The sequence below is a fragment of the Lytechinus pictus genome, chromosome 4 (assembly GCF_037042905.1).
Source record: "Lytechinus pictus isolate F3 Inbred chromosome 4, Lp3.0, whole genome shotgun sequence".
NCBI lineage: Eukaryota > Metazoa > Echinodermata > Echinoidea > Temnopleuroida > Toxopneustidae > Lytechinus > Lytechinus pictus.
In genome coordinates, this window is record NC_087248.1 from 20,072,436 (window position 1) to 20,196,503 (window position 124,068).

At 36.8% G+C, this 124,068-nt stretch overlaps 6 protein-coding genes and 1 long non-coding RNA gene across 11 annotated transcripts in view; 4 read left to right on the forward strand and 3 right to left on the reverse strand.

The window, feature by feature from the left end:
• LOC129258877 (uncharacterized) overlaps window positions 1-9,017 on the forward strand; it is a 17,453-nt gene extending 8,436 nt beyond the window's left edge. Inside the window, exon 6 of the mRNA XM_064097980.1 lies at window positions 632-9,017. Within this exon, the coding sequence (XP_063954050.1) occupies window positions 632-1,810 (1,179 nt within the window). The 3' untranslated portion in view covers window positions 1,811-9,017. The remainder of the gene's footprint in view (window positions 1-631) is intronic.
• Window positions 9,018-22,220: 13,203 nt separating this feature from the next.
• On the forward strand, window positions 22,221-24,707 carry LOC129258329 (uncharacterized). Its single transcript, XM_064098576.1, has one exon. It carries the CDS (start codon window positions 22,445-22,447, stop codon window positions 23,792-23,794), a length of 1,350 nt encoding a protein of 449 aa, XP_063954646.1. The 5' UTR covers window positions 22,221-22,444; the 3' UTR covers window positions 23,795-24,707.
• Window positions 24,708-24,991: 284 nt separating this feature from the next.
• LOC129276549 (uncharacterized) lies at window positions 24,992-30,740 on the forward strand. The gene is made up of 5 exons (XR_010293395.1): window positions 24,992-25,059; window positions 26,948-27,050; window positions 27,820-27,954; window positions 28,946-29,052; window positions 29,556-30,740. It is a non-coding gene; the product is annotated as an uncharacterized LOC129276549 (long non-coding RNA).
• A 15,437-nt stretch (window positions 30,741-46,177) lies between these two features.
• Window positions 46,178-61,420, reverse strand: LOC129258876 (small ribosomal subunit protein uS15m-like). The gene is made up of 7 exons (XM_054897115.2): window positions 60,487-61,420; window positions 59,179-59,238; window positions 57,882-57,957; window positions 56,662-56,710; window positions 53,547-53,631; window positions 51,683-51,741; window positions 46,178-47,405 (listed from the first exon to the last, which is right to left on the reverse strand). The coding sequence occupies exons 1-7, from the start codon at window positions 60,797-60,799 to the stop codon at window positions 47,055-47,057; spliced, it is 993 nt and encodes a 330-aa protein (XP_054753090.2). The 5' UTR covers window positions 60,800-61,420; the 3' UTR covers window positions 46,178-47,054.
• Window positions 61,420-71,823, reverse strand: LOC129258328 (uncharacterized). Of its 3 annotated transcripts, none has more exons than XR_010293397.1 (7): window positions 71,647-71,823; window positions 68,685-68,769; window positions 67,258-67,427; window positions 65,896-66,045; window positions 64,699-64,803; window positions 62,878-64,366; window positions 61,420-62,675 (listed from the first exon to the last, which is right to left on the reverse strand). XR_010293397.1 is itself a non-coding variant. In XM_064098577.1 (6 exons), exons 2-6 carry the CDS (start codon window positions 68,761-68,763, stop codon window positions 63,785-63,787), a joined length of 1,086 nt encoding a protein of 361 aa, XP_063954647.1. In that variant the 5' UTR covers window positions 68,764-68,769; window positions 71,647-71,735; the 3' UTR covers window positions 61,420-63,784. The 3 variants fall into 3 exon arrangements, 1 of the variants encoding a protein (XP_063954647.1); XR_010293396.1 differs by having other exon boundaries at window positions 62,815-64,366; window positions 71,647-71,735; XM_064098577.1 differs by having other exon boundaries at window positions 61,420-64,366; window positions 71,647-71,735.
• Window positions 71,824-81,399: 9,576 nt separating this feature from the next.
• On the reverse strand, window positions 81,400-102,429 carry LOC129258875 (uncharacterized). 2 transcript variants are annotated; one of them, XM_064098578.1, is made up of 14 exons: window positions 102,291-102,429; window positions 101,117-101,351; window positions 100,668-100,889; window positions 99,948-100,127; window positions 98,030-98,272; window positions 96,390-97,767; window positions 94,365-94,430; window positions 93,577-93,806; window positions 91,416-91,502; window positions 90,066-90,220; window positions 89,419-89,576; window positions 86,366-86,496; window positions 85,464-85,547; window positions 81,400-84,565 (listed from the first exon to the last, which is right to left on the reverse strand). In XM_064098578.1, the coding sequence occupies exons 1-14, from the start codon at window positions 102,323-102,325 to the stop codon at window positions 84,503-84,505; spliced, it is 3,267 nt and encodes a 1,088-aa protein (XP_063954648.1). In that variant the 5' UTR covers window positions 102,326-102,429; the 3' UTR covers window positions 81,400-84,502. The 2 variants fall into 2 exon arrangements, with proteins under 2 accessions (XP_063954648.1, XP_063954649.1); XM_064098579.1 differs by having other exon boundaries at window positions 100,668-101,351; window positions 102,291-102,423.
• A 789-nt stretch (window positions 102,430-103,218) lies between these two features.
• On the forward strand, window positions 103,219-108,529 carry LOC129258872 (uncharacterized). 2 transcript variants are annotated; one of them, XM_054897111.2, is made up of 2 exons: window positions 103,219-103,402; window positions 104,986-108,529. In XM_054897111.2, the coding sequence occupies exon 2, from the start codon at window positions 104,992-104,994 to the stop codon at window positions 106,273-106,275; it is 1,284 nt and encodes a 427-aa protein (XP_054753086.2). In that variant the 5' UTR covers window positions 103,219-103,402; window positions 104,986-104,991; the 3' UTR covers window positions 106,276-108,529. The 2 variants fall into 2 exon arrangements, with proteins under 2 accessions (XP_054753086.2, XP_063954650.1); XM_064098580.1 differs by having other exon boundaries at window positions 103,219-103,394.
• The last annotated feature ends 15,539 nt before the right edge of the window (window positions 108,530-124,068 follow it).

Sequence of the window (124,068 nt, forward strand, 5' to 3'; positions counted from 1 at the left end):
ATTTTATCTAGTTTTGACAACTGTTTAATCCCAAATTTTATTTGGATGAAACCCAATAGCAATTATCTGGTATTTTTATGCTATTGATTAATGACGGCTATTGGAGGCGAATTATTCTTTTCTCCTGTTTGTTTTTATTTCTCACTGACATAATTTGTGAAAACATATGACCTAAGAACAACAATTCGGAAACTTCAGAAGTTATATACAGGGGTCACACTACTAGAAGAAAAGGTGTGTTTATGCCGACAAACATCCCATCCTAAACAGTAATGAACAGCATTGAAACATTATTGAAACAAACAAAAAAGATGTTTAGTCAGAGAGTCATGAAACTATTGTTGAAGTTGTGAAGAAGTGGAACTAGAAGGTATTCTGTTGGATTCAGACTTCAATGATATTTCGACTCATACAAATTATAATACATTTAGAAAAGTGATGAAAACTTTTGTCAATTCCTAATTTTGGTATGCTCTTATTGCACTGACCAAACTTATGTGTAATGGCTTGACCAGTCTGATTCTATGATCTTGAATCTCTCTCATAAGAGTAGCTGTATGTAATGGTGGACCTGTAATCCATTTTAATCACTCACTCTCTCCTTCTCTTTCTCTGACTGTTTCTATTTTAGGATAATCCTGAACGAGTGATGAAGGAGCTTAATGCCCGCGGCGTCGATGCGTACAAAGGAGCAACTCAACTGAGCTTGATAGAATCCGATGTAGCAATCCCAAGGAACCTTGTCAACCCTTCAGAGAAGGTCCAGGGGACTCCTGACCAATCTCTAGGATCTACAGAGGACACTACCGGTTCAGGCAAGACTACATCCTGTGATGAGGATGGGGGCTTTGGAGAATCTAGAGACACGGCTGGATATGGTTCTGAACTTAGTAAGGAATTGTTCCATGATGAAAGTCCAAAGTATGTAAGTATTCACTCCAAAGAGGCTGCAGGACAGTCCAATAGCCATCTGAGAGATCTTCCCGCTCAAAGCCAAAGCAGCAATACTGAAGCTACAGAGACTGCACAGCATATGTTGCTGCGTCTTCCAGATTCTGAAAAGCAGTCTCAGATTTGTGTAGCTCGAGAAGGCATCACTGGGGTCAGTACAGGACTACAGTGTGCACACGTGCCTAATTGTGGAACTCTTACCACAGCTGGATCAGAAGGCCTCTCTTCATTAATGCACACCCAGTTGAAGAATCAGCAAGTCAGCTCTGATTCAAGTGCACAAAGACAGCTAAAGCGTTATCTAATTGACTTGCATCCTTACTCTGATGTCCCTGACCATTGTGAACCCCCTTTAAGCAACTCAGAGACATCTCTGAATCATAGAAAATCCAGTGACAATATATCTTCCACTCGAGGTTCAAACTACCTTTCAGGAACTCATAGTTCTGATGACAGCAATAAATCCTGCAGTGATCCCAGTTCTGTTCCTACTCAGATGAAATCAAGACCGCTACCATATGTTGCAAACCAACTGTCTGGAGGTGGTATCCAAGGGGGTGCAGGACAAGCAGGGGAATTCCCTAATAAGACTTCATGTGATTCCCCTAGTGGGACTTCATCATGGAACTCCCCCAGCGGGACATCAGGAGATTCCCCAAAGAGGATTCTAGGGAACTCCCTGGCAACACTGTCAGGGAAATACCCTGATGAGGCAAGGTACCTGATGGACCATGTGGTGTACCTGCCCGTCCACAAGAAGGTGTCCTTCCATTATCTGGAGCAGATATGTGTTGTCTTGGAAGAAGTGGCAAGTATGCTTGCAGAGGAAAAACAGGTCAAGGCCCACAGCAAGCTTTGATGATATTTAAATAAACACATTATGTCGATAATTTGTTTTCCAGGGGTGGAGTTGAAGCTTGGTTCAAGGTGACAATTTGCCCACCTTGGCCTTAGTCTGAGGACATGCATAAAAAGTCTGTGGGAGAAACTTCTGTCTGGCAGCCTTGGGTCTCGAAACTCCCAGACGTGAATCTCCCAGACTCAAAAACTCCAAGCCTCTATTCCATCGCTGTTTTCATATTGCAACTGAATACAACATATTTATATCTTCTTTGAAGTGCCTTCTTTGGGTGGCAACAAGTTGTAGGAAACAGTCTAAAGGCCTGGAACCCTTTTTTTGTCAAGTTTTTCTCAACTTTCTGGAATAAAGGATTGTTTTATCTTAGTTGCCCTACATGGATCCTGATAAAGGGTTACCATTTAATTTTTTTTTCTTATGCTTTATTAAAGTTAGAAATAATGACAACCTTTCCTTGATGTTGCAAAGTGTGGTCAATCAAAACTAAAAGTTATAATTATTAAGCATCGGCTGCATTACAGGGAACAGGAACCAACCACCCTCAGTAGGAGGAAAGGAAGAGAGAATACATACATCCATACATAAATATATATATATATATATATATATATATATATATATATATATATATATATATATAGGCGCAACTAAGATAAAACAATCCTTTATTCCAGAAAGTCAATCAAGAAAAAACTTGACAAAAAAGGTTTTCAGGCCTTATATATATATATATATATATATACATATACATATACAAGAGCTGGATTGTAGAAATATTATACTCCTTTATTCATTGCAGAACTGATACACAGAAATTAACTCCCTTCTTGTTGTATTTGCTTCAGAATCTGAAAATGTGTGTGGTATTGCTAGCAAATAGACAGTTTTGCAAGAAAGGTAAAAGATAAACAACTCTATTTTTACAATGATATACCATTGCCAATTTTGTAATTTTGCCAGCAGAAACATTGCTGCATGCTTCTGAAATAGAATTTACTTTTGCAAATGAATGTAAGTCCACATTTCTTCCAAACCACAATGCAACTCAAAACTCATAATTGAATAGTTAATTGAATGATTAGAGATGCCACTTTTATTAGAATTTGAAAAAAAAAATATTTCATCAAGAAATAAATATGGAAAGTTAGCGTCAAATGCGGTGAGTAACTGAAAATATTATAAAGCTTATACATTGTTTCATCATACTTTCGTGCTTTATATTAAATGTCTAGTTTGTATTTGTGGTTGCGAAGGCATTTGGTCATTTGATTTTAAGACCTTGTTTAAGGTCTCAAAAGAAACCCTATAGCTGGAATACCAAGAATTCACTTGCTATTTTAAATATTTGATACATTCAAATTTTATAGTTTTGTTGCCAATATCTGATGAAAATTGATATTGTTACAAGGTGACAGGGTATTAATATATATGTCCATTTATACCATTTCTCATCAAATTGATAGGCCTATTTACTTCAATAATGTGTAGGGTCCATTAGGCTTCTCTATATTATATACAGCACTTTGAAAAGTTTAGGTCAGGGTATTCATGGTATTCATTTCCTTAATATTTGAATTGAAAAATTTTAAAGGGATGCTCCGGGCTGAAAATATTTTATAGCTAAATAAATGGAGTAACATTCACAAAGCAAAATGCTGAAAATTTCATCAAAATCAGTCTTAAAGATTTGCATTATTCTGGTGAAACAGTTCGAGGCATGTCTTCAAGGATATTCATTAGGTGGGCTGATGATGTCACATCCCCACTTTCCTCTTTCTTATGTTATTACATGAAATCATAATTATTTCATTTTTTCATAAATGTTTAAATGACGTGTCTCCATTATTATGAAATAAGTTGCAGCAAGAAATAACTCATGCACTTAATCAGTGGTCTATCCAATTGTTTTAGTTCTTGGTCGGAAAATTTTGAATAAACCTAATTTTATATAATAAAATACAATACATGCCTATAGCTGTTTCACCGGAACAATGCAAATGTTTGAAATCCAATAACTTTGTTATTTGTTATCCGATTTTGTTCAAATTTTCATTATTTTGCTCTGTGAATTTTACTCTATTTATTGAGATATAAATATCTTCAGCCCGGAGCATCCTGTTGAGATCTGTTAGGCTAGGAATCCTCATGTTTCTCCCTCAGAGTTTTTCTTTGATTGCCATAGAGGTTTTATGGCTCAGCAGATAAGTGACCGGACTTTGAACAACAATGTCCGTTGTTCAAATCACAACGCAGAACTCACATCCTCTGGCAAGGCGTTTATCTACATTTGCCACTCTCCACCCAGGTGTAGTAAATGGGTACCCGGTATGGGAGGAAATTCCTTGATTGCTTGAGCACTCGATCAGGATAGCCGTGCTTAAGTTCAGGTAATAGTATGTAGCGCTAAGGAACATTGCATTAAGTGCTATGTAAAGGTGGCATATTATTATTATAAAATTACTGTAATTATTTTCGTATAAAGCATGATTAACTATTACGTAAGAGTTCCTATTATACATTGTTCAAGTGGCGCCAATGTTGCTTTAGTCTGTTTTGATACAAGATACATCTCCAAAAGGTAAGACCTGAAATAAAAGAACTAACCAACCAACAGCTCTTTATAAATAAAACTTCCCTTTTAATGGTTGAAAGGATAGTATGTTCCCTCTTTCAACTTATTAGCAATACATTTTGGGGTTTTTAGTCTCAATGTCAAGGGTATTTTTTTCGTTATCAAATTATATAGTGAATTTTAATCACTATTGCTTGTTCTAAAGATTACTCTTGTTATATAGAAAGTAATCAAAATAGAATTCACAGGAATGTGAATCTGAAATTTGCAATAAGATCATATAGATTCATGGCATGAACTTTTAAATGAAGATTATATTGTATTTTTGTAAAGTAAGCACAGAAAACTGAGGTAATTTTTTTTTTGCACCTAATGCTTGGAGACTGTTTCTCCAAAATTTCCCTAGAGGGTATTGGTTTGGTAGGATTTACAAGTCTTTTATTTGTTGTGGTGAAAGCATTTGCCATTTTATCTGTAGCATTATTTCTGAAATAACTTTATATAAATGCCTATACAAGTTGTATTTATTATGTTTGCAATTTCATGTGAGTATATTTTGTAGGGTGGGTGTGAAATTAAATTTGCTTTTATTATTATTTGAGCATAAATATCAACAAATGCCAGATTTTTAAATGGGGGTAATTCTCCAGCCTATCATGATTAGCAAAAAGTAGAAACAACGAAACTGGTAGGGCGCCCTCTTGCCGTTTACTTTGTATAGTTCTTTTCTTGCTGATGCCTGTTTTATTGTGCTTTTGGACGGGAAATAAGTAAGCACATTTCTTTTAAACTTTTGTATATTTATTTTGAACAGAATCGAAATTGTCTTTGAATCTAATAAGGGGTGATTGATGGGAATTCTGGCTTTATAGGAATTGATGTTTTCTCTTCCGAGAGTATATAGTATGAGACTAATTTTATTTATTACTAGTATTATTTATATATGTATCGACTGTACATAATAGTTTATTAATGCTTTCCAGTATATATTACATTCCTTAGATTTGAATAATATATCTATTTATCAATATCTAATAGTATCTGTGATATCTCATTGATTATGTTCACATTTTTACTTGAAAAGTGAAATTCTATAATATAAGTTCCGTCGGTGTTTTGTGTATTTATGATCAAACACAATTGAATATCCCCCATATGCACACCTTATTGTTGTTGGGTTGTGTTTGCGTGTTTTTTTTTTTTTTTTTTTTTTTTTGCATATCGAACATTTTTCTGTCCAATTGCTGTTCTGGTGAAAATTCATGATGATTGCTTTTCAATATCGAAAGTCTACTTCCTAACAGTTATAATTTCATGCAGTGCATGTTTCATTTAGCTGTTGTGAAGTTATGAACACCTTTGTTAATGGCTGGAGTATGAAGTGCCAAATGTGAGCTCAAAGTTTTCCCTGGCGGCATATGAAATAATCATGTACTATGAATATTTTATGAATAATTTTTTTTTCATTATAATGTTTTTTAAATCCAAGTTCCACATGCAGTTGTGGTAGCAGTCATAAAATGAATTCCAAAAAAATGGCTACCAAGTATTCATACTCACAAATGTTGCACCTTGGGTACAGGTCTGGGTGCTAATTAGAGGGTTTTAGGAGCAGTGAACGTGAACGACGTAACAGTCCTCTGATCCTTCGAGTCAACGTCGTCGTCTGCCCGGTCGGGTGATGCGAAGGTGCAACTTGTGCACATGTGCCCTTTCACTTGCTTTGATTCCTTTTTACGCGAGTTAGGATATATTTAGATGTATATTTTGGAGATCAGAAAGCAATTTCAAATATGATAAACATAATTCATCGTACAACTTACATTAATTTTGTGAAAAGTCGCTGAAAACTGTGTTTTAAAAGAGAAAGGTTGATCTTCATGCTGGGCTTGAACGGTTGAAATGACGTCACTCACGTGCACGTCGTCTATGATTTAGGAGAACCGCAAAATGGATGTGGCGAGGTTCTTGATTTTGAGAGTGGACGTGTGGGAGGTGTCACGCGCGTAAAACATTCCCCATAGACTTGTGTGTTAAAATGGCACTTTTGAAAAATTCATAAAAAATAAATGTGAAATTAGAGGGTGGAATGTTTACTACCAATGGATAGGATATATATCTGACATTCCAAATCTGACCAGGAAAGGGTACCGTAGCCAGCTCATTTTAAAAATAAATCGCCATTTATGAAGATAACTATGAATCGATCGAATTCATCAACTGAAACAGTAAAATAGCCCTAATTATTCCGCCAGTCAAAAAATAGTTCCAAGTCACTTATTTATCTTCCCATTTTGGGCGAAGTAAGTTCAGTAGTTACCATTTCTAGAATCAGTGTTAGATTTTGAATCACATTCATACATTTTTGTCAATCAGCAATATCAAATTGACACAAATTCGAATGGGTTGGGTCGAACGAATATCTTTAGCCCTCCTGATGTAATTAGGCTCGTGGGACCTATATTATATGACCTATGTATTTTATTTTTTTGAATAGCTACTTTGCTATTCTTTTATATATGTACACTCACACTAGTACAAAGAAATGCATTGAAAATGCCTATTTTCTATGCAATCACCCATTTTAATGTGTTACCCATACATGTTATTTTCACTGTATATGGATGTATACAAATCCTACCTGCATATAGCCCAACAGTGAATGCAATGACAATATAGGTCCCTATTAATTGTAATATAAAGGTGTATGTAAATTATGTGTAGATATCAGGATAACAGAATTGCCCCAAACATAAATACCAAATATACATGAGATTGGATGAGGAAACAATAAAAGAATGAGATACTACTTTAGTATATTTGCATTTGACCTATTCAAAATCTTGCTAGGGCTGTTGCCTCTCAGATGTAAGAAGGAAGAGATACATGAATAGATAGAGAGAGAGAGAGAGAGAGGGGGGGGAGAGAGAAAGATAATTCTATAGATGGCATGGCTTAATAAAGGGGGGGGGGCTATACTAAGATTGCAGCACACAGCCAGCCACCCCCCCCCCCTCCCTCCTTAGTTGAGCACTATTAGATACCTTACCTTACTCTGTGCCCTTTTCTATATACCTTCTTGAAGGTACCACTCTAGTTCTCTTCAGTAAAGTTATCAAAGTTCTATCTCCTCTCTACCTACCCCCTTCCTAAGAACAATTTCAACATGAGCAATTTCTAAAGGTCTTTCTAATGCTAAGTAGGTGATGTACACTAACACAAAACAATGATAAATCAGAACATAAAGAGGCCTTGACTCTATACATTGACCAATCTACATACATTCCTAGGCTACACAGACCTACTTACTAACTTTACCTGATGTAGCCCTGCTAGCCATTAAATCCATTTTTTGCACCACTTGATGACTAAACATATTGATATCAGTGAAAAATTGTTTGATACTGAAGAGTTTGGCCAGGTATTCCATCCACTACTAGAGATTTCCCATATTACTTAAAGGTGTCACGCGCGTAAAACATTCCCCATAGACTTGTGTGTTAAAATGGCACTTTTGAAAAATTCATAAAAAATAAATGTGAAATTAGAGGGTGGAATGTTTACTACCAATGGATAGGATATATATCTGACATTCCAAATCTGACCAGGAAAGGGTACCGTAGCCAGCTCATTTTAAAAATAAATCGCCATTTATGAAGATAACTATGAATCGATCGAATTCATCAACTGAAACAGTAAAATAGCCCTAATTATTCCGCCAGTCAAAAAATAGTTCCAAGTCACTTATTTATCTTCCCATTTTGGGCGAAGTAAGTTCAGTAGTTACCATTTCTAGAATCAGTGTTAGATTTTGAATCACATTCATACATTTTTGTCAATCAGCAATATCAAATTGACACAAATTCGAATGGGTTGGGTCGAACGAATATCTTTAGCCCTCCTGATGTAATTAGGCTCGTGGGACCTGGGAGGACGTGAGGCATATGGCAGGCCAAAAAATGGCGTCATTTCGTACCAGTTAGTATACATCTCTATGGTTGACGTACATTTCTAAAAGTGCTCAATGAATGGTTTAGGACTTTAGATGGTGTTGCTCAAAGTGGCGGTGTCTTGTTGGATTTAAGTAATGCATAAATCCATTTTGTAACATGACAAACAACATATAATTAGCCCTTACGGCACCAGTATTTCCTCATGTGCTCAGGAGCCGAGATATTACTGAACTGATGCTAGTATACATAATTATTAACTGAATTGATTCCGAGCTGTGCAATGGATAGCGCCACCTTGAGGCAAAATTTTAAAGAAGAAAAAAACAGTAAGAAGCAAACTGTACAGGAATAGAAGAAAATAAAGAATTATGGATTTCGAAATTAAAACAACCGTTTCCTCCATAAATAATAATTTATGTAAGAAAATTAGTTTTTAAGTCAAATATGGAAATAAGCATGTTTCATTCAACTGTATTGTTAAATTTAAAAATAGCAAATGTTATTAGATGTTAGCTCAACGGGCCAGTAACAGCCGTTTCCTTCTTTTATTATTATTTTGCCTGAATTTTGAGCAATATTTCATGAGCTTGATTTTTAATCAATTCGGGGTTTTTCAGTTCTTGTCAATTTTTCCTCCTTCGTCAATAATGGGATCAATAAAGATATTTCATTAAAAAATGTTTATTTCGTTCTTTCCTTTCTAGTGTTTGATTAATGAAGTGAATTAATTGTAGGAATATAAAACAGACGATGGGGTGAGGGGAAGAGGGGGAAGTAGGGAGAGAGGACGGAGGAGAGCGGGATAAAGGGAGGAGGGGGAAGGAGAAGGAGAAAGAGAGAGGAGAGAAAGATAAGGGGAACGGGTAGGAAGGGGTCGTGGAAATGGGGGACTGAGTGGATGGAACATGACTGGAAAGAGCGAGGGAGCGGGAGAGGTAGATTGAGACGGAGAAGATGGAGATATGGAAATGAATAAGGAGAAAAGACAACCGGGGATAGAAAGGAAAGGAATCACCCTAATCCCCAGTGGTATGGACCTGGGGCTACAGGGGTTGCGCCAAAATGGGCGACCACCTCTGATTTTCAGGTAGTGAAAGCTAGGAAAGAGAGAGAAAAAGGGGTAATAGGAAGATTATGAATGAAATAGGTCTCGTTCATGGAATAATAAATTATACATCTCCATTATTTAACTATAATTACTCCTCTTATTTATCAGAAAATATGACGTCCTCATCATGTTGTCTTGCACCCCACCTCCGCCCCCTACCCTCTTTCAAAATCAACCTAGCGTCACTCGATCTTACCACTTACCATCATTTAACCATTCGGGTTATAGTCGGCATTTAGTTACTGCATGGAAAGGAATACACCAGTTCGTAGTTACCTCATTTGCGATTTTGGTCAAACGACCTTTCATTTTTTTTCATTACGATAGGAAGATTTCAAAGCAAGATAGTATGTGGAATGCCTTACATAGCAGGATGAAAAAATTGAATAGACCAGGGCCCCGTCAAACAAAAAGTTACGATTGATCCAATCAATCATTCATAACTGTATGGAAATCCATCGGTGTCATAATTTTTTCTACAGGAAATGTGCATAATGTCTTTTGTAAACAAAGAGAAGCACAGTGAATTTTCAAGACAACGATGCATGAATGCATGAAAATACATCACAGCTAGAAAATATTTTGAACAAACATGCATAATAGATGTTGACATTGCTGGCCGTCCATAGTTGCGATTGATCAGATCAATCACAACTCTTTGTAAGACGGGGCCCAGGTGACTAGAATAGCACACAAATGAACACTCTATGAAGGTATTTGTTGCATTTCTACTTTGAATGCATTATCATGGTGTTATATGAACTTCGCCAACTGTAAAATACAAGTCGCAGCTAGGTGGACGTAATGTTGTTTTTTGTGGATCTAATAAAAAGCACAATTCAAAAGAATATATGAATAATCGGACATCAAATTTCGTGCTTATCTCATTAGATATTAAACCACCATGTCACTTTATTACCAATGACTTTCTTCTGATCATGCGCAGAATCTTCTTATCATGCGCAGAATGGAACTACGAAATGGCTTATTCATGTTATATCCTTCACTTTTGGGTCTAAGATAAAACTCTTCTCAGTAATGGACACTACGTTTACCCATAACATAAGTGTATAATATTAATTTATGAGGAAATAGTTGTACGTATACGTATATAGTGCATCATGATCAAGACCTGCTTTGATTACATTTGAGCCAACTCGATCTGGATACAAATTATATTTTCATAATGATTGTTTAGATACAATTCATAATTCATAGAGCTTAATTCAATTCTAATAACAACTAAACCCCGGTAACATATACGCGATGTTTACGATGAGAGATCTACAGAGGTCAGCACTTCTGACGACCAAGGTTGAAAGATCTTGCATTCATCGCAATGCAGGTGTTTCTTGAAACGAATCAGTGTTCGCTCCGGAGGAGATAAATTACATAAAATGTGCCAGGCTAAAAGATTTATGCCGCGATATAAAACCTTCCTTTAGAATGTAGGCACCACAAAAGTCATGGTGTCACCACTGAGATTGAGGGGTGCCCCCCCCCCTCCCCCAACGACATAAAAAGTGTCAGACTAAAAGATTTATGCCATGATATAAAACCCTCCTTTAGAAAGTATATATCACCACATGGTAATGGTTTGACAAGCCTCAAAGAGGGGTGTCACGATGACAGAAGGTGACCCCCCCCCCCCCCATTTTAGATTTTCAATTATTGAAAAGGGGCGACAAGGCCGGTTTAGGAGAAAGTGGAGAAAAAAAAAGTGAAGAGCAATTTAAAAAATGGTCAGACAACACTTAACGTTTTGTCTATATCAATATCCCTCTTAATTGAGATAGAAAAGACGTCACTTTTTTATATCGTCTCCCTCACCCCCCCCCCTCATATATCCTCGCACCGCCCCCGTCCCTTGACGTACATGATAGTACACCATGTATATAAAGCAAGTGCTTCCCCACGAAGATTTCTACTATAAATAGAAATATTATCTTACATGACAGGGGAGTGCGGTTCAATGAGGTTCTATGTAACATTTTTAACTGATATTTTCACTGCGTATAATCAGATTGTGGATCGGATCAGGCGTGGATAATCGTACAAATGTTTTATTTTTACTCAGAAGTGTCTTTTTCATAATGTGGTATACTTGAATGTGCGGAGTACCAACAATGCAGTCGTTTCCATGGTAACATAGTACAGGTAGTCGGTTTCATGGCATGTCTGTATTCACGACGAGGCAGGTAAGTCGAAGTACAGTTGAAGAAACATCCCCCTAAAAGATCATTGGTTCGTATTAAGACCATCAGTTTTTCATCACATTCTTCTAGAATTGCTAATATTTTAGTGTTATCATTACCCGTATATGCAAATGATGCCATATTAAAGCACGATCTGTTTGACTGAAAAAAAAAAAAAAAAACCCAAGATATTTAGTATTAGCTATAGGCGCAAAGGTCATGCACGGTCGTGACTACTAAACTGCCCACTATAGCGTGGAAAAACCAATAGGATAAAGTAAAATGAAGTAAGATTATGTTTTACTTGGCTACCAGACATTGGAATATGGCATTATCAATCACAGCTCTTTTCGAACATGTCGAAAGCAGAATATATTTAAGAAAAAATTATTATGCAGTTTGATATAATGTCTAAAGTTGTCTTTTACGTATATCTTCATCTATAGTCCTATTATTTGACTCCAAACTCTATACTAGCTTTTCTCCTAGTCAAAATATTGAACTGGAATCAAATTGAGCTTAGAAAATATTGAACTCGCAATATCTGAAGAGAGAGAAATTTGCATGTCATAAAATGATAAATCATGAAAACGAATTTGACTTATACGCACTCGTCAACAATATCCTTATATACCCTTTCTACTCTCGGGTGAATTACGAACAATACTAATAACTCAGAGTTTATTGAATCCAGATTGTGTTTTTTCTGCTTTGCCATTTTAATAGGTCATATTGACATATTGTAAATTATAATTTTTTCGTTCGTTTCGATAATTAGTGAAATGTCTGGTATGAGGATTAGCCAGACGGAGGACTTCGAGAAGCAAATTAATCGAAGTATCTTTATACCGCCCACCGCTATTTTCTATCAGTTTCACATTTTCAAGACGGTAGGATTTGAACAAAAATCTATCTTCGATAATGAGCCCGCATTGACAGTAAAATGTCGCGAGGAAAATCCGGATTTCGGATTCTATATCGCCATGCAGTAATCTCCTGAAGTTCATTTTTATAGGCCAGTTTTTACTTCTTTTTCCGTGTTTCTTGTTACTGCTCCGATCTTGCTCTTGTTGTTTCATAATCATGATAATACATGTATTTGTTCATACTGCGCCTTGACTGTTATTATCGACATATACGTGCGCTAAATAAATCTTAAATTATCATGATTACGATTATAATTATTATTACTGTTATTGTTGTTGTTAATAGTAGTAGTAGTAGTAGTAATAGTAGTAGTAGTAGTAGTAGTAGTAGTAGTAGTAGCAGTAGTAGTAGTAGTAGTAGTAGTAGTAGTAGTAGAAGTAGTAGTAGTAGTAGTAGTAGTAGTAGTAGTAGTAGTAGTAGTAGTAGTAGTAGTTGTAGTAGTAGTAGTAGTAGTAGTAGTAGTAGCACTAGCGTACCTACGGGGGGGGCAGTCTGCCCCCCCCCCTGACGAGCCACAACCCATGCAAAGGACGTATCCCTGCCCCCCCTGACGAGCTTGAAAGACCTTTTTTGCCCCCCCCCCCCCCTGATGAACTTGAAGACCTTTATTGACCCCCCTAACGAGCTTGAAGACCTTTTCTGGTACGAAATCCTTCATTTGTGATTGAAGACCTTTTTTTTTTTTTTTTTTTTTTTTTTTTTTTTTTTTTTTTCTTTTCAAATTTTTTGGCGGACGGTTTTGCCCCCCCTGTGAAAAATCCTAGGTACGCCACTGAGTAGTAGTAGTTTGTTCTTTCTTTCTGTTGCTTAGATAAGGATATGGGGTGCATGAACATGATAATCAATAGGTTTCACCCCCCCCCCTTGATTTCCTTTTCATCCGAACCGAAAATCCCGTTTTATTGGTTTTTTTCTTCTTACTACTACTTTTTTAATCACAAAATAAAATCCACATAGGACCTATATGAATGCTTGATATCGCGTAACTGTTACGTCAGTTGCATTACTTTTCATTCAAACATCCACCCTCCCCCCCCCCCCCCCCACCAGTGCAAGTTCATGGTGTCATGGCCGTACATAATCACATGCCATATTCATGATGACGCATTTACAACAAAGTTCAAAATGCGCAATTAATATATACTTTAATGTTTATGAAGAATTCAATTTTACCCGCAGTGTTTTCTCAACGAGATTGTATCATACTACGAAAACCGTATGATTTGTTTATCGTTCTATTTATAGTTCTATACTTGCTATTTCAGTATAAATGATATTGATTATAGGTTCTGTTTACTATTTTAGAATGTACGCAAAACAGTGACGCAATGAGCCAAAGATTTGGAGGGGGCTACGTATAACGTAAAATTTATTAGAAAGTTACGAGCGAGCGAGCACAATTTTCGACATTTTCATTAAAACAACCCAATTTCGTGATAGATTTTGACATAATATTAAAGAAATTATATTATATTTCACCCTCCTCTCTTTCCTTTTCTTTTCTTGGTCGTGAAAAATTGCGGGGGCAAGAACCCCCAAGCCCCCCCCCCCCCATCTGTACGCCATTGACTTAAAATGATCATAATTGGAACTTCTATAAGCCTCTGTTAGCTTTTTCATACTAGTAATTTATTTATTATTTACATGCATGACCATTCTTCACGGGATACCAAATAGAACGTATACAATCATGACAATTGCAGAAATTAAAAGGTGTCTGTTTAAGGAGACCTCATACATGTATTTCCAAGTTTATAGACGGCCCCGAGGTCCCCACCTAAATACTGATATTACAAGTTAGCTTCATTGTAAGACTTGTGCTACTTGCAGGATTCGATGCGGAGGTATGGGGTCGGGGCTCCATTCTTAAGAATGGATTTTATTTGATGAACAAAATATACATTCGCAGATATTTTCTATTAATCAGGCACTCGATCAAAATGAATGAGTATAAAATCGGCAAAATTATGCAATAAAATACATCTTTATTTTAAATCCTCAACATCATAACCTTTGCAGGGCACAAAAATTCTTTTTTTTTTCGTGGACGAAGTCAGCTTAATTTTGGTTGAAAACTTTTTTTTTCACTTTTAAGGTTTGAAAAAAAAGTTTTCACGTGCTTCCACCCCCTCCCCCCCCCCCCCCCGTCAAGCGAAAAATGTATGCGTACGGCCGTGATTGTACAATGATTCTGTGTACTGGAAAGAGTAAATATTATTGACTTGAAGTCAACAATCATAACATGGTCCTATTGGAAATTAAATTTAAAAAATGACAATGATCAGGGTGGACCCCTAATTATCTCCTGATTTCATAAATGGTGGAGCACAACGCACAAAATTCTACACGCCTTGCGCCCCAACCCCTCATACCCGTACACATAGGCGGCGGAAGCGGTGGGGGTCCCCCCCCCCCCCATAAACTTTAGGTGAGGGACGATCCCCCCCTAAATTTTCTGTTGATAACTTTTTTTTTTTTTTTCTTTTCAATTTTTTTTCCTGCGTCCCCCCTAAAATTTTTGGTTGATAACCTTTTTTTTTTTTTTTTTGCTTGTCGAAAAATTGTTGTGGTCCCCCTAAAATGTTTGGCTTCCGCCGCCAATGCCCGTACATGCCAATTTGAGAAGCATAATTAGACGTATTGGCTGATGCAAGCAGAAAAGTGTGGATGTTACAGTATAACAGACAATAACACTGAAAGTTAAGAATAAGATTGCAATACATAGAGGTGGACAACATGTTCGTAATCTAGATACTCGAATAGTTGACCTTAAGTTTGTTGTGTGTGTTTTTGATGGAGTTTTTTTTATTGTGTGTGTGTCCATCCCCTCATGAAGCAAGGCTTTTTCCTTTGGGCTATATTATAATTACGAAAGGCAAAAATGTCAACTAATCAATGGCAACCCCTAGAGTCCTGGCATTTGGTCCGCCACCATTAGAGAGTAATTGCCTTACCAAACCGACTTAAATAGCGCCGGGAATCATGGGAAAAGTAGTTCTATATAAGTACATTCTATAAAAGGATTTGTCAAAATAAATGAAATAGGGCAATATAATTATGTCCAGTGGAAATACCGGTAAAGATATATCAAAATAGTGGTCATTGATTTAAAAAAAAAAAAAATTACGTCGGTTTCATGACCTTTGATTTCATACTAGGCAAACGGTGATTATATTCATCAACAAAATGGTAATTTTGACTAATATTTGCTTTCATTATTATTATTGTTTTGACCCGTAGTATGATCTTATAAGTGGGTAGCGTCGCATCGTTAAATTGGTCAAATACGCCATTCTGATTGGTTTCATCGAGTTTTGAATCTTCATTAAAGGTCAAGTCCATCCCAGAAAATTGTTGATTTGAATAAATAGAGAAAAATCTAACTAGCATAACGCCGAAAATTTCATCAAAATCGGATGCAAAATAAGAAAGTTATGGAATGTTAAAGTTTCGCTTATTTTTCACAAAACAGTGATATGCACAACTAGGTGAGTCAGTCGATGGTGTCCATCACTCACGATTTCTTTTGTTTTTTGTTGTTTGAATTATACAATTTTTCATTTTTCACAGATTTGACAATAAGGACCAACTTGACTGAACCATAAAACAATGCTATTTACACATGATCAGGGAGGAATTAATCATTGTTTCACTTGACAATGAGGAGAAAATTATAATATTTCATATTTCATATAATGAAATACAAAAGAAATAGTGAGTGTGGATGATGTCATCAGTCTCCTCATTTGCATACCGACCAGGATCCATACTGTCAGTGACAGACAAATTACGGTGTTTTTTATAGGGGAAGCGCAACTTATAAAGGTGACTTAAAAATAGTCCTGGGTATTGGGTCTACGACCGATATATTACATCGTAACTCTCTAGCACATTTACAATATTCTTCACATTATCCTACATAATCTCTTAGTCTAAACAAGTGGAACGCCTCTGGCAGTCTTGCCTGCATTACGCGATTCGATATAGCAACAGTGCTGACTTTCTTGAATAGTTATTCACAAAAGAAAACATTTGTATGATAATAAATTACTATGTCCACTACTTGACCCAAAATGACCTATACGACCATGATCATGTGACCTAAGACGAGTGCAAAACAATCATTCATACTTGATTACCCTAAAGTCTGTGTTTCTAGATCCATAAACTTTCAAGTTATGATGCCAATTCAACAAATACCCCCAACACGGCCAAAGTTCGTTGATCTTAAATGACTTTTGATCTTGGCCATGTGACCTGAAACGCGTACAAGATATTCAGGGATACATGGTTTCTCTTATGACCAAGTTTTATTAACTAAATCAATAAAGTTTTAAAGTATAATGATGAAAATTCTTTGCTTTTATATCTGAGTTTCATTGCTAGGATCCATAAAATTTTAAAGTTATGAACCCCTAACATGGCCAAAGCTCGTTGACCCTAAATGACACTTGACCGTGATCATGTGAACTGAAACTCAGGCAGGATGTTCAGTAATACTGGATTACCCTTATGCCCCAGTTTCATTAACTAGGTCTATATACTTTCTAAGTTATGATGACATTTCAAAAACTTAACCTTGGTTAAGATTTCAATATTGACGACGCCGCCACCGTCGTCAGAACAACGGCGATACAACGGCGATGCAGGCGATACTAAAAAAACAAGGAAACGTGGTGTATCATGTCAGCAAGAGAGCGAAGCGAACAAACTAACCATAACGACACCTTTAAAACAACAAATAAATAAAATTGAAGGATTTCTCTAAAAGGGGACAAAAGACATTTTTGTTTAGAATTTCTAGGAGGCAATACCCCATGCTGCGTGTGGCAAGGCTTATGTATGTTTGGTTTGGTATGGTTTGGTTTATTTACCGTTCAAAAACTTGAACAATTAAAATGAGAATGTCACCAGAAACATACGGATGGATCACTCTATTCAGGGCCAATGATAATAAAAAGGCTCTGTTATTCATGAGTTCTACTCTATCTGGGAAAGATAAAAGCAAGAGTAGGTTTATAGAGTATACAGTATGTCTATACATATACAGAGTGCCCCTGGGGAGAATGATGAACATTGGGTTGTTAGAGCCTCGCCTTCGAAATGTTTAATTTTTATTGGCAGTGTTTGCAGTATTTTCTTTTTACAAAGACCATACAAGAATCATTGAGTTCGGTGAAATGAAAGAAGTATTCACCGTTCTTTCTTGGAATTAAGCCCGGTCACCCCCGGGGGTCAACCTTCCCGTCCGTGTCCTGGGCCCGTTTCATAAAAAGTTATAACTATTGCATATTTGCCATCGTAGTAACTACCATGGTAACAGGTCTCAGTATCACAATCACAATCAAGGAGCTCCATACAAGATCTAAGAAATTACTGGTTTTTATATCGAAAACCACCTGCTGCCCGTATTTTTATTATTTTTTTGTAACGGAGATCTAGTCTATTGTGACCTTCCCCTTAACAGGCAGTATAGTTCCACCACAAACGGGTAGGCCTAATAATAGTATCGAAATATCGGAAACAGTCCGCTGTTTGTAAATTTACTTATACCATTGAACAGATATATCGTTTGTTGTGACTGCATGCCCCTCTATACAGAAGCTCCACAACAAACGGACAGGCCTAATAATGGTTTCTAACAATAATTACTTCATTCTTACAATGCGAGTACCTTGCTTTCATCTATTCCACTGATTAGTGCCTTGAGCAAGGATTTCTCGTATAGAACCTGCTATTAAAGACAGCTACTTGTCATGACGTCCCTCATGCAGGCCAGGGAAGAAACATTATGAGATCCGCAATTTACATCAGCAGTGTTAAACAGAATTCAATCCCGAGGTCACGTTGGACAAAGTAAAATCAGGGGGGAAATAGAAACGGTATATAATTCATTCAAAAAAAAGGCGTAACAAGGTTATGATTTAGGTTTAACATGTTCGATAAATGTAATGTCACGCGCCATCACCTCCCCCATGACATTATGCGTAAGTGTTATGAAATGAATAAATTGATATTTTCATAGATTTCCATTGTTATAAATACAATCGCGGCATGAATACGAGGGGGAAGGGGCATCGTGTTTTGCGTTCGAATTTGCCCACCCCTGCCCCCTCCCACAATCACATGGGCTACGAACCTTTGTACGAATGTTCTCTTTAGACCTATCATTTAAATTTCAGAATGTTCTACTTTGACATGTCCTTTTAAAGAATGTTCTATTTGACCTATTTTTTAATAAATTGTGACTATCTTGACGCATCCTTTCGTATTTAAAATGTAATATTTGGGCATGTTCTTTTTTAGAAGTTTTGATCTGTAGGGTAATAATAACAGGATCCGCTGGTATATCAGTTTTCTATCCGGAGTGATACACTGGGTAAATAAAACGTTATTTATTATCATCATCATTATTATTATTGATATTATTATTATTATCACTATTAATATTATTATCATTATTATTATTATTATCATCATTATTTTCATTATCATTAATATTATTATCATTAATATTATTATTTTTATTATTATTATCATTACTACCATCACTATTATTATTATTATTACCATCATTACTATTATCATTATTATCATCGTCATCATCATCACGATCATCATTATCGTCATCATCCTTTATAAGAACGCATTCTGGCCTATCCATTTTTACATGTTTAATAGATTGTAGCATCTCTTAAAAAAAGAAACATAAAGGTGAAGGTGAAAAGGCGCTCGCGTCACTCGAACTCCCTCATGACAATAAGACGGTGATTAATCCATTTTGTGTAATTATTTATCGTATATTTTTTCACCTAAACCCACGGTTTTCCCATTATTCACCCGTCTACCATGTCTAGTGTGGTTGTTCAATCGTAATTGACTGTTAGCATAACAATCGGGTCAGCGTCCGTGATTTTTTGTGATATATACACATTTTTGTTACTTTTTCGCTCTATAGGCATGGGGGTGGGGCAGCAGACCTGCCACAGGGGAGGGGTGTAAAACAAATCAGAGGGAAAAAAATGTTGACAATTTTGTTCAATTGGCGGGGAATGTTCATTTCTTTCGAATTTATAATTATGAACTAAACATCTCATTAGGGGAGAGGTTAACTTTTTTGCGGAAAACGTATTCAACCATATTATTATCTCAAGAAATGATCTCAACAACAACAACAATATATATATATGTATATTACGTGTTTATTGAACATTGCCAATTCTTCTCACAACCTATACTGTGATTATTATAGAAAACTTTAATTTTAGTATAAAAATGCGAATTGGGATGAAGATTCTTAAGTCATTATTACTCTCCCTTGCCATGCTTGCCTCTCGAAAGATCATCATGTTCGCTTGTTATCCAAGGCGAAAATATATGGAAAAACCATAAATACCACACAGTAAAAAAAACCGCTGTTTATAGATTTCTATACAAATAAAAGCTGTATGAGCCTTAACGAAGAATTCATCAAGAAATAAGACTACTAATGGAAAGGCAAGCCATATCTGGTACAGAGTACGCTTTATGACCAAAACGTTTGGTTGTGACACCCCCCCCTAATATTCACAGTAAAACGCTGTTTAAACGTTTTAAACAACTTTGCAGTTGTTGCTAAAGAGATAAAACAAACATGCTTACTCTATTTAAGATTGAATTTCAAAAAATAAACTTTTGACTATGTTGATGTTGTTGATGATAATGATGTCGATGAGGATGTTGATGATGATGATCATGTTGATGACAATGCTGTTGATGATGAGGAGGAGGACGAGCAGGATGATGACGATGTTGATAGTGTCGATGACGATGATGATGATGTTGGAAATTCATTCCCTTCTTAAATCGCAGAAGAGTGAGCAAATATTGATATTTGACTACACTTTATTACGTCAGGCTATCCCTAAAAAATTGATAAATGATAATACAACACCTTGTACCAACCGCAATAATAAACCGTCATTAAGAGTTTCCCAAAATAGATGTAGGAGAAAAAAATCAAATTAAATATATTCATGATATTTCAAGTAAACAATTCTATAGACTCTTATCTTCAGATGCATCGAGCACTAACATAATTATGCTGCTGTTTTGGGAACAGATAATTGGGTCACCACTAGATTGGACAAAAACTTTTAAAAGAAACTGGTGTTACTGTAAAGAAAATAAACTGAAAGAATTCAATTTTAAGGTTATATATTATTTATTGCCAGTAAGAAAGAATTTGTTTAAATGGAATGCTCTAACAGATGGGAGATGCCCGCATTGTTGCGTCATGTGCGTGGACGAAGATAATGTACATGCTTTCGTTGAGTGTAAACTAAATAAGAGATTATTTTCTTATTTCACAGCAAGTTTGAATACAATGTCGACCTTCAAATAACAGAATTGCATTTACTTAAAGCCCACAAAGAAATCGGACTAGATTCATTTCTTATAATTGTTTTTTGGTGCATTTACAAATATATACTTATAAGCAATAAAACAGGAAGATTGTCGAGAATTTAATTTGGAATATTTGTTTAAAAAAGAAATATGTAAACATGTGATGTGATTTCGAATGTTCAATTATGTATATAATAACTGCCCATGGTGGGTTTAATAAAAAAAATGATGACGATGTTGATTATGACGATGATGATGATGACACTAATGATTTTGATGAGGTGGATGATAATGACGATGATGATTTTAATGATGGCGGTGATTTGTTTTTACCTGATAGCTAAGGAAGCATGAGTGCTTGTAAGCAAGCAACCAGAAGACCGACGGCTTAAGGTCTTCTCCGAGGGACCTGGTAATGACATTAATGACATTAATGCCTTACCAAAGGGCACTAGCGCACCAAGTGAAAATCGAACCCGGGTCACCAGAATCCGAAACCCCCGCTCACTACGACTGAGCTATCGCGCCTCCGCACTGAGCCATCGCGCCTCCTATATTATTATGATGATAATGATAATGATAATTATGATGATGACGTTAACGACTTTGATGAGGCTGATGACGTTGAGAACTTAAATCTTGTTCAGGATTTTGATGATGATGATGATGATGATGGTGGTCATTGTGATGTTAATGATGATGATGATGATGATAAAAATGCCCCCCCCTGATATGCATGTATGACTGATAACATTACCAAGTAGAGGCTTATCATGTTCCTTAATATAAAATCATAAAGATTTAATCTTCGTTATTGCGTGTGTAAGGAGAATAACAACAGTTGCGTTTTCTAACTTATCGTATAATGTAAACTATGTAAACAAATGTACGAAACGATAAAATATTCAGGGCATGGTCATTGTATTTGATAAATAGGAATATATGTTCGTTTAACAATGATTAAGAACGACTTTTTCTTTCTTTTTTACAGTCTCTTCTCCTTACCTTCCCTCTAGGGATGAGAACAAGTGGAGTCCTTGATTGTCTACCTGTACTCAGAACTACGAGGGCAAAAAGTACGTTGAAAGAAAGATTGCAAAGGAAAACCGTCACAATAAAGAATTAATTCCAATCCACTGTGACGTAAACTGGCGATGGATGTTGATCACACGCAGCGAGCAGACGTAATCACAAGACGTTTCCCGCCAGATTCTTATCCCTATAAAAGCCGCGCGAATCCCAAGCTCGCACATTTCCACAAAAACGGGAGAAGTGTTAATAGGAATCCGACTCTATACATTTGCTATTGTGTTTTATGTGTGTAATCAGAGAGGAAAGATAATTAGGTGCACTCGAAATCTACATCTGATGTGAAGTTGTTAACAGGAAGCCTCTGATATCAAAATATATATTTCCTCTATAGCGTTTCTCAAAAACGATTAAGCAGTGGTTTGTCATTATTCTTTCTCGTCTCCGCGGAGAAAATTTCTAGAGATGTCGGAGATGGCCAAATATTTGAAGAAGCAACGGATAAGTCTTCATGATATTATCTTCAAGAACCGGAAATCGAGTCGAGAGGAGATTAAGAGGGAAACGCCAGAGGAAAGAGTCGTCGTACAAGTGGTTGCAGAGAAAGGTGCTATTGGACAACTCTCACTGGGTGAATCCAGGAAGTGCCCTTCACCTAAACCTGTGCGATCTCTTGTCCAGGTGCCCAGTTCTGCTCCAGACAACGTCCCTGCGGTCGATCGGAATGTAAGGGACGGGATGCCCGTCTTTGGGCGAACGGTGAAGAGGACTCCCGTAGATTACGGGAGTTGTGAGAATAGCTCAGGTTCTGATAACAACGAGAGACACCGATACAAGTCAGATTCGGATTCTTCCGATGAGAATTACATCATATCGAGATATTTTAGAAGTATGGTTCTTTCCGATGATGAAGAACCCTCATCGGGTACAAGACTGGGTGTACCCGTCATAGAAACAGGGAGCTCACGGTCGTTGTCGGCAATTCCTTCGATAGATATGCCGAATGACGCATCGTTGTCGCGGTCGTGCTACGAGATCTGTTCAAACAGAATCCCAGGAACACCGTGCGGGAGTTCATGTTCGATCTCGTTCAGGCGCCCGAATAAAGGAAAATCGTCGATGACGTATTGGTCTAATGGAGGCAGTGAGGGGGATATAACTGAAATAATCCCGCTCGGATCGTCCACCGTGACAAGTAAGACGACAAATCGATCATCGAGGCAGGAGACGCTGTCGCCGTTGAATCTCAGCCATTTCGAAACGACCCCGCGCAGTTCTTCAGTCAAGTCCATCAACAGAGAACCGAGTTCTCTCCACGTCTCTCCGAGCCGTTCACCAAACCTTTCTGGTGATCCGACGACGTCGCCGTCATCAGTGATGTCTGGGGAGACCTTACCGCCTGCTCCCTCGCCATTCTCCTCCTACCATATTGCCAACCATCGCTCGCTGCGTCCCGGTAGCGCGGTCATGCTCCCTCACCGGGAATCAAATCTACTTCCCCTCCGACCATCGTCCTCCAATCCCGCCATCAACAAGGCCTCGGAATACCACACCACCCCGTCTCACCCGCTCCGGCCCGTCCAGCTGAGCCCGTTAACGAGATCGAACCCAAACCTGTGTGTCTACTCGCCGTCCGGATCTTCAAGGTCGTTGTCGCCATCGTCTGCCTTTGGGACATCGACATCACCTAGGCTTCTGAGTCCCTTACCGATCCCCATTCCACCTTCATCACCCCGTCCAACGTCCCAATACAGACGCGCACCGCGGGTGAAAAAGACGAAGGCCAAATTCCAACAGAACTTTGACAACTTGTGAGTTGTGATAATAATACAAAAGCCCAGGGAGGAGGCGCCGTCAATCCAAGGTGGACGCCATGTTCTTCCAGAAAAACACTTTAAAAAATGTTTTCCTGATCGAGGGGATGCTATAGGCAAACAGCCATGTGAGCACGGTGCGTGAAAAATATGTGTATGTATTTCACCCTATTATGAAAATACAATGTTTGAGACAATATTTAGGGTGGGGAAACATGTCAAAGGTATTTATTCTGGGTACTCTGAGATGAAGCAAGGTTACTTGTTTGGTGTTCTTACTTCAAAATCCATGGACGTGTATGGTGTCCGCCTTTTAATGGCAGTGCCCCTCCTCACCCTCAGATTAAATGTTAATCATCATGATAATTGTGGTGTTAAGTTTGAGTCGAAGAAACATTGGATTTGAGTTCCTTTGTAATAATGGTAATTGATTTGCAGGAACTTGAAAGGTGTATTGTCAATATGGAGTCCTTTGGAAATCAGTTGACAGCTAGTAACCATGGAAACGAAATTATCATCATATATTTTAAGAGTTCCTGGTCAATCAATCAATATTTGTATCAAATACTCTCAAACGTTATAGCTATCATTGAGTAACTTGAAACCTGGGTCCCGTCTTACGAAGAGTTCAAATTCAACTTTATGGAAATTCATCCGTGTCATAACCTTTAAATATGCACAATGTCCTTTGTTTAATAACAAAGAGGTGCACACTAAATTGTCAATACAACGATGAATGTTTGAGTGTAAGTCATATCTATGAAAGACTTTGAACAAACATGCATTTAAGATGTTGTGATTGGTGGGATCAATCACAACTCTTTGTAATACGGGGCCAGGGGGCCGTTTCATAAAGCTGTTCGTAAGCTAAGGGCGACTTTAAGAAGGACTGGTGAACCCTTCTTACGCGCTAAACAATTGCCAATTCAATATGCCATTTACCACAAGAAAGGATGACCAGTCGTTCTTAAAGTCGCTCTTAACTAGCTTTATGAAACACCGACCTGGGCCCCGTTGCATAAAGCTTTTGCCAGACTTATTTTTGCCATAGTTTTTCTATGGCAAAAACCTTAGTTTTTTGCCAGAGTTTCAAATTCGGTCTAAATTTCATGGCAAAAAAACTCTGGCAAACTTTTGCCAGAGTTTTTTAAGTTGCCAGAGTTTTTTAAGATTGAATAAACTTGAACGAGGATGAACGCCGATATCAGCCGATATCGCGATCGGTATCTGCGGCTGCTGAAAAAATCATGGAGACTCCATATAACGGTAAGCTTGATATTTTTTAAATGAAATGTGTTGATATTTGCTATTTTTATCATTATAAGTCGATTAATTAGTTGCAAAAATATCTGTGTATTGTTTTGAATCCGTGCTCGCACCGTGAAAGTGAGATTCACGATTTTTTTACACGTTTGAATCGTTCCATTTTTGTGTCGCAAGCGCCTGCGGGGTCTGCGTCTCGGCCATGTCTATTGCCGCCGGAGCTTCGGCATGGTGATGTGACCGCGCTGGTCGCACTTGGTGCGCCAACAGCTGAAACCACCAACTGCATCGACACGTTTGGAAAGCTTATTTATCGTATTTCTCTTGCTATGATCACACATTCTACATTATGATTAGTATCAGTAAATGAAAATTTCATGTTGTTCAAATCAATTTTTCATGTTAGAATTGAATTGAATGCAAAGCCAAAGTTGCAAACTTTGGACCACCGTCACTGTCGGTCGTTACCAAGTCAGCTAGCTCAGACAAGTTGAATTGAAGTTGGTTAGATTCTAGACCTACAACAACAGTTAGATCGAATTTTCAGATCTAACTTTAGGCATAGAATCAACATTCTTGATCTAAGTTAACTCTTTCTGAAGAAGTTGAGACTTCAGTCAATCAGTTTGAGGGCTCCACCGTGAAGCCCCTGACTGAATGCCTGAGGCTGAGTGAGGTACATGTTCTATTAAATTATTAGTATTACTATTTACGTAGGCCCTTAAAAAGGTGCGTAGCTGTAGAGCTAGAGCTAGATTAATGGTTGGCGCATAGACTCTCTTCTACCAGGTGCAGATCTAGAGCCTGTGTCTTTACTTAGTACAGTACTACAGGGCGCGAATTGGCACTAGGGCCTACAGTGCAGTGCTGCAATCCAACAATTTTGACAACTCTGAATGGTGGCTTTAATTTCTCCCTTAAAAATTTGAAATAAAATAGGGGGGGAGGCAGTCGTACCAATTGACCCCCTTTCCCTGGATCTGCTATAGGTGACCCCACATGAAATTGCGACATCATGATCATGAACAGTACTTAGCGTAATGTGCCAAAAATTTTGAGGGGGCCTGACACTGACAATGGCGTAGGGGGCAAATCTTTTTAATAAAAACTGAGCAATCCAAATTTTTTACACTTTTTTAAATACAAAAAAAAAAAAATGTACGCCAGTGAACGTGAATCTATACAGTGGCTAGAGATTAAAAATTGGGCTCAATTTAAAGCTTGTTATAATCCAACACTCTGCAATTTATTTCAATTAATTGAAATTAATGATCTGATGATCACTAAAGTAAAAATCTTGAAAATCCTTCATAAAAAAATTCTTGCAGAGAAACAAATCATATATATAATGTTATTTTGGGGCTGAATGGAGACTATGGGATTGTTGTATTAGTATTTAACATGCATTACTATGTTTTTTAAGGGGCTAGAATTTTGATTTTGGTCTCAATTGCATATAACATCATTGATTATTTGTTTAAGATAGAAAATAAAAAATGATTAAAAAATTGCAGTTTTGGAATTTGGATATTCTAAGTTCATATAAATTTGCATATCTAAATTATGTTGAAGAAATGAACAAATCCCTTTAGGTTATTTATCATCTGAAAGGGAATTTCAATGATCAATCCAAATATTTTTTTCCAGTTTGTACTGAGCTAATTTTTTCTGTTAAGTTTGAATCACTGTAATAAGTCCAACAATTGGAATCAACCATCAAAATGTCCTATCCTAGTAATGGTTTAATTCACCGGCACAAACATATTAGTATATATTCATTTGATAATTTATACTGAAAGTAATCTCAATGCAAATATTTGTGTGACTTTATCTAGTCTTAATTTGTGACTCTCTAATAGGATTATTTATTTTCTCATTCAATATCTAACAGCTTAAATAGTTGAGGTATATACACTGGAGCAACTCAAGTGCATGTGTGACTTTTTGAGAAGAAACCACACAAGGCTGTTGGTTAGCAATCACCATGTAAAAGGGTAAGATATACAGCTTAATTTCAAATAAGCCAAAATTCTGATTGCTACCATTTTAAGTATTTATAGACAGGCTTATATTTTATGTTGGTAATCTCGATGCAAAGTTTCTCAAAGTGAAAAGAATATTTATGAAGAAGAAGTCATTACTGCCTGATAATGTCGAACATAAAGTAGTTATAAAATACAATTTTTAAAAAAGGTTTCGTCTTCTTGAATAGAAAGAAAAAAAATTGTTTCAGGCATATTTGAAATGAGTAAGAATCCTCATGTTGATTATTTAATTTATACAACCCCCCCCTCCCCCCCCCCAAAAAAAAAATAGAAAATGTACCTAATCTCACCTGGCTATGCTAGTGATTGTGTAGACCTGAATCAATAATAGTTAAGTTCATTTAATTACCTCTTGCAATTCTTTGAAAATTATTATTGATTTTGATTTTTTTTGTCTTTGATATGTCCATTGGAAATGATGAAATCTTATTTTCTTACAATTACAAGTTTTGATTTAGATTTTCATGGAATAAAACTGAAAGAGTACAACACATCTTTCTTATAAATTCCTGATTTGAACTCTAGTTACATTAATAGATTGCAATTTTAAATTTTGATAACTTACAAAGTAGATAAATAATATTAATTATATGCCATGAAATGAGATTTTTGTCAAATAAATTTAGACAATCTTGACAAAGTGCAGAGTGTCTTTTCAATTAATATATAGCATATATACATATTTTATGATTTGTTTGTGTTTGCATTTTAAATAAAGGTTTGCAGAAACCAGACAGAGAGCCTGTGTGGAGATGCTATTGGCTGCCCAGGTCGGACTGCCTCCAACCTGAGGCGGTCTTGGAGTGATCTAACAAAAGAGTGAATGATTATGCTAGGAATCAGACAAAGACTGGTATGTATTTTTATTTATAAGAGTAAAGAATATATTTTATATGCATCAAGAAGAATTAAAGATCACTATCTCTTAAATTTTATTTTGTTGTAATTGTCATGCAACTAATCCAAAATATGTATAATTTTTTTACATCCACCCATCAGAGGTGGGTCCGAGGACAGGTTTTGGGGTTGTCTGGCCATCCTGTCTTTCTTAAATTATTCTGATAAGTAAAGAACTGTTTGATTTTAAACTTTGTCCAAGAATGCATGTAGGATTGATTATACTTTAATTATTTTGAGGGTATCAAGGTCACCTGTATATACATCGTTCCTGTGATAAATAAAGAACCCTTTGATGGTTCAACTTCAACTTGGCAAATATATATTTGGGAGTGACAATGATCAGGTTAGGTCAAATGTAAAAATTCACCAGAGATCGTTGGCAAATTTGTGTGTTTAATATTTTTATCTTTTGATGTTGCAATGGCGGATGCATAAATTTCGAAACTTACAAATGTACCCCCATGATCCTCAACGGGTTAAGGATTGGTGTCACGGCTAAATACTAATTAAAAAACAAGTATTATTCTTTGTCTATTTCAGTCATTCAGTAATTAAATTGCTGCATTTGTGGAAAACTTCATAACTGAACAGTTCTGTGTGTAGTGACTTCAAAATTTGTTATTGACAGATTCTTCTTTGGCCTAGATCCCCTGTGTTTGTGGGGGGGGGGGGGGGTAGGCACAGATCTGGGGGGGGGGGTACACCCCCCAAAAAATTGTTGAAAGTACTGTGTATATATGCAAGTGATGACCAGTTTTTTGGGGGTTGTCAACATTTTCTGGACAAAAGTGCCCCTCCTTTTGGAAATTCCTGGATCTGCGCCTGGGGTGAGGCGAGTCAAAATCACCCTTCATAGTTTTTTTTTAAGATCCTTCTGCTGTGATCCCTGTTTGCATGGAGAACATTTATAATTGTGGCATTACTGCACTTTGTTAAATCTTTAGGTGGTAAAGTGAAGCCAAATATGGAGATTGTGCTGGCAGCCATGAGGGACAAGGCCAAGCATTGGGTCCATGGCCAGGAGACAGAGACTGGGGCATCTGAGCAACTGGTTAGTTTTACATAAAAGATTTATCACACAAAGTCATAACAAAGTTGAAAATATATATACCTAAGGATCATTTCATTAATTTTGCTATATTCTTTCATTCATTTTCTCGAGAAATGAGCATAATTTCGATTGAAATTTGTACAAGATGGTTCTCCCTATAGAAATAGGTAAACTGGTTTACAATGAAAAATTCAGATTTTTTAAAAGCTAGAATAATTATCCCTAACCCATAGAATTCCTATCATTCATTTTGAATTAATTAAATCTGAATTTTAACGGGGATAGTTCTTCTTTCCTCATGAAAATTTCTGCAAGGAATAGTAAGTAGCTTCAACTACTATTGCCAGATTGAGGGATTTTTGTTCAGAGTTGGTAAATGATTTAAGATTTCCAAAATGAAATAAAAATGTTGAATCATAGTAAGTCAATTAAAAAAAAATCAATGCGGAATGGTTTGAAGATGTAATTAAAGTTAAGTCAAAAATTATTTTCTTGATGTGCAGCTTTCACATAAGGCAGCCTGCTTCTGGACATGGGGAAGCCAGAGGAGGAAAAGGAGGTTGAGGCGGAACCTCAAGCTGTTCCCGGGGCACCATTGACATCCAGGGTAGATGGGGTCTAGTTGATTTTTAGGACACCAAGATGACACCCAGCATAAGAGAAGAGAAGGTGCTCTTCCTGTTATGACCAGCACACCAAGTACCAGGAGCATGGATCTGCAGCAAGTTCAGCAGGAGACGCTCAGAATGCAGCAAGCTATGCTGCAAACATTTAAAATCATCCATGTTGATTTTTGTAATTATCCACAATTGTTTGCAGCAGTTTGTTAATGGAAATCAGTAGTAACATTAAACAATGCAACTTTCTCTGCATTTTTTTTTTACTGGAAACCTGTTGAATATTGTTTTAGAAAATGAAGTAAATCACCTTGAACTTTGGAAATTTCCGAAAGCATATATTTTAGCAAGTAATATGAAAATGAGATATACCATGGTCACATTTGGTGGCCTTACCGCTAGTCGAAATCAGACGTTTTATGTATTACTATACAAACCACCTACATGAAGCTGGTACAAGGATGAGTAAAATGGCTGATTTTGACTCGCCATAATGCCACCGGCTGGCAAATGTGACCTAGACATAAGTTGTTGATGTCATTGCCTCATAATTTTGAACAAAAAAATGACAAAGACTACATTCTTCAGGATTGAGAAAGTTAAACTTGAACTTTATTCTCATCTCAGTAGATAGAAGATAATGTTATTCATTCAATACTGCGGTAGAATTTGAACAAATGCCTTGCAATGCAAAATAAAAATTTAGGTTCTGAAATCTTGATGGGAATCCCTGTGCAAGAACAGTTTTAAAGTTTATTTATACATGTTCATATTGCAAGTCTGTTATATGATCTGTCAGCATTGTTTGTGGATCTCACACTGGTGTCATTAGCCATAGTTCCAATCTATATCCTGCATTGCCCAACAGGATGCCTTGCAATTCGCCATCTGCAAAACGTTTTCCAATGGTACTTTTATGTTGATTTAAAAGAAAAGGGACCTTGTCAACATTCAATCACATCTTTCAATACGCATATAAGGGTATGGGATACTGTTAGCATTGAAATTAAAATATGACTTGATAAAAATTATTTTCAATTAAATTCAAAGTATTATAATGGTTCATAACGAGTTCTTTTGACTGTCACTGTTCTTAATAAGTGATTGCGAATAAAATTATTTTAAATGTATAATTCAATGAGAAATGAATTGTTTAAAAGAGGATAAATTGCGAGAGAAGAGATAGAAAAAGAAAGAAAGTATTAAGAAAGAGACGTCTGAGTTGTGTGATCGTAATTTAATTGAGAAAAGAAAACTGTTCTTAATAAGTGATAAGTTTTTCCCTATTCTCGCTTGCAAATAAAATTATTTTAAATGTATAATTCTATGAGAAATAAATTGTTTAAAAGAGGATAAATTGCGAGAGAAAGAGATAGAAAAAGAATGAAAGTATTAAGAAAGAGACATCTGAGTTGTGTGATCGTAACTTAATTGAGAGAAGAAAACTGTTCTTAAGTGATAAGTGTTCCCCATTCTCAATTGCAAATTAAATTATTTTAAATATATAATTCAGAATTAAATTGTTTAAAATGGAGAAAGGGAGAGAGAAGAGGAAGAAAAAGAAAGGAGAATTATTAAGAAAGAGATGTATGATTTGTGTGACTGATATTTTAATTGACAGTAGAAAAAAAATGATTTAACCTTTAGGTTGGCCTCCGACTATAAAAATACAATTGCACCATCCCTGTTGGCCCATAAAGGAAAATATTATTGATTGTTACATAAAATATTACCAAGCAAAACATTAAGTCTTATTCGCCCCCCCCCCCCATATAATTGCCACACCTTCAACACTATGGATCTATGTTTTATGAAATTGCTCATTTGGATATTTTGGAAATATTTTTAACATTGCCAAGAAAGCAACAACAACAAAAAAGAACCTTTTTGAAATATTATGGACAAATGTGATTCAAAATCTTTTCCTCCACTTTTTCTAACAATATTATAATGTTTTGAATAATGGCATTGAGGAGGGGTGGTGTGATTGAATTGATGAATTTAATTATTTGTTCCTTGTCAAATAATTTGGATATACATATTTTCATCCAATGTAAATATAATGTGTAGGCCTAGGCTGTTTACCCCCCCCCCCCCTTCCAGAATAATCCCCCTCTTGCTATCTCTCTTTCTCTCTCTCATTGTATGTTAGATGTTCGGGGACAGTTTTGTCCCATCATTGAGGTTATCAATAATTGAGTTTTATTCCTGGCTTTTATAAAGCAACCACAAAGAAAAAATAAAACATCTCTCAGTTGTCCCCGTTCAGGGATTTTCGATGATGGCTAGTTTTTCTTACTTTATTACATGTACTATGTAGACACAAGTGTGAAATTAAAAAGGAATCCACACAAATTTCGGGTCACTGTACTATATAGTGTAAGTTTTGATAAATATATCAGTCGGATATTTCATTTCCCCTTTTGTTTACGTGCTCGATCGTCGTCTGTCTTGGATTGAAGCAAGTCGAGCGACGGGGAAGAAAAATATAAGTTAGGTCTGTTTTGAGTGAAAGATAGACCTCCTCCGGCACGAAGAACTTTCCCCATAGGCACACAGTAGACGGATTCCCTGCACGCTGATTGGCTGATCGCGCGACCCTCTTCCCTTCCTCGCCCAGCGCTGTGTGTGAGAATCTTTACACCGCGCGATCGGCTGACTCACGGAGCACAACACTCTGTCGGGTAAAGATGCCAGCGTGTAGATTTCGGGCGCATGTTCGGATGATATCGGCACTTCGGCAGGCAGTGTCCGAAGTCTAAGCAAAACATGTGGTTTTCATCGGGTTACAAGGCCGAAGGTCGCTTGCATAAATTGTATTTGCATAGAGTGCAGTGCACAGCGTATTTATAAAGTACATGTATACTTGTCTGTATTGAATTCTGCGTTGCCCCCGCGATAGATGAATTTCCTGGTAGACTGCCTTATAAATGATTAGATGCTCGGCGCAGACTTCATAAATTAACTTTGTTTTTTAATAGAATCATTTGATGTTATAAAAGAGTGTATTTGTAGGATGTTTGAACCCTGAAAGGCAGTACATTACTACATTTTATTAGAGCATATTATAAGTTGTATTTTCTGTGTGCTTACGAGAATTCATGTACTTGTGACACTTTGTCTGGAGTGTGGGAGTGCTTCTAGACTAGCATGAGTCTACCCAGTTGTATGGACAGGTTGTGTGTCCGGACGATCAATTTTAGAAAGTCATTTGGAAAAATTTACAAGCGAAGTTTCATCAATTTTTAGTACAAGATATTAGGAAATATTATGGAGAACAAGATGATTACAACCATTGAATTCATACTTTTAGTGTAATGCAAAGACAAAAAAGAAGGCTTCAAAAATATAGTGTCCGGACGCCCGACCCCCCCCCCCCATCCTACAACTACGAGAGTGAGAATGAATGTGACGTGATTGTGTGTTATAATTTTCATATTCTATTTGACTTAATTGTTGGTTTATAATTCAATTATTTTTCATTAACTATTTGACAATTTTCTGTTTTGCTGGACAATATCATTATAAGAGTTTGAGTATTCAATATCTTTGTATTATGCATTTCTACTCGAGCTAAGGTGTTTCATCAACTTTCAGACAGGAATCTTAGAAATCAATTTTAACAGAAAATATTTTTTTATCTAAAATTGATTTTACATGAGATATCAAAGTGATTGTTTTCAGAAAGGTGGTTTAATCAACGATCTAAAATGGGATTATTTAAAATTCACAATAGTCATATAAAATATATTTTCTATATTAAAAAATTATTTTCATTGTCAATATATTGAGATTGATGAAACACATGTAATTACAATGACTGAAATGTTTTAACATTATTACAGCTAGTATTATTGTTCTACTGAACAATTCAATAAAGATATTGAGCTATTAACTTTTTGTTTATTTCGTTCATGTTCACGAAAATATTATACTTTTGCATTTTATTGGAAAATGAAATACTCTCCCTCCCCATACCCTCTCCCCCAATCCCCTCAGTCCTAAACGTTGTTTACAATACATGGTTATCATTTAATACCAATATAGGGTTTTTGGTGGATTTTCCTCACTCCGATGTGCTGAGAAAATAGAAATTCCAAAAAAAGGGGTAGACTCCGATCTCCCTGGTCTAATCATGGACTAATTATCTGGATGCCGATGGTAATGTAATTTTCTTACCCATTTTGAAACATGGTTCATAATAATGGAATGTTTATATTAGATGACAAGAATATATCTGACCTCTATTATATCAAAGCGCAAACAATATTTTATGTAATAGCTTTCAGGCTTTAACATGTCACAGCCACGGCAATGGTGACATTTCATGAAATAATTGTGAATGTATTTATGAAGATATTGTCAGTACCTAACAATGTAAATAAGATACCATATATGTAACCGTATGTTATCTATGGTGATTGGGAAATCTATACCTTGGATCGGGAGGGGTACGTGATTCAACAGATTCCAATAGAAGTTCACATTCAACAATCTGACAAGACTTCATGAAGCATATTTCTGATGGAATTGAACAATTCATCGAAAGATATAGATATCAAGTTAATTGATTTGTCTGAACGTTTAGGAGCATGTATTTCGTCTGTTCACCCCTATCTCTACACGAGTTGATACTATTTTTATTTGAATATCGTTGGAAATTTTGATGAATTGTTCAATTTCAATTGTCTTTACATATTTTATATCTGAATAACGCTTCAAAAATAGTTATCTTTACAACGGCATCGGCCTAATTTGTAAGAGTGCCTATTTATGAAATGATAGTTGGAATGTGAACGAGAACACTCGGCCCTAAAGCCGATGGCACGTGATCGAATTAGTATTGCTTGAAAATGGTGTTTCCCGAATTCCCGTCATTGGGTGAAATCCTCTTCTGTAACTTTAAAACTGCACTTCTATGGAAACTTACTGAATCACTCACCTCTCCCCAGTACAAGAAAACATTTCCAAAATCGCCCAAATTAAGATGTAAAGATTAATCAACCATCATCGTAATCAGCAGTGACAACATTCGCTTCGAACACCCCCCCCCCCCAAACACACACACATGATCTCAATTCTCAACATCCCCTCTTCATTTATGGACCACTTTCTCTTTTGCTTGATCGCTCTTTGCGACCATCCTACCCCCCCCCCCCCCTCTCGCACACTACACGCTGATGCAGAGTAGCAACAGTAGCTCCATGAGTGTGGTATGCAAAAAAAATTAGGCCTGTCGAACTATTTTCATAACATTTAGAATCGTATTTAAAAAAAAATCGTGAGGTACATGTATGCATTATGAAAACATTCGTGATCATGGGTGAACAAATGAAAGAACAATAAAAATCACTGGCGGATCCGGGGGGGGGGGGGCACAGCCGGCACGTGCGCCCCCCCCCACCACCATTGAGAGGCACAAGTAAAATTTGTAATTTAAAAATGGTGTTAAAACAGAAGCGTGCCCCCCCCCCCTTTAGAAAGTGAAGACCAAATCCCCTTAATTATTTTTGGTTGAAACCCTTTAAAAAAATCCTGGATCCGCCCCTGAAACAAATGAAAATACTTATAATTCATATTAAAAACGAAATAATTGGATACGAATTATAAACTTTAACAGAAAGCTATTAAGTATGAAAGTTATATTAATTTTATCCGAAATTGAAAAACATTCAATTTATAAAGAGAAGTTTGGGACCCCGTCTAATGAATTATTAATTATTTGGAAGCCTCGGAACAATTGATCTTGGGATTTCACGGACCGAGGGGCTATGTCCTTATACCTCGGTCACATTATTTTGCTCTACGGCGGCCATACGGCGAGTCGAAAACAGTCGTTTTAATATTGTTTTTGTACCAGCTACATATTGGTGGTTTATCCATGTATAAAAATGAATAAAAATGCTGTTTTCGACTCGCCGTGCGGCAAATGTGACCGAGGTACGAGTCTGTCATAGACATGAAAAACAATGGTTGACAGAACCAAAACACGCATTCAGAAAATTAAATCACAATTTCAAAAGATGTAGAAAGTATGGGGTAAATTTATTGATCAATATGTGAATAAATCTGGCTTTAAGTAACTTCGTTGGACTTTATATCAATCCTTTCCAGTTTTCCATTAAAAGATGTTCTTTAAATGTTGACGTCCTTAGTATAGTAGTCACATTTGCTCTACGGCGGTCGTACGGCGAGTCGAAAACGGCCGTTTTATTCATTTTTATTCAAACCATGTATATGTACACTGGTACAAAATAATGTTAAACTGCTGTTTTCGACTTGCCGTACGGCCGCCGTAGGGGAAATGTGACTGGGGTATTATAGTGACATATAAAAATAATAAAGTTGATGCAGTTGCAAATTGTTAAATCTTTATTAAAAGAAATCATGATATAGGGGTTGGCTTACTCTTTACAGTTTGGCTTTAATTTATTTTTGATGATTTTCATTATACTTTTCATGAACAGTGTTTTACATGTATTCCGTGAAAGTGAATGTCATTCCAGAATTCCATGTTTTTTGTATAATTCATACTGAACTGGAAACTCTTATTGAAGGCAAATTTAATGCATAAGAATTTATTGAGCATATATATATATATATATATATATATATATATAATTTATATTTATATGTTAAGAATAATTCAAACAATGCTGTTTACTGTGTGAATCCCATAGTAGTTTAAACAGTTTAAACAAGTGTTCAAAATCTTAAACAACCATGCTTTATTTATTGATGATTAAATATTAGAGTTTAAACTTTGTTGTTTATAAAGTTCTTAAACACTTGTTTAAAATGTTTAAACTACTATGCAATTCACATATTAAACATTGTTTGAATTATTTTCAACAGTGAAACAACATAATACATAAATTAATTACAAATAAATCACAAGAACATTATGACCATATATACATAATAGCATTTTTACAGTGCATCATTGTTGACAGATAATGGTTTTCGATCCTTCTCAGCATCATATTCATAATTTGTAAAGATTATTAACTTCTTCAATTTTAAGTAAAAATAAAGTTGAAAGATTATCTCATATAAAAATAAAATTGTTTTTATATCCGAATATCGTCGTCTTGATTTAGTGATCCCCAAATCCTTCACCTTCTTGAGCAGTTGTAAAATGCGATGTGAACTTGTAGCTCTCGACCTTTGTCCTTTTGGGTCTTGTGAAATACAGTCTTTCAATCAGTGTCAGTCATCTTCGGATTATGCTGTAGATTATACAATGAAAATAGACCATAGTTTGAACTTTTGAGTTTGATTTATTGCTGTCATAATTGGTAATTCAAAGATAAAAAAAATTGATAAGAAAAAGAACAGGGCAGGAAAATATTTGATTTTTGCAAAAAAAAAATACTGAAGGAAACAAAATCAAAATCAATCTCCATCCATATCAATTTGGTACACATCCGCACTTCAGTGATTATAATTTGCATTATTTTTCAATTTAATTTCCTGTATTTCTGTAGGGTCTATAATTATTGATATTATCATAAAGCTATAGCTCTATGATATTATCAGGTCTCAACAATTCCATTGATTGTCCCTGGCTTTACCGAAAAAAAAAATCAGTGTCCAGTTTTAAAAGTAAAATCAGTATCACGAAAGTCGCAACAAATAAAATGCCCAAACTTATATTCCTAAAATACTACGAGTATGATATTCGCCATTCCATAATACAAGCAGAGCTTCAATTTCAGAGCCATACACAACAACAGGTGCAGCTGCCATTCATTACATACACGCCCCAAGGCCGCATGGCCGAGCTCACACACATTCCACAGCCATTCACGAACCATGCACGAACAACCGAGCGAAGCCCGATCACAACACAACGTACGCCATGCTTTATATACACCATTGCGGACTAAGCACAAACACCACCGCAAAACAGTTCACAAAATAAACCTCGGTGTAGACGGTTTTCCGTATGTCGCTCTGTACCAATACATGTCGCTCACATACACTTTGCACACATTGACACACAGTAAACAACGAACACAGTCGTGCGATTTTCACTTCTCGACGGTAAATATCTTCAAAAATATGACTTACCAAATGACGAGAAGTCCGCAAAATATCATCAGATTTTCCGAGGTAATGTAGCTACACCGTATGAAGAAAATGAGATTTTCAACTCGAAATCTTGAAGGAAATACGTCGTGTTTAGTATGAGGTTGATCGGTGGTTCGCAGAGAAACTTCTCGCACTACATAGGTTTTGTATTATGGGAAAATATGCAAATGAGAGCCAAAACACCCAATGAGATCACAGCTCAAGATTTGTGAATGAAACATGACGTCACGCACTACGCTGGCGATCGAACGAGCGTATCGCGCATGCGCGGGTTTCCTGTACAATTCTTCTTTGTGTCCGGCATGCCCCTCCTTCTCAATCATCACCCAGTTTTTATGACCTGTTAAAGAAAAATGAGACTGGCAAAGGTGAGAAATTAAGATGTCCAATGAGCGCGTCCTAATCTTACTTTGAAGTTCCAACTTATTTTTGCGAGTGTGGGACTAGGCCGTATTGACTGCTATTCAAGTTTTCCTCGTAAAATTGGACTACAAGTCTGTTCAATCGTTAAAATAAAGTTAGCTCATACTTCTGAGTATTTCAGTTGATTTAGGGTAGTATTTCTTGGTATGTCTTATAGAACTTGTAAATATTTGGATTTACAAAGATGGTTAAATGGTAAAAAACAGCAAAAAAAGAGGCGGCTTAGGAGGTACAACTGTACACCAACAACACATCGTCGCATATCGCATAGAGGTTGAACCAGCGGCCAACTCGCCAGCCGGAGGCTCTGACAATAAAGGTCACGGTAGCAAAGAAAATGAGCAGACTGCCTAAGTTCAAGTTCAACTTTAAAGCCTTATGTTTTTAGTAATTTAAAGGGTTTAGTCCAACTGCATCACTCTATTCACAGCATAACTTTTCAAAAACACTATAATCATTAAGATTTACTTAAACTAGAACTAGATTCTATCTTAGAAGATTTTTATTATTGAGCTGTCACAGGGTTGATAAATTTTAAAAAATTAAACCACAACCTATTATTCCCCCCACTTCACTTAAAATCTAGATCTTCCTAGGCCCTATTTTTACTAAATTAAATGAAATTTTCTGTAATTACCTTATTGCGTAGCCTATACAAGGCTTATGTCACCCTTCTAATTATTCTTGAAGCCGTAGACAGGTGAATACTGTATATGGTACTTGGGACATATCCTGAGCAGCTGCCTTGAAATAGTTTTGCCGGAGTTTTTAGGACTTTGCCGTTGGTACAGGAGCTACGGCAAAACCCCACTTGATTTGCCGGAGTTTTTTAAAAGTTTTGCCGTAAAAAAACTCTGGCAAAGTTTTATGCAATGGAAAACTCCGGCAATTTTTTTTTTGCCGTAGTTTCCTGATTTTTTGCCGTAAAAAACTCCGGCAAAAGTTTTATGCAACGGGGCCCAGGGGGCCGTTTCATAAAGCTGTTCGTAAGTTAAGAGCGACTTTAAGAACGACTGGTGATCCTTTCTTACGCGCTAAACCATCGTCTATGCTGTATACCATTTACCAAAAGAAAGGATCACCAGTCGTTCTTAAAGTCGCTCTTAACTTACGAACAGCTTTATGAAACGGCCCCCTGGAGTAGCAGGTGTTTTTCAACATCCAAAGTGGATTCGAGTTATATTTCATTGTAATTTTTACGATATGATATTAATGCGTCCTTAAATGACTCAAGTCTGCGAACATGCATTTTCCAATTTGCAAAAGATGAGGTATAAAGCAAATTTTATGATTGTGGTCATGAATAGACCGGTTTACTAATGTAATCAAATTTATGGATGTTTCTTCACTCGGGGCCTAGTAACGAGTTATTCTATTAACCTGTACCTAACAATGGTATTTCAATACTTGGAATCCACTTTGCATACATTAGTTGTTGCTATGTCGGGCAAACCTCGGGCAAGCTTTCCGGTTGTTAGGGGCAACCTTTGTTAATCTGGTATGCATAAAATTTGAATATGTTAGTAAACCGGTCTATTCGCACAAAACTGAGGAAAAAATAATAAAACGGCAACAATGCTGCCAGAATGCTGCATTATTATATATCGCATTAAGAGAATTCTGCAGTCTAAAAAAAGTTTAGTGGTTGTGTAAAAAAGTAACCAAATATTTTGTACATTTTACGCAATGTTGCGTTGAAATTTACCCTTTAAACATGAACTTTGCCCAATATGGAGGGGAATACCCAGCAAACATGCATGTTCCCTTTCTACCCTATTTTGGGTAAAATTTTACTCTGTGTTTTTTTAGAGTGTGATGAAATCAATGTCACTTTCAAGCATTGCACTATTTAGGCAATTAAGTATAACAACGCATTTGGCTCTATTTCATTGTTAAAAAAGGCGTGCATATGACATCCTTAATCAACATATAGGGTAAAATAGTTTGAAGGTTTTTAAATTTATTTTAAAAACATTTTGATTTTGTTTTAATGTAAAAGAAAATGTTCATAGCAGAACACTTTGGCAATATTCTTTTTCCAACGTTTATTGTTATATATTTGGTACAATTTGGGGGGGCTGCGTATATCTATTTTTGAAAAAAAATACAAAAACAACAATAACGCTGATGATGATAATAGAAATGTGCATTTACACAGCGCTGTCCATCTCGAAATGATTATTCTGATAAAATAGAAAGGTTAAAACTAATGATGATGATGATGGAAATTGGCATTTGTACAGCGTTGTCCATCTCGAATATTATGCATAGAGGAAAAATAGAGAGTAGAAGAGAGTTTGGATGATATAAAATAGGATAATAAACAGATTAAAAAATGAAATTTTACTCAACAGGAAAGCCATCACATCAACTTGTCCATATTTGTTCATATTACTCCAGAGTCCCCGTTGATGTTGTTGGCAATCACCATAGTAATACATGCAGAAAAAAGGGGTAACCTAAATGTTGACGTGCATCATTTTTATGTTGGAATTACGAACAACCAATTTGAAATGCATGAGAATTATTTATGAGATCCATCAAAATGGCAAAAGATGGCAAAGTTGCTGCCAGGTTCCCCGGTGAAAAGCTTATCCGGTGTATATACTGGGATATCTAGACAGATGACGATACTTGAGAACTTCATCGAACTGATTTGCAATTAGATTACCTTAAAGTCATTATAATGGCAAACAACCTAAATCCCGGTGAAAATTAATATAGCGGGTCCTTGGTCGCAGCGGTGGAGGGGGATCGAGGGGTGCAGGCGCGGATCCATGGGGCCGAGCGAGCCGCCCACACCCCCTCTCTTTTTTTTTCTTTGCTTGCTTGACAATTTTATTTCAAGAAGTGTGCCATGCACTCCCTCTGGCAAGTTCTGTATCCACACTTTGGATGACATCTATATTAGAATTACACAATTTATGATTAACAAGATCATGGAAGATAGACGCAATTTGACCTTTCCTTAAAAAACAATCACAATGCCACCTGATATAAAATGGATGATGGAAGAGGCCCACACTGTGTAACAAATAACTTAATTGTAATTTAAATCATGGCGATCGTATTTGTTGTTTCTTTGGGAGCCATTCGTATAAGAATTCATACTCGGCATATTAGAGCCTTCCAGACTACCCATCCTAACCATGATTAGTTCTTTCTAGTCTATCATTCTTGTTTCGTGCAAAGAAAATATTCAAAATACATGTATATGCATGGAATAAAAAATAGATGTACAAAATATTCTGTAGATCTGTAATTACTATGTCGAGGGAATGACAGGTACAAAATAGTACCTAGATCTGTAATTATTATGGTGAGGGAATTACGGGGATATTATCATTAAAATTATTCCGTTTCCGTGGTAACTTCAGATAAGCCTAAATCATGATCAGACTGATACGGGAGGCATTCGCTCGAAGAGGAAGTGGGTTTATAAGAGTTTTATGCGACTCTTAAAAGCAAAACTGAATTAAACTAAACATAGATAATACAGAGGTGGTATTTGATATAGATGTATAGAATGTACTCAGGTATAATAAAGGGGAAATTCACTTTTGATGAGCAAAGTATTAGGGGATGCAAATATGAATCAAGTGCATATGGCAAACTTGAACAAGTTTACATTAAACGTGGGCCCACAACAGACAAGGTAAACATACCGCATACATTCGTAATTCCGAAGGTTCGGTTATTCCGAAGGTTCGTAACTCCGAAGGTTCGTAATTCCGAAGGTTCGTTAATCCGAAAACAAAATAAGGTTCGTAATTCCGACGGTTCGTTGGTCCGAAAACGAAATGAGGTTCGTAATTCCGAAGGTTCGTTAATCCGAAAACGAAATGAGGTTCGTAATTTTGAAGGTTCGTTAGTCCGAAAACGAAATGATTAACGAACCTTATTTCGTTTTCGGACAAACGAACCTTCGGAACAACGAACCTTATTTCGTTTTCGGATTAACGAACCTTCGGAATAACGCCACAAATGTTCGGATTAACGAACCCTTTTACGTTTTCGGATTAACGAACATCGAGGTATAGGCAATTTACGTGTTTCGGAATTACGAACCTTCGGAATAAAGAACTTTCGGAATTACGAACCTTCGGAATTACGAAGTGTAACCAAACATACATATAATTTTCCTCTCAATTTTTTCTTTGTAAAATTTTGTAAAATATCTTTTAGAAAACGGCACCAAAATAAGGAAACAACCTTCCCCATAATATTGGATCACAATAGCAGACTTCGACAGATTCAAAGCTGCATTAAAACATGTAGAGATTTTAATGTTATTTTTTTTTAATTTAGACTAATGTACTTCTTAATGAAAAAAAAGTGTTTTAATGCAGCTTTGAATCTGTCGAAGTCTGCTATTGTGATCCATCGTGGGGAAGATTGTTTAGATTGTTTCCTATTTTTGGCGCCATTTTCTATAGTCATTTTACAAAATGAAAGGAAAAAAATGAGAGAAAAATTAACAAACATGTTAATCTTGTCTGTTGAATGTCTAGGTTCACGTTTAATGTTAACTTTTGAATATTCTTATTTTATTAGCAATTTCCTTCCCTTTATGATTATTTTTTTCCCCTTTCACCTCGTGTTATTACATGTATCTTCTTTTCTTTTTTTACTTTTAAGGGGTTAGTAGCCCCCACGTCCCACTTAGCAGTGTCTGTTCAATGATACATAACCATTTTTAAAATGATACATCGACAGGTAAATAAAGGCAAGTAAAAATTAATGCATAACGTGCTTGAAAGTGTGATGCCCTCTCTGTTAAAAACTCAATGCTTTCCAATCAGTACGTTTAGGAAATGCGATTGTCAGAATCCTTGTATGCTAAATTGCATTAAGTGAAAATAAACTGAATTTCCAGTGAACGAACCACTTGGATTTTAATTACATATGGGAGACACACAAGGCCTCGAGGTGAGAACGACCTCAAATGCTACAGCCGCACCCATGAAACTAAATACAAAACGATTGATTATCCGTCATTTGTAATTACGTAATAGCTGGGGTCTTGCGCATATATACATGTGCGGATATAAATCCATAACCCTTAAATTTGACACTTTTAATTCAATGTACTTACTAATTGATGAACTCGTATGATCTCTGTGTTGTATTCCTTTCCCTTCCTTGCAACTCCTCTCTTCCTGTTGTTTGTGTTTCTCTATCCATATTTCTCCCTCTTTCTTTCTCCATCTCTCTTCCTTTGAATTGTTGTAAATACTACTGCTTTTTTCCCTTATGACACGTGTTCTTAATGTGCAAGAAGTATATACCGGTAAATGATAATCTGGACCACTATACCAATATGTGTTAAGGGTAATATTTTACTTTCAAATTCTTCTAACTTTCTTTATTCTAACGTAAAAATTTGCAGCCTTACAACTTCATGTTTTTACCTCTTTCATAATGTTTGTACCTTCTTTTCTTCTGACTTTCTGATCCACTCCTTCCCTTCACTCCCCCTCTCTTTCTCTCTATCCCTTTCCACCCCCTCTCTCTCTATCTGCCTCTCCTCCCCATCTCTCTCTTTCCTTTCTAGAATTCCACAACACAAGTAGTTTCAATACCATACTTTATCCGTATTATTTATTTTGTAATTATCTGTGTTATTGTTTGAATATTTTTTGTGTCTTTATTACCTTGTGGATACATTGCAATTCGGCCTTAGCCGCGATGATATCTTGATTTTTATTAATAAACCATTTATCTATCTGTCAGGAGGCGCTTTCCCTCAGTGTGACGGAGCATTATACAGTGCGTCCAAGAAAAAAAGGGATTCCCACATTTTTTTTCTTCAAAGGAAAATTAATTATGATACTTCATTTACATCATCGTACAATTCAATTATTCCTCTACATGTTGATACCTAATACGTGACGAACACCTCAAGCATCAGTGAGCAAGACGAGTTTGAAATTTTAATGTCAAAATCAGTTTGCGCAGAAAAATTTGACAAGATTGACTCGTGATACGGACAGCCGTGCTAATTTGATGATTGACTTTGCTTTGTACTCTTTGTTCTATGTTAGTTTCTCTCGCTGATCCCTGAAATGTGTGATTCAGATTCACACGTGAGTATCTGCGCAAATCGTTTCTGATGTGGCTCAATAGTTATTGTTTGTAATCTGCTATGCGTGAACTATTTGCTATGCTGTTGGTTTCAAATTAAAGATTAGATTCCACTCTTACCATAAATATCAAGTTTATTGTAAGAACATGTTTAATAATAATTGAGAAATCTGTCTCTGAAAACGGGTTTGCTTTTGGTGGGACGGCACTGTACTGTGACGGTGGCAAACGGTGTTGCGTAATGCGCAAGATGAATTCCCTAATGTGTTTCATATTTAGCAACACGATCTTGATAAACATGATAAAGTAAGGTGTATCTATTTTGTCATAATAATCAACATCATACAATATCAATAATAACAATAAATAAATAAATTGTGATAAGTGTTCTACGAAATGAACTACTCGGACGGTTTTTTCATTTTCAAGCCAACCTTTAACTGTACAGACATACCCCAAGATTAACACGTCTTGTCAACAAATAGCGATAATAATTATAATAAATAAATTAAATTGTGATATGTGTTCTACGAAATTAATTACTCGGGGAGTTCTAGTATATTCAAAACAACCTCTAAACATAAAACCCCCAAGATTAATACTCGTCTTTGTTATGGCTAAACATGTTTTGTAGATGTTTTGTACTCATACGTTTTTCTTTTTTTTTTAACTAAAATGAAATAACAAGTGTAAGGCTATATTTTTTGTTCTGAAAACATTGAAAAGGGAACGATGCATACTAATTGTGTTCGTAATGATGTTTACACGATTGAATATCTGTTTTTATTAAATATATTTACATTCACCATAACAACGCTCGTTTTCATGCGATTTTATAAATCAAGGTTAATGGGCAAATCGAGAGAAGGGGGGGGTGTTGAGCAAGGATGGACAGATGGTGGGGTGATATAGGGAGAAATTACAGAGTGAGAGGGGATGACAATAATATACAGAGAAAGGAAGAAAGGAAGAGAGAGATAAGAGTGAGGGAGATGATAGCACGGGGGTGGAAAAAAACAAGGGTGATAGATAAAGAGACGAGATGTTTATCACATAAGGACAAATTATATGTACTAGATGTACTTGAAACTCCTTCATTTCTCTCTTTTTTCTAATCTCTGTCCGCCCACGATCAAAAATATAAATTCATCAAATTTTCCATTATGCAAATCACGACACATCACACAGATTATTATTTACCAGAAAAAAATGAGAAAAACAAAACTATTGTTCACTCTCTCCTCCATCTTGTCTTTTTCCTTCACGACTTTATTTTAAACCTTCTGTTGTACGTCTTCGGTTTACGTCTCGCTCCCTTTTTCTCTCTTCCCTCTCTTCTACCGATCGTTTTCTTTCTCTTAACCCATGTTTTCCCCCAACTATCTTCCTTCCTTCATCTCTCTTTTACATTCCTTCTCCGACCCCTCCATCGCTCTCCCTCTCTTTCTCCCTCTCTCTCTCTGTCTTATCCCCTCATTATCTAATTTTATTTTATTTTCTCACCAACTATCCCATTATCTTTCTCTTTCGGTTCTTCTTCATCACTTATCATTTCTCTCATAAGATCTGTCTAAATATTTTATTCTTTCCGATACTAACAAACTACACCTCTTTTCCTCCTTTCCAACTATCCTCCCCCTCTCTCTCATCTTACTATTTTTTCTATAACTTATCTCCCTCCTTTTCTTCTACCCCAGATTAGATCATTTTTCTCTTTTATCTCCCTTTCCTGTGTCTCCCCTCCCCCTTCTCTCATTCCTTTGATCGGCCCTTCCTACTCTCTCAAACATTTTTTTTTTTACATCTCAAGAACAGAATGATTGATATGCTATTCAGTATTCTCCCTGAGATAATGTAAACTAATGATCACATGGGATGAAATTATAAATCAAGTCAATGTCTTTATATGAATTTCATTTCCCTCTCTTTAATAAATCCATAATTTTGCAAAATATCAAGCTCATCATCCACTGCACAGACAATGTATGATTGCAAGGCTTCATCATTCAAGTATATAAGAAAGCTTCTTGTTTCATACCTCAATCATAGGAATATGTTGGTTTTAAACTGTATCATTTTATGCATACTTTATTACTATTTCGTTTGTAAAATTTGGGGTTAACTTCACACTACAATTTATCTTTTCTTTACTTTTTTTTACATCAGATATTTTATAATAAAGTAATTACACTGAAAATCTCAGAGGCAGAGATGACAAAAGGGTAATGGTTTTATCTAAAAATCTGTCATTTTCCAATCTTAAGATTTCACATGTGAATGGTATTGCAGTACTTTCAATGATTTTCTGAGGACCCCCCACTCTAGGTTCCAGCTAATTTAGCCCATACCAATGATTAAGTTTTTGTTCAAGCAACTAAGAACAGACTGTGCTGATACTATTACAAGGATTGTTTCCAGTAGAAATCCCAAAACAAAAAAAATAAAATAATGAATTCACCTATATATTTTATTTGATACTAATTAGATATTGCATCTTTTGGTAATTCTTTGAACTGTACATATACCTGTCTCACACCAGAGCAGTCTTACTTTGGCTGTTTCAGTAATTACAACTCTGACACATCGGCTGATATGCAGAGTGTTCCCCCTTATTGCAAAGCAGTCCTACACAATACTATCATTCACTGGCAGCCAATTAAAGCTGGGTGCACATTGTGGAGCACAAGGTGCCAAAATCTGACAGACATAAAGTGGCTCTACACAAGGACATATCATCATTTGATGAAGTTCATCTTTCACGTTATCTCTTCTAGGAGCAGAGGCCTATAGAGCTGTCTCCTCTCTACTCTTTAACAAAAGATTACTCTCCTCCTCAGTCAGCTCCTTCCCAAGATCCTCCTTCAACTTGGCAATCTCCAGGAGTTTCTCCTGCCTCCATCTCTCCTCAAACTCCTTCAGCGCTTGCTGTTTCTTCATATAGCCCTCCTTGACCACCGCCTTCTTCTCCATGGAGCGCCTGGTCTTTTTGACGTAATAGTCCGGCGGAGGAGTCCAGGTCAAGTTGAGCTCCAGCAGGAGCCGTTCGAAGCGCGCGTAGTTGCGCTTCCTCAGGTATTTGAGCATCTTGCGCCGTCGGTCGATTGCATTCAGCATACGCACTTTGTTGACGGAATCCTAGTAAAATTATAAAATGTTTGATACCAATAAAGGTGATTCTAACAGAAACATTGGTAACCCCCTTATACTACCCTAACCTACTAAACTATTAGAAAATTCAAAAAGTGGTGCACTATTGGTGACGGTTATATATCTTCTGTAAAAATTCAAATTTCCTGTGCCTCAATTAGTCATGTTTCAGGCCGAAGTACTCAACTCAATTACCGTGCTTGATGTAACTGATTAAAGAAGATGAAATGAAGGTCACATTATGGGTACACTGTATATCAATACCATCAATTATTTTTTAGTATTTGAAATAATGCAGAGTGAGAAACATGCAATGTGGATGGTTTAAATCAAATTTCATACCTATCTGAGACCTATTGAATATGGTGTCCCCCAAGGCTCAATTTTAGGGCCACTGCTGTTCATTATGTGTATATGAGTACTCTTCCTTAACCAGTATCATATATCAAATGTAAAAGTAATTTGTATGCAGATGATGCAATACTACTTTTTAAAGCCAGGCCACCTGATATACTTGAATTGAACATGAATGTTTGATTTAGATGTAATGTAATTGGTTATTACTAAAACACATCATATGAGTTAACACAAATCACTAAGTAAAACAAACGAGCACTGCAAATTGAATATAACAAAGAGCTTGCTGCAATGTCTTGGAAATGAGAGGAAGATGATAAACTGTGCGGAAGAGATTGGTAGCAAATCATGCACAAAATACAAAATGCTTCGAAAGAGTATTTAAAACAGCAGAGGGGCATGTTTCACAAATTTGGTCAACAACTCAACTAGGTCAATTTCAGATTTAAGTGTGACTGTTATGATTCCCTTCACATCATAATAATCATCGTAGTGCAATTACAGTGAAGTAAAACAGGATAGAAGTGTTGCAATTTTGTCTCTTACATTTTTAAGGTTTTTTTTTTAATAGCATGTTGTACTCGTTATATGTAAAATTGAATATATTGTTGGCATTGCATCTATCTTTACTTTCTCTTCTTCTTTCCTATATCTTTTTTCTTCTTTCTTCCAATTATCTTTTTCTCCATTCTCCCTATCCTTCTCTCTTCTTGTAAGCCAAGTCCGCCACGACTGTGGTTGATTTGAATGGATGGAGAATTGAAAGTTTGAAGTGCTATGCTTATTTCGGTTCTCTTTTCGTTCGGGTCGGCTTGTTGCTGGGCCGGACTTGTACTGTTGTTAAAACTTTGATGCATGTCCAACAATCTATTATGTTTCAGTGCTCCATTCGACCTTGTTAACCGCCTTTTTGTTCGATTACACCGATTTATTGCTCTCTTTATAATCTAATAATCCACAATGCTACTCAACGATTATGCCGATTGTTACGCATTTCTTTTTCCCCTGTTGTTCTTACCGTTTCCGTTCCACACGTGTTAAATACTTATTGATTTTTGATCAACCTAATTCCATATTGCCACATATTTATGTTTCTTGTTACCTTTGCAAGGTCGAATGGAGGTCACTTTTTATTGCGTATTGACTGGCTGTTTCATATGTATTTTTTATCCATATATAATATATAACTTGTTTGTATATTTGCGTTTTTTGTCAATTTACATGTCTTTTTTTTTTACCTTGTACTAGCATTTGCAATTCAGCCTTTGGCTGCAACGAATGTTTTTTGATGATCAATAAAGACCATTATTATTATATAACATTACATACTTCAGCCAAGGCTGGAACCACGGAAATAATAAATCCAGGAAATGAATTATCGTTCTGTACCTCACATGTATCAAATCTGCTTTGTGTTCAAATAGCATTAACTCAATTTTTTTTTGCAATTTACTTTCTTTTGTATCACTGGAAAAGGCAATTCACTTCACTTGAAGTCAATTTTCAATCACGAGCAATCAATGTACTTGAGAATATCCGAGCGACTTCCATAAGATACATAATTACAATCACCTGCCATGTCAGAAAGGCCTAACTACAATAACAAAAAGTAAAGAGAAAGTCAATGTTTTATCCCCCGTTTTGTGAAATGTGAATGCAGTCGTTTTCAAAGTAGCATTTTTTAGCATTACGTCAGCTATATTATAAGCTGTTGTTTTTTCTGTTAATTTTTTGATAGGACATTTTTTGATGTACATATCCAAGAAAAGACACGTTTGCCATGCATGGAAAAATGGCGTCTATTAAAAGTCAAGCATTTTTTTTTTACATTAGAGGGCGCTATCTCTCTGGTCAATGGATAATCTTTGAAGTGAAAGACTTGGTAGAGATGTAATGGTGTGCAATGATGTCATAAGTATTTCCTGAAAATAAGTTTCAAGTTTCAAATTCATTTTCAAATTTATTTTCCACTTTCCATTACACACATAGTATTAAAGGAAAACAATGTTCACAAGATAAAATTGAAAGTAAGAGATAAAATTACCAATAAATGAAAATGAAAGAGTCCTGGCAACTTCACATTTTTATAGCTTTCCATTTCACAAAGCAATGGGTTTTTTAAAGGAGATTATTTCACAGTTTAATTGGCGCAAATATTCATACCTGAATGATACGTAACATTCATGTATAAACTAAAACAACAACGTTAAGAATAAAGACATTTTAAGGGTCTACTTAGACCAAAAGCTTCGGTCTCTGTTATGTTGGTTGTTCCGCTGAACTACGTTGGCTCCACTCACCAAATACAGAGACCGAAGTTCTAGCGCGATCTGTACAGGGGACTCAATGGCCATATGTTTATGTACTTAAGCTCGGATAAAACGGGGAAGTAAAGTTGCGCGACAGCTGAAGTAAGTCACTGTTTTTCCCCTTTTAAGTTTATTTTCCCCGTTTTGGTGCATTTCAGGCCAAAACGGAATAATAATCTCTATTTTGGTTCAATTCTTTTTCAATATTTTCATGAAATAAAGACAAAAATCGATGTGCCCCGTTGGGGGGATTTTGCATTGTTCACCCCCTAATGGTGGCTGCACGATAGTGAGCCGTCTGTGTACGAGGAGAAATTTAAAAAATAAAAAAATGTTGAAAAACTCCTCGAAACAGACGGCTGCCAGCTGTCTAGGGTCTACCATGCCCTCTTGAGTTTCATGCACCTTCCCTTGCTTAGAGACAGCATACATCTAATTGACCCCATTCTGTGTCACCAGAAGGAGTTTGCAAGACTTGGTTATTTTACTTGTTACTGACCTAACGGCTGTCTTCTAGGCCTAATTTTGTTAACCTTGGCAGCCAATCACAGCTCCTCATTCAGCGTCCACTGATTTCTTTTCAGTTCTATCATATATTGTTTAGTAACTTCTCGCATTCTATGATTTTACTCTGAGTTCGGAGTTTCTATGTTGAACGCTATTTTCCAATCTATTTTTATTTCAGGGCCCTCAACGATAGTGGTTTACATAGCTGATATGGCCAACTTGATTAAATAAAACTGACAATAAAACAAATAAATAAATGTATACTCTTCGTATAAATTAAAGAATATGATACCAGTGAGTCTGCTGAAATCACATCTCCTGGGTCCACAGAATATTGTCCAACTATTAAAAGAAAATTTGACTTTGATGGAATAAATATTAAACACATCCTCTATATAAAATCCTGTCTTGCTTGCACTCTGGCGAGTCCACCTACTGAACACTTATGCAGGTTGAACTATTATCCATTTCATAATGCTAACATAACGCCTCCATCAATGAGCCTGGATAGCATGCAAAGTTAACCACGGAAGCAAGGGTAGGTGTGCAAGGGACTTGCATAAACACTACAGTGCCAAGGGGTAGCAGATGCTCCAATGAATTCATACATTTGTGTCCCCCCCCCCCCCCCACTTCCCCCTGCATTTCCTTTTTTCATCATGAGGTAGAAAAAATAGGAATAGAAAGTCTAGCAAATATCTCCCAAGTAGCAGGCAAAAAAGCAGGCAAAAAAGCAGACAAAAATTAATTGAGCTTTAACTACAGCATGGAAGCTACACAAGAGTAAACAAAGGCAGAGTAGAAATTTATAAACACATTGATATATTCAACTTTGAAATGAAAACAATGCATTTAGAGCACATCTAATTTCCTGAACATAATTGTCTACAAAAGAATGTTCTGACAAGAGTTCAGGAAAAAGCTTCAAGAAGCCTAATTTAATTTTGTGCTCTGTCATGACATGAAGCGAATGCAACTCAAAGACAGGACCAAAGCAAACACAATTTCTCAATTCTCATCCATACAAAATAAAGCACTTACTTCGGTTTTTGTTTTTACTACACTAAGCATACAATACACTAGTAAACTTACCTTTTTATTGTTTTCCACATGTGGTGCTAAGGCCCTTATGTGTTCAGTGATGGTGGCAACTGTGAACATAAAAACAGACTACATGTAACTTCCTAATTTTTTACCTTGATAATATATAATAATATATGCTAAGCTACATAAAAGTAAAGAATGAATAGGGCCTATCCTCTACTATATACTTTGTACTTAGCAGATTTATTTCATTCAATGCAGGAGCGGATCCAGGATTTTCCAAAAGGGGGGGGGGGTTACATTTTACCCGAGGAAAGTTTGACGGGAAAAAAAAGGTCCTTACTTGTGTTTGAACGACATACGTATTCCCATTAAAAATTGAAACTATATATGCTGACACTGTGAATTTCAAAGGGGGGACACACTTGTGTAAGAACAGCACATTTACATTAAAAATTTTGAGTATGGCTCTCAAAAGGGGGGGGGGGGTGGGGACAAACCGGAAGTCCCCCCCTCCCCCTGGATCCGCCACTGCTTCAATGTGATCTCAGTAAATTGATATCAAATAATTGAGAAGGATGAAGAGTATATTTCTTTTGAAGGTGGTAATTTTTTTCACCCAATTGCTAAGAAAGCTCCTGATTGCTTAAACATGAGAGGGTGGAGAAGAGAATGAAAACAAAACATGCAGATTTTACAAGGACCAAAGATTTAAAGTCCTCTCAAAGGGACCTGATAGTGAGGATAAATGACCTACAGAAGGGCATTCGAGCACTAAGAGGGAATCAAATGCAGGTTAGCGGATTGCAAAACCAACACTCTATGACTGAGCTAACATACTTTCTCCGCCCAAAGATTAAGGGCTGTGCCTGGTCTTGTGGTTCAAATCTAACCTTTCAATCAAAATTATTACGAAACTTTCAGTACATGTGTAGCATGTATAACTTGTTTCTCTAAAAACTACATCTGACATATACCACAATTCTAAGGTCTACGCAAAGAAAAAAAAAATTATGGGACATTCTGAGCCTTGGTTTCTATGAATTATTGGTTGATCCACTCTTCAATTCACACAGTTCCATTCAATGAAAAAAGCGAGCTGTGGCCGATCAGAGCGTGGCCATTGGAGATCAGCTTATGAATACTCAAACAATGATGCAGAAAAATAGTAAGAAAATCTTGACAAAATTAAGAGGTGATCTATCAAATAACATACCACATAATAAAAATAATAATGATTTAATATAATACACCATTGTGTGTTTTCCTTCAGCAAGAAATTGTACCCATTTTGCTGTACTTGACCTAGGTGAGATGAATGGGTACCTGGTAGAATTAATTTCTTAAAATGCACTAGGTAATAATAATAATAATGATAATATATACAATAACGGTATATTTACCCAGGGTAGCCACTTCAGTTCCAAAATATATTCTCCCAGCATGCAATTACATAACCTCGGCTTTAGCTCGGCTACCTATAGGCGCTGAAGCATTTAAGGAATTTCTTCCTACTGGGTACCTATTCACCTAACCTGCTTGAGTGCAGCACAGTGTGAGTAAACTTCTTGCTGAAGGAAAACGTGCCATGGCTACGAATAGAACCCATGTCCCTTAGATTGAAAGACGAGTCATTACCACTAGACCACAACACCCCCAGTGGCAGTGCAGCTGATAAAGTGGTAGCTCGTGCTAAAACTAAGGTAACAATAGTTGTCCTTTGTATCCTCTGGCAAAAAAGTCCCACTGGATTCGAATCATGCTATATATTTATCATAATTGTTATTATAATGATAATAACACACTGATAATAATTTAAAGCACAATAAGATGTATTCACACTATGCCCTTCAGATATAAAACATCACTCTTTTAAAGAGTCTTTCTATAGAGGATTGACCACTTAACTTACTTTTAACAGCCAAGTCGTCTTTCTCATCTGGTTTATCTCTCACGGAATCCTGGGTCAGCTTCCTCCTCATCTTATGCAAATCAGTCTGAAACAAAACAAAGTTAGGTAATTATATGAATTATTATTCATACTCATGCACCAAAACAAGTGAAAAATTACATGGGGCTTTATTTTTAAAAGGGCGATTTTGTCCTTGTGATGCTCAAAGGAGCCCTGGAAATTTCCCCATTGACTGCAATGTTCAAGCCTTATCTAATGTTGCAGATTTTGGTCGTACATGGAGGTTGTGAAAGGTAGCATCCAATAATGAATAATAAAATAGGCCTACTTTGAAAAATGTTATCAAAAATAATTTGTGTGTTTATACTAAATGAGTCAGGCAAAGCAAATCTTTACACCTCCAAAGTTGTCAGTCTGCTAAAAATATTGTCATTAAATATCATGTCCTGAAATAGCATCTACTCCCAAAAAAATTGATACCATGTTTATGCTTGGATAATCAGGAACTACTCTTTTCTGTGGTGTAAAATTTGATGTGTGCAAAAGTATTGACTGCAATCAATGAACGGAGATGTCCATGAAGCCATCAGATATGTTGCAAAATATCCATTCAACTAAAGCAACAATGAGAATTGTTTAATACGTACTACATGTATGCAGGATCAATGCTCATGCTACTTATGAGCATTTAAATGTTGAGATCACTAAATGTTCAAAAATGGACATCCACTACTGACAATACAACCACTTATGTCACACTACTACATTTGTACATATTTTACTTACATTGTCACTTTTATCAGCTTTAACTGTAGATCAGGGGGGGGGGTATGGGAGGGGCAGAAGGCCTGTAGTATGTACCACAGGTTTCACACATTATATAAAATCAAGAATGGATGTCAAAAGTTCAAACTATCAATAAAATGAATCAAAATAGATGTTTCAGGTATACTTTCAGTGTCCAAAGAGGAGACTTGCTCATGTGTGATACATGGTTGCATTGCCAATTTGAGGATCTCTATTGGTATCAATGATTGCTACATTAAATGCTCATAACTTCCTTCTTTGTCCTATTTCTTTTTATTCCAACCTTTCATTGAACTTATTCTTTGATTTTTATGGTTCAAACATGCTTACTTGTTGCCATGGTTTCATTCTCCTTTAATAGGAAAGGGGAATGACCTTTTTCCAGGAAACCAGCATGTCAAAGAAATCATGTGGCTTGATATGATATAACTATTAGATTTAATAGTACAGCCTGCACTGCTGATGATGACTTACATACATATAAACCAGGGGCCGCAGAACGGTTTTCAAAGTGGGGGGGCTGACCATGCTAAAAATCACAATCATATGGTAAATTTTACGTTTTTGTACACGGTTTTGCCCCCCCCCCCCCCCCCCCCCCCCCCCCCCCCGGTTCCGCGGCCCCTGTAAACCATGTCATTTGCATATTACCATGGAGGTAGCTACCTCCATGATATTACGGATGGAGGTTAGGGACGCATTTAACAACAGAGTTTAATTTTACATTATGATGATAGATAATACAACCCATAAAAAAGGACATATTTGCATTTAGATGTGGAATAGTATATTTCACCCAAAAAAAAGTGCTTGTCTTCAAGAACTGTTGTATAATGATGTTATGACATGTACTTTATTACAAAAATATATTCTAAAACAAAATACTACACAGGTATCTTTTTAGTTGTTGGGGTTTTTTTTAAACAAAACTAGAAAATATAAATCAGAGTAAGTGATAATTCTTCCTTTTTCAGTTCTTTCTTTCACTTGAACATATTATTTTTCTACTGCTGGGTTCTGTTTCATAAAAGAGTTTATAACTGCAGTAACTTTGACATTGTTGCTACTCCATACAGCATGGAATTCTTGATTGTGATTACCTGCGGAGTCATGTTGTTTACCATAGTACCGTAGTTGCCATAAGAGCAATGTAACCATGTAAATAGTATAAGTGCATTTCTAGCAGTGATTTTCAATAGCAGAAGACACAGTAAAAGACGTTGATATACACACTTAAAGAGAAATTCCAGTAGTTGCAGTAAACACTGATTTCATGAGAAAGTCTGTAAAACCAGGCTTAATTGTCAGTATATCATTGAGGATCTAGATCTGGTACAGTTACATAAACTGAACTTTGTGAAATCTTGAAATCTACGCTGAAAAATGTTCAGACTGAACTTCCCCAACACAGATAAGCGCACGTTGGACAGTGTATAATTATTGCTTTGAGCGTCGGGCCCGACGCTCTACCCGAATCCTGTGCTTATTTGCTGATTTCTCAGCAATTACACAATTTCTTCCAGAATCCTTTGGCACATGCGTTTTATTTATACAAACAGACACTTTGGTGGTCATTTCATTGGATTCTGTAAGAACTCATTTTGATATCGTTACCAAAACTAGCATTTACCTTTAATAACTCGCTATTCATACCGCTACACAGAATCTTAATGTGCACATGACGACCTGTGACCTATTATTTAATAAGCTAAATGAGATGAGAAATTAAAATCCTCTTTTTTTCCTTGCTGAAGTGCAGAAGTGATTTTGGTCCATAATTATAAACGTATGCAGAAAGTGGGAACCAGCACATTTTCATTCATACTGAATTATACAAGCATGTGTCAATATGTGTCACTGTTTTTATTTAGTTGCAAAATTTGAAGGAAAAAAAATATAATTATTACTGTAATCAGTGATAAAGATACAGTGGATGGCAGTGGTTGGGCCAAACCTTCACAGAAGATTTCCACCCATCCATCATCATGATAAAACACTGCTTCCGACCACAACTAATTTCAAATGAAAAATGTTTCAAACACTATCCCTTGCAAAGAGGAATTGTAGTTGCAGTTACAACTGTTGATTTCTGTCTTTTATCTTTTCAATATTAAAAGCGTTCTTACATTTGATAAATATTACTTTATTTCCAAAGATTTGGCAATGCCAGATTGCTACAACATGATATTAATCCATAATGGCTTTAAGACAACTAACTCGGCTTAAACAAAACTTTGTGTTGTCGCGATATTGCGACCACCACTAAACGAGTCTCTAGCTAGAACATTGATTGTAATGTACCACTCACCCCAGTGCCAAACTCCAAGCTGAATATTTTCTTAACAGTATCATTAGCTCTGCAAAAAAAAAAGAAGAATCAACTTCAAACTTGCACCAAATTGACAAATAAGTTTTATACGAATAGCCATTTATAAATAGAAACAGAACTTCTGTTGAATTGCTAAGATATTATGAACATGAATCTATCATCGTGTCTTCAAAGACCATTGTACTGGCATTTAAATGTATCTTTGAAAGAAACGGCAGAAAAGAGAACAATCTGTTTTCAGTCAGGTTTACATATCTTCAAGTAAGTAGCCATTAAAGCTCACAATAGTAATGAAAATTTCAAACTGATAATTGACTGGCTGGAATACTCCCCCCAGGGAGTATTCCATGCAAGAATGACTGGCTAAATCTGATGACCAGAGTAATAAGTGCTTGTGCATGTCTTAAGCACCTAACAAACAGAATAACAGATCATCATGGGGATACCATCAGCATTTTTTAATAGATGGCATAAAAAGCATGAGGTATGTAATAGAAGGAAATAATTTAAAGAATACAACTGGCCTCCCATGCTGTACTTTCTAAAAGGACAAGTCCACCCCAACAAAAAGTTGATTTGAATTAAAGAGAAAAATTCAACGAGCATAACATTGAAAATTTCATCAAAATCAGACGTAAAAGAAGAAAGTTATGACATTTTAAAGTTTTCGCTTAATTTCACAAAACAATTATATGCACATCCTGGTTGGTATGCAAATGAGGAGACTGATGACATCATTCACTCACTATTTCTTTCGTATTTTATTATATGAAATGTTCTTATTTTCTCCTCATTGTCAAGTGAAACAACAATTAATTCCTCCCTGAACATTTGGAATTATCATTGTTTAATACTATATGGTTCAGTCAAGTTGGTCCTTATTGTCAAATCTGTAAAATATGAAATATTGTATGATTCAAACAATAGAAAACAAAAGAAATAGTGAGTGAGGGACATCATCGACTGTCTCATTTGAATGTCCCTGAGATGTGCATATCATTGTTTTGTGAAAAATAAGCAAAACTTTAAATTGTCATAACTTTCTTATTTTACATCCGATTTTGATGAAATTTTAAGCGTTAATATGCTACTTTGATTTTTCTTTATTTTTATTTCAAATCAACATTTTTCTGGGGTGGACTTGACCTTTTTTAATGTCACCTGAATGTGGGGTGCTAACAGGAATTCATGATACTCACGTTTCTAATTCCTTGACTTTTTCAAAACCTAATCTGGGCTGGGAAGGGTCTAATCCTTGAAACAGATCTACTGGTGCTGCATGGATACCAAAATAAACTTTATATTACACCTACACAATACAAAATATATACAGGGTATACCGGAGGCTGTGCCAGGTTGTGGCTCATCTGGCCCGTGCTCCCCCGTTTGAGAGGCAAGAAATTTTTAAGAGGATTTTGTCGTGCATAAGCAAATGAGGATCATTATTTTCAAAATTTCCCTAGAACAAAATGTGTCCTTGATTTGGTAGTGAAGAATTTTTTTTTTACAAAATGTCCCCCCCCCCCCCCTTCGGAAAATCCTGGATCGGCCCCTGGGTTATACCAATACTTATAAAAAATATCAATAATACTGATGATAATGATACTGATAATGATAATAAACAGCAACAAGATAATAACAATATCAATCACAATAGTAACTCCATTTCTAATGTGCACAATCCATTCCAAGGAATGATCAAGGCACCTCGCAATTTGGATACTAAAATAAGAAACAGTAAAGTAGAAAAAATGCAATTATGCATTAAAAACAATATAAATGCAATTCATTTAAGGGAGCCGCAGATTGTTGATAGAAGAAATTATGAGATGACGCAGCACTTTGAAGGATAAAGAGCAGTATTTGTGGTACAAGAGCAGAGTATTTTACCTTTCTGAAATATTTCAAGCATAATAATACTGGATTAATACCAAATAGAATTTCATTTACAATTTTCTTTTTTGATAAAAAAATATCAATATTGTGAATAAATGTGCACAATAAGCTATAACAAAATGTAGTTAGAAGACAATAATTGAGCAACTAGAATATGCAAAGTTAAAATATTTTTTTTCTTTCAATTATTTTTAGCCACATAATTGTTGAATCATGCAGACATTGATTGATATCAATACTGCTGACATACATTTTAGAGCAAAGTATATTATATGCAAACTATTTGAAATATACTGGGTCAAACTTATTGTGATGTTGTGGGAAAAAAAAAGTAATGAAACTTAGAAATATAAACGTGAAGGTCAATAAAAGAAAGATTGGCTTTGTTTCACAATAAAAGACTTCTACCAATTTAAGCTAGAAAGGGAACATTTGATATCATTGGACAAGACAATAACTTTAAAACGACTTTTATGCAATATACATGTATATTCATGGCTTACTGGTAGGGCGTATGAAAGGAAACAATGAAAAGTTCAAAAATGCAAAACCCTTGACATTGTATAATTTTAAAGTACAATGTTTGTGAATGCTACCTACCCTTTTTCCTCTTGTTGTACCTCATGTGAGCTTTCGAAGCCAGGCCCCTTGATATATGAACTACATTGGAAAAATTTGATAATTTAACAGAGAAAAAATTCATAATATATTAAACAAAAGAATAACATAAGCAGTACACACAGCACTGAAATATGAGTGGCTGTCAGACCAGTTGTGAGGGTTTTTCCAAATACGTAAACAATGCCCGGAAAATCACTATCAGCTTTCGCACTGGTATATAGTACGACTAATCATAAAAAAAACAAAATATGACCATTGCAATTGTTTCAATGACAACATGATTACCGATGATTAAGCTGCCACCAGTACGACAATACACCAGACGGTGGCCAGTACTGTTTCCAGAAGAAGGTCTTGGCTTTTGTCATTCAAAGCAGTTGCAGAGTTGATGGCTCAATCGATCACTCACCGAGTCAATTGAAGCCATATTAGTTGTCTCTCTGACCCATCTAGCCATTTACATTTTCATGTTTCTTTTTATTTGTTTCACTTCATAATTTTCTATACTTTTTTATCAGACAGGGAACCAGTCCAAAATAGGATAAATCCACTCACACTAGTGTGAGGTTAGTATTAGTACCGGGTATACTAACCTCGCACACAGAACCGCATTTGGCAGTGGATTTCTCACTAGTGGGACGCGCGTAGTGGGACGCGCGTGCTGCAACGCCACTTCTGGCATCCACAACACAACTTCTATGGCTTGATTTTTCTGTGCACAGCGGCATGTAATGAACCCTGGCTTGAGTGGATAAAATCCTGCCCTCTTTTCAGTTACAAATACAAGTGGATAACAATACAGTACTATAGCACTCAAGACAGTCAATTCTTCCAAACTGACATTAGTGAATTTCGAAAATAAAAAAAATAAAAGCACTTGTGACTTGATGACATATTTCTAGACGAATTTGGTTGAGCAGATTTTAATTAGACTCTCTCTCTATGGCGGCTGGCCGCCTTGGCACTTATTTATCATTTAGACTATTATTAGATAGTAGACCATTTCAACTTTTGTTTTTTATTCAAATTGAAAATGAAATTCACAACTTCATACAAATCTAGACTCTCTCCCCCTTTCTCACTTCTATAATCATTAAACTTCCTCTTGTTTAGAATGAAGACACTATTGTTTTGACGTTTTGTCAGTTTGTGAATTGAATTTGAAATGAAAATTGCAAGTCAAAATCAGCATGATCACGGATCATCAAAAAAAGCATTAACGGCTAACGCCTTGCCCTATTTTGCTATTATTAGGTATTAATTCATACCTTTACTAAAAATACAAACCATTTGACGGTGGATGATGTAAATGCTGGGAAGACAATACCGAGTGCAAACATCGTCTTTGAGTTCGAGATGGAACCTGAATCGGGCTTCTCGTCAACACCAAGATTGATCCGTTTCTCGCGGGCAGGTCCCCGCCAGAGCTTCCGCTCCTCTCGCTAGCGCTGGCACTGGCAGCCGAATCGAAATGTGAAGAAAGTGATGAAACGGTTCGAATTCTACAAGACTTCTCAATAGCATTTGTATTCCTCAAGCTTATAATTGTCTTTCTGAGGTGTGCTGTGATATCTGCTACAGCAGCCATGATCATCGACATACAGTAACAAGAGGGAAGACAAAGAATAAATAAATTCTTCAGAGACAGCGATCAGTCGCGGTCTGCACACACTCTGTTGTGGAAGCTGCCATTTTGTGGTGATAATTCATCGAAGATGGCGCGCATCATTTTCTCTGTTTCTCACATTTTTTTGTTTTTTTCGGTTCATTATTTGTGTCTGAATGTTTCTAATTAAACTTGTTGTAACAGTGACACCTCTTCGTTATCCATCCTCTTTGGGCTGATTAACAACTCACAGAACTCATCATTCATCTTTGTCATCATGTCCATGGTTGATGGTAGGTCTATTATTATCATCAATTATCACCACTATCAAGCCTAGCATCACCATAATCACAATTATTTTTACCATCATCACCGCCATCACCTCCTTCATCAGTCATTTTTACCATCATCACCACTGCAAGTCCACCATTACCATCATCACCATTACCACCGACATCATCAACAACATCATCACCATCACCATTATCACCATCATCATCACCATCATCATCATCATTACCATCATTATAACCACCACCATCATCATTACTATTATTGATAATATAATCTGTACTGTTGAAAGTTATGTTTAACAAATTCTTCCACATGAACAGTCAAAGTTTCTAGTTCATTTTATTTCATTTCAATCGAATCAACATAACAATTGATTTCATAAATACCAGGAAATATAAATTAATTACTCATCACATATCAAGATAACTCTTTTGGAATAATCACAATAATTATAGATGTATTGCATTTGGAATGTACAAAATTGAATACCTAAATGTCATAAAATAATACAGTTGACTACAAAAAATTACAATCAATACAAAAATACAATCATTTAATACTGCATAATCAATATGAAGTTACTGCATAGTACTGATTTAAAGTGCACTTATTTCTTTGGAGAACAGACATTTAGATTAGAATGTACATACAACAAGAATTCTGATTTAAATTTTTTATCAGAAAAGATTACATACATGTACTACACGTATTTGTAATAAATACACGTATTCTAATTTAGCAATATAATGACAAGCTAAAACTTTTTTTATTTTTTTTATATTGTAGTAGACAGAGGTCCACTAAATCTCTTCATAATTGCGGCATATCTACCCTCTAATATAAGTTGTTCTAAACATAAATACAGACTAGTTTAAAACCAAAACAAAGTTTGATAGACCCTGTCTACAATAAATAAATAAAAAAATACACATGGTTACAGAAGTATAGCTATACTGAAATGGTCCTGGAAAGTTATTTAATGTTTGATTCATTTTTAAACTGTAAATATACAAAGTTTCTATAAATAACAATTGTTTACATATACTACATGAATGAGAATATCGTTGTCATTGTAATCAAACCAATGGCAGTACTAGATCATAAAATTTTTCAGATCCACCCTCCCCCCCCAAAAAAAAGTAAATACCACAATGTCGTAAAATGCTGTTTACGTGGGGGGCGTGAGGTTACCTTTCCCCATTTTTTCATTTCCTTTTTTTAATTTTCACATATTCGTGAGACAAATGTCGATCTAATCCACATTCATCTCCATGGTCAACCATTTTAGTTAACAAGAACCAATTTTTCACAAAATTAACCCTTCCTCCCCCCCAAAAAAAATTAATTAATTCATAAAAATATTGTATAGGCTTGCAAGAGCTTCCTGATTCTTGGTGAGGAATATAATCATGTTAATAATTTCTCACTTCAAGGATGCTGCCTACTGCTAATCTTTGGTAACAAACATCGATGAAATTGATGCAAAGCTCATTCATAACTAAATAATACTGATATAATACTGATAACACATGAATTATCTAATGCACTTTCATGATTAATCCGTTGAAGACCAAACCTGCATATCGTCGCCTTTCCGCACAGAGGCCGTTAGCGTCGCCTTCCCACGAAAGGGCTGTTAGCGCGGACTGCGCATCGCCTTCCTGCACAAAGGCCGTTAGCGCGTACTGTTCACTGCACCGTAACGACCCTTCCACGGGAAGGCGACGAGCAGTGCGCGCTAACGGCATTTGTGCGGGAAGGCGACGATATATGCAGACAGGGGTCTGTGGGCAGGTAGCATAATCAGCCAGACACCAAGGGTTCATTCAAATTGGCAGCTTTTACGACTCTATGAAATTTACACATTTCATACTCGATTGACTTGGTAACAAAGAAAAGACATGCTCTAGTTTGCAGTTGTAGATTTGTAGCATAACACCAAAATGAGCCATAAAATGTCAGTATTTGAGAAAAGAAAATTATTCAACATTTGTTATTTTTCAAGGGGAGCTGCATGTTCATGGTATAAGGTATTTCTGACTATACTCCTAGTCAATCGGAAAGTCAGATCGTATAAAAAAAACCGAAAAATAAAAAATATTTTATAAAGTGAAAGAGCCCGGGAGGAAGCACCAGTAAATGAACATAATAAAAGAATTCTTCAAAACTATTTGTAGTGTATCTTCTTAACCACCATAAAAAAATATCTAACGATTAACCATAATCTAAATAAGGTGTTTTACAGTACAATTCAAGCATACATTCTGATTTCAGACTTCTACAAAAAAAAAACAATGTCTACACGCCTGTTGCAGAAAGATTTTGTGGTTTAAATGCAATTTTTAAAAATCAAGCACAAATCCCAAATACAACTTAGTAGTTGGTTTAAAAATCAAGTGCATTTGATTTTTGGAGTTGAGTTTGATTACAATTCTTTCTGCAATGGGCTCCTAGGTCCAGTTTCCTAAAGACATGTTATAATATATAAATACACAATTTCTATAACACATTCATTATCAGCCAAACAAATTGAATGATATCAGTAGCTTTAAACTGTTATTGCAAATTTGTTATTGTAACAAGTTTGATGAAACTGGCCCTTGATCAGTATAACATAATTGCAATTTGTGGAATAATCTAAGATTGAGGATGATATGGTTATAAAATATGGCAGGTTCTAGAGATTCAGCAAAGTTTTCTCTCTATCGAGCAGTCGATCTCTTTCTTGGGCGGGTTACAATAATGAGCCCACAGGTAGTCGTGAAGGTCCAAGTGATAAATGACATCAGCGATACGCTTCAGGATCGCGTTCATACTCGCATCGCTATGCCACGCATCGTAATAGTGGCGATAGAGAAGCAGGGAGACCGCCGACATGTCGTAGCGATGCGTGTGGGCCTTTGTGTCGTTCACATTCGGCTCAATGTCGCTCCACGTAGAGCCGTGGGGTCCAATGCAGCGCCAGTTTGAAGCGCATTCCAGCAGAGGCTTCCAGAACTTGGTCTCCGCCACAGTCCCGTTGATGGCCATCCACATGTGCTCTGACGCGATGAAAGCGTTGGGGTGGGCCTTGGTGAAGCGGGCGGGGCTGGTGCGTAGGAAGGTGTAGAGGTCAGGGTGTGTGACCTCCACACTGAGGTTTTGGGGGTTGGTCGTCGCAATGAGGCCATCGTGTTTCAGGATGTAGGGGATGATGAAGTTGATGGGAGCGCGGAAGCGGACCTGAGGGCTGGCGTAGAAAAATCCACCATATTCCTTGAGAACTTCCTGATCAGTATGAAAGAATGTAACAAAGAAACACAGTTACCAATAGACAAAGGGAAAAGTATATGGATGGGTGCTGGGGTGCTGAAAAAAAACTGAAGAGTGTTAAAAAAAAGCTGAAATTGAAAGAGCTCCCATACTTTGTATGTAAATTAAGCAAGTAAATTATAAGCGTTATAAGCATCTGCGAGGACAAATGGGAGAAAGATGCATTTGACAGTTTTGAAAATGCATAAATGCATATGTATACATGTATACAATACTTTAATAAATATCCAGCACTTAACATAATTATATCACAGTATATCAAATTAAATCATAAATAGCCATCTCACCCTGAGAGCGAATATCTTCCAAGCCTTGTTTTCAGTCTTAGCAACATGTTTGGGGTAGTTAGTGAAGTTGAACCTCCTCACTTCAACATTGCACATCTGCTCCATCTGTGGAGAAAGGTCAAAGGTCAATTAATAGAAGGTCAGTAGACAAATGGAATAATGAACATCATGAAAAGTACATGTAGGTACGTATATTAAAAGACAGAGTATGGGGTAGTTAGTGGAGTTGAACCATCGCGCAAATGAATATTTTCTTTGGTACATAACTACATATTACACTTAATCATACAATTTCCCAAGTACATCGGTACTAAACCTGTGGTGGCATTCTGAAAATTGTCTTCTCTTTTCTATATTTATATCTTATCTCATACCTTTAACCGCAACTCTCCCTGATCAACTAAATAGAGGGTCTCTTCTGACAAAATACACCAAAAATCATGGAAATTTCCCTTGTGCATCAGGTATGCATCAAGACTATCCTAATATATATAATATACAGTTGAGGCCAAAAGTTCACATACACCCATGGAATTCATTGAAATTTGTTCACTTGCCAAACATTGTAAAATTTACTTTATCTTCAGAAATATAAGTACTACCATGACGAATTTGGTATCGAATGAAAGTGCGTGTTAAGCCCTTTCACATGAATGGGATGCCGTAGGGATTAAAGCATATTTCAGGTGGAATTTTCTTTGAAGAAAAAAGGTAATATTTGTGCCAAATGTATTCTATTGTTTGTTATTACATTTCCAAACATTTCATAGAAATACATAAATGTGAAATTTATGATTTATATTACATCTTCTATCATGATATGTCACCACTGAACAAAAGAGTGTAATCTGAAATGTTTGTGTTGAGAAGTAACTAGCACAAATATGAAATGTTTTTGTCAAATTTTTATTTCTAATTTGTCTAAAATATGAAGATTTTTAAAGGAAAAAATGACATTTAAATATTGTTCAGCTCCTGATGACAAATCACTGTGATGAAGGGGCATGACATACTCAATTGTTTGATATCGAATTTGTCATGATACCACAAATATTTTATAAGATACAGTAAATTTGATGTTGTGTGGCAAGTGTCAACTTTTCTTTGAATTTCCTGGGTGTATGTAAACTTCTGGCCTCAACTGTATATATGGCAGGTGATTCACTCTGTCCCGAATTCATTGCATCTTTACCTTACCTGCTTAACTATCTTTGGATGGACTCCCAAGTTGTAGACAATGATTTTCTTGACCGGCATATGAGCCTGAACAGACGCGATCAATCCTAGCCCAACGTATGCCTTCTTCTGACTAAATCCTGTCACCACGACAATGTGCTTATCAACTTCCTGTATTACGAGAATGCATGGACAACAGACGTGCACACAAATTATATTGCCTTTAATTGTGATAATATCGTAATTACTCTTTAAAGCAGGGATGTCCGGAGTGGGAACTTATGGTGGTAAATACCAGTTAATACTGCGCCAACAATTTTTTTGGAAAATAGTTGGAAATGGAGAGAAATACCACAAAATTGACTTCTTGAATACTTTCAGTTATCTCCCAGGGCCCTGTTGCATAAACGTTACCATTACGGCAACTTTGCCATCCAATGGTACCTTGCGTGGAATCCTTGATGTTGATTGGCTGTTGATCAGCGTTACCATGGTGGTTACCATTGGATGGCAAAGTTACCATAGTAGTAACTTTTATGCAACGGGGCCCCGGTGTTTCTCAACTTCCCTGAACCTCCCTGTACATGTTAAGAGCTTCCCACCATTAACGGTTTTTCCCAGTATTTCCCACTTGGGCAGGGAAACTCCAACCCAGGTTAACTAATGAAGTTGTCACTGTCTCTAGTGTACACAGTTTGGAGCTGTTTTAGATAGATACATACCTGCCAACTCTGACAACCATGAAAGATCTTGTTGGATAAAACTGCCCGACAAGTCCTGGGGACTTTCATCAACATTTTTTATCCAACAAGTGGTCAGATCTGACAAGTTTCCTTCATTTTCATTGGCTGAGAAGCACTATAGAGTACCAAAGTGTGACGTCAGTTGCCATGGTGTCATGGCGGGCTGGTTCTAAACAGAGTCGCAGCTGACGATCATCTGTACACATTTGTATGACTTTCGCTCGTCTGAAAAATTTTGATACCAGCCATTTTCTCCTATGCGAAACACGCTTTCGTTCGGCGGTTCATTTGTTTAGAACCAGGCCGCCATGACATAATGGCAACTGACGTCATCGCTTCGGTACTCTATTACTATGGCCAGTATCGGATAAAGGAGGACTTGTTAGATAAAACATTTGACAAGTCACTTCATAACACACTTCCCTGTTTTCTCCAACAGTTACTATAGTACCAGTGCTTCTCAGCCAATCACAATCGAGGAAAGATGTCAGATAACTTGTTGGATGATAAACGTTGATGAAACATTCCCTAGGCATACGCTGATCAAGTCCAGAGCCACCCCCGATTTACCGTCATAGGGCCTATTCTCCACTCAGCGCCACACCCCATCCTTCACAACCAGGGGGCTACATGTACTTACCTGCCAAGCCGGCATCTCAACGCTGATATCAATAGGTTCCCTGCTGACACTGGCCTCGTTTGAGATTGGGTAATTGTAGTGGACGATCCTGTTTGGATCCCTTGTAACTTGCTGGAGGAGAAGACGTTCACGTCGTGACAGTTCTCCGGGTATCTCGTTATCCATGGCAACTGATCATGGAAGTATTAGAGACAAACATTAGGAATTAAGTGTTTTTCACATGACTAAATATATAATAATAATAATACTTGGTTCTTTTATAATGCACACATCAAAATAAATTGTCCCTAGACTCCCTACATGGATTAAACACAGAAAATTAAATCAAGGTACAAATATTGTAAATATGAAGAAAGGAAATACAAATGAAACTGAGGCCGTGTTATGAAGTCAGTTTGACTAAATCTGTGTCAAAATTACAGGAGGCTGAAAAATTTCGAAATTGCATTTACACTTTGTTTCCTATGTTAACTTGGCTCTTTCCTCATATTTAATGATGAACTATTTCAGCTGTTATTTCCAATCAGTTATGAATGGACATGTACAAAGAGCTGGCAAGCTGAACTTGCACTGTAAGAGATACCCGACACGATTGGCTATCCATAATTAAAACATAACTTTAGACCAAATGAAAGTATATACACTGTATTATCGAATCTGAGTTCAGAATTTAAGCCTGAGTGTAAAAATAACATACTTAGATAGGTTTATTTTAACTTGGTATACTTCTCACTTCTCAGTATAATCTAATACCGCATGAACTACACCCATTTGGTCTACTTTCAAGTTGGTCAATAATCATTTCATGTACACTGCACTTGATCAAATACCCACCAAGTCTAATTCTCATTTGGTCTAATACCCAGGCGGTCTATTCCCAATTTGTCAACTATTCATTCTGCACCGTGTCAAATGAATATGCATTTGTGGGGGCGTCGTGGTCTAGTGGTTAAGACTCTCGTCTTTCAATCTGAAGGACGTGGGTTTGATCCCACGCCATGGCGTGTTTTCCTTCAGCAAGAAATTCACCCATATTGTGCTGCACTCAACCCAGGCGAGGTAAATGGGTACCGGCAGGAAGTAATTCCTCAAAAAGCTGTACGCACCAGTAGACTAGCTTGGCCGGGGTAATATAGGAGCGCCTTGAGCACCTAGTAAGGTGGATACGTGGGCTATACAAATCCTATATTATTTCATTTACTTATTTATTTGATTCATGAACGGTTCATCTAAAGACTAGTTGAATAGTAGACATAATAGGTACAGACCAAATGGAAATTAGATAAAATGGTAAATTGGCTAACACGCTATTAGACCAATGCAGTAGGAGACAAACTTGTTGCAGACGAACTAGAATTTGAGACCAGACAGAAAAAGGAGACCAAGAACCATTTCAACCCTCAGATAAACTGTTACAATAAACTCACCATGATAATGATACAGCAGTGTAATTCCAAGCAGAGTCAGCAATACCAGTAGCAAAACACATTTTGGTTTCAGCCTCATAATGTCCTAAAATATAAGGGGATAAAATGAAACTAATCTGCTAATAAGAAATTACAAAATTCTAATTAACCCCATGGGATCAAGCCCTAAATACACAAGGACATCACCCAGAATTTGTCAGTGTCGCTGGCCTAATATACAAATGGTTTGTTCAAATTTGTTTAAAAATTGTTTTTTCATTTTATCACAACTTCTTGAGAAACCAGCAAGCCATGAAGAAACTTGATTTGATTTGTTATTTTTTTCTTCTTCTTTTTTTTTGGGGGGGAATCGATTATTTCTCACTCTCAAAATGACCCATCTTGTAGTAATCAGCCATCACTGAAAGTTAAAAATGGACTGCACATGGAGTCTACCACCACGGAAAACAGCAGTCACCCATCCCATCCCATCCAGCGTCTGTGTCATAAATATTTAACGTCATGGACTGTTAAAACCACACTGTCACAATATATTTCAAAATTTAAAAAAAAATTCTATAGAACAGCTCTGCGAAAGCTCTTCTTACTTGTAAATGCACCTTAGTGCTGAGAAAGAGACAAAGAGTTAAATCTAGAAAAATTAAAACTTTGAAGGAATTACGGGGCTGTTTTCTGATATGAGGTCAGCATCATTGCCATAATTCTAAAATAATTAAAAACTGAAGGTTTAACAAGGTTTGAATTAAAAGGGGTTAACACTTTAACAGCCCACCAACAATATGTAGGCCTACATACATGTTCAATAAGTTTTGATGTACATGGATTGAGAGCATTGCACCCTTGTAATGTTTTAAAAGATGTACCGGTACCCAACTAGAAATGCATAACAATACTCTATTTTTCTTTATTGAATCAAAATATGTTGCAAAAATTTCATATAATCAAGGGAAAAGGTAAGAAATAATAAAGATAATTTCATATCAAATACATTCAGCTAACCACCTTTCAAAAAAAAATATGCCAGGAAATAGCGAAATTTGATGACAAACAGATCACGGTCAGCCAGGTTCTTCTTCGACTGCTCAATCGCCGTCAGCGCAGCTACAGCTGAGCGTACGAACGTGCAAGCCAATCTGCTGGCGCGTCCATATGCTCAGCTGTAGGAGCTGACGGCGATCGAGCGAGAGAAGAACCTGGCTGGCCCTGATCTGTTTGTCATTAAAATTCATGATTTTCTGGCATATATTTCAGAAAGGTGGTAAGCTATTTAATATAAATTTATCTCAATCATTTCTTCCTTTTTCCCCCCTTCAAGAATCAAAATTTAGGAGTAATCAAGGAGGGTGCAAAAATACACCCTTTCTCCATAGACGCTGTAGTGAAGCGGCGGTTGTTTGCTCCACCATTACGAGCCAAATAAAGGCAATTATAATGGCCGTCATCCATTTTACGTTTGTGTAACTAGAGGACAAAAAAAATCAGAAAGTATTGTACGATGGGGGGACCTAAAGCTACGCACTTTGTTTTCAAATGATAAAAACTATGCCAATTTTAATATTTGAACAAATTATCTTTTACTAATTTGTGGCAAACATTCTAAAGATCATTAATTAACCAAGAAGAAAATATCGAAAAACTCATGTAATACAGAAATCCTGCCGTGTTTTCTGAACACCTCCTGATTTTGCCGCCCGATGTAGAAGGGGTCCTAAGGCTACGCACTCGATTTATCATGTAAACAATAGTATTTCCTGTGCCTCAATTTCTAAAATATGTTCACATTATTATTATTATAGAAAGAAAAATTCCAAACAGTTGTGGGTTTTCTCTGCATATAGAAATTTACTGCAGCCTCTGTAGAAAAATTGAATAGGAATCGTTTGTCGCTCTGCAGTCACAGTTCCACACACAAGAGTGCGCGATTAGTGGTGCGTAGCTTTAGGACCCCTCGACCAAAAGCTTCGGTCTCTGTTAAATTGGTTGTTCTGCTGAACTCCATTGGCTCCACTCACCAATTACAGAGACCGAAGTTCACTCGATCTGTACAGGGACTCAATGGCCATAACTTAATGTATTAAGTTCGGATGAAGCAGGGAAGTGGGAGTAGCGCTACAGCCGAAGAAGTCACTGTTTTTTTCTTTTCAAGTTTATTCTTTCCAGTTTTGGTGCATTTTCATGCCAAAACGGAATAATAATCTTTATTTTGGTCCAGATCTTTATAATTTCTGTGAAATAAAGACAAAAATCGATGAGCCCCGTCAGGGGGGGGGGGGGATTTTGAATTGTTAACCCCCTAATGGCGGCTGCACGATCGCAACCCGTCTGTGTACGAGGAGAAATTTTTTTTTAATTTAAAATGTTTAAAGACTCCTCGAAACAGAAGGCTGCCAGCTGTCTATAGCATAGGAACCCATATTAATATATACAAAACTCCTCCTAAACAGCAGATTTTTAAGTACGGTACGGTAAAATTCATGACCACCGCTCCAACCTGATGTTGAATCCCTAAATTATCGGACTGGAATTGATTCGTCTCTGAGAATCTCCAAAACAGTGGAGGGATCACCTAAGAGTAAGAGAGAGAGGTACCGGTAAAATGAACCTTTAGCTTCAAGGGATTTTCCAAAAGATAACATTTTCAAAAGGGGCAATTTCCATGTGCAGCAAACCAAACTCCGAGTCTAACGCCGCGACTCACAGGGAGTTCTCCGATGCAGATGCCAATGGCAATGCGATGCTGCATGTTGACGTGGATAACTTTCAGCCAGTCCCAATTTTGTATTGTCCCATATATTAATTTTCGTGTCATGCTATTTAGTAACTTTGTTGGAAATTTACGGTTGGATCAAATAATCTCAAATTATTCTTCACTAAATAAATGACAAATACTTCTGTTGCCTTTTCTAGGTAAGAATGCTATCAAACAAGAAAATTTAAAATTAAGTAATGGTAGACTACTTACACTGTAAGAGTTACAGTAAAAGAAAATAATTCGTCGACGTCGGTCTCACTGCTGCACTAGTATACCGTTCGCTGTGCATGTGGCCGCCTAGCGCTAGCGACTGGCGCTGGCCTGAGGCCGCGCGCGATGAGCGATCGCGGGAGCTAGAGCGAAGCTAAGACAAGAGCGCTAGCGCGTGATTGGGGTGGTGGATACCCGGGGGTGGAGATGACGAAGGAGATGATGAAGAAGAAGATGATGATGATGATGCCGGGTGATGATGATTGTGGTGGTGGTGGTGATGGTGGTGGTGCATGGTGGTGGTGGTGGTGGTGGTGGCGACGGCGAGGAGGAGAAGGAGGACGATGACGATGGTGATGGTGATACGGTGGTGGTGGTGGTGGTGGTGGTGGTGATGATGATGATGATGATGATGATGATGATGATGATGATGATGGTGGTACGTGGTGATGATGAATGATGATGATGATGATGACGATAATGATGATGATGGTGATGGATGATGCTGATGATATGATGGTGATGATGATGATGATGATGATGGTGGTGATGATGATGATGATGATGATGGTGGTGGTGGTGATGATGATGATGATGATAGTGATAGTGGTGGTGGTGGTGATGAAGATGAAGATATGATCATTCGCAGATCCAGGATTTCTTTGTCGGGTCCCCAAAATTTGACAAAAACAATAAGCAAAAAAGGGGGGGCGGGTCATCATTCACAAATAATAAAGGGCGCATTTGGTCTCCATAAAAAATAACCCCCCCCAAAAAAAAAAAATAAATAATAATAATAATAATAATAATAATTAAAATAAAAATGTTAAAAGGGGCTGAAATTAAGTGCATTTGGCAAAAAAAAACACCTGACAAGGAACAAAAGTTGAAGAATAAAAAAAAAATTAAAAAAATGTCATCACTCCAAACTAAGGGCATTTTCGGCCTTTTTTCTTTGGCGGGGTGAAAATTGTACATGGTGTACCCGCACCTTCAACCCCCATTACCCCCCCCTGCTGGATCCATGCATCATCATCATCATCATCATCATGGTGATGGCGATGATTACGAGGATGGTGAGGACGAGGAGGGTGTTGATCATGTTGATTATGATTTTGAGTTCCCTCTCTCTCTCTCTTTCAATAAATATATATTTTTTTCTTCAATCACTTTACAATGTATGAAGTATTTGGAATGTACAAAGAACAAACAAAAAAATCAAAGTAACTGAAATCAGAGTTATGTTGGATGTTTTTGTTTCTTTGTTTTTTTTTTCATAGTTAATGAAATAGGCCTTTAATTTTGATCTGAGCGATGTTATATTAGGGGGAAAATGAATGGAAGCTAGAAGGAAATTCCACACATGCGGGACAGAGATTGAATAGGACCTATTACAAAAAAATTGTTTCAGCTTTTTTTAGTAATGAAATTTTTATTTGAAGAGCAAAGGGATCTTTACTGGGAAAGTGTACATTGCTTATTAAGAAAGATATTTTGGAGCATGACCATTAAGAGATTTGAAAGTTAAAGAGAAGAACTTTGAACTGTATGCCAAAGTTAAAGGGGAGACAGATCGTTAGTAATATGGTAATGGCCCGGGGGCCACTTACATTGACGAGTGGATACCATGCGCGACCAAAAATCACGTAAAAAGGATGTCTTTTTCAAGATAGGGCACGTTACGTATGTAACTTAATAAGGGTGTCAAAACACTAAAATAATGAAAAAAGGGTATCTATTTCGCTAGGAAAGCTACGTGTTTAGGGTCAAATTTGCGAGGGTATAAAAATATGTTTTATAAAGGATGTACTTTTTGCCCAACAGTCAACACTACGTGTTAAGAGTACGATTAATTTGCGCGAGGTGTGGTAGGTGTGGCCGTACTAAAGATGTAGGTAAAACCGACGACCGACGTCCGTGACATAACTATTTAAATAGTTGTTTAGGGGTTCAATTCAGGGAATACTTGCCAAGAGTATCATTTTGTTTCCAATACTTGTTAAGGGTAGGGTTTCACACGCCATTTTCAGAATAAGGAAAATACTTGTTTAGGGTGCTTTTCGAGACCCCATGGTCGTGCATGGTATCCACTCGTCACTGGAAGTGCCCCCCCCCCCGGGGGGTAATGGGCATAAGTCGGCCGCTTAGCACAGATGAATTATCCTTTGTTAATGGGGGGCATCTATTGTTGCATCCCCCCCAAACAAAATATAATCCTTTGCACCAACACGCATGAATATGGTCATTTTTTTTTTTAGTCATGGAATCTACATGTACATAGCAAAATTTTCTCTTTAAAAAGTGTATTGCACATTCTATCATTTCATGTTCGTTCATGACACAAAAAGGTGTTGGCTGCTTGAATAAAAAATTATTTTGTCCCATGAAATGTGTTCAAACTCTCTAGGTGTTATGTAATTCCTCAAAGCCCAAGAAAGTGTATGTGTTCTTGAATACAAACTTATTTGTCTCATAAACTGTGACACTACTTTAGTAGGTGTTAGGTTCCATTGGCGTAAATCTGTGACGTCATAAGTATTCGGGGGGGGGGTCATAAAACAATAGATGATCCCCCCTCCGACCAATAGGTTCACTGCTTGGATTTACATCAGTGTTATGTTCCCACACAGCCCACAAGGATGTATGTGTACCTGAATAAAAGCTTAGTCTCATAAAATGATAAAATGTGTAAAACTCTTTAAGTGGCCTGTTCTCATATAGCTCAAAAAAGGTAAACAGGTTCTTTAATAAAAGCGTATTTTGTTTAATAAAATGTGTAAAACTAATCTAGCTCTTATGTTCTCCCACAACCCATGATGCTTTAATTGGTGTCATAAAATGTGTAAAACCACTTAAGGTGTTAAATTCTCTCATACCACAATATAAAAAAAAATTATCATAAAATGTGGTTCATTTAGTTTTTCCAAGATATCATAGTGTACCTTAAATGAAATGAAAAAGTCCTATCAAAAACCATTCTGATGAGACAGCAATACATGAATGAAAAAGACAATCATACAATACAAAGGCTTCTATAATACACATGACACATTTTAATCAATGTTCGAATGTCAATCCTTTCCTATGCATATAACACATACTGTATATAAAGCTTCACTGCTAGAAACGCATGAAAAATTACCACAGCACCTAGTCACATACACTGTCTAGCGTTAAAAACAATAATACACTTTGCTAAACAACATCTTTACACGCGAGAAATAACTTGTTCATACAAAATGTTACATCAACCCATTTCAGAACGAACTAAAACTATATACTCTTTAATACATACAAGTTCGATGGTAAAGGATCTGTACATATTTCATACACGAAGTACATAATTGTTAACACAAAAGATTTACCTTTGCATGGTAAGCACTGCTTTAATGGTCACAGACATTAATCAATGTGTTTCGTCTTTATAGGAACAATGTGGGACCATTTTTTTATTACATTTATATAAAAACCATCATGTTTTTTCATACAAGGTGAAACACTTATCTTAAACACACAAGATCCCAATTTAAAAATCCATAAAGTTTCACACACATTAAAAAAAATCATGTTTTACAGTGTACATGTACAGTCCAAAAACTCATATGGGGATGGGTTCATTGTAGACATTTCTTTATTATATTACTAGTATATTTCATAACTATTTCATCATGAACCTAACAACTTAAGTAATCTAAAAAACTGCCCCCCCCCCCCCTTCGAAGAATTCAAAGTTTATCTAAGAGTATTATTAAATATTGCTTCGCCCTCAGAATATGGACACAGAAATTGATGCTGTCTATTCATCACTATTATCCCTAAAACATACAAGGGGTACCCATACTTAAATTGTCATTATTTCAATCAACAAATAGAGTAAACTCACAGAAGACATTGGCAATTTCAATTAAAAAATCAAGTGAAAAATAATTAAGTTATTGTATTTCAAGTTTGTGTATTATTGTAGTGCAACAGTTGTATGCATGCCATCATGAATATGTATATAACGTGGCATCCCCACTTTAAGAAAAAAATTGTATGACAGTATTGTGTTTTTTTTAATAAAAATGATTAAATATATTTAGATTGATGATCTCACACATTACATCAGTAGGAAAATCTTGTAATTCATATAATAAAATAGAAAAGAATAATCAGCTTGCTTCTTGTAGTATATCCATGAAGACATGCAGAGAACGGTTTCACTGAAATAATGCAAAAATGTTAATGTCATAACTATGAGTATGACATTTTAATTCAATTTTCAACGTTTTATCTGATTTTATTCTATCTTATCAAATCATATAAATACCAGCCTGGAGTACCCCTTTTTAATGAAAAACGGAGATAGATTACCATGACAAATTTCTTCTTAATCACATGAGACTTAAGAGAGATGTATGAATGATAAATCTCTTGCTCTGTTTCTGCGGTAGAAAATGATCAAGGTAGAATGCCAACATAGTCCACTGAGTGTGAGGTACCAAAGAATGCAGCATTGATAAGTAGGCGTTACGTAGAATTTGATATCTGATCTTACATTATCTAACACTATAAAACCACAAGGGAGCAGTTCACGAAACAATCACTACTTTTTCCCTATTGTCATAAGCTACCCAAATCCTTGCTTCTGATTGGCTCACAGCAAATTTGTCCGTAAAAAATCACCGATATGAAGGTTTCATGGATATGGGCAAAAAAAAAATATATATATATATATATATATATTGATCTTGGGAGTGTTTCATGAAACAATTCAAAGAAAAATCAAAATAATAATTTTTTTCTGAAATAGATGAGAAAAATGCACATCTTCATTAATATTTTCAATTTTGTCCTTTTCAATTTTATTTTAAAATAGTAAAAGTTTAAGGTAATTTGATATTCTTCATTGTAGCACCTATTTTAGTGTGTTAGAAAATGAATTCTGGTATTGCTTCAACAGGTTTTTCTTTTTTAGATAAGCAGCACTCTTTTAGGGATCACATGCAGCGGAGGTGAACTGCCAGACATCAAGTTTGTGAAATATGGAGTTCCTCCCAATGTGTTTCAATACACACATACTGGTGCCCCAATTGCTAAATCGAGATCATATGTCACCTAGCTGCCCGACTGTGCTTTACCGAAATTATGCTAAACCAATGCTACATGGAATTAACTAATCTCTATCACAGTTATTGTGAATTATAACAAAACAAAGACAAACTCCAGAGTGTGTAAATTTGCAGCATAATTATATGATTGAGGTATGATTTATCACACAATAAAGGTCTTCAGTGCTGCAGCATATATGTGACAGTCGGGTTATATATAGTCAAGAAAATACAACCTGAGGGGGCTGTGTCACAACAAAGCACACTGTTATAAGCTACTGAAATCCTGACATCTGATTGGATGAGAGCAAATTTGTTGGTAACAACATTCATTTCACTAATGAGATGATTTGTGAAAAACTCACTTAGGGGAAGTATGGACCTAGTAACACAGATACATGGGGGAAGTTCCATGAAAATGTTTAAACTTGTTCACACATGCAATGAGTATGGAAAGCCATATGTGAGCTCTAAAAATCTATTTAATCATATTAATTTGCTAAAGTTTAAATAAGATCTCTTATATGTAGAATTGTAGATTATCATTCAGTGTTCTTAAAAAAGGACACGATGTAAACAAAGTTTTTACTCAAAATTAATTTATCTCACAGATGATGTAACATACAATTTAAAACATGTCTCCAATTTGCAAGAAAATAATTGATGCTTATTACACATCATAGGTAATAGTATACTTACTAGCCAAAATACAAATTGGATTTATATTGTGTTTTAAAAGCTTCTTTAAAGGCATTTGGACCTCTTTATTTTCAAAACAAATCTTCAGATATTTGGCATGCAATGCCAGTAATTTTCAATACAAAATTTCAAGAAAATTACATTCAATGAAAAACCTGATAAAAACAACAAAACATTATAAAGCAATCAACACAGAATGAAAACATACCATACGCGATATCTGCAAACAACATAACAAACTGATTTTTACTGGTAATGTTAACAGGCATGCACATCAAATTAATGATTCCTACAGTATAATCACAATGCGTTCACACTCTGTGTCAACGATGACAACATTACAAAGTGATTTTGACTGGTAATGTGAACGGACATGCACATCAAGTGATGATCCATACAGAATAATCATAATGTGTTCACACTGTACAGTAAAGATAACAAACGGCAGCATATCAGTACTCCAGCATGTGCGAGTCACCATGGAGAGATATAAGTCCATGGTTTTACAATACTGAGATGTGAGTTCAATGTTTACTGAAGGATAAAGGGAGCAGATATTGAGATAACCACAAAAATACATGTAGGATATAAAGTGAAGCCATGATCACAAACAATATCATTAAATTGCTTACAAAGTCATGTGTAATATACAGTCAACCTTTGTTTTCCAAAGAGTCGCAATTGATTCAAATGGATCTCAAATTGAGATTGATCTGAAATATGCACCTAGAGATACAAGCTATTGACTAATCTCAGTAATGAGTAATTTTAGTAGTTTATCTATAAAAAATATCAATTTGAAAGATTGGAGTTATTGTAAACAAACGTTTATATTCGATAAATGAAACTTCGTGTGAGAGATAATATCTGATGAAAAAAACAGATTAAATTTAAAACTAATATGTCTGAAATTTGAAAAAAAAGAGGGGTCCCTAAATGTTGGGGCTTTCTTTTTGGCATGAAAACAACGAATCGAAGCACAGAATGGAGGGAAAAATTTAAGGATACAATCTTTGTACAGTGTATTTACTATTCAGAGGTTAAAAAATCGAAGGTCATTGACTGAGAAAATGAATAGCATTGCCCGAAAAACGCCCTAAATCTGAGCAAACCACCAAATTTAAATTTTCACAAAGAAATGATCAATGAAAAGTGGTATGAGGGTCATCAACTATAAAGTTTTCTAGGTTTCCATTATCATTTTTGCACTTGTAACAGAATCTTTACCAAAAGTGCGGTTAAGATCGATTTAAACCAATTGCAACTCTTTGGAATTAGGTCCCAGGAGGTGCTTTAATATCAGCTAAAATCAATTATAGAAAGCTGTATACAAATCAAAGCACAACAAATTGATCCAATCGCTCTTAAGATTGATAACTCCTGAACCGACCCATAGAAGTTTGCAAAGAAGTTTGCAAAATGTATAACATTTATACCTTGTATTTTTTTTACTCTGGACAAGATATTTCAAAAATTTACAATTATGATCTGCATTGGACTGGGTAATTTGTACAGCAACTGGATCACACACAAAGAGGTTGTATACTGGAGAATTTGATTGATCTAACTTCAGTTACAAATGCTCAAGAACACACACAAAAAATGTTCAGGTACTATCAATTTAGATTTTTTTTAAAGAAAACTAGGACATTGTTAATATAAAATGGATAAATGATATCATAATCTTAATCTAATTACCCTGTAACAGCATCGGTATTTATACTAAAGTCCTGACTAATATACATGTACATGTATACACATTACAAAAATCACTTCTTTAAATTCTGTAGGTTACATCAAAAAGGTATGTTTGCATATTTGTTGAGATCGTCACATTATAACGTGTGATCGATCTTACTTTGCAGCAAATTAAATGTAGGTTATATTTATTTTGTCTCGTGAAACCCTGAGACAGAGAGGGAACAGGTGATCTATTGCATAATTACTTTCTAGAAAAATTATACGTATACCACTGCAGACAGGCACTACTGTGGAAATTACTATTATCCATCATAGAGGGCTTTCACAAGAAACTTGTAATCAATCGCAAGTCAATTTTAGATCATGTAATCACTCATAGGTCTGGCAATTGCAAATTTGAGATTGAGTGAGGACTGTTTCGTATAACTGTTCGTTACACACAACTTTATGCCCAACTGGTGACCTGAGGAGCGTATCAAACATTTTAGTCCGACAAGTTGTCAAATCTGACTTGATTTTGACTGGCTGAGAGGCACTGTTACTATGGCAACTGTCAGATAAAATGGGACTTGTTGGATAAAACGTCTGACAATTCCTTTCATGACAGGCTCTCCTGTTCTGCTGTTAAATTCAATAATTAAAGTATTCCCTGATTTTTCAACAAAGAGGGACTGAATTTCCTATGAACCAAATCTTACTTGGCAAACAAACTCTGCATTCAGATGCATATCAACAATAAGAACTGGATCTACCAAGATCAGATTACAATTCTGGGTAATATGAAGAAAAAACACAAAATTTTAGAAATTCTGATTTTCATATTCTAGCCAGGCAAAAAGTTGTGTTTAATTTACAAATAGTTTTATGAGACAGTTTTGAGACACCCTCATAGTCTGCTTTTTTGCAAGAAAAAGAAAATATTCTGTCAATTAAGTTGATCAATCAATCACCAAGTTGCAACTGAAATTTGCAATTGACTGCACGTTTCTTGCAATACAATTCAGGATATCAACAAGAAAAGAATAAGAAAACTAAGGGTTTACACAGGATTTGAAAATGAACAGAACTATTAACAGTTATCACAATATGAATCTATTCTAAACAATTAATTCTTGAAACCTGATTTACGTATCAAGAGATATTTTGCATGTTGGAACTATCTTTTGGCTTCTCTCTTCCTGGGCAGTTGTGTTGTTTGAGGTCTATAACAATTATCATTGCATCAATCGGTCCTACAAAAATCTTCATGTTACAACCAAAACCCCTAACCCTATTAAACTTTATCCCCGTACCAAAATGGACCATCCTCAATCACAAACCTTTATAACTCGCATTATATCTATGGAGACATCTTTGGGCAATTATCACATTCGTGAGCATACCATTTTGTCCCATTGTTTGGATATTTAAAGCTACCTTAACACAAATTCTTCCTGTTCAAGACTTCAGACATTATAAAAGTCATCTGTGAACACTGGATTAACCCTGAAACTCACTTTGCTTTTTGTTATTACTGATACCAGGCTACATGTCAAAGGCTAAGAACAATAATACTACTACTCATATGAAGAACACTGGATGATTTCAAGTTTAGTGTTAAGCTAGTTGGTGTTAAGGTAGCACTGTCAACATCAACAGACACAATGTCCCAATGCGCTGATATTGGTGTCACCAAGCGTTGCACCATCAATTGGTGTTAACCTTGTAAGTCCACATTCAGTGTTAATACTCAAGTTCAGCAGACTGTACACCCTTAACATTAACACTAACACCGCACTTGAAATTACCCATAATGCTTTGCAACGCACTCGCACAAATCCACTCTCCACATCTACACTCACAACGAAACACAATGCAGTTTGTTTTTTATTAAAGCGTTCTCACAATTATGCAAAATATCAACACGTTCTCCTCTATACCAAGTAAACCAATATACAATAACTTTCTTGCTGTACAGTTAAAACTCTCAAAACATTTCTCTTTGTGTCTCCTTGTTGACCTCCATCATCATTTGTTAAAGACTAGATACTATGTTATCTTCATATACACATATATAGATATCTATTTATTTATATATCTTCATATATAACTCTTTATCTCTCCACTTTTCCCTTTTATTACGATGATATGCTCTCAACAAAAATCATCTCCTTTAAGTACAGAATCCTTCCTTGGTATAAATTTTCAACCCCCCCCCCCTTCCCCATCAAGCAGACTCTGTAAAAGAAGTGTATCTCTAAGTTTTAGATCTTATTCATTTTTTGTCCAATTGACAGCAATTATTTCTTGCATACTATAATCCTTCCTCAAGTCTCTTTCAAATCAGTTGCAGTATTTCTTTTCGTCACAAACATGGAAGGCCTGCACAACCCCACAACACAAACTGAATTTTATCTGCTTAGCATTGCTTTTTTGTGGGTGTGTGTTTCTTTTTTAAGAAAAATTTTCCTGATATATTTGAATGGGTAGTTACTGTACAAGACTTATAGATAATTCCCATGTATTAAAATATAAAAATGGAGGTTGGTGAAAACTCCGGAGAAAATTATTTGTACCTCAATTATAGATTACATGGTATTATTCAAGTTGTGTTGAAAATAACCAGAATTAAGAAAGACTTTTTATATTCTGTTAACTTAAAAAAACTAGGAGTCTGATATTGATGATTAAATCTTAGCTAAATATTAAATGTAGAGCCATTCTTCCTTTGATCATGACACCATTAATGCCCGGAATTGAAAATGCAAATCCATACAGCCCCATTAAAATATAGACATGTATTCTTCCGGATTGAATTTATGGATGACGACCAAGCCAACCATGTATCCCACAATGCATTTTCACTTGGCTTTTCATCCGGATTTTCATCCACCTTCCTCCTCACTGAAAATGAGGAAATTAAAATATGCAATTTTTGTTTTCATCTTCCTGTGTTTTTTCCTTGGATTTTCATCAATTTTTTTCATCGAAGAACCTTCCCCAAGGAACTTCCTCCGTTTCTTCTATGCACACATAGTGAGTTGTCCAAACATTATCCAATTGCACTATTTAAAAACAACCTTTCATATACCAATATTTACCAAAATGTACAGCATCAGCATAACAACGCATTTTCAAACATATTCAAACTCTCCAGGGAATTGTCCCGGCTTGCACATCCAAGAGTTGATTTTTTTTTCTACTCTACTCTGACCTGATCACTTATTCCTAATGCAGAATCCTCAAATTGGCACTATGACTAAAAACACCATCCCTCATAGTCATTCCACTTTTTTTTCCAAGCAGGTATTGCCAATTGAATGCTCTGATAACTAAATATCAAATGCACGATCTTCAAATTGGCATCATGGCTTCAAATGTCCTCATTTCACTGCTGTATTGTTTTCACAAAAAGAGATATTCTCCTCTTCACTACTCTGATCACTAAATGTCTAATGCAGAATCCTCAAATTAGCACCATGACACCGAAAGTCTACATTACATCTATTCAAAGTCTATCTGATCACTAATACCTAATGCTGTTCTTTAAATTGGCACAATGATTTGACTTCATTGCAATCATCCCACATGACTCACCTCTAATGAGGAGATAAACTACCATATTCCAACGATTTTACTCATCAAAATTACCCACGTGCGTAACTTGACTAGATGCTAATTTTCTGTGAAAACCACTCGAATTTCATGCACAAATGTCTTATTACCTTTCATGTCAAACTAGTAGTCTAAAAGCTTGGATGGTTCTTTCAATCCTTGTTCAAGAACTGGTTTCATAAAACTTGCTATAATAACAAACTTGCAATACAGTTTAAAGCTACTGAAATCATTCAATTTGATTGGCTAAGAGCAAACTTGTTATAGAAATTGTTCATTTGGTATTTTAATGTAACAAGTCTTTTTGAAATGGGCACATGATGTGACAAAGCTCAACATTATTTTCCATTGTGTTCAAATGTGCTGACAGAGGCAAATCCCACTTTTAATGCTGATAAATGACAAATTAATTTCATGATATTAAGACAACTCCTGTAGGTGTCATTACAGACTCGGGTGTTATGATTTCACTACATGATAACATGAGTCATGTTCAATGTTGGTAGTTTGTCCATGCTTTAAAGGGGTAATTCACCTGGAAGAAGTTTGTTATAAAAGTAGCAGGAATAAAAAAGATAAAAAATATTGGTGAAGGTTTGAGGAAAATCCGTTAAAGATTAAGTTATTAGAAGTTTAAGTTTTGGATTTGTGACATCATAAACGAGCAGGTGTCACATTTGTTATGTAATATAAAATACATAAATTTTATTTTTTTAATGGTTCCTGGTGACTTATTTTTCTTTTCTTTTCATGATTGGGTGTGAAATGATTTGTCTATTGATATACAAAACAGTAAAAACCATTTTCAACTTTCAGAGAATATGACATTTCGTTGATTTTCCACCATTCGCTATGTAGAAATGCTGCTCGCATATGACGTCGTAAATCATATAATCAAAATTCAAATAACTTTTTAATTCTTTGATGGTTTTATCTCTAACCTTCGGCAATATTTTTGATTATTTTTTCTGCTATTTTTACAATAAACTTGTTGTCAGGGTGAACATCCCCCTTAAATGAATCTGAATTTTTGTAGCCTTGCTTTCATTTTCACAAGGCTACACAAATGAAAGCTGCTTTTATCCTAAGACCTCGTACATTCACATACTGCTGAGCCCCGTCACATCACGATTGAATAATCATTCATTTCAACCTGCAGGTAATCTGTATGCACAGGCACTAATAACCCAAATCATAACAGTTAAGTACAATCAGAGCCGCAAAAGTCAACTTGGCGAACAAGGTGATGTAAATCCTCCATTGGTTTTTGCCCCCTACAAGTGTACCGTCCTATCACGTTGTCTATAAAGTGTAATGCTTCAGAACATTTCCTGAAAGAAATAGTAATTTTCAATGACAACTTGAGTTCTAGATCTAGTATGGTACTTATATAACAAATAATCGTGTTGAATCTATGTATGCCCCAGTCATATTAGATCAAAATCACATGTATATGAGTGCTTGATGTATATCAACTTCAAATTAAACGGTCTTGCCTTTCCTTCAATCATACAAACTTTCCATCATTCACAAAAGCCTTGCCTGACAGCCGACAACCTTTGAAAAAAACAGGATGAAACTATGACATAGTTTATTGAACCAGACACACCTCATACAGACACGATAAATAGTTCTCTCTATATATAGCTACCACATTAAGACACATAGGCTTGGTATGACAGTGGTTTAGCAGGTTGTGAGGATGGACAGCCCTTCAAAAACTAGTGTAGCCTGTGGCAGTGATTAGGAAAGGAACAGCTGGCTGATGGAGTCTAGTGCATGGCAGTGGGGTGGGTTCCAATCTGGACTGTGTAGGCTCCAACAAGCAAGAGAGTCTGATATATGAATAAAAGAAAGGTTATATTCTGGTTTACATACCGATGCTGAGGTATTACAGTTAAATGCTCAAAATCATGATTGTTAACCCTAATAAGACTGGGGGTGATTCAGAAATACATAAGTTAAAAAACAATAAAACATAAGAAAAGAAATGTGATATTGAAATGTTTTTGAAGTACAATTGATAAGAATCCTACAAATAGTCTGTGAACAAAAAATAGCATTTAAGGGGCATTATTTAGTTAATTACAGCAACACTTGATTTTAGGCATAAATTAGCATATTCTATTAGAAATGAGATTTTTCGAAGAATTTGATCTAAATATTTTCCAGATTATACCATGGGCAACGCACGTGCCGATTTTTGTTGTGATCATGCGATTGACGACCAAGATCATGGGGGGGGGCTGAATCAGGAGTTGTAATAGCCCAGTTTTTTTTAGGGTTAATGGACCTTTATAGTTAAGCTCTACATACTATGCCTTAAAAAAAAGAGTACCTCGACTGAAACCCAGGTACCCTGAAAATAACCAACACAGATTGACACATGTGGGCAAGTGCATCCTAATTGCTTGGAAAAAATACCACCTATATGCTCAATCGTTTTGGTATAAAATAGATGGGTAATTTCACAAAAAAATATACATTCAACCACATGTACTGTACATGAGTACATTTATTTCCTGGAATTAATTGTCACTGTTTTTCTGTTCAATTCAACATTTTTAATGTTCTCAAATTACAGTGGTTTAGGCGATTCATGTAACACGGTAAGAATGGAGAAAATGGGGTCAAAAAATCAAAATTAATTATCTAATGAAATTGCCATGTTCACATTGCCAACTAAAACATTAAAAAAATAAACATTAGGAATCAAAGGAAAGGATAACTTACATTGGTATATGGATCAGGAACTGTTGAGATTGTTAAAACATTCTGCCCACTTCTAGGAGTATAGGATAGCACAAAATTGCTTCCCTAGATAAAGAAAAATTAAATAAAACATACAGAAAGACATGCAAATGAATAGTTCATTAAAATTGTCCGAGATTAAAAAAAAATCAGCACAAAATATTTCAAACAACCTGAAAGGAAAAAAAGAGCATTTCATGAATCAAATGGCGATTGGTAATAAGCTACTGAAATCCTTGCATCAGATTGGATCAAAGCAATCTTGTAAGCGAAAATCACTGAATAACAAAGTTTTCATCATGTTCATAACTTTTCTGCAGGAAAATCAGATTTGCCTGTGCTCAAGCAGGCGACTGCGTGCACGATTCGTGTAAGATACTGTCAACACGGGAAGTAAAAATAGTTATTCGCATGGCTTGCACAGAAGAATGTGACAGGCCCTTTGGACAAAGGTAATAAAGCATCAATGTATACAACCAATACCCCTTTCATAAACCCATCCTCCAATTAGCCGCCTAAGAGTAATGCGGATAATTCATTAAAAATTGCGTTCACAAACTCCAAAAATAATACGCACTATTTTTACGAGCGCCCGTCCTGAAAAAGATGGATAATCGTCATGACAACTGCACACGCCCCCTCCGATGCGGTTTTGTTGGAAAAGGGTGACCTTGTGACCGCACCATGGCAATTATCCGCATTATTTGAATATGCGTTCATAAAGTCAAAATCTGGTCCCGGTGCCGCTACTATGCGGATAATTGCAGCATCAAAATAATGTGGATAACTCTGGTCCTCCTCCGATTTTACGACCAAATTATGCTGCTATTAGCCGCATAATTGGGTTTATGAAAGGGGTACAAATGTTGATAGAGGACACATACCTGAGTTAATTGAGGTAGATTTCTTCCATTAAGTAGGACTTGTTTGATGTAACTGGATCCGGAGAGCTTACAGCTGATACTCCATCCAGGGCCAAGGGTGGCTTGGGCAAGAAATAGTAGCATACCACTACCTACATACAAAGAAAGAGTGCAATAGTAAGTATATATCACTACCTATGTACAAAAAAGAACATACATTCGTTATTCCGAAGCTTCGTTATTCCGAAGGTTCGGATATTCCCGAGGTTCGTTATACCGAAGGTTCGTATTACCGAAGGTTTGTAATTCCGAAGGTTCGTTAGTCCGAAAACGAAGTGAGGTTCGTAATTCCGAAGGTTCGTTAATCCGAAAACAAAATGAGGTTCGAAATTCCGAAGGTTTGTTAGTCCGAAAACGAAATGATTAACGAACCTTATTTCGTTTTCGGACTAACGAACCTTCGGAACAACGAACCTTATTTTGTTTTCGGATTAACGAACCTTCGGAATAACGCCACAAATGTTCGGATTAACGAACCCTTTTACTTTTTCGGATTAACGAACATCGAGGTATAGGCAAGTTACGTGTTTCGGAATTACGAACCTTCGGAATTACGAAGTGTGATGCAATAGTAAAACGGAGCAAACAAAGGAAGGATGCAATAGTAGAAAATATTACATAGCTTATGTAGATTCGAATCAGTGATAGGTCAATACGCCATCACGTGATCATAGCTGCGAGGATCGCATTTGTTATATTCTAGGTTTTGACGTCACCTCAGTGAATATAACTGCGTTGTATTGTCAATTGCGGCGTTATATTCACTAAGGTGACGTCACTCGCTGCTTACAAGTTGCGTAATCAGGTAGTTTATTTGATGTACGCGCTAGTGTTAACGCGTCGATTGCATGAAGAATGCGCTTGATGTATTTTCCAAATTTTTCCCTATTATGACGTAGACGGATCAGAGCTGTAGCAAGAATTTCGGGTTGGAGCCAGATGATGAAGGCAATCTCTGATGGCGAATCCACATAGACTATATAATATAACATATTGCCTGGTCTATCATTTTAATAAATAACATTTCAACTCCCCTCCGAAGCTATATTTTCCCTCAGCGCTGCGCGCTTCGGGCAAAATATGATCCCTTGGGAAAAATATAACTCCGTCGGGGAGAATAAATGTTATATTCAAACTCTAGGTAGGCAATATCTGTATAATATATCACCACCTACAGAGTAAGGAAGCAATTATGGTAAAATATAATATTAGCTACAAACAAAGATAGAATGCAATAATAAAACTATATCACTACCTACAAAAAAAGAAAGAATGCAATAGTATACAAATAATACACAGTAAGAATTACACACACATGCTACTTTTGGAACAGTTCTGACACATGCTCGGTGATGTCGAGAGCATTTTGACTGTTTCAAAGATAACAAGTGACTGCATGATCATTCTAGAGCACAAGCAGAATGATTCAAAATGGCCCGTATTCTGATAGCAGGTTTAACTTAAACTCAGGTTTAAAGTTGTGGTTTAAGTATGAATAGCCAATTGTTACATAAATCACTAACAGTAGAGATAGCATACTTCAGCTCATTTGGCTCTCAAATCATTCATAATTGTCTAGCAAGTATAAATAGATGATTGTCTTCACCATCGACGAATCAGGAAAGAGCACAGTAAACATAAGAAACATACAACTTTATAAAAATGTTGATACTTTTGGTTTCCCATACTTAAACTACAACTTTAAACCTGAGTTCAAGTTAAACCTGCTATCAGAATACGGGCCAATATGTTTAACCCTAATAGTCCCAGGGTATTCTGATTCTCATCAGTCCTGGAGGACCATATTGCTGCCCCCCCCCCCCCGGCCAAGATCTTGAGCGATCACAATGAAAATTTGCATGAAGCTAGAGAATGACGATGTCTACGCAGTTGCATAGGTAAATTTCACCAAATTTGTAGTCATGTATATGTTATGTTCATGGGGAGAACTGCGCATGCACCCTGACCGACCGGATCTGGATCCATACCGAACATCCGCCAAAACAATGCAAGCGCAGAACATTATAATTACTTACAAACAATTTACAGATAACTGTAAAGTCAATGTGTATTGGGTCTACTTTATTATTTATCATGCAGAAAACACGATTCCATGACGGCCAACTCTTGATCATCAAGAGTTTTGAGTCGCTTTATTCCGCAACTCTGTACAGGACAATTAAATTCTGAATAAGCATACCTAACAAGGTGGGTCAAGATCCGATATAAATAAGTTAGCCTGCGCATTGCAAATTACATCTTGCATGAAACTGCAGCAGCACAGCGAACATTTCACGAAATGGAGTCAGGTAGAAGCCATGAGCACATTACATTACCCAGAAACTGGTTAGCATTAGGTTAGGCGTGAGGTCTAATGTTAGAATCAGTCCAGATTGGTTACACATCTACAAGGATTACACATAGAGTAACTTAAAGAAGTAATATAACACCAATATATCAGGCGTTTCCTTTCAAAGCAGAGTGGAAACTATTAATCCTTGATTGGACTGGCAATTTTTTTCCCCAAGGCCGAAAACAGTAATTGCCAGACCAACCTTGGATAAATAATTCCCGCTATACTTTCTCAAAGCCTGATATATTTGTTTACTATATCTCAAGGCCTGATATATTTGTATATTATATGAAATATAACCACGATTTTTGCTCTTATTCACTAAATAAAGCTCCTGGGGCCTGTTGCAAAGTAGAAAAAAACTCTGGCAATTTTTTCCAATGTTAATCAATGTGTTAAGTGTCAATCGCATAATTTTGTTTGCCAAAGTTTTTGTTTACTTACCAGGGGTTTTTTTAATGGCAAAAGTTTAATGCTACAGGTTTCAGAAATGCTTATTTTGTGTGTAGATATTCTTTATAGCATTCATAAAAATTGTACTTGAAAGAAATTCCGGTACCAAAATCATATTTTTTAATGTATTTTATTATTCTTTACTGATGCAAAAGTTTCCTCTCTTAAAAGGAGGTATTGGTAATTGAGAAATGCATATATACGGTACCTTGGTAGCAGTAGTAGTTATTGGCATCGAATGAGACAAGTGCTAGATGTTCCGTGGCTTCCCTTAGTCTGTAGCAGTGCAGCGGAAAGACAGACTTTAGGAGTCTCGCTGTGCCGTACAGGAACTGGCTTGCCGTTTCTTCTAACTTACAGCACAATCTGTGGATAGTATGAGGCAAGAACGTCAAAGTGATTTTGAGAATAGGGCTGTTTTAAATGTTGCATAATTTGGGGTCCATGTAACAGTAGAAATGATGCATGTCACATGATAGGCTGTCAGCCAATCATTCGATTAGGATCCCGGTATCCATTTTCTTTACCAAAGGTAGCCAATTCAGCTCTTATAAATTGTTCTCGCAGCAGGCCCTGCTGTTAATGTTATTATTATATACCCTTCTCCATTCTAAAGTGGGTGCAAATAAAGAAGGAAGAAGGTATTATTTTTAAAGTCTTGAACCTACAAACCTACCCTTCATGAGCCGGGCACTCTACCACTGAGCCACTATGTCAAGCAATAATTTGCATTCATTAGCAGGCTAATGTATTACACCTGATTATTGCACAAGTATATAGTTATTATTTTGTGCCATGGACCTGGGTTAAATGTGAAACTTCTTTCCACTAATAAAGATGAAACAATTAAATTACCTCTGTACATGTGCATGGAGCATGTCTTGGACACTCCGATGGCTATGATGCATAGCAAATCCCAGTGCCGACGACCCATCTCTGGCTGTCACCATCCAATTGGCTCCATACTCTAGTAACAGCCTTACCACGTCTTTATGACCTCTCCGACAAGCCTGGGTCAATACAAAAGTTTAACAAATATTACTAATATTCAAGAAGGTCATAAGTAAAACAATAAGTTATCTAATATTTCTTGACTGTGTAAAGATTGAATTCTCTGTCTTGTTTACAAAATTGATCATGATGTGGCACCCAAGTAGCTCCAAGACCTAGTCTCCCTTCGCTCCTCTTCTTCAGCCGGATCCCTCCGCTCATCTTTTTCATATAACACAGCCCTCACACAAAGACCAGGTGGGTGTTTCATAAAGCTGTTCGTAAGATAAGAACGACTGGTGATCCTTTCTTTTGGTAAATGGTATACACCATGGGCGATGGTTTAGCGCGTAAGAAAGGATCACCAGTCGTTCTTAAGGTCGCTCTTAACTTACGAACAGCTTTATGATACGGTGATCGTGCGTTCTCTGTTGCTGCCTATGCCCTGTGGAACGAGCTCCCAACCCACATTCAAAATGCTCCCTCTGTTGAAATGTTCAAATCCTCACTTAAAACTCTTCTTTTTTCAACACTAGCCTAGTTTTTTCTTTTAAATGTATTCATTGTTTACATTAGTCAGCCCATTATAATTCATTATATTATTATCATTATCATCATCATCATCATCACCATCATCATATCACCATGATCATCATCATCATCATTTAAATGAGAAGAGCCTTTTAAGGACCACACGTTATAATGACACCAGCCTCATTTCAAGTTGGGTGTTATGAATGGTGCTTTTTTCCCTAAAACTAACACCAGCATTTAACACTCAAGTTTTAAATACTTGATGAAATGACTGGGTAATCTGCATGAGAGCTGATTCCCCATTTTAGGCCGAACACTAACACCGGCATTATGTAGGCTACTGCTTTACTTTGAAACACCACAAAACACTTTTTTTAAATTTCACATTTGTCACAAATTGGGAATAGCATGTGTTTCCCTGAAGTCGAATGTAGGTGCCAACTTTCAGAAGCACTGGCAAAAACTGGGGAAGTAGTTGATTCACAGTGAGTTCTCCTCGGTTTTGCGCATAACATGCAGCAACCATGACAATGCAATTTCTCACACATTTGGAAAATGGGAATTGCATGCCATTACCCGAAGCCAAATAATGAATTAATTAACCTGTAAGAATCCGAATTCCTCATATTAACACTAACACCAGCATTAAACACCAAACACCTAATGGGATGACTAGCTTACCTGCATAAGTGCCGATTCCCCAGCTGGCGTTGTTGAGTTGATGTAAGCTCCAGCTTCTAACAAGATACCTAATGTAGATGTGTAACCCTGAAGAAAACAAAACGGAAAAAACAAACAGATTAAATGATATCCTGGGGCATCATGAATTCATTCGACTTTAACTCAGGAAGCCACTGACGCCACAATCTGCAAACTAGATGTAATTTGCTTTAAAAAGTACTTTAATTAGTGGTCATTTCGATGGATCCTGTTGGAATTCATTTCTTAGTCATTACAAAAACTGGTATTTATGTTGATCAGAAAACGGAAACTTTGAGGGGTTATCTCTATTTGTTTAAAGGGATGGTCCGGGCTGAAAATATTTATATCTTAACCCTAAAATGGCCGGGGGGGGGGTTGAATCAACCCCCCCCTCAACATTTTCTGCGATCATTCCGCCTCGCAAATTTTTTTGACCGCGCCACTCGCAGAGTTTATACTTTTAAGTCTCGCGCATCTTTTGAGACCAAATTTACGACGCCCGGGTACGCGGTTTCGAAATTACGCAACATTTTGTAAGTGCATGTCAGACCAAAAATTGTTCCAAAACGTGATTTTGTGTACAAAGTCAATGCAAATTGAGTTTTCTCATCTTATTTATAAAGATATGATTATTTCTACTTTAAACAGCTGAAAGCAATTGATTTTAGCATAATTATGCTTCAAAAAGGTTGTGCAATAAATCTGGTGAAAAAAACAAAGAAAAACAAAAGGTTGAAAAACAAAGAAATACATAAGAAATTCATAAAACAATAAAATACATAAGAAATTGATTTCCAAACCGAAGTTTTTTTCAATTGCCATTGTTAAGAATGCTACAAAGAATATTTTTACCAAAAATTAGCATTCTAGGAGCTTTATTTAGTGAATTAGAGCAAAAAGTATGATTTATGCATAAATTAGCATAATTAATTCATATAAAATAAAATTTCATTATTTTGGAAAATTTTACCATACAGCCTTGTAGATTACATCGCACACTACCAGCATGCAAATTTTTGCGGCGCTCGCGCGATCGGCGGCCGAGATCTCAGGGGGGGTTGAATCAACCCCCCCCCGGCCACAGAACAGCCAAAAAAGCCCGGCCTAGTTAGGGTTAATACACAGAGTAGAATTCACTGAGCAAAATGCCGAAAATTTCATCAAAATCGGATATTAAACAAATAATAAAGTTATTGAAGTTTAAAGTTAAGCAATATTTTGTGAAAACAGTCGTCATGAATATTCATTAGGTGGGCTGATGATGTCACATCTCCACTTTTTCTTATGTTATTACATGAAATCATAAATGTTTCATTTTTTCATACATGTGTAAATGATGTGTCTCCATTATGATGAAATAAGTTGCGGCAATTAATAACTAATGCATTAATCAGTTGTCAATTCAATTGTTTTAGTTCTTGGTAGAAAAATTTTGAATAAACCTAATTTCCCATAATAAAATACAAAAGAACAAGTGGGGATGTGACATCATCAGCCCACCTAACGAATATTCATGACGACTGTTTTCACAAAATATTGCTAAAGTTTAAAATTAAATAACTTTGATGTTTGTTATCCGATTTTGATGAAATTTTCGGCATTTTGCTCAGTGAATTCTACTCTATCTATTAAGCTATAAATACTTTCAGCCCGGACCATCCCTTTAATACTTCATGGTATGATAGAAAGAGTAAAGAGGATAATTTGTTTGTTATTTTATTGGGTATATATTACAAGACCATAGAGCACTGCTGCATTCTTGGTAAGTAACTCAAGCCTTTTAAGTGGAATCCAACCTCAACAATATAACTATCTGGGGCCTGTTGCATAAAACTTTTTACCTGAGAAAACTCTGGTAAAAACTGAAAACTAAGGTTAGTCTGATTTCTGCCATTGACTTTAACACAGGGCAAAAACTTCGGTAAAAACAACCTGAGTTTTCTCAGGTAAAAAGTTTTATGCAACGGGCCCCTGGAAGGAGAAAAATGATAGAAAGAGAACTGTTAGATTTGAAAGAGAGCGGAATAGGAATGAGAAAATGTGAACGTTTGAAAAATAAGATCACTAAATTCAAAATTAGCAATTTGATATTATAAAGTAGATTGTCACAAGCAGGAAAGAAAAATGCCTGTATCTGTACCTTTTCTGCAGCCATCATGAGCGGCGTCATGCCGTTCTTGTGCGTCTTGTTGACGATGGCTCCGTTAAGGATAAGAGCCTTGACGATACCGTCCTGGTTCAGAGTGCAGGCCAGCATCAAGGGCGTGGTTCCCATGTTATCCACCTCCTCCAGGGCTCGGGGACCGGTCTGCTGGAGCATGTGGACCACGCCCTGGGTGTTGCCCCCCTTGATGGCTTGCCGGAGACCGTCTGGAAGGGCGGATTAGATTATAAAGAGAAGATGTACTAATCGTATAGTTGCTTGGGCGACAAACCTTGTTTTCTTCATATTATTATTGATGATGATGATGGTGATGATGTTGATGATGATGATGATGATGATGATTATGATGATGATGATGATGATGATGATGGTGATGATAAATAAAAATAACATTTTATTCACCCCCGGGTAGCCACTTCAGTTAGGAATCTACTAGTGGGCCCTTCATATAAACATAATGTTGTTAATATTTTTCTCCAATCTAAATGCCGAGTGCCTAGCAAGAAGGCAGAAGGTCCCATTTTTATATTAAGTCTTTGGTATGACTCGGTTAGAGATCGAACCTACGACCTCCCGTTCACAAGGCAGGCGCTCTACCACTGAGCCACGATGCCCAGTTGATGATGATGATGATGATGACGGTGATGGTGGTGATGATGATGATGATGATGATGATTATGATGATGATGATGCTGTTGATGCTGATGATGAAAATGATGGTGATGATTATGATGAAAATGATAATAATAATATTTAGTTCTTACCATATGTTGCAAGAGATCCCATCCCCTGTGCTGTATTAGATGAAGGAATGCCATTACCAAGGAGTCCTGGTAATGAAATGGAACATACATTGCAGGTGTGAAATAGGAGCAAATAACATGTAAAAATGAAGTCCAATTTAAAAGGCAAGTCTATCCCTGCAAAAAAGTCAATTTGAATAAGTATAGAAACATCAAACGGGCATAACAATTATAATTTCATAAAAATGGGATGTAAAGCAAGAAAGTTATGACATTTCAAAATTTTGCTTATTCACAAAACAGCTACATGCACAACACAGTGATATGCAAATAAGAGAGTTGATGATGTCACTCCTAATTTTGTTTGAATTACAAATTTTGTTTTCATTTTTGTGCAGAATTGACAATAAGAAAACTCTTCATCGAACTAGAATAGGTTATAACAATAGCAATTCCAATTTGACTGGCACATGAGCTGATAAATTGAACCAGTACTGTTACAAGTTTTGTGTCATACTTGTCTGTCCTGCTATCCATACATAAACCACAACGTAAAACCAAAATTCACCAATCGCCTACATGTGAGGAACAGATGCCTCTAGAACATAACTAACACATCAATGATGAGGAGCTCATCCAGCATCTCGCAACAAAATTTAACACAATTTTAATTTCAGCCCAGTTGACACTGTAGTGAATTATATTGGTGACATAAATTGAGGATATAGAATTGAAATTGAAGAAGAAATGACATAGAAGCATTTTTTGTGATCTATGAATAAATTTCATATTTATATAAATTAAGCATAAATAATTTTCTAGTCAAAATTTCTTAACTCTGTGTAGAACCTTCGTGAACCTCATGCAGCTCTCAGATGGAACAAAAATAATCAAAATCAATCAACAAATATTAAAATAAGTATTTTTTGTGAGTTTTGAAAATATATAAATAAATTAGCATATTTAATGAGTTTCAAAATTCTGTGTTGAAATTTTGTATCACCACCTTGAGCTTTCATATAAAGCAAACAAAATTGAAATTGATCAACAAATGAAGAAGAAAAACATTTTTTGTGATTTATGAATAAATTTTGCATAAATTAGCATAATTTTCTAGACAAAATTTCAAAATTTTGTGTACAAGTTTGGTGAACCTCATGCAGCTCTACCAGATGGAAGAAAAAAAATCAAAATCGGTCAACAAATAAAGAAGAGGCATTTTCTGTGATTTATGAATAAATTTTGCATAAATAATTTTCTACTGAAAATTTCTAAATCTGTGTAAAATTTTGGTGAACCTCATGAAGTTCTACCAGATGGAAGATAAAAGAATCAAAATTGGTCAACACATAAAGAAGAAGCATTTTATATGAATTTTTAAAAATATGCATAAATTAGCATAAAAATTGTTCTAGTCAAAATTTCAAAATTCTGTGTAGAAGTTTGGTGAACCTCTACCAGATAGAAGCAAAAAATTCAAAATCGGTCAACAAATAAAGAAGAAGAAGCATTTTTTGTGAATTTTGAAAAATGTGCATAAATTAGCATATTTAATCCCCCATCTAGTGCTATCATATAAAGCAAACAGAACTGAAATCGGACTTGAAATGGCGAAGAAGAAGCATTTTGAAATTGTGGACGGACGACAGACAACAGAGGACAGACGACGGACGCCACTCCATGGCATAAGCTCATCTGGCCCTTCAGGCCGGATGAGCTAAAAATTGTTTCCTGCTCTGACATACAGGTTTCAGAGTAGCCATCTTTTCCACAGGAAAAAACAGGACTTGTTCAGAGAAATATTTAATACTCTTGTTATAGCATATCTAAATTGTAACATTACAACAGTCAGACCCGCTTTAGTGACCACCTGTATAGAAGGTCCACCTGTTTATAAAGCCTATAAATTCATTCCCCTCAAACACTTTTCACCACTAGAACATGTATCAAAGGAACCTGTAATAAAGACCAACTGTTCACAACGACTTTCTTGTCTCCCTGGGGTGGTCTTTACGTACAGGTTTCACTGTTTGTAAATTTGTTTACCTTCAAGGGAATCCTGTCTCTGAGGTTCTGGTATGCCACTCTCTTGATTCAGAGGTAACGTGCCAGGTGCAGGATGACTCAAAGGCAGTCCTTTGTCTTCAGTCCGATCCGTTTCCTGCGTATCTATTCTCTGGATCTGTCTCTCAATCTGAGACAGAGGTTGAGGCTGACCAGCAACATCCGATGACCTGTATGTGTTGGCAAGGCCAGTGTCAACACTCAGCTCTGACAACTGTCCCGATTGTAACTGGTTAAGCTGTTGCTGCTGCTGATCGTGGCTGATATCGCTTTTCTCACTGGACAGACTATCCTCTTTCCTAGATGTCGGTGAAACGTATTTGCTCAGTTTGTCCTTGAGACTTTGTACTTTGGCACTGTTTCTTCCATGAGCGGAGGAGAGTTGAAATGTCTGAATCTTTTCAAAGGCATTCCGACCGCCACCACTTGGACTGGCATTGGGGAATGGAGGGCTCTTCTGGCTTGCCAAGTATGATTTTGGACTAGGGGTACCTTGCGGCGTTGCCTGGGGTGTAAAACTTGTGCTAGGGGTATGTGGTGTTAGTGGGGAGTTCAGGGGTGATTTCAGATCTGGAGTTCTATTTGGGGTTCCCTCACTCAGAGGCATGAGAGGAGAGGGTTTCGGAACAGCCGAAGAAAAAGAGGAGAAGAGCGACGCAGGGGGCGTGGGAGGCTGAAACTGGTTTGATGGCGAAGGTTCGGATGCTTTTCCTTGCATCCCATGCCCCGTTGCGTCTACCGATTCTCCTTTCTTTGCACTGTTCACATCCATTTGCACATTTCCCATGGCTGGTCTTAAGTTTCCAAACAAGTTCACATCTTGCACTCTATAATCAACTTTACTATGTTCACTATGATACATATTATATACATTGCTTTGAGCAGATTGTCCTGCTGTACTTGATGGATCCTGGTGTTTTGCAACAGTATCTGCGCTTCCACTACCACTTTGTAACACACTGAACATTGATCGATTGTCCACCTCAGGTGGTGTGGGTAGATTGCTCAATGGCTTATCATCTTCCAGGATATTTGTCTTTGGACATGCCTGCACTGAGCTATTGGAGTCACTTTCTCCTAATCTATTCAAGATAGAGGTCTCCTGTAAACTAGGATCTTCGCTCGGCAAGTCTTCCAACCCCCTGTCCACATCGCATGGACTCAAGGGAGTCAAGACAGCATCACAGATTTGCCTATCGGCTTCATCAACTTCCGGAGTTGGCAGGATGTTGGCAAAGTCCTGGAGCTGACTGGTCTCCTCCTTGATATCTAAGGCTTCTGTTTTCATCTTACACAGGTCTCCAAAGAAAGCAGAATGTGGATCCGTCGGTTTTTCTGATGATGGTGATTCTGGTGTGATCTGCAAAGAACAACAGCATCATAGTAAAACAAGTTGCTAAAACATGTTCCTAGGTACATTGCTATCAATCAGAAATAAGGATGAATGGCTATTATAAAATCATAATTAGTACCAAAATATACTTATGAAATGAATATGATAAATATTGCTTGAAATAAATCAGGAGATTCTGTTCTATAAGAGATCTAACGCTCCCTATTAACGTGCTGAACAGAACTGATGTACATGTATTACATAAGATGAATCACATAAAGAAACAGACCTCTTGAGATATTGTACTTGAACTCGAGGAGGAGCTTGAGTCTAAGGATTCCAGCTTGCAAGGGGTCGTGCCGCCCGAGACCGATGCTGCTTCCTTGGACTTCTCTTCCAGCTGGGCTATGGTCAGGATCTGTTCTGAGGGCACTGTTGACCGGTACATGTTGGCCGAATTGGCCGAGGTGTCCAAGGCGGAGGGACTCATCATCAATGTGCGCTTTGTGGCACTCTCTAATGAACCAAGCATCTGTTCAGGAATCAAGGATACGATTTAATAGTGTTAGGTGAACATGGTCATCTTTGGCAAACAGGGTGGGTAGAGTTTTAAAGACATTGGCTAACATTCAGGTATTATTTACAAAAATCCTGAACTTTGATGTGTTTTGTATTTAAATATTGTTCATGTGGATTTAAAAAAAAAACATCCAGGATGAAACAAAAAATAAAATTTGACACTTTCCTAGATATCCATGACTGAAAAACCATCAGTTGATTAACATTGTGTAAATGCTTGCAACATACATACTGTAAAACCCTCTATTAAAAGAAGGTATAGAGAATGTTGCTTTGTCAATTAAAAATGAGGTGGTAGGAGTAAGGGATGAAGAAATATACTTGGAATACACAGCCTTCAGATACAGAACAGAGACATTTCATTTTTTTTTTAGTCTGTCAGCTCTAACAATGGAAATTTACAATACATGCAGACAAAACAATTCCTAGAAAAAGTCAGAAAATATACAATTCCTTTTTGTCCAAAACAATGAAATTTCACATAAAATACAGATGTCCAAACCAACCAAAAAATTACTTTTTTTCTTTCCAGGGCTCTTTTTGGAGAAACTTAAAAATTTTCCAGGGCTACTTTTTCATTTTCCAGGGCTCTTTTTCCACTTTCCAGGGCTACAATTTCTGGAGCTATTTCGCGGCTTTTTTGCGTTTGTGTGTGTGTGTGTCTGTGTGTGTGTGCCACATTGAAGGGATGCTGGTCAGCAGTGCAGGGCTGCTCTGCTGCAGGCTCTGCTTTAACAAGATGTACTGTACATGTGGTGCGTTCAACGCTAGCGGGCGTGTATATTTTGCTTATTACATGACGTCATCCAGCCACTACCGAGAGCCAATTTATGAATGAAAATATAGTAAGCATGCGCAGTGCAAGCCTTCCATAGCCCCACACAGTATTCCACCAAAACAAGTGTGCAATACTCTATCACCTCGTACCAAAATCGACCTAGAATTTCACTTTCCTATAATTTATATGAATTATGAAAGGTATTCTCGGAGGATCTATTTTCTCACCGATACCGAACAGGTAAGCGAATTTCGATTACTTCTTGATTTTCGGTCAAAATCTTACGAATTAGCGTTGATATAGCATCGTGTTCGTTGGAGTCTGTAGAGTCTATCGCAACGTGTACAAAGTCAATTGATTTCCGGGTTTCGGAGCGTCGCGTGAATATGCATGAAATTGCCGAGTCTCGATAATTTTCGATCGATACTGGAGCGATCCGATCACGAACCAAGACCATTTCCCGCGTAGACAATGTGACCGGATATCGTTATCGCTATCGATACTTTCGCACGCAGTCCGAAGGAATTATTTTGGCGACCACGTAGTCATGACGTGATCTGCGCGATTGGCCAATCAGCGGTCTCCGATTCGCTGAGCCGAGACGGTCTATTCGTTGTACACAGTCTATGGACAATTTGCCACTGTGAAATATACAGTGTTGACGGGGGCGATTATGAGTTTTGCAGTCGCCCTCGTGTGAATGTTTTTAGCCCTTTTCCGGGGCTCTTTTTGGACTTTCCGGGGCGAATTCGCCCGCCGCCCCCGTGTAATTTTTTGGTTGAGCATGTGAAACCATCGAGTTGTAGTTTCTTTATAAAAGAGAAGATAAGAACATTCTAAGATCACTCACTTCTAGATCCACCATCTTTTTAGTCTTCTTGTGTTTATCTTTCTTCTTCTTCTCCTTCTTGGCTTTCTTCTCCTTCTTGTGCTCTTTCTTTTTCTTCTTCTTCTTGCTCTTTTTATCTTCTTTATCCTTGCTCTCTTTCTCCTCCCGTTTGGCATCCAATACGGCTCTCCTGTTTTTCACCTGTATAGATCAAAGTATACTCTGCACTTATTTTTGCGAAGGTAGAGTCACTGGTCCGATGTTAAAAAAAAACCTCAAATTAGAAAATAAAAGCCCACCATGAATTATACATGTAGGACAGTTCACACCACTTTATTTTTGCTTTATCTATTAACATTTTTTAGGGGGGGTCAAAAGTCGTAATGGGTCTCCTACATGTACACATCAAAAGAACTTTCGCCCTTGATGTCTTCTTTACATTTGTTTACAAACCATACAAAGAACTATATTGGTGGGACTACACAAAGTTTTTTACAATGGCAGAAAACTAAATATTGTATATAATGTATCTTTCAGTTGAATAACCTGAATGTCATCAAGTTACACCTAATCAGGGTGGAAAAGATGGATTTTTTTTTTTACAATTGTTGTGCAAGACAATTAACCAGTCAGACAAAACATTTAGACATCAATAAATACTTCGGCATTAGATTGAATAACTATTCATACATTTTTGACACTGTATCAAACATTCTTCAAATGACTTAATGGTACACTGACCTTTGAATACATGTCGGTTTCGAAAGAAACTTCAATAAGTCCTTTTTCCAGCTGGTCCCAGAACGGATCCTTCAGCAAGGCTTCCTCGTCCAATTCCACCTGCTGCATCACCTGTCCTGTTGCCTTCTTCTTCTCCCCAACCTTCTTCTCCTCTGACTTCTGTTCCTCCCCTTTACCCTCTTCCCCCTCCCCCTCCTTTCCACTCTCCACTTCCTCTGCCCCCTCCCCATCCTTGTCAATGTCACCCTCATTTGTTTCTTGCCCTCCCTTGCTTTGACTGTCCTTTGTAGTTCCTGTGGACATTCCTGGAGTTTCTGAGTCAGTGCTTTCCTTTGGCTCCTGCTTCATCCTCTTCGCCCCCCTTTTCCGTCTCTGCTGTCGCCCTCCCCCTTTCACACCCCCCTCCCCATCCATCGTCATCCCCTCTTCCCCACCACTCTCATCCCCGCCCCCCTTTTCATCATCATCGTCATCATCATCGTCGTCGGCATCCTCTTCCTCATCTGTACTGTGGCTTTTCTTTCTGTCTCTTTGCTCCTCGGCGGCCGGAACCTCCTCCTCGTACCGAGACCGTTTCCGTTTTTTCTTGTTCGTAGGCTGCCCGGCGCCCCGTTTTGGAGCTTGCCGTTCCTTACTACCTGAACTGGCTTTGGTTTCTTTCTCTTGGGGCTGGCCTTTAATTTTCTGTAAGTTACAGAAAAATCAATCATTTAATTCCGGGAATAAATTTTGAAGACAGAAAGCATACATCTTAATACCGGACATATATATATTTCAAATTATTATCATCAACATCATCATCAACATGAAAACAAAGGGTTGAATATAAGTTTGTGTCCTGCAACCCATCTAAAAACAAATTTGCTGCCTTTTTCTTCTCTTCCTTGGCGACATACTCGTTTACAAGATCTTCACATACTTGTGAGGAAATTTAAATTGCTACTATCAATTATGATTATCACAATCATCACCATCATTTTCGTCAACATGCATATCATAATCTTCATCATCATCATCATCATCTTCATCACCATCATCATCACTAATCATTATTCGTCATCACATCATCATAAGATAACTATCATCTTTATCATCCTCATCATTGTTATCATCGTTGTAATCATCATAATCTTCATCATCATCATCATCATCTTCATCACCATCATCATCACCAATCATTATTCATCATCTTCGTCATCAGATCATCATCATAAGATAACTATCATCTTTATCATCCTCATCATTGTTATCATCGTTGTAATCATCATCATCTACATAATGATCATGAACATGAAAGAGTTGAAATAATTTCGTGTTCTGCACCCCATCCAATAACAAATTTGTTTGAATTATCTTGGATGCCCCTTTTCTTCTCTTCCTTGGCGACATACTCATCTGTATGATCTTCAAAGATAAGAAAATTGTCTATCAGCTTGAATTATTTAAATTGCTTCTATAAATTATCATCACCATCATCATCATCAGTGTCACCATCACCATCATCATCATCTTCATCACCATCATCACCATCATCATCATCATCATTATCGCCGTCACCATCGTCATCATCATCATCATAATGAAAAGGGTACTAAAAACAAATTTATACACGTATTTACATACCTTGGCTGCCTTTTTCTTCTCTTCCTTGGCGACATACTCGTCTATTAGGTCTTCACATGTGAGGAGATTGTCTTTGGGCTCCCAGGTGTCATCATCTATGCCATAGCCTTTCCATCTCACCTTGTACAATGTCTTATCCTACATGGGGGGGGGGGTTTCAGGTAGAGAGAGGGAGAGAGACAAGCAGAGAGAGGGGAGATACGGAGAGAGATGGGGAGAGAGAAAAAGAAAAGGTTAACAGGTTGCTCATGTACTGCATAAACTTTCATTTGAATACTGCACATTTTCATATATTAAATTTTATTCATTTGTTTTAAAAATACGTACACATGTAAAAACACAAGATTCATAGTTTTTTTTTTAATAGATGGGTAAAATGTACAGGCCTATATAGTTCAGCCTTAGGATAATAGAGCAATATACTGTAGATTACAGAATGAAACCATTTGAAGAGGCAGACAATTTGAAGCATCAGCTACAGTATAACACTATGAAAAATTGCATATTTACTGAGAAACAGCCCTACATGTAGCTACAAGAACATATATTTTGTGAAGCCCCTAGCCACACACCAGCCCCCCCCCCCCCCCCATCCCCTCACAAAAGTGACAAACATAGCACAAAAATAGCACCCAATGAAAAGAGCCTCTTCAATCACAATTGAATAGGGACAGCGCAGTGTTCACAATGCATGAGCGAGAGCCATTCTATTCTACACACACACACCGATCAGTGTATATCCGTACTGTCCACTGCATGACTGAATTGCCTTCATGCATGTGTGTGAGCCCTTTTTCACACCGAGTGTGAGCACATTATGCAGGGAGCTGATGGCATTGTGTACGCACACATTCCCGTTCAACTCCCTGCACACAAGTAATGAACTGAGCTGAGCTGTTCTATTGTACTTATGCACACTTAAACACACACACACATCCCCTTCATAAAGCTTTGTGCATTCAATACATTTTGATAGCAGCCATTGACTGAGAGCAGTTCAGTTATAGTTTTGACTAATACATGATTTCATCAAGAGAAATACTGTGGGAAGTTGTTTTCCAACCTTATATCCATATTATCTACTTCTTTAGTCACTTCTTCCAGGTACACAGGTAATTATCCATCATATTAATAAAGCAAAAGTGTTTGCGACTGAACTGGTGAAGTCTGTGCATCATTGAATACATGTACATGTACAGTTGAAGTCAGAAACCAACAACAGCCTTGAGTGTTGCACATTTCAAGTCATGGAGATTTTTTTTCTCCAAGTACACTCACTGTGTAAATTGCAATTGTATTCTCCTAAAATACTGTACTGTATTAAACTACAAGCAAGAAAGAGTTTATTGTAATTTGAGAGATTTTCATATTTCTTTAAATAATTACATGAATATGTAAAATAAAATTTGGCCTTGGATTTGTACTATTCCCATTTGATATATATATATTTTATTGGCATTTTACACTTTACCATTGTTCTGCAATTTATTCTCTGAATTGCCAAATATGTATTCATGCATATGAAAGTGTATAATTGTGGTGGTAACATTTCTTTTCCATCAAACATTCAAAATTTAGCTCATTTTTATTCCTGTTATATACGTTATTTTCAATCATTTTTTGGAGGGGGAGCAAAGTAAAGCTGTCTCGATGATACTGCAATTCAGAACAAAGTATACAATTTTTTCCCCCTTTATTGAACAAATTTCACACTATCTCCCGAGTCCTCCTAACCGTGACATATGTCATTTGAATCATATTTTCCCATGGCATATGTTATGCTCAGGAGCCAAGATGCAATTTGAAAGATAATGGGGAAAATTCGAAAATTTGTGTACAAAACAAATGGAGAGTTGCCCACAAAATCAGCCATTCTGAAGCATGTTTGCCAATTTGGGGATCCCATAGACAGTGTGAGATTTTTTAAATAAGAATAACTTGCTTATTTCATAACCAATTTTGATGAAACTTGTTTTAAGTTGTTCATTTCATTTTTACTCTTTCCAATAAGATTGGGTTTTGGTTTCCTTTAATGAATTTCATATTTTAATTTTTTGCAGACTTGACAGTGTTGACACTAAGGAAGCTCTTCATTGCATTAAAATAGCGTAATATAAATTACAAGTCCACATTCTGGGAGCAATCAAATCTTATTTCACAAATAATGATGAAAAATAAAAACATTTTAATATCAAATAGAATACAGCAGGAAAAAAATGTAGATGTCATTGAATTCTCATTTGCATACCAACCAGGGTCTACTTACCTGTTTGTGTTTTGTGTAAATAATCACTTAATTTGAAATGCTTTGATTTTTCTCCATTTATTAAAAATAATTTTATGTTGGAATTGACAAGTTTGTACTTTACAAAACGATGCAGAAAAATCTGCATGCATTTTATTACTAAAGAGGACCGTTGTTTATTGCTGCTGCAAAGGTACATGTTCTGTAAAAAACTTTTTTTTTATACTATAGTTTCAATATTTGTTTGTTTCAATATTTAAATTTGAAATGACGGGCATTTCAATGCACTCCTGCACACATCAAAATGGCAAGACCATTTACATTGTACAATTTGTCTTTATATTTAGGGCTGCTTAAAACCAGGTATTTCTACATAACTATAATCTTCTTCACAATTCTCAAGCAGCTTTTCAATCAAAGCTCACTTTACTACTTTTGTTTGCATTGCAGGTCTCCATGAGTCGTAGGCAGGACCTGGACCATGCTTTCAAAGGCACCCGATTCCCTTGGACCCAACAGAGGATGGAGTTTGTCCTCAATGAACTCATCTCTAGGCACAAGAAGTATAAGGCTTATACCAAGCTGATAGATGTTTACATCATATTGGCAGAGAAGATAGGAGCCACTCCTAGAATTGTGGAGAACTTCATCAAAAACTTAGGGCGGGATTACCGAGAATGGATGAAGGTGAACCCCAACTGTGATCGCGACACGATGACCCTCCGTGGATCCAACATAATCTTTAAGATGTTTGAAGAATACAATAGGATTTACTCGAGTGAGGATTCATCGAATAGCTATCAGAATAAATTATCAGAGTACACCTTGGACGAACAGGACAGCTTGGTAACCATACCTGATGGAAAGAATGAAGACGATGACAGCCCACAATACGTAGAAATAATTGATGCCGACTTGAAGGAGGAGCCAGGACTTGAGGAGGACAATGCTGCTTTTCAGATCACATCGGTCACAAGTATATCATCTCCGGCTAGAAGTGACAATCCACCCTCTCCAATCCCACCACCGCCTCCACTGCCAAGGATTCCAAAGTCACAAGGAAGGCGATCTATGGTCACCATGCCAGTAACGGAACAATCTTCTGTTTCTGCCTTAAGGCAGCACGAGTCGGCGGGCCTTCAGGACATTGTAGCAATGCAGCAGGACAGGGATCAAATTGCCCAAATGACACACATGAACCCTCAATCAGCTGGAAATGTCCATACTCCCTCTCCTGTTTCCAATTCTGCATACGCGTCAGCAACAAACCCAGGTCTGCTGTCCACCATCTCTTCACTCCCATCTCTGCAGCATCCGCAGTTCCATCTTCCACAAGGCCAGACTTCATCTCAAGGTGTTGGTTCCAGCTTCATCCCTCTTCATCTCATCCAGAACGGGGGAATCCCTCCTTCTGTGTACACAACCCAATCTTCAGGATCCTCCATTCCTTCTGCAGAAGTACGAAGCACTAATCCTGGCACGTCAAACAAGCGTCCACTGAAGACCTCTCATGACACCCAGCCCCATTCCTCGAAGAAGAGCCGTTCAAGTAACGTGCCACTTGTTGCAGAGAACTTGCCAGATGGTATGAGTGAATTTGAGAATCGCTATTTACAGGCTTTGGACACCCAAAATAAGATGCTGTCCGATATCGGGAGGGAGCTGAAGCTTCTCAGGACTGGATTCTTTGCTATTCATTCTGATGATATAGCCGATATGGTGAACCCTAACATGCATTAGTGTCACCAAATGCAAATGTTGGTGGTTACATGTACATGCAACACAAAATATCAACTAGTATTTTTTCACTGCATTTAAGGAAACAGTATGGCTTGAAAGCATGTAAAGGAAAATGAACCCCCCCCCCAAAAAAAAAAAAAACAGTTGCATTGCACGAAACGAATTATCAAAGAAACATAATACATGTACTGTAGAAAAATTTGAGAAAAATGTTTACAAACAATTAATTATGAGCATTTAAATTAAATGTAGAGATCATTAATTAGTGCTTAATGGAGGTCCTCCCATTGGCAATGTGATCAAGATGTGTGAACACCTTCATCATGTAGTACATGTACATACATGTGTTTCACTTTATAAAAATCTAAATCATTGCCAAGGGGAAGATCTTCATTGCATTTAATAGTGATCTATTCTTAACATTCAAATGATCATTATTTTCTATTTTCTTATAACTTTCTTAGCATCTTCCAGTATTTCCCAAACTTTCACTGATTTTATTTTTTTTACACTTGTTTTTTCCTCGAATAGAGAAAGTGAAATAATAGTTGCTTCTGTATCATGTTATAAAAGCTATTAAAAATATTAAACGTACCCTCCCATGTCAAGAGTTTTGTAATAAATTGCAAAGTGAAATTTATTCCTTTAATTTTTTTCTCAATTTTATGTAACGTACACTCCAGGCTGGAAGATATTTATATCTTAATAAATACCGGTAGAGTAAAATTCACAGAGCAAAATGCTGAATATTTGATCAAAATCGGAAAACAAACAAAGTTATTAAAAGATTTGCATTATTCCGGTGAAACAGTTCTAGGCATGTCTTCATGATTATTCATTAGGTGTCACATCCCCACTCTCCTTTTTCTTAGAAATCATTATTGTTTCATTTTTTCATAAATGTGTAAATGATGGGTCGCCAGACTTGCCATTATGATGAAATTAGTTGCAGCAAGAAATAACTAATGCACTTTATCAGTTGTCGATCCAATTGTTTTAGTTCTTGGTAGAAAATTTTTGAATAAACCTAATTTCATATAATACAAAAGAACAAGCAGGGATATGACATCATCAGCCCACCTAATAAATATTAATGAAGACGTGCCTAGAACTGTTTCACCGGAATAATGCACATTTTAAAAATTCAATAACTTTGTTATTTGTTGTCTAATTTTGATCAAATTTTCAGCATTTTGCTCTGTGAATTTTACTCTATTTATTGAGATGTACATATTTTCAGCCCGGAGCATCCCTTTAACACTACAGACCAATTATGGCCAATAATTTGGTACTAAAAATATGTGTATTTTGCTAGGCCACTACTTCGTGGCTTCAAATTACTAATCAACATGTACTCATACAAATGTTTATTCACCTTTGTCATTAAAAGAACAAAGGCACAAGTCCTATGTTAGAGGGTAACAAACAGAATTGAAATGTACATTTTGTGGGAAATTTTCTTTGTAATCTCATACATTTCATTTTCTATTTCTGAACCTACATGTATTTTATTACATGTATTTGTAATTTACAATCTAACATCAATCAATATGAAGCCATTTTCATACTGGCCCAAAAACATACATGTAGCTAATACATGTAAAATTTGTAAATTATAATTTCCAGCTATCTCACTCTTATTTAAATCTACTTGGGAGTTATTCAAACTAATTCCTCTTGTTGTTAAAAAAAAAAATTCTCATCAAGCCTTGTGTTATTCTGTTACAGTTGTAGAGCTATATAGACAAGGGTGCCAGGCAAATTTGCATGGATACACGTGCCCCTGAGCCAAATCTTGTTCTTTGCGAGGGTGACCACTTTCTTCAAAATCATCAGAAATCTACCACAATAATTTTTGTTCTACAATCGTACATACCTCATAATTAGTTCTAGGCCTCCAATAATGGGAATTAAAGTTCAATATTTATCTGATGTACAGTAAAGCTACATGTACATGTATATGCTATAAACTATAGTCACTTTTACAGGTACCAAATGTAGAGTACTCAGGTGTGATGTGCACACACAAAAAAACCACCTCCTAAAATAGAATATTCCCAATGTTGTCGTTCGGTAAAAGGTCCCAAGGCTGAAAATAAAATAGTCCTTTATGATTATAAAGATAATCCTACATGTATGTTGTGGATGATCTCTTGTCAATTTTCCAAGGGCTGTTAATAGCGTTTCACACATACACTTGTTATTTATTGTTGTCTCTAGTATTCATTAAATGTCAACTTGTGTAAAGTCTAAATTCTGATTTTACTTTTGCTTTTATCTATTCAGAGAATTCCTACACCAGGGCCCTGTTGCATAAAAGTTACTATTATGGTAACCTTTGCAGCCATCTAATGGTAACCCCTGAAATCCTTGATCCTGATTGCCTGATTTGCCTCATTCGCATTAGGTGGTTTCAGACCGCCTCGAAGTTCGTCAGTTCCAGGTATTCTCTGATCGGGAAATTTACCCCGATCAGAAAATACCAGGTATATTGGTAATGTGAAAGCAAACTACGCGTAATTTCCCCAAAAGAAAATACCCGCTAAATAGTAGGTACTTGGCAAAATTACGAGAACTTTCGCGGGGATTTTTCCAAGGTCGCAGGTATTTTGGCAATGTGAAAGCAATTTATGGGAACTTTTAGCCCAGCGTGTCGTTGGGCGCCCGCCGTGGGTGGCTGCTGGGCTAGTGGTTTTGAATCTTGCGCCTTGCCTGCTTATTAGACCATACTGCGCATGCTCCTAACTTCAGGAATTTATCCCGAAGCGTTCGTTTCGGGGCGGTGTGAATGCAGAAATAATTAATGGGTATTTTTTAGCCTAAAAATGTTCTCGTAATTTAACGGGGATTCTTGTGATCGAGGCGGTTTGAAACCACCTATTGTTACCATAGCAGTGAATATAGGACAGCACAGTTATTAACTCTTGTGCAACGGGCCCTGATGACAAGGGGCCTGTTGCAGAAAAAGAACTTTGCATTTAATAAATTTAAGTCAAAATATCAAGGCAAGCCCAATTTTCATTTTGGATTGTTCAACTTGACATAGAGTTACATTTTATATTTCAAAGCACTTTTGATTGTACAACAGGCCTTGGCAGTGATGAAGTACATATGTATTCCACTTTCACTGATGATGACTATTGATGCACAAGGAGTAGGGTACTTTCCTGGTACTGTGGAAACAACTGGTTCTCTATTCTTGAGCTATATAACAAATATTACGTTTCTTGTTTTTAACAGAGCATGACATCATAAACTTTTTAAAAAGTTTAATTTTTTTCTCTCTTTTTCTTCAATGGATTTTTATCAACTGGTGTCAGTTTTAACACCACAGTTTTTACAATGTACACAAGAGTATGGCACTCTAATATCGACTTTAAACAATATCCATAATGATGTACACATACATGTATAGGGTATGGTAACTATTGTCAAGGCTTCAACAGAATCACTTTTTAATAGTTTACAGCTACATGTACAGTAAGTTCCAACTTTTTGGGGGGCACGATTGTGAAAATCAAAAGGGGCACCGGAAGTGTCCAAGGGCAATAATGCTAATCGACGAGGCAACCAAGGCAATGGCTGGCTCTGTAGGCTTGGACTTCATGTACAAGTCCTGTTTTTATTTTTCCATTTTTTTTTATTTTTTTAAATCTTCATTTTTTTTGGGAAGGGGCAAACAGGGGCTGAGCAAGTAAATGTAAGGGCAATTTTATTTTTTCAAAAATAGCCCCCCCCCCCCCCCTCATATTGGGTTTTAGTATAATAATAATGATGTGACTTATAAAGCACCAAATTCACTCTGTAGAGTGCTCAAGGCGCATAAAGAGCTAAGAGTTAAATAAAAAAGTTTTTGGAAGATTTTTGAAAGTTTCGACAGAGGTACATTTTTTTATGTCTTCAGGAAGGCTATTCCACAAAGTGGGGCATGCAAAAGCAAATGATCTTTCCCCCAAAGTTTTTGAAACTTTTGGAATAACAAGGAAGCCAGAAGTGGATGAGCGCAAAGACCTGCTTGGTCTTTAGTAATTGATAAATGAAACACTGTATTGTGTATTGTGATGCTGATCCAAGAATACTATGAAAAGCAAGCAACAAAATCTTAAAGATAATCCAATTTTTGATAGGGAGCCAGTGCAGCAAATTCAAGATGGGAGTAACTATATGAGAGAGTTTATTTGACAAAGTGACGATGTGAGCAGCTGCATTCTGAAGCTTCTGAAGCTATAAAATTGGAACGAATTATAAAGCAGGGAAAATAACTTTTGTTCAAAAATATTTTTACCTGATGATCATGAGTTGGGATTTTGAGATCACTTTTTAACTTTTGTCTATATATATTTCCTTTTCTCAGGAAAACCAAATACTGTATGAGAGTAGGAGACCCCAAATAATACACCCTTTCCAACCAAAATGACCCAATTCTGGATCCTTCCTCTCTTTCTCTTTCACTCTCTCTCTCAGTAACACACCCCATCCATCATTCATAACCATACAGAATTCAAAAATTTCAAAGACTTATGAACATACAAAAAGATGGAATACATACAAGTACATTGTGAGCTAATGAGTTCTTTTAAATGTAGTACTGTAGATAAAGATAATGACAAAGTTGTCCATTGCAAACTCTACAAAATGCAGGTATGCCCTTTAAACAGGACAAGAACAGGAAAACGTAAAAAGTAAAACCACCATAAATTGGCTTTAGTCCTGCTCCTTAATGTATAAATCTGTGTACAATGCACACCAATTTCTGAAAGGTGATTTTTAGTGATTCCAGACTAGGCGCACTACATATCAACCACCCTTTTAACTTAAATGATCGCTTTGAGACAAGATTATTCAAATTCACAACCTACAATGTACAAAGTATGTACACCTTAGAACTGTACTGTAAATTTCATAATAGTACATGCTCATCATAGAATACAGACCTACATGTACATACATGTATGTAGACTGCTGAGTACAGTTTCAGAGGAAGTTGAACAACAGGATGATATCCTGTACACACACATGTACACACGTAAATACCAGCCCAGATTCATGGAATAAACGTTTCTTCACAAAGAATGTACCAATTATGTTTATAATAGGTAACCTTGACATGCTTTAAACTTCCTCTGATATCAATTGTTTTACTTTCAACCAAGGAACTGCAAATATCATACAGGTGTATAATTTGTATTCATTTGATATTTAGTCTTGCCGAATCCCCAAAACCGAAGTTTAAAAGACGATGCTGAACCCTGCCAAATCCAACCTGAACATGGCACCCAAATGGCAGAGCTAATAAGGGAGCCCATGACCCATGAATTATTTATTTTGTATTGGTTTCTGAGGCCTTCTTTTGCTTTAAATTGTGATTTTTGCTTTTGCAACCCCTTATAAACTTTTTTTCTTCTTGAAAGAACAGAAAGTGGTCATGTGTATGGTGTGGAGCCATGCCCTTTATCACTTGTTCACTACAACCACCCTGCCTGTGGGGAATAGTACATGTAGATCTACGCATTTTACAACACGCATTCAAAAAAAAAATAATAATAATACCACTGTTGTATTAAACAAAAATGTATCTAGCCTACCGGTACTCATTTTAACTCATTACAGTTGCAATTTATTTTTCATTAGTAACTGGGGATCATTTTTTATTCACGAGAGCACTCAAAACTTGATTTTTTTATTTATTTTTTTTTTTTATTTTTTTTTTTTAAAGCAAGTGCACATCATTTCCATTTATTTGAAAGCAGGATAAAAGAGCAAATAGATTTAATGCCTTGCTCACGGGCATAGGTGCCGCGGCTGGGATCGAACCCCGGACTTTCCATGTATAGCCAGGCGCCTTAGACCACTCGGCCACGGCACCTCAACTTTTGAGGGCATATTTTCTTTATGTAGGCCCTCTATTGGTGGAAAGTTAAATTTTAAGGAAATTGTCATTTCTTAATCTGTATCTTGAATTAAGAAAAAATAACTAAAAGAATTAAATTTCATTGAGATTTGAGAGCCAAGTTATATGATGAATAGTTGCAATGGAAACTGACAGTTTAAAAAATCAAGCATTTGCCCCCAAGATCAAGAGTAAATAAACCAAACATTGCCAACCTTTATTTCCCCACACAGGGACAGGGCTCGATTTTAGCGGGAGCCCGGTGGCAAAAGGCTCCCTAAAACCTCTGCGGGCTCCTTAGAAAGTAATTGAAAAAGCCCGGTGGGCTCCCTAAGATTTTCTAGTACCAGCCACCAAAAAAGCAATTTCTTACCAGCACACTCATCCATGCTTTATAAGTCTAAATTATGTTTTCAAAATCATAAAAAACCTTGAAAATAGCGAGTTTCAAATTGCTTAGCTGCGTCTTTTTTTCTGTACCACGTTTTTCCACACACATGGTACCTATGGAAAAAAGAATCGGGCTACACCGGTGCGAGAAACAGTTGCATGTACAGGGGTCCATTATCATTTACGCCGTGTGTAATTTCCAATGCACACATTTCCCTTAGGGATATCACAATTCTGTGTCATGTAGACTTCGGCTCTGCTTGTCAAAAGGGCGCCTATTAACATCCAAAATAACTTACCTCGGTAGTGAATTATTCCTGAAAAATCTTTTGTTTCATTTTTTCAAGGGAGGGGGTAAATATGAGACAGTAAATCATCAAACATGGCAACATCTGATTTTAGGAGGCCGTCGGATTTTACTCACGCACGCACTGACACTTGTGCAAGTCGGAGCTCTCTCTCTCTGCCTGAGCTCTGGGGGACAATTCGGTCAGTAAATGCCTCAATGATGGTGATTTTCTGTTTCAGATATAGTTTACATTTCAGGTTTTTTTTTTTAAACTACCAATAAAGTTGGATGGTTTCTTCATTGTGATATATATTTAAGTTATTGATGAATACTTTTTCACCGAATTTAGACTCCCCCATAGAAAAATGCAATTTTCGTCGAGATCTGCGTTTTCAAAGAACTGCAGGAAAAGTTAGGGTACATGCATGTACATGTAACATGTGCCTACATGTGACATACTTAGCCTGTGTGGTTTTTGTACTGATATGATATAAACACAATATTTGGAGTAGAAATTAGATGATGAATTAATTTTTTTAACATATACATGTATATCCAAGTCCACCGCACAGTCACACCCACACAAACACACACCAACCCACATCCATGATTCAGCATGAAAAAAAATCAATTTTGTTTACGTATTTAATTTATTTCCTTTTTTTTTTGGTTTTTTTTTGAGGGGGGGGGGCATTAAAAATAATAAAAAAAGTCATTGACTTATGTGTTTGTGACCGGTGTCTAAGTGTGTTGGGGTGTCAAAATCTGATTTACCCTGAATAAATACAACTGGTGCTGATGATTATTAAACAAAAAACGTATCGTGATGGTGTGCTTTAATATTTTAATAGGTAATGACCAGTATTATGCAAAAAAAAGGGATAAACTTGGGCTCCTTAAAACCTATGCGGGCTCCCTAAAAAAGTGCTTGAGGAGCCCGGCTGGCTCCCTAAGAAAAAAGTAAAGGTCAGGCCCTGAGGGAGTAAAACAGAGAACAAGTTTATATCATTATCAATAACCTTGTTCATATTGAGTGCCCCTTGTCTTAGCTTTGCATACACATACATATCTGCAGTACAATTGTATAAGGAGTCATGCAGTGAAAATCTTCACTCAGGCTGCAAAAGATAGATCATTAAAATCCAAGCCGAAGTGATGAAAAAATAAAAAATAAATTCAGGCATTCTAACTAACATTGTAACCAAGTCAGTTGGCCATTTAATTTTAAAATGCACCCTGGCCTTGGCTTTCTTCTCATCGAATTCCTTGAATTGTGTGGCGTGTGTTAAGTGACTGGGTATGCGTGCGTACATGGGGCACCACCATTTGCAAGCCAAAAAAATCAAGATCTAAATCTGAAAAGAAATGACCATTTGGCCGCATTTTATTTTTTGCAAGCAAATTATTGGGAATCAGTGACTCTCCATAATTTTCTCAATTTTTATTTTAACACAATGGCACACACACTCACTGTCCTCATTACACTATCACTAATTAAAATTATAAAGAACAAAATCAACTGAGAAAATAAATGTGGACTTTTAAAGAAATGCATGTTTAAACTTTTGGGTGTGCAATCACCCCCCCCCCCCCCCCCCCTTCATTTTCAAGTTTTCAACACAGCACCGCTTCACAACAAACTCAAGTGATCAACACAGCACACACTAATTTCAATACGTTTACACACGCAATTCATTCTATTCAAAGCCAAGTGAGCAGTGCAGTCCGCCACACAGACACAGTCAGTGGCGAACCGGTCAATCAAGACAGCTTTAAAAGCATTTTGCGTTAATTTTAAGCGTCTTACCCCTTCTTTTGATATTCCGACGATCTTCTCCACTTCATAAATGCTGTCCTGATCTTCGAATTCTGATTCTTCGTCCGACATTTTACTATTTTCTTCGTCATGTTTACAATCTTCACCGGCTCCAGATTCGGCCATTATGCTCACTCAGCCAGCTCAGGTCAAGATGAGGTCATCGTTATTCCTTTTCAATCCGTCGATTTTTTTTTTGTAGGGCACTGTGTTTCTAGTTTGCAGTGCTGACCCTTTACTCGAGGAAAGTTGGGCTTGGTCTTGAATATACAATCGAAAGCCCCTGTCATTGACTTTTGTACAAAATTTCGGAAAATATCACGCAGCCCAACTTGTTGATCAAAGTTACAGGGTCTGTGTCTGCAGACTACTAAATCTATACATTAGTCATTCACTTGCAAAAAAAAATAATAATTATCACCATTAATGAAATTTAAAAAAATAAAATAAATAAAAATAGAAATAAATGGTAGCTCAGTTTTCCAATTACAAAGGTGAATTTGTATTAGTATGAACACCACAGCCATAGGCCTACATGTGCAAATCCAGCAGGGAGGATAGCAGGCGATCTGCCCAGTCTCCCCCCCCCCCCCCCCGCGGCCCTCACACGTATTGCGAGGTTATAACCCTGCCCCCCCCGTGCCTGCCTATATAACTATATTCTTCTCCCATTAGAGTACATCCCTCTTGCTGTAGAGAATATTGTCGTACTTGTGCTATATAACCACCATTCGTTTGGTTATCAAGGGACTCAAAGTCATAAATTCCTTTTATCTAAGCATATCGAATTAAGTACTTTTGTTTTTGTTTACAGTCAGCCTATATAGGCCTATATACTTTGGCGTAACTACGGGGGGGCACGTGCCCCCCCCCCCCCCCCGCCCCCATCGGCTGGCAAAAAAAAACGGGGAAAAGGAGAAAAAGAGGGAGAAAGGAAAAGAAACCTTAGTGGGAAAGAAGAATTATTGTTCATTATAATGTCATAATTATATTATAATTATGTTATATTACGTAATAAACATTTTTTTTTCATAACTTTATGAAACATAATTTGCTCAGGGCCTATGTCTTTTATTGTTCCTGGTGCTCGCATTGTCTTTTTAACGAGATATATAATCCTGCATGGTCTACTAAAACCGTTTTCAAGTCACTTCTCGCACTTCGAGTTATTATTGTTTAATGTAGCGGCTTCTTTTAAATGACTACTTAAAGTGATTGCCCCATGGCTTAATATAAAACATTTCCTGTCTGTGCTTTCGTTCGCATTAGTGGATTATTATGTCTGCTCTTCATGAATTCTTAAAATCAGTCCTTAAAATTCCCCCTTTCTGATCTGAATGTCAAAAATTTTCAGCTCGCGCTTCGCACTCACATCATTTGGTTAGCGAAATACGTATGTCCTACAAACAAGCCTTAGAATGCCCCTCTTCATTTCTGAATTTCCTGAATTTTCAGCTCGGGCTTCGCGCTCGCAATATTTGATTAGTGAGATGCGTATGAATATCATGATTACAATGACTTTAAAAAGTGCTTCATGTGTTTAAATGTAATTCCAACACAATTAGCAAGCGCTTGGTACACGCATTAGATGACTATGGTGAGATATGTATACTCTCAATGGATTCCTAAAATACAGTCCCTGTTTGGGGTCAATATACACAAATTTAAATTCGCGCTTTGCGCTCGCATTGTTTGTTTAGCGAGACAGGTACGTTATGATTACATAAATTTGCTTATAATGTCCCTTTTTTTAGGTCTGAATATCAAATATTTTCAGCTCGCACTTCGCGCTCGCATTATTTGATCAGTGAGATACATATCAGTTTAATGGCACTGTCCTTAAAATGCCTCTATTAGGTCAGTATATGGCAACTCAAAATTTTTGCTGGTGCCCCCCCCCCCCTCAATGCCGTGATCCACGGTACGCCACTGAACTGCCTTTATATGTTTATAATATATATTGCAGCGGCGCACCGCGGCGTAGCAGGTGCCTGTTATCAGAGGGGGCCGCAGAGCCAAATATTTCCCAGTAATTCCGTCTAGAATTAGTGGCATAGCTAGGATTTCAGTTTAGTGGGCAGTAGTGAGCACGGGGAATGCGTTCCGGGGGGTGCAGGGAGGGGAGTGTACCCCCCCCCCCCTCCCCGCGAGAAGCGCGGAAGGTCCGACGTTCCTTTAAATTGTAATTGTTAAACATTAAATGCACAAGATCATGAAGCAGAATTATACCATAAAAATAAACGATAAATGAGTAGAGTTATATAATGATTAAGTAGTGTCAGGCGTGATAGGCGTGCTCACCACCGCCCCCTAAAATGAAATCCTAGCAACGCCGCTGATTCTAAATTTAGTTACCGGGAATTATTTGGATCTCCCCCCCCCCCCCCCCCCCCGATAACAGGCAGAGAATGTAAGAGGAGCGGGAGCAAGAAGAGCAAGAAAACGTCGGAGCTTCCGTGCTTTGCGCGGGAGGGGGAAAACTCCCCCTTATAGGGAGCGCCTTTCGCGCGCTCAGTATTAAGTGTTTCGCCACTTCGCGTGATCACTACCGCCCCCTGAAAATGAAATTCTTATGGACTTAATTACCGGGAAATATTTTGGCTCTACCCCCCCCCCCCCCCCGAAAACAGGCAGAGGACGTACTAAGATGAGCGGGAGCAGACAAGGAACGATTCGCAGGAACGTCGGAGCTTCCACGCTTCTCTCGCGGGCCTTCGGTCAAGTGGTCGGACCCCTTTGCGGTGGCTGCTGTAAAAATATTAGTATGAAAAAACATAAAATAGGTTATGATGAAGTAGATATGTTTTTAATCGAAAATAATTCTTTTTATCATTTTTCATGACCGACATTTTATATTGAGCATAAAGGGATAAATGGAAATGAGGGGGTCCACTAAAAAGCAGAGCTTGTTAAGTGTGGATCCCCCTTGGAAATGAAGAAAATATAGGCGACTTATTGATATATGCGTATATTATACAGGAAAGAAAAAAGAGAAGGAACAAAATGGTCGAAATCATATTGATGTAAACATAATTACTGAACAAATGCAAAGCTATTCACACAAAGAGGTATTTCTTTCTTTCTTTCCCTTTCTCCCATTTCTCTCTTTCCTTTTTTTAAATTAATTTTCCCGGTGAAATCCGCCGAGGGGGGGGGGGAGCTCCCCCCCCCCCCCGCCTGTTACGCCACTAATTGAATGAAACAATTCCTTCTAGATAGTAACAGATGGATGGAAAAAGGAAAAAATCCAGGATGAAATAGAATAACATGTTTAGCATGCTCATGTTTTAACATAAAATTATCCCTTTTTTTAATTTACCCCTTCCAGCAACCAAGGACATGCACGGTGCCCTATTTAATATTCCAAAAATTTGAATGCCACTTCATATTTTGTAATTATTCTGTGCCCCGGTTTATGGTGCAAATATGTGGAGAACATGCCAAAGAAATCAGAAATGAAAATAAAGTGTAAAAGTATTGGAAGAAACTGAAAAACGAAATTACTAATTTTCAGGTGTTATTCCAAGAAAACTTCAGCTCGCGCTTCGAGCTCGCATTATTGGTTTATATGTACGAAGCAATATTTCTTGTTGTGAGAAATAAAGTTAGCATATACTTAAAACTTCAGTCTTATGGACTACAATATGGACCACAATATTAAATGCCCCCCCCCTCCAATTTTTGCGAAAGGAGAAAAAAGAAGAAAAAAAGGGAAATGAGAAGAGAAAAAAGGAAGAGGAAAATAAGAGGAGGAAGACGAGTGGATAAAAATAAGGTGAGGGGACGTCAGTGACGTAGCTACGGGGGGGGGGGGCACGTGCCCCCTGAAATTTGGAAAAAAAATTGGCGGAGCCAAAAAAGGGAAAAATAAGAAAAGTAAAAAGAAAAAGAAGGGGAAAGACAGAAGGAAAAAAGTAGAGGAAAATAAGAGAAGGGAGACGAGTGAATATGAATGTTAATCTTTCACGTTACTATAAAATTTTCGCTCGCGCTTCGCCCTCGAATTGCCTGTTCGATGAGATTCATATCTTGCACAATAGGCTGATATGGAGCTTAAAATATCTAGTTTTGAAGTCAATATAGTCAACATATTTCAGCTCAGACATCGAGCTTTCATTATTTTATTCAATTTACAAATTTAATGCACTCTGTAAAAATGCATTCCGTATATGCCCAGATTCTAGATCTAAATAAAAAAACATGCGCACGCATGTTTATTGAGATAGCCTGCATGTTCTTTATTTAAAATATGCTTAAATTGTCCAGTTTCAGATCAGAATATCAATAATTGTTTGCTCGCGCTTCACGCTCGCATTATTGATGATACCAATATCCTATTCATGATTTACCAAATATGAATAGAGTGTCCCGCTTGTAGGTCTAAAATCTCAATTTTCTTCCGCTCACGCTTCGCGCTCGCATCAATATTGTTTAGTTACATACCTATCCCATTTATGATTACAAGAAGTGCTTAGAATGTCCATTTATTAGGTCGGAATGTCAAAAAGTTTTAGCTCGCGCTTCGCGCTCCCATTATTTAAATGTGTACCGTATTCGTGGGTAGCTGTGAACAGTCCTTAACAGGTCCCTTTCCGATCATGCTAGAACATTTATTAAAAATTTTTGCTCGCGCTTGGCGTTCGCAGTAATTATCTAGTTACATACGTATTTTGTTCAGGATCACAAACATTGCCCAGAATGTTAAATTTTCAGGACAAAGTTAATACATGAAAGATAAAAAAAGAAAATCGCTTGCGCTTCGAGCTCGCACTTTTTTATATAGGGCTTACGGGATTATTTCATATTTAGGTTATCTTATAAAAGTAAAGCTAAGAAGAGACTGATCGGGGAAAATATAGGTGAAGATAATTTCGGGCCCCGTCCCCTATTGGCGAAAGTCGGATCCGCCCTTGTGACACACACACAGAAAAAAGATGTTGCCCCACCCTCAAAAAGCAAGGACCCCCAGTGCCCCCCAGGAAAAAAATCCTAGCTACGCCACTGTGAGGGTAAGACATCGTTCATGTCACTATATAAAATTTTCGATCACGCTTCGCGCTCACATTGCATGTTTTCTGAATTACATATACCTTGCTCAAAAGGCTGACATGGAGCTTAAAAATATTAAATTTTAAAGTCGATATACAAATCATTTCTCGGACATCGAGCTTTCATTATTTACAAATTGATTTTTTTTTGTAAGTTTTCTGTAAAAATGTCCGTTTTATGGTCTGAATATGAACATTTTCAGCACGCGCTGTGCGCTTATAGCATTTTTTTTATTGGTCAAGTACCTATTCTCTTCGTGTATTTCATAAAGTTCTCAAAATATCCCTCTCAGGTCTGATTGTCAAAACGTATCATCTAGTGTATAATTATGGCCTAGCTGAAAGAGTATCTTTTCCCAAATAATTTGATACCTTATTTATGTGGTGTGTCTTGTCACGCTTGGATAAGTAAGTTCTTTGCAGTGATAAACTTTATAAACTGATTTGCGCCAAATTAAAAAGTAAGGTATGACTGCAAGGAATGAATCCAGATGTCAATGCTGTGATAATCCTTAAAGGGTTTCATTAAAATCCATTTCAAAACACCTTTTCAGTCATTTACATGATGTTTAATTAACACTTTATAGTATCAATTGTCAAGTCAATTTCATTGAAAAGGGGATTTGCAAATACTTAGATCATTACACCATTGGCATCTGGATTCATTCATTGCAGTACGTCATGCCTATATTTTACAAAGCTTTGGCGCAAATCAAAATTTACATCACTGCAAAGAATAGGCAGAGGCGGATCCAGGTGGGGGCCCGAGGGGCCCAGGCCCCCCCCCCCCCCCTATTGGCGGAGCAAAAACAATGAAAAAAAGGGGGAAAGAAAGAAAAAAAAAGAGAAAGAAAGAAGGAAAAGAAGAGGAAAAATAAGAGGAGGGAGACGAGTGAATAAAATAAGGCCAGGGAAAGGCTTTGAAAATGATTTTTAAAAATACTTCTTGTCACTATATCAAATTTTCGCTCGCGCTTCGCGCTCGTATAGCCTGTTCGATGAGCTACATATCTTGCTCAATAGGCTGACATTTATCAATAAAAACATTTTTTTTTTAAGTTTTAAAGTCAATATACAAAGCATATTTCAGCTCGGACATCGAGCTGCTTGATTTACACATTTATTTTTAAAGTGCTCTGTCTAATGTCCGTTTTATGGTGTGAATACAAATTGCTGCTTTTTGCGCTGTGCTCTTGCATTATTTGATTTGCCAAATTCTGTAACGAACTACTTAAATCCCCCGCCTTTTATGACAGTTTATCAAAAAATTTGTCTCGCGATTTGCGCTCGCATTATTTTTAAAAATATATCAACTCATAAATCCTATTCATGATTATAAAAGTGCTTAAAATATCCAGTTTTCAGGCCTCAATGTCAACACATTTCACTCGCTCATTAGGCTTTTTACATTAATAAATATGATGATAAAATTTTCATGACTTCCTAATTACTAAATTGTCCCTTTATCAGAAAGGAATATCGATAAGTTTCATATCGCGCTTACAGGAAGAGGAATCGGAAGATATTCATCATCTTCATATGATGACAAAATGTTCTTAGGCCTAGAATGTCCAGGTCCTAGTTCAAAATAATAATGAAAATATCAGCTCGCGCTTAACACTTGCATCATTTATTGAGTGCTATCCACTACCACTTCACAATTTTCCTATACACAGTGCTTTAGTGCATAAATTCACCCTTTTCATACCGGAATATCAAATATTTTCCGCTCGCGCTTCGCGCTCGCATTATTGATTTTCGTGATAAAAAATGAAATGTATTCAGCAGGCCCAGATTCTGTCTAACTCTAAAACACGCGCACAATAATGTTTATTGAGATACGCAGCTTCATCTTTATTCAAAACGTGCTGAAATGATCCAGTTTCATATTAAAATATCAAAAAATTTCTGCTCGCGCTTTGCGCTCGCATTATGAATGTAGGAATTAAGATACCAAATTACCGAATTTTTTTCATGAGTTACAAAACCTGACTAGAGTGTCCCATTTTTAGGTCTGAAATCTCATTTTTTCCCGCTCGCGCTCGCATCAATTGTTTGGTTTTATACCTATACCGTTAATAATTACAAAAAGTGCTTAGAATGTAATTTTTTATAGGTCGGAATGTCAAAAAAATTTCAGCTCGCGCTTCGCGCTCGCATTATTTAATAATTGAAATATGCATCGTCTTAATGGCTAAATGCAAAACGTCCTTAACATGTCCCTTTTCGATCAAGCCAGAACCCATATTAAATCTTCTGCTCGCGCTTCGCGCTCGCAGTAATTATCTATTTACATACGCATCTTGTTCAGGTTCATAAACATTGCCCAGAATATTCAATTTTCAGAATAAAATACATGAAATTAAAAAAAAAATCAGCTCGCGCTTCGCGCTCGCACTGTTTAAATAGGGCTTATGAGATTATTACACCTTTTTATGTTGTTTTATAAGAATAAAGCTAAGAAATGACTGTTAGGACATCGACGTTTTGCCCCCCCCCCCCCTGTTTTTTCACGACCAAGAAAAAAAAGAGAAAAGGAAAGGGATAAGGGTGAAATATAAGCCTATTATTTTCCAAAAATGCTATGTCAAAATCTATCAAAAACTTTGATTTTTGTAATAAAAATTTCAAAATTTTTGCTCGCTCGCAACTTCTTACTGATTTTACGCGATACGCCGTAATGAGCCCCCTCAAAATTTTGGCTCATTACGCCACTGGGACAACCCCTTCAAAGAAACAAACAAAAATCAACTTTGAGCGTCCGATCGGGGAAAATGTAGGTGAAAAAAATTTCGGGCCCCCCCCCCCCTATTGGCGGGAGCTGGATCCGCCCCTGAATATATAGGTACTGACTATCCAAGCATGAAGACATATGAAAATACCCGGGACATATAACATGGTATCAAATTATTTGGGAAAAGATACTGTCACGAATTTGTATTTGTAGTATACTATATGAACATACTCGGTATTCATTAATTGAGAGCAAAGCCTCCTCGAGCTTCATAGAGCTTGTTTAGTCCTTGGGCATAGTTTGCGCATGGACCTTGCGGGATGTCTACATCTCGTTCTGCCTGAGCGTCCTTCCAACATTCCCAGCTGAGGTCACACATTATTTATTACCTGGGCCCACTGATCTCAGTGCCTGGGCCTCGCTCGTCAAGATCGAGCGACTGTCCTTCGATTACGTAACGGCGAGGATATAGTACGTCTTTCAGTCGCGTGCGACCTGGGGAGCGTTTCATCAACATTTTGTGTCCGACAAGTTGTCAGATCTGACATCTTTCCTTGATTTTGATTGGCCGAGAAGCACAGTTGCTATGGTAACTGTCTGATAAAAAAGGACTTGTCGGATAAAATCTTTTCATGAAACGCTCCCCTGACCTCGCCCAGCAATGACCACTGATCTCTCTCCACTAATCAGTGGCAATGACAGATCTCTGTCGCGTGCGACCTCGCCTGACATCACGCCGAGGATTTCTCCTTTTTTTCCAGGCATGGAGCTATTAAGAGATTATGGTCCAGGGTCTCGATCGCTTGTAACACAACAGAGTCTGCCCTTGTGGCAACATCAGAGAGACTGCAGTCGCGTGCAGCCCATCTATGCCGAGGGCGAATTTTGTTCTCGGGAGAAGGGTAAAAACCGGGAAGGATGCTTTTATTTGCTCGATCTAGCTCTATAAGCATGGACCTACTAGAGTAGGTCCATGCTATAAGAGAGGGAGAGTTTCTTGGGGGCATGTCTTGTTTTTGGAGTCCATTTCAATCGAGCATAGTTGGGTAAACTTGGGTTGTGTCCCGGATTGTGTCTTATTCTTCGAACGTGTTATTAATAGATGGACCCCAAATAGGCATGTCTACTCTAAAAGTCAATTATCTTTATCTTTAATTTGCTGTTCCCAATATGTGAGAGAACACACCAAACATGTACAGAGATATAAAAGATTTGCATATTTGACGTGAAGAGAATTTGGTCCGAGAATTAAGAACTTTAACGAGAACTCAGAGAGAGGAGAAACGAACAGTTTGTGTTTTCAGCTATAGATCTGTGCGAGTTTACGTTACAGCGATTTAACTTTAGTAATTTCCAGTGACCTTATAAATTTCGTAACAATACTCTTTCCAGCCATACAATGATTATGCGCTCACGACAAATTTATTTATCAAATTGGGGACATGTGGGGGTCAATTTTTTTTACTCACAATATAAATAAATAAATATATACATATATATAAAAATATATATATATCTCAGAAATGCGAAACAAATAATATTCACGAGGAATGCGAGTTTGCAATGCCAACAAGTTCTTTTATTCACTTTCCAAATTTTGGGTAGTTATCTACCTTCTTCGTGGAA

Coding starts and splice junctions, on each gene's coding strand:
- LOC129258329 (XM_064098576.1), top strand. CDS start 22,445: ATGTCGGAGATGGCCAAATATTTGAAGAAGCAACGGATAAGTCTTCAT.
- LOC129258876 (XM_054897115.2), bottom strand. CDS start 60,799: ATGTCGATGATCATGGCTGCTGTAGCAGATATCACAGCACACCTCAGA. Junction 57,958..59,178: donor GTACAACAAGAGGAAAAAGG/GTAGGTAGCATT, acceptor GTATCCATGCAG/CACCAGTAGATCTGTTTCAA. Junction 53,632..56,661: donor GCTTGGAGTTTGGCACTGGG/GTGAGTGGTACA, acceptor GTTTTGTTTCAG/ACTGATTTGCATAAGATGAG.
- LOC129258328 (XM_064098577.1), bottom strand. CDS start 68,763: ATGAGGCTGAAACCAAAATGTGTTTTGCTACTGGTATTGCTGACTCTG. Junction 67,428..68,684: donor ACTGCTGTATCATTATCATG/GTGAGTTTATTG, acceptor TTCCATGATCAG/TTGCCATGGATAACGAGATA. Junction 66,046..67,257: donor TTGAGATGCCGGCTTGGCAG/GTAAGTACATGT, acceptor CTCGTAATACAG/GAAGTTGATAAGCACATTGT.
- LOC129258875 (XM_064098578.1), bottom strand. CDS start 102,325: ATGTCGCCAAGGAAGAGAAGAAAAAGGCAGCCAAG. Junction 93,807..94,364: donor GGGATCTCTTGCAACATATG/GTAAGAACTAAA, acceptor CCGCCCTTCCAG/ACGGTCTCCGGCAAGCCATC. Junction 91,503..93,576: donor TCATGATGGCTGCAGAAAAG/GTACAGATACAG, acceptor TGTTTTCTTCAG/GGTTACACATCTACATTAGG.
- LOC129258872 (XM_064098580.1), top strand. CDS start 103,311: ATGATTTCATCAAGAGAAATACTGTGGGAAGTTGTTTTCCAACCTTAT. Junction 103,395..104,985: donor TCTTTAGTCACTTCTTCCAG/GTACACAGGTAA, acceptor TTTGCATTGCAG/GTCTCCATGAGTCGTAGGCA.